This window comes from Perna viridis, chromosome 8, assembly GCF_037379345.1.
Source record: "Perna viridis isolate PV_CMFRI_1.1 ecotype Kerala chromosome 8, ASM3737934v1, whole genome shotgun sequence".
In the NCBI taxonomy this organism is placed as follows: Eukaryota; Metazoa; Mollusca; class Bivalvia; order Mytilida; family Mytilidae; genus Perna; species Perna viridis.
Genome location: NC_142452.1, coordinates 30,809,044 through 30,953,222, shown reverse-complemented (window position 1 = coordinate 30,953,222; position 144,179 = coordinate 30,809,044). Strand labels below are relative to the sequence as shown.

The window sequence follows — 144,179 nt, the reverse complement described above, 5'->3', positions numbered from 1 at the left end:
GATATATTATTTTTATATATTTAAGAAGTAGACCTAGTGTAATAGACATACCTCTTACAAATCAGTAGAACGTTTGTACCAAGCATTTTACTTCAATATCATGTAAGCATCAAAGTAATTTGGACTGATTTCATTCTGTTTCAAAAGCATGAAAGCATGATAGGCTTTGGTGAAATTGAATTTGATGCAAACATATCACCGATTTCAAGAGTTATGTCCCTTACCCTAGGTCTTCCTCCCTAATCAGCAAGGAAAAAAATTAAGTTTCTGCATATGCGTTAAAAAGTATTCCGAACCTGGTAAAAGGAGAGCCATGTATTAAGCAAACATCAATACAGTCCAAAAAGAAGGGTTCAGTTTATACATATTTCACCGTTTTAGAGGAGATATTAAAAGCATTCACATTGCCTTTATAGTTATTGATTTTTAAATTGTATCCTCTTTCTATATGAATGGGTCAAATTTCTCATGACTTTTTTTTTTTAAGTTTTTGAATAGAAAAAATGAAATAACGATATTGGTGATTCCAAAACAAACCTGCTAGACATCAGGGTTTATTATTTGTTTGAAACATCTTTCCTTTTTTTAGCTTCCTTGGTCCAAAAGGCATGTGAGCTATTGTCATCATTTGGCGTTGGCCGTCGTCTTCGTTGTTGTCCGTCGTCCGTCTTCTGCCGTCGTGGTTAACAAATTTTTAAAACTCTTCTCTTCTGTAACAACTGAAACACTTCGAACTTAACTTGGTATGAATGTTCCCGAGGGTGTTCTGATTAGAATCCATCGAAAAACATGGATGCTGTTACTAAAAAAAGAACACAGGAATCAGTCAGAAGTTTTTAGCCAACTTCTGACATAATGTAAAATGTTCAGCATAGTTAGATTTATCTGTCGTCAAATTTTCATGTAAATCTGTTAAGTCATTTCGGAGTTTTCGCCCTTCTTCGACATTTTTTGCTATTTTTAATGTTGAAGATTTTTTTAAAATCCCCTAAGAAACTACTGGTAAGAAGTTACTGAAAATTGATATGACTGTCCTCAGGTATGAACGATAGGAATTTTTAACTAAAAAAAAAACATGGTTGCTTTTACAAATATAGAATGATTGTTTATCGAACAAGGTGAGCGATTCAGGCTCTTTAGTGCCTCTAGTCTTTCTTTCCCTTTTCCCGATCGTTACGTGCTAAATAAATGAGATACGAAGGGACACAAAGTAATAGTGAATTCAATATTTTTAACGTAACGCGACAATGGCGAAACAAGGATGTGATAGGGATACGCAACAACCAAAACAGGACAAAAAATAAACTTAATATGGTTCACTACGATTTTAGAAGTATAGACCGATAGCACCGCTAGGGTAGACGCTCCTTGTTCTTTAAAAAAAAAATCTGAATTATACAATATATAAAAAAAAAAAACATCAGATAAACATTAAAGATTTACCCCATGAAGACAAACTATTTCTTTGAAATTAAAATTCTTTTTTACAACCTAATGAATACAAAGATGACAAATATAGAAAAAATCCAAGAACTAAAAAAAAAACAAAAAACAAAACAAAAAACAAGAAACAAAACAAAAAGAAAAAGAACGAGATAACGGACAAGTAAGAATTGCAATTTCCGCATAAATCTTCTACAGTGTTTTTAAGTTTGTCTAAAAACTGTTTTGCTTTACACTGTTTTATGGTCAGACTTCAAAGTAAAACTGCCATGTACAAAAAATGGAAATCGAAGCACAACATTTACTTTTGTGAATTTATTTCAATCAATAATTTAACTCGACCATGGCGAAGTCATAAGGTGAAATTAGCCCTTAAACTTAACACAACATTTCATGAAAGTTTATTATGGACTAAAAAGCGTTCGACAGTCTTACTTGTCCCAAAAGAAAAACAAATATCTAGTAATGTTTACATAACAAAGACTGTTCGGAATCATTCATAAATTTGTAAATAATAAAGGTCTTATATTTTAATTCATCAACCAAAACACAAATACAATGTAGGTCTGTGTACAGTGTAAAATGACATGTTCTGTTTAAGTAAAATTAAAATTAATACTCCGGCTAAGAATCATGCAAAATGTAATACATGGCGGGAAAGCCTATTTATTTTTTATTTCTGATAGCTTGTTGAAAATGTAATAGATAACAAAAATTTACAAATAACCCTTGTTTTAAGATATAAATTATATAGAATCTTTAATAGAATTAAAATTAAAGGGAGGTAACTCTGTAAACGACACAGCTATACATTAGAAACTATTGGATCTTTTATATGAACTATCTTCAGTCTAAGAACAGACATATTAGAATGAATTATTATACACTTCATCGTATAAACCCATAAAACAACTTGATAACAAAAGACAAAAAGAATGTGTAGGTTTTTTTAGGTATATCACATATTACAGAATTGCATGACTCGTACAAGGACTGCTACTTAATAATTTACAACAGTTAATTACCTAGCATACGGATAAATTCATAGAGAAAATTATGTTCAACTGCTGTTGAAACTGAATGTATATATTCATAAAAGATAAACGAATATTCAAAATCATAAGAATGATTGTCAACTAACCGTTATCGCATGGAATTTTTGTTTTCGTGTTTCATCATTTTGTAAATTTTTGTTTGTTTTTGTTTTTGTTTTTGTTTGTTTTTTTTTGTAACTCGTACGTTTCCGTTTTTATTTCTGTAGACAAAATCAATTTTTCTACACTGTATTGTAGACGATAAGTAACAGATGTTTGTTTTTACTCTAAGTTAGACAGACTTATTTTCATTGCATCTAAACAATTTGCATATAATCAAGAAGACAAACGCATTTTTTAAGAAGTTTTCTTTACATATGTTTTCAAAATAATGTTGATTTAAATCGTTGACTACGCGCAGTCTAGTACCACAGTGTGGCACTCTTTGTCAAGATATTTTTAAGGAAAATGGGACAAATGAATGTGTTTCAAAAAATCAAAGTTAATGAATTCAAATGGTACGTAGATTGGAAATTACCTTAATCGTTTATATAACACATTCGTGATATTTCTAAAATATAATAGATTCAGAGCTTATGATGATGTATCATTTGATTGTACATTTGTGAGAATACACAATTAGATAAACCAGAAATTCCAGTGATTGATAGAGCTTTATCCATTATTGTTAGTGGAGAACAATTAAGTACCAGTCCAGCCGAGAATCATGCAAAATGTAATACATCATTAAAAAGCCTATTTGTATATTTTGTTTGAAGTGTTATAGTAAACAGAAATCTATATGTGACTTTTTATATAACCCTTGGTCTTATGAGTTATAAATTAAAAAGAACATATTGAAAAATTCAAAATAAAGAGCTGTAAACAACCCTGCAAAACAATAGAAATTATTGGATTTTGATATGAAATATCTCCTGACCCCACAGTTGAATGAAAAATATACATTTCATCATAAAGACACATTATGCAATTTAAAAAAAAATGTGAAGTCTTTTTGTGGCATATCGAATAGTAGAGAGTTGACATGCTTCTTACAAAGATTGCTACTTATTTTTGTTCTCTCGGTATAATCGTATGCTTATTATGTCGGTATAACATATTAGCAAGGTCATTTTATACTTTTAAGTATTTTCAGTTGCAAATTAATATGTCTTTTACTTTTATGTTGAAATAAGCTACTTTTTTCATCTTTGATATTTCTTGTATATGTCTGTTTTAATGCTACGTATATACGTCTTGCATAACTATTTTTTCACAATAGTTGCCGATAGTGTCATTTTTAACAATTTGGAAATTTGCTTTTTTCAAAGCTTTTTTCTTGCTTTCATTAAACGTTTAAGTTTAAATTTTAAATTGTTAATAACTTACTTCTATAATCAAGCAATTGACTGGTTTACTTTTGTACATGTACTCTTTCACTCAAGGGAAACATTTACGTAAATTAAAACAAATGTCGGAGAGACTATCAAGTGAATCAAGATTCTAGCGGACATAAAAATAAAAATGCAATCCAAAGACTATCAGACAAACGTGACGTCACCAATTTTTAGTTACCAAGTCTTGATCTTTAATATTATGGTAGAAATCTTAATTTTGTTGCCACTTATATATGTTTACTTAACACTTGACATAAGAAAATAAGGACAACATGCTAATACATACACTTCTAAGACAATATAAAAGTTCATTCAAAGTGCCAATGAAAACAAGATTGAAATCTCAACCTATTTGATACCTTGAACCGGACTTGTACTTTAACAATGGCAATGACATGTGCAGATTGATCAGCTTGCAATTTGAAGCAAGCTATTGAAAAAAACATAACCGTTTTGACAGTATAACCTTGTGAGCAACTCGTGGGGTGTTTTTCCTTACTCTAATGATCTGGTCAATGCTTCCAGTGTTTAGTGCATTTACTTAGGTTGTTTTTTATTTGTTATTCACTTGTTTTTTGTTTATTTAGTTGGCTTTTTTAGTTTGTTTGTTTGTTTTTGTTTGTTTGTTTTTGTTTTTGTATTTTGTTTTTTTTTGGTTTGTTTTGTTGTTTCTTTTTGTGTTTATTGTTATAACTTTTGATTACCGTTCGATTTCTGAGAAAAACGTCACTGGTAAATTGGTTAGGTGTGTCACCTATGGTGGTAAACTCAGAATAGTTCCCTGCTAAATAAAGTTTGAAAAAAAGAACACTGAAGAGACTGGTAAAAGTGTGAAAAAAATTGCGAAGTGAAAATTCGGTTTTGATTGGTACATGCACAAACAAGACGCAAAAGGTCTATGAAATTTGTCGTTCTGCTAACAAAGTCAATGCCTTTGCCATTTGCACTCAGCTAAAACAACAATGTGGGAGTAAGTTTAATAATGGTAAATTTACTCTTTGAACGGAAGTTAACATGCCGAAATGCTAACATTTACTTGTAGCGTGTGTAGGAACTAAACTTTATGTATATTGCTCCGACTCCAACTCGTTAACTTCCAATTAATGTTAAATTGGTTATATTCTAGTTAGAACGAGATGCTTGTAACTCACAATTTTTATATATTGCTATTTTGTATTACTTTACATAGCAATCTCTTTCAGCAAGACCATCACATAGATGCCCAGTCTTACCTGAAATTAAATGAAAAAGCACTAACAGTTGCTCATGGACAAATTTAATGAAAACGACGAAGCCATTACTTCAGCCATTAAGTTGTATATGACTAAGCGGTCATCAACCAACCCAAGAGCCAGTTCAGTGCTACTGTTGATGTATTAGACACTTTAAAATTAAACTTGACAGAAAAAAATTGTTAAACAAAAAACAAATTTGAGTTAGTCATGCTTCTGTTACTAAATATCAGTCATGCACTGTATCATGTACTCTGTCAAATATTGTTGATAACGTTAATAAATTCTATGTTTTTTTTCATCATGATAGATGACAGACGAGAGTACCGACAGGGTAAACAAAAAGCCTCTTTTATGTATTATCAGTACTTTCAAGACACTTATATAAGTTTCAATTTTTGGCAAATATTAGAATTACAGCAACCATTGCAGATGCTATCACGAGTTACAATGCTGTTATTTCTCGTTTGGCTGCTAAGGGTATTGACGTCAGTTGCCGTGTTGGTATTAGCACTGATTGGGCCCATATAATGACTGGGAAGCACAGTTAACAATGTTATAATGCAATAAGATTTCAAAATGAAAATCCACAAATCGTAGGTGTTTTCGGTGTGTATTTGCCACATCTCAGGGCGTTGAGTTTGTTCCTGAAATTAAACAGAGGCCAAACGCTTAGCTCATGAGGTATAAAAATACAAGCTTAAAGTATAAAATTTTTTGTTGTTAGATATTTGGCATGTTTTATCCAGGCTGAGTAAGATTTTTTTTTTCTTAAATAGATTGTTCTGATTTCAGCATAATTAAACCTATGATAAAAAGAACTGTAGACAAATTGTCAATGTTTTGTGAGAAAAAGGTGAATTTGTAAAACAAATTAGACAAAGTTGTAGTAGTTAGAGTGGGTAAAGCTATGTATGTGACACCTACAGCTGAGCGTAAGAAATGTGTTGTAAATATGGTGTAGACAAGAATTTTCTGACTTATATTTTGATGAGTTGGTGTTTGGACAGAGAGTAGTGAATTGTGTGACATTGAGCTAAGGTATTATGATAAACAAAGTTCTTTTGTTCTAAAAGAGATTGTACTTTGTATGTAACAACGAGTAATCAAGGGAACCAAGGTTACAGCGGTAATCAAAGAGTAATCAAGGGAACCAAGGTTACAGCGGTAATCAAAATAATGTAATCCAGGGACAAAGATCAGACATGGGAAACAGACATACATAACAAAAAACATACAGTAACTAAAATCATACATACAAAGTAACAAAAGCAAATGAGCAACTCGGACTCATGGAGCATGGACCAGGTGTAACGGTAGTGTAAGCGTCCTCTGCTTTTATAGAAACACCCGCCGAGTTGCTTATAAAATGTGAAGTCCGGGATAAACGAAAGAGGAAAGTGTATGATATTTTAAGTACAAGATTTTACTCTAATATAGTCTTTCTGACAATCTTCAATATTTGTTAGGAAACAAGAGGTTTTCAGCGAGCGCAAACAGTTTAAAGTTATTGTAATGTCTAGCTTTCTAAGTATGACTTCTGAACAGATTATTAGGATTTTTTCTCAACAGTTTTGTAAAATGCTAACCGCTATTGTATTATTGCTAGAGTGTGCTATGTGATTTTTGTGTCAAATGTTTAATTTGAGAGGGGTTTTCAACTAGAACAGAATAATGACTAGTTTCAAAGCAGGTATGAATAGTGATCAATCACTTAACACAATGCTAGCCTTGTCAATATAGAAACAGAAGACCAGAAAAATTTACAAGTACTAAGAATATTTCTGTCCGTTTTAATGCTGTAAGGATATATGTAGTTATAATAATATAGTTTTACCTTAAGTAGTACTAATGACAAAATGGTGGCTATATTTATTACTTTATGTGTATAAATTGTACTATAAATAAAATTTAGCTTATCCAATCAAATGCAAAAAATTACTTATTTGTTTATTATTTAAAGTATACTAGTATGTTGAAAAAATATCCATCGCAATATTATTGAATTACAGATCTCCATGATGAAAGTCCCTTTTTCCAATCCCATCAGAGAAGGAGAAATCACTTCTCCAATTCACTGAATCCTAGATCATGCCCTATCTACGATCTTGATTGTTGACGTGAATACCTTCTCAATTCTGAATTTGCTATTTTCAGGTTTGTACACCTCTATCACTATCAGACATTTATCTTTTTTCAGTGAAACGATGACTGTCGTTTGTTCTTTTTCTCCTGTCACTTTGTCTTCAGCATCTAGGGTTTAATCTTATTCGTTTATCATTTCAGTAAATTAAGTTTTCTCTGTTTATTGACTCTAAGGTTTTTTTTTTTTTATTTTAATCCTACTAAATAAATTGGAAAAAAATAATGATTATCGTCAGATCTTTTCAGAAGAATGAAGTAATGGCCATGCGTTTTAAGTATATTTCCGCCAAGGAATCGTACTAAAGCAGAGAGTAATTCATGGAAAAATGTTGCTCAAAATGATTGGGTTTGGAAAATTTAAGTATGCTTACATTAATAAGATAAGACTACAACAGTGCAAATCGTCTGAAAATTGACCAAAGTAAATTAACTGCTATCGGTTATTTGAATTTAACTATAAAATATATAAAACACCACAAGAGGATTAAAATATCTCGTAATTTACTGAACTCATTCAGAAACAAATACAGGGATTAGCATTTGGATCTATTGAATAAATCATAGCTTATATATATATATATATAACATTGTGTACCGCACTCTGCATGATTTTGTTATTCGGCTCTTCCATTCGACTATTCCTGTTGATACTTCCTAGATTTTAGACCTAGGGTAAGGGACATAACTCTTGAAATCAGTGATATGTTTGTTTCATATTCAATTTTACAACAGCCTGTCACGATTTTTATTTGAATCAGAATGACATCAGTCCAAGTTACTTTGCTGATTACATGAGATTGATGTGAAATGCTGAATACAAAAGTTCCAATGATTTGTTATAGTTGTGTTCCTCACCCTAGATCTACCTCCTTAAAGTGTAATATGAGTAACAAAGCTTATTGATCTTATGTATAGCAATTGATCAGAATAAATACAGAATATACAAAAGTAAACAATATATAATAAATATAACTGGATTTCTCTATAAAAAGTCACTATCTTTATCGACCACTAAAACTACTTTTGTACTATATATGAAATACAACCTGAATAATATCGGTAAATACAGCCATTCAATATCAAAATCTTGCGACCATATGTTGGTTGCACAACAAAGTTTAGTTCTGTAAAATACTGAACAAATTAATCTCGAATAATACAGTTAATCATGTTCCATTTGTCAATAGGAAAAAGGACACTGCATAGAACAGACGACTGAGATTAAATGATTGATGTATATTATTTTCCTATTGGTCCATGTATACTATTTGCACTTCCATCCCCACTGCCTGCTGAATTAAACATGGCAGCGTTGGCTTGATTTTGTATCATGCCTTGGCCTTGGTTTGATGCTACATTGTTGTTACCCCATGCAGCTCCTTGTGGTTGAATTCCAACGAGTGACCATTGGTTTCCGCCCATAGCTGCCTGATTGAACGAATTCGCTCCCATAGCCACTGGGTTTAATGAATTTCCTCCCATCGCCGGCTGGTTTGGCATGGCGTTTTGTACAGGAACGGTTGCCCAAGAGTTTGTTGCCATATTAGGCTGCTGTGCAATCATATTACCAGTTTGCATACCCGCATTGCCCCAGTTGTTTCCTCCTGTCATTCCTGCGTTCCCAATTAAATTCATTTGAGTGGCAGTTGCTTGAGCTATTGGCGTCATTTGTCCCTGAAAATTGCTCTGCTGACCTGCACGTCCCCATGAATTTCCAGCCAACGCCTGTTGAGCTAGTAAATTTTGGGTTTGAGTCCCTTGCATGTTTTGTCCACCAAACATCGAGTTGGGATCAAATCCTGTCATGCCTCCATTTGGAGCACTATTCATGGGTATAGGAAACTGTCCGTTCATAAAACCTTGATTTTGTCCCATACCTTGGAATCCGCCGGAGGGCATTGCAGGATTTTGCCCTATACCTTGCATTCCGCCTATAGCTATTGCAGGATTTTGTCCTATCGCCTGCATTCCACCTGGGATCATTGAAGGATTTGGGCCCATAAAAGGCATCCCATCAGGACCCATCATTGGGAATGGCATTGGACCCATCTGTTGCTGTCCTTGTTGACCCTGTACTTGATTTGATATACGCTGCAGTTCCATCCGGAGCGCTGACTGCTGACTCCTTAATTCATCAATTATTTGTTGCGTTTGTGGAGCTGAAGCACCTGCATTTGGTCGAACAGTCTGAACAGGTGGTAACGATTGGTCCATTGGAGCAAACGCGGCAAACGATTCAATTTGGGTGTCAGGAAGAGGCATAAACAGATTAGGGTTGTTGTGATCGAAACCGAATCTGTCGTTTAATGGAGATTCTACGAAAGCAAATGGATTGTCAGTTCCTCGTCTCGGCATTGGCGGGGCACGTCGAAGTTCAGACGGAAGAGCCTCTAGTGGGGGTAAAACTGGGCCTGTTGGAGGTTTAACTGGTTGCTCTGAAGGTCCATCTGTCTTTTTACTATCCACCAATTTGTCGATGGGTATTGACAGTAACTTATCTACCACTTTCTCTAGTTTTTTCGTAATTTTTTCAGTAGGACTTTCTGGTGCAACAGGGTCACTCACAAGTTCGACAGGTTCTGTTGCTTTTTTATGTGCACTTCCAGTTTGGCTTGACCCAAATGCATCAGGAATGGATTCTGCAACTTTTGAAAGCCTGCTGAACAAGGAGTCGGAGAAATCGTTGACAGATGGTGCAAGGAATCTTCCTGCAAGTTGTCCAATAGAATCTAAATTAATATCCGGTCTTAATGCCGGACCATCGCCGACAATTTTCATGTCATTAGCTGGAACAAAGTCAGGTTTTTTTATAACTTCTACTACTTTAGAAATTATTGTCTCGGGTTTCATTTGTGGTCGCCTTTCTACTGTCTTTGGTTTAAGAACGGGCTTCTTAAGTACCTTTTTAGGTTTGGGAGCAGGTTTTTTTACAACTTTTCTCGGTTTTGAAGGTTTGTTATTCATTTCGTTTGGTTCAGGAGCTGACTTTTTAGCCACTTTTTGTGGTTTAGAAGCTGGCTTCTTAAAATCTTTTCGTGGTTTTGGAGCAGGCTTGTCGATAATTGTTTTCACTTTTTGTACAGGTTTTATTACTTTTTGTACTTTTGATGATTTTTGCACTTTCTTTTTCATTACTTTTGATGCTGCTTTTTCAACTTTTTCTGGTTTTGCTACGATTTTACGGTTTGCCTTCCTTTCCAGGTCATCAAATTTATCTTTCAGTAAGTCAGATAATTGTTTTGAACATTTGTTATTATCACACCCGCGACATTTGACACCCTTCCTAATGAAATATGTTTTCAAGCGACATTCTTTAGGAATATCATTATTTTTACAGATCACTTTCGGGCATGGATTTAACTCCCTTGTCAAGCTGTCTAACTGTAATGCTCCTCTGGAGAGCTCCGCTAAATTTTTCTTCATCAGTCTGGCTTGAGACCTAAGTGTCTTTAATCTTGCAAGTCTTGGGTTATAGACGTGTGCTGAAGGAAACAGAAAGATAAAACATTTTACTTTTCAGTACACAATGATAAATGGATACTTACAATTACATGTATATATGATAATTGAAATTTATTGTACATGTATTTGGTAGCTATATAGGGTAGACATTTTCCTGTAAACAAACTTTATGTACTAAGTATTTAAACGTTTTTAGTTAAAAAAATACAAACCGTTAGAAATAAAAATTAAATATTTGTTTTCAAATAAATGCATTTCCAAAAAAGGAAATGATTTTCAAAATAAGACTTTTTATTTGTTAGTAGGATATGCATAAATATACGCATATGGTTATCATATATCTTTTTCGTATAAAAATTGATCCAAATTATTAAAATGAAAAAAAAGTTTCAACAGTTGTAACTAACTTACCATGGATTATACACACTGCATAAAATAGAAGAAAAATCCGAAATAGCATTTTCATGTTTGGTACATTAAGACACCTAAAACCAAACTGAAGAGGGATCAAAAGAAATCAAAGTTATATAACTTCATGTGAAGGATCCAATTTGAATGCACGCTGCATTTCCGATTCCTCAAAGCAGATAAAAGCTCAAACACGATTGGTGATTCAATTAAACGTCACAATGAATAATCTATAGAATCAGTCTTTGTTTGGCATCTTTACGACACTTCTTCACCACACGATGTTAAGAGGTAAATTTCTGTACTTCACCGTATGTACTTCGATATAATGATGAATCGCTTTTCACCAAATCTGTGATAAAAGTAAACCCTTAATGGTAAACCATAAAAACTGGGAATTTACCTGAACATAGAAAGTATTGCCTTAGTGATCATGCTATTTTATTTTGCCTTAAGCAGATCTGGTTTAAGATTTGATTTTTAACACCAAAAAAATTGTTTTCTATATAAATTGGTTTTCGTGTTATGTAATTATTTGTTATAGTGTGAGATATTTGTATTACCTCATTTAAACTTTCTGTTTGTTTTACATGAAAATTTAATTCATGTTGTCTTATTTTATAGTTATATTGTGTGTATGGTCAGCAATTCTCGGTTTCAGTTCAAATTACTGTAGCTAGAATTTTTTTTACTTCAAATGTAAGTTTCGTGTTTGTTACTGTGTCATTAATCGTAAACAAAACTTCATTCATTTTATTTAATTAGGGATATTGTAAAAATATAAAATGCATGGTTGTGTAAGGAATTACAGTTTACAATTATAGTAAACATGACGGATATGCAATGAATCAAAGGTAAACGTAAATATACATGCTAAGTAAAACAATTTCAAGGATGTACTTAAAACATTCTCAAATGTTTACTTATTATTATTTTTTTTTGAAACGAGAATTAGATTCCTGTCTTTTTATAAAAATTTTTGGAATATTATTGCGGCAAAGGTAACTAAATCAACTTACCATTCTAGTTCTCGTTTGTTGATTAGTGCCTAAAATAAATTATATGTGATGTGGAGGTAGAAATTCTGAACTAAGGCTAAATGTAAGTCAGTCCTTGTAAAAAGTTTAGTTCTTCTTTTTAATATACTTCAGAAACTGATTATATCATACTTGGCTGAATGTTTTCATATTGTTTTTTTCCTTTTTTTATCTGTGTTTGGTGTTTGTAGTAGTCTCTCTCACTCTCTCTCTCTCTCTCTCCCTCTCTCTCTGTGTGTGTGTGTGTGTGTGTGTTATTTCGTTGGACTTCGTTGTTAATGAAGCCAAAGTCTTATGATTTACAGATGCACAGTACAACATATGTATTACTTGAGGAACTACTTCCTTAATAATGTAGTCTTCATTTAGGGATGAGAAAGTCATTACCTGTCTACCTGTTTGTCTTGTGGTCATATCTCAGATTTTTAGCCTGTTTTTTTTATAAATTTATTTTAGTGCAAATGTACTTCGTGACATTTGTATTTTTGATCATGATTCTGAAACAGACGTTAAGTTTTAGGTGGTCAGAAATATTCGATTTGTATTTGTAGTAATATATTTCTGACTTTACCATCGTCAACCTTATTTTTTTCTAGGACACTCGTTCAGCAATTACAGGTATTGCATAACTCTTATGCCAGTTTATTAAAATGCATGACATGTCACTTTAAATATTATGTTTTTAATCTTCTTTAAAGACCTTTTTAAAAAAAAGAAATATTTAAAAACCACAATTATGACAAAACAGTATTTTGTAATTAAGCCCTGATTTATACAATGATCGATTAGTGATTGAATTAACCACAACACATTACAAACAAAAGACAAAATATCATTTTATCGCTTTGGGTTTCCCCTAATGAATTCCGGTGGCGATTTAGTGTTTCACCAATTTTCAATATTTTTACGCAGATACATGTAATTTCCATTTCATATTTTGCATTTTGATTAGTACCGTATATATTGATAAAATAGGGTAAGGATTAAATTTTTGTTTTCATCTCTTTAAACATCACTAACCTACTTTTAATTTGTTTTGTCATTTTTTTCTTATTTTCTCCGTTGCCATTCATGGAATGTTGATACTCATTTGCACGTGTTTGCCGCTGGAATGGGATTAATGTGCTTTAGTTTTGAAATTAGTTTCCCTGTGTCCTTAATGATGGTGAAGGTGGTACATGTATATCAATCCACCTCTTTCTGTCGTGTTATCTTTTAAGGTTGTAATGAACTTTAATAATCCTACAGTCTGGTGAATTAGATTTCGGTTTTTTTTTAAATCGATATCTTATGAGCAACTCGGTGGGAGTTTTGAAAAGGCAGAATAAATGATCCATTCTCCCAGTATTCATTACAGTCCAGTTTTCAGTACAGTCCGGTTTCATAAAGCTTACGTAAGACTAACAGGTACGTAAGTCCCTTTGTTTTGTTAAGGATTTAGGTGTACGTAAGTTTTACAAGTGCTTTTTGGAAAGGCGGCCCACGGGTTGCCTCTGTGTGTTTTTTATAAGTTGAGTAGTATTATTTTTGTTGTTTTATATGTTTTCTTGATATAGTATCAAAGGTTTGTTACGACTTACGACAGACACCATCTCAGTAACGTCATAGTGATACAGAACTACGAGGTAACAACTTAAAAGAAAACAGCTTTAATGCACCAATGTTCACGTTGCTTTAAAAATCTCAGTGGCAAAAATCACAACGTGTAGCGATCGTTTCTTTCGATAGTGCATTATTATTTTGTGTGTGTGGTGTCTTGTTTCCTTTATTTTTAGTTTTTTAGTGTAATCCTTTTTATTCTGTTATCTACATTGTGTATGTAGATCGTCTCTGTTTAATGTGTTCACGCTTATGCTATCTTTCGGATTTGACGTCTTCTCACTGCCTACGTCGACGCTTCGGTATTTGTTTGCCAACTATTAGTCAACTACGTGTAATGCGTTGTCCTAACAGTTATCGCTTCACCCCCGGCCAATGCACATAACTGACAGATTAGTTAAGTCTTATAGTAGTTAAAACATACAGCGTTTAAGTTTTCTGATAACTTTTCCATAACTTTTATTTGATATGGTGTATTCCTACCTCAGTACACCAGCACCTTAACTTTGTTGCCTCCTTTTCATCCCTCTATATAACAAAGTTAACATGTTTGATAGTAGTTGTACTATTTATCGACCTAGCGTCTGGTGTGTCCTATACTAGTAAATAAATGTTAGATTTCGATATTTGCAATTACTCCATTTTAGAATTCTCAGACAGGATAATGAAGAGGTTAGAGTTCATCTAATTATTTGGGCCATTTCAGAACTTGCAAGTACATGTAAAGTAACGCCTTTAAAACAACAATAACAAAAAGTGATGTTTAATATATAATTAAAATATTCAGCAAACATGGCACAAATTTAACAATGGTGATAAATAAATGAGACAGATGTGATACACAAATCACACATATACATGTATAATAAGTCTCATCACGTGACTCCATGCATTCTTCACGTAAATGGGTTCCTCACAATAAACTACCTTTCAAATGCAAAGGAAGTGGGTTTTTATGCAAATGAATAAATACAGTAATAGAAATATCACGCTTAACTTTTGTCTTAACAATAATAATTGTGGTAAAAATACAAATAGTGTTCCTAACAGAAAATTAAATTCTTTGAAAACACAACAAAAACAAAAATACAAACCAAAGTTACAACAGACAACTGAAGAGTGACAACATAAATGTGATTGTCTATGCTTTGAAGCATCTTGGTTAAAACGTGATGCTGACATTTTCTCAAATTTCGATTCATTAAGGAGGTAGACCTATGGTAAGGGACATAACTCTTGAAGAAATCAGTAATATGTTTGTATCATATTCGATTTCACCAAAGCCTCTCAAGCTTTTCTTTGAAGCAGAACAAAATCAATCCAAGTTAATTAGATGTTTGCATATGATGGATGTAAAATGCTGCATACCAAAGTTCCACTGATTTTTTTAAGAGTTATGTCCTTTAGCCTACATGTAGGTCTACTTCCTTAAATGAGGAAGCTGCATATATCGACTTTCAGCAAAACTGACGAGACTTAACTGTAGCGAAAAAAACGAGAAATTTCTTTTTACATTTTTGAACTGAAAGCGATGCTAGAAAACAGCAAAACTGATTTTAATATTACTTTATCATCGTTTTCCTTTTCATTATAAATGAAGGTAATTTATATATGTAATATAAATAGTTGTCTCATTTGTTTTTTTAACGAAATCAAAACCCGCTGAATATACATGGAAAAAAAGAAAGTGAAAAATAATAGCGTTCGGTTCACATTTCATATAAACTGAATGATGTTACTTGTTAAACAGTCATAAATATCAGTCTGCTTAAATAGACATATATGTACATAAATAAATTTTATATATAAACACTCGTATAAAAAGTAAAACAAATCGTAACGTTTTCGTTGTAATTTTTTTCTTATAAAGTGAAACCTGGTTTACCGAACCTTTGATGTATAGTAAAACCTGTGTAAACCGGATATACATTAAAGTCCCTACATACGAGTTTCAATACGTTTTGATTTTATGGCGTTATAAGACCGTGTTTAGCCACCATTTCTACAATTATACCAAGTTAGAATCATTGCGGTTTTTTCCGGTTTTTTTCTTGATATTCCCATTTACGGACTTTCCTTTTTGACGTTCCCCCTTGACTATTGCGTTGAATTTATACGTTTGGTTATTTTATTACATTTTGTATAACGCTTCATTTATTCAAACAAAGTTTTTTGTTTCAAATGAAAAAATACCTCTGTCTAAAAAGGTTCCTTTAAGATAGGTTTTGCTGTAGTTCGTACTTTACTTCAAGTACGCTAACAAGCGCAGTCTGTACTTACTACCTCTTATTCACAACTGCTGATATCCAACATGAGTATTTGAAAAAAAAATCAAATTTGAAAATTACCTAACTAAGTTCGAGCTTTTCGTGTACTTTTTACTTCATATCGACCCTTTCGAAAAAGTTACAGGTAATTGAAATAGCAAATTAGAATAGCTCTGTTGGGGTCTGCTTTATTCGCATGGACGGAATCTACACTATACCATTAATGTTATACCCTACAATTTAATTTGAATTTCTTGAAAAATACACAGTTACGCTGCAGTCAAAAACAATGATGGCAATTAAATAGTTGTGATTTGGCATTACCATGTTATTATCCCAATAATGTTTTACAGAAATTTTAAATGTACAAACATTTACCATTCAGGAAAGGTTTACCAAGCACCTATGTTTCCGCTTACCATACGGACTCAATTTTTTATGCCTGCACTTAAATTTGTTTTGCCGTTAATAAAGTCTGTATAATCATGTCTCCAACACGCAGTAAACCAGAATCTTTTTTTTTAAAATTGTCTACATACCGGCCCTACATCTGAAGTTTTTAGAGCATGTTACAAACGGAAACATCGGTATTTTGCCTTGTCCAAAACAGTGAATTCCGAAGGTATAAATGTGTATGTACAACACTGTCATTTAACTGTCCTGGAAATTTCAAGACCTAACCGAATTACTGAATTTAGACCATTTCTTCTTCGAAAAAAATAGAATAAAGTTACAAAATACATTAAACTTTAAGGAAGAAACGGTATAATGATTCATCTGGTACATGTTGTACATGTAAAATGAGTTTCTCTTCAAATATCAGGATATTAGGAATGCAAAATTGAATGTTTAACTACTAAAAAAGCGTTGTTTCCATGATTTTAAGCATATTCGAAATAACTGTATTAGTAGGCGTCTATTCATAAGGCTTCATCTGTGTTTTAATGTATCTGCCTTTCTTTGGCCAACAAATATTATGATATTACATGTAGATATGATTATACATGTAGATATCTTCGTAAACCTTAACTACATGTAACAAAATTAAATTGTACTGTAAAAAGAAAATGCATAGACTGGATTATAGGTGACTACAATATAATAGAACAGGTTCAGCATTGTCTTCTTCAGAGCGAACTTCTGTTCGATGATTTTCTTTTTGTTCAGTGTCAGATAATTGTGCCTTTGGCAAAGACAACGCAAATTTGGAATCACGTGGTAAAGTTAAATTTCCAGATCGCGGAGGTTCTGGTTTTGACAATAAACTCTTCGTTTCACTCGAAATATCAGTTCGTGGCGAAGAATGAAGCGATTGGTGAAAGTCTTGTAAATCCTCGATGATTTCATCTAAATCGTCACCCTCATCTACATGAGGAACAAATCCGTTCTCAGTAAAAGTGTTTGGACGGGGTTCCCTGTGATATTTCCCACTCCCAGTAAAGGGGATGTCTCTTTCCGGTGCTGACATGCGCTTTAAGGACTTATGTACACCGGAAATCCACAAACGTCCACTAGATTTTGAAATTCTACTTTTTCCAACTAAAATATCATTTTTATGTTCGATGCCCACAACATTATTGTTATCCGTAATGTCTGACAATGATTTTGACTTCCGGTCGAGTGGAACATTTCCATTTTGAGCAGTTATTTTTGTAGTAAATTGTTTGACAGTCCTAGCACTGAGATGCGCCTAAAATAAGAAATTAAATACTTAAAATGTATAAATACATATAAAAAAAATCTGTGTTTTCTAAATCTGTTCATTTGATACCCTTCCTTTCAAAACACAAAAGACTTTGCCAAGACACATATAATTCAGATTATTGTAATAGAGAGGGGACATGCATACACCCGTATACTAAAGAGTCATTTTTAGTGTTTCAAATTGTTTTATTTATTGCTGTACTTGCATACAGATTTTTTTTAATATTACAACTTTTTTGTTGAATTTCAAAATTTTAACTAAATGCACATCTTTAGAAAAAAGCTGGTAACCATATCAATAGTTCGGGTGCATTGTTTAAACCACAGGAGATGATATACAGATTGCGCGTTTTTATAAACAAGTACTATCTTTAAAAATGATAGCCGACGCACTAAAATCTTGTTCTTTTTACTTATAATTTTCTACATTTCGTTCAAGCAAATAACACATGGCACGCAATTCCGACACAGTTTTTTCGAACGCCACTAAGTTATCAGCAGTTTGCCAAATCGGAACTCCTCAGCCATTCTAGTTACACTAAAATTCTGGACAGAGTTACTGTTCTTTATTTCTAGCGATATCTAAACAAATTGTTTAGGGCCACCTGGTGGATAGAACTACTTTGAGTCGCGTATACAATTTTTCAAGAAGAAATTCTCCTTTCTGCATGCGAGGTTATTTTTAGCGTAGGGGAAATGGCCGAATAATTCCGATTGTAGTTAGCCAATCGGGAGACAGGTGACTTGCATTTCCATTGAAGAGCGTCTTTAAGGTCAAAAGGTAAAAAGGGTAAAAAGCGAAACTATACCGACTGCGTCGGGAACAAAAATCACATTGTTGTGTTTATATATTATTAGATTATGTACCTGGTGCTTGAGTCTAGTACCGTTTAATTTGTGTCTTTGATGATACCGGATAATGGAATCCAAATATGGATACGGTTGGTTATCCATGTAGTAAAGATTATCTTCAAAATTGATTCTGTGGTGTTCCACATAGTTCTGTGATCTGAAAAAAATGCACATTTATTAGAAATCATGATAAATGGACGTATAAATACAAAAACAAAAATGTAGAACCAGTAATGCTGCATTTTTTAAAAGGATGTTTTTTTAAATATGATCGACGCGAGTTGATGACGGTAATCCATGTTTCCAGCTGTGGGTTAAAGAATAGGATAACCCTTTTCCCACCTCTTTTGTTTGTACATTTATTGTTCAATTTGTACAAAATATGGGCAAAAATGTGCAAAAAAAAGGGAACCCCCTTATTAAGTGGAAATAAATCTGAAATCCCTTCTCTAAAAACCTGGATGTAACCTGTGTTTCCATAAAAAAAGCTGCGTAATCTAGACCTGCCAAATCTTTATTACAGGTACTAAACGAAATCAGTTGCACAGGAAAATACCAGTGAACCAGTCAACTAGTTTCTGGTTAGTACTGATTTTCGTCCAGGGTACCAACAGATTAAAGAGGAATGTACCTGTTTCTTTATCAATATGCATTCACGGGTAAGATACAAACAATAAAATGATATAATAAAAACGTATTGATTTACTGTCGAAAGAAAATAAATTTCACTTCAACAAACATTGGGTAAACACTTGCACTATTCAGACGGGACAAAACTATTTCATTTAAGATAGCGTTCAAGGATGTGTAATGGCATTTCATTGCTACCCAATATTTAGATTGGAATGTTTGAAAATTGATAGATTTTCTCACAACAGAATATCAGAGTATGTTAAGATATCAGGATTAACCTAAAAGAGAGTATATTAAATTATATCCTACCGCGTGGCCGAACTAAATGCTATTCTGTGAATTGTTTACCAAGGATTTTTTTTCATTATGGGTACAATGTAATTAGGATTAATTCATGTGGCCACGTCTAGATAAGGGTTCTAAGTCAGCTGTTTGACAAGACGAACTTTTTTTTTACTTCGAAGGGAATTATGTGAAAACAATCCTCTCCAACAGCGCAGCAACACGACATGTTTACAATAATCTACATCAAGAGCTTACTTTTTCTATACACGCAGTACTCAGTGGGTTTTGATAACATAATTATACCTTTTTAAAATAAATTATGTAATTTCCAAGTAAACACATGCAAAAATTTGGTAATGAAAACTACATGTGCGTCTTTCATCTTAAGCTAAAGGTAAACACAATTCAAAGATTCGTAAGTCGTAGAGTTCATAATTCATAAGAATTGCAGACTTTTTAAGAAGTGGAAAGATTAAGCACATCCTTGTTTAGTGGTGTAACGTTTCAAGCAAAAAAGTAGTCTTTTAAATCCCAGCGTTTTATGCCAAACGCCTTAAAAATCACATGATATCCAATAAGTTCAGTGACGTCAGACAAAATATGAAGTTGCACTTGTTTTTCTCCACTTGTACAAGTTTCATTAAAAGGAAGTATCGGACAGTTACCGAAATCACATACAATATTTGCCTGTTTTACCCCGTCTATATAAAGCCACATACTAAATTTGAAATCGACCCGTCGAGTTAATTTCTGAAAGGCGAATAAGTTGGTTCTAAAATACAAGTACCACCCATCGTTGAGTAGGGGTATAATATGCCGAGGCTAATAAGCTAGGTCCAGTCGTTTGGGAGTAGATATACCCTATGTCTTTTGTTTTCGTATGAATTATGTATGATTGTTGTTTTGTCTGTCTGTTTTCTGCATTTTTTCTTTGTTTTTTCGCGAGTTTATATTGTGTTGTGTATATACGTGTACATTTAAGATTGTACCATGTAGTTTTAATATTGTATCCTTGCGTATTTTTTATCTCAATTTCATAAATTAACATGGTGAACCAATCTTATACAGAGATTCATTCGCTACTGCAAAACTTTTAAGAGGCTGCACATGTAAAAATCGGGCAGATCCTATGATGTGGGTGGCACAGGGTAAAATTGATTCCCACTGAAATATTTGTTCCAGTGTAATATATTTATAATACGCATGTCAAATAGCATGAAGTTTGTTGAAAATCGACAATGGATGACTCAGAATGTGATTTTTAAGTTCCCTAACAAAGCAACCAAATGTTGCTCAAATTAAAGAGTTATCGTCCTTTTTCAATGAATTTCAATGCTTTCTGTGTAATTTATATTTCTTCAATTCCTTGTAGTTATCCAAAAACCAACATCCAGCTTTTAAAAGAAGGATGCATTTGTGGTATGAAATAAGTGAATTTTTTTTTTACAACAAAATTAGTCATGTGCCTCCCACTGCCTGGTTTTTGCTTGGAAACTCTCTTAAACCCCTACCATACTCACGCCGTTTCTTTATGCAAATCACTACAGTAAATCAGAAAAAAATTATGGATTCGTAATATAAAATATTAATCATGCCATGTGAAAATGTTCAAGTCCTAGGGAGCATTACTAAAAAGCTAGCCAATGATGGGCCCCAAACGGGACTAGCAACCCCGCAGCCTGTTGAACCCTGTATCATTGGGGACCAATGTGGACATACTATTCATATTGGACACAATTTTTTTGTAGACAGACTACATACTTTTGACACACAATTTGCTGCCATGTCTAAAACACCTAACTCCAAACAGAAATCAGTACTTTTTTTGAAAATACAACAAAAGAAAAGACAAAATCCTGAAAGTATGCATATAGTAATCTAACACTGGCTTCACTGAGTTTCATAACAATCCTGCAAATCGTTAAGGAGGTGTTGCGGACAACGCATCAGACCAAATTTTGCTAAAAAATGCCTAAGTTCCGATAGCTGTCTTTTCTATATTTTTTGTTCAAAAATGAGTTTCTGATAGTATACACATCTCCATGTGGTAATACGATATCCCACAAAGTTTCATAACAATGCTGTAAGCTGCTAACATAAAAGTTTGAACAGATGGACAGACGGATAGAAAGACAGGATGAAATATATACCCCCAAATGGGGGGGGGGGTAAATCAGGAAACGATAAATTCATTCGTAAATGGGAGATACGTGCATAAAAGTACTTGAAAATCATAAATTTGATGAATAGAAATAAGCGATGGATCATCTCTGCCCATCGACTGTGGGGAGTGTGGGTGAATATTAACACACTTTAACGTCAAGTTTTACTCACTCATATACTCAGCGACTCACCTGATAGATAGGTACATCCTGTCACTCTCATGATCACGATATAAAAGGTACGTTCCTATTGGTTCAAATCTCAACACTGATTCTGCGTCTTCTTTGCTAAACAAGATGGCGCTCAATCTGCAAAAGAACAAATTAGAGATGTTATAATGTTTTTATGCACGAGTTTTGTTTATACTGTAAGAAAACCATTGGAAACTTATTATTTATTTATTTCCCTGTGTCAAGAGCACCTTGCATCTCCGGACTGAACGGAGCTTTGGTTCGCTCTTAATCTTATATAAACAAGCTTTATTCACAACAAATACGAAAACAGATGTTGTAAGCAAAACAAACAAAATGTTTTTTGACGTTAATTTAAGCCCAGACAAAAGTTACATGTACGCGTTTACGTGAATACACGAATTCGTTTTCCTCTCATTTTCCACCGATTCTCTTCTTAGCTCACAGGCTTGAAACGGGCTGTCTGCCAGATTTGAATTTCTATAACAAATTGAACGAAGTGTATGGAACTATAAACTTACGTATGGCGTTTTACAATTGGAAAATGCAATTCCACAAAGTCAGAAAACAGCGTGTAAATTCTGTCCAATCCTAACATTTTGTGATATTATGCACATCTTTATGTAGTTATTATGATTAATGTAGGAGAAATCGACACCTAAAAATAAACCACATCGATACATAGCTATAGGATTGTCTTAAGTATAAATGATACATGAAGAATTATTTACAATGTCTACATTTAGTAGGTTATTGGGTCGCACTCGTTTAGTAAATGCCATTTTGTATCATACTGATTTAATTGAGACCAGGTGTGTTCGATTAAATTTCAATATAATATATTTTTTTCCACGAAGTCAGTTTGTCAACTCGGGAGTTGTATCAGCTATAGTTCTCTCCTTTATGTACATGTGGAATGTACTGTTTTCGTACAACGTTCTATGTAACGCAATAACAACCTCCTCGGTCAGGATCTAGAGTCTACTTTCGCCCGGCTTTTGAATATGAAAAACAATCGGAATATTAGAAAAAAATAATGATAAAATAGTTAGTTGTGGGAATACACCCACGGAACCACAAAATGACTCTATTAAACTGACATAACAGATAAATTTGAATCACGTAGATTACATGTATCATCTTGTGTGACATTTTTAAGGTGTCTTTTTTATTAATACATGTTTTAATGAATAACCAAGGAGGTTTATTTCACTCTTGTATGTAAATTTCCATAGGGTGTAGTTTTCTAATTTGGTTGATTTCACTTCAATGCAAAGATGACATTGTTTATCAGACGACTGAAAACACCACATATTAAAATATATTTTTCGGTCCCGCACAATAGCCCGGTTGTAAATTCAAAGTCATGCTATTATTTAGAAGGACCAAAAATGTTACACGAACATGGTACGTCGATCGCCAGCATTCTCATTTCCGATTCTATTCAAAGATATCCCTTAACTTTTCAATTGATACTGGATGATCCGCACCTATTCAACTTTGAACTTAAATAAAAGAATCCCCATGAGAAGATCAAGTTAATGAAGATGTCAAAGCACAAATATCTTGTTCAGAAGGACCGTTTCACTTTGAATTCTCTCGATTGTTTTTTAAATTAGAACATCCTTTGTTTCGATAAGATATCACAGAATTGTGTGACATCTTTTAAAGATATGGCTTATGGTCAAAAGTGTTGGAACAGGTACATCACATGTAAAATATTTTTTTTAATAGATATGCTTTTGTCACCATATGAACCATTATACATGTATGTAAAAGATTCCTAAATGTCGAATATTTCATTTTACTTTGAAAAAGATCAAAGTTTATAACGAGTATATAGTTCACCATGTACATGTTGAACGTGAGCTGAACAATGCGATAAAAAAAAATCTCCTCATCTGAGTACTACAGTCGCAACAGCATGATTGTCAATAGTCCCATGACCATATATGACAAGTGCAGTTTTAACTGCAGGGTAATCGGTAATAGGGAAATACCTACACAAGTTATGGCTTGGGGTAGAACAATCCACGAAAGCTTTAGTGTATACTATGCTCATCGACTATCATGCAGTTTGCAGTAAAGTGTGCATTCGTTAAAAAGTGACATCCCCTGATTATAACTTTTCACGTACAAAGAAATAAAGAAAAGAAAACATTATATTTTTATGTTTCAATTTTATCTTTTTGTTTATAATTTTTTTTATTACGATTTAAAAAAAAACCAAAAAATAAGAAGGGTGTGCGCAAATACGCCTTCTATTGAAATACTTGTACTCATAACTGGCAAATGTGCATGCATCAATATAATGGGTTACATGTGTTCTAGCAGCAAAACGAAAATAGACCACAATTACACGCGACTGGTACATATGTTCATGTACATGTACATGTACCACATCCTTACATGTATAATGTACATATCGAAATGTCGTTAACTGTTACCGTGGAATGTTTAGTAAACCATAAAGCTGTCAGCTGAAACAGGGCACGAGTCATTAATGTCAATGTGTATTGGTCGATCAAAGAGGAAATATGGGTGAGTAGGTCTGAACAGAAATCTAAGACAGTAACCCAGATAACAGTACTTTTAATACTGAAACTAAGATAACTCGATAACACTGCCCCCTTTTTCCACAAAAAAAAAGATGAAAATTCCATGGTAAATTTACCTAACCGCTAAGTGCATGTATCATTGCGAATTTTTCCCATTATTTTCGGTATTCGCTTCAAATGTATAAAGGCATGAAAATATACTTTCAAATTAAATGCGTCAATAATAATTTAGGTTCACAAAACTTCAAAGTATAAAAACGTTTTCATCGAAAAATCAGAAAAGAGTACTTGTATGATAAATAAAGTACCTATTCAATAATTAAATGTTAATACTAATCCCTATCTACTTACATGTACATGTATATATTAAAATTATCAGAATTTCCCGTTTTCCTTCCTATATGTATATATACATATACATGTATACGCTAACAAAATGATGACTAAATGTTTTTAAGTACTTGTTGTGCATGTATGTGATTTGAGTTGCTACTGGATGTTCATATTAATCATGGATATTTAAAAAAAAAAAAACCGAATCTTGATTTGAAGGCTAATTCTCTCTATTTAGGGAACTATTTAGTCTATTTGATTTATCAGGGGAGATTAGGATCAAATTTGAAATAAAACTGCAGGATTGGAATGTTGAAGGAATAAAAATCCAGGAAAGACCATAAGAAAAAAAATTGAAAAGGCAGGATTTAATTTTGTAACCTAGTTAATATTTTCTTGATAATATTAAAAAAAAAAGAAACAAAGAAACAAAATATCCTAGTCCCACCCCCAATAAAAATGGATTCTCCCTTCCCTACATAATCTGCATGGTTTTTTTTCCAATTTACATCAATTAACTTACTCGGGTACACGAACATATTCTTTAAATCAGCCAAAAGATGCCAGAAAGGTCCGACAAATATGGTAGTTTACAATTACAATTTGATATTAAAGTAAAATCATCTACACTAGCATAATTATTATATACCATTTTCATCAGTAATTAGGTTCCACATTTCAAATTTGGCAATTCTAATAAAAGCGTTAAAATACATTTTGTAATTTCTTACATTAAAAGTGTAATGACGACTTAACATAGACCGGACTCCGTACACTCTATCTGATTGAAGTGAACATGTAAAATTCACTCTAAGGTTTAAGAAAAAAAAATCCTCAAAATAGTTAGTAATACCTGCTTTTACATATTTATGCACAGTTTCACATAAAACCGTGATGTATCGCGTCAAACATTTCTCTTAAAAAACAATAACTTCATCATTAAATTGTTATTAAAGCCAAAACAAGCCGATCTAATTAAAATAAAGAATTTTTTATAAAACTATACTTGAAGATTTTAAAATTTTTTACACGGTAAAAACAGGGTAACTCAAATGTGAAATACAAGTAAGGTAACCACTCGAAATTGGTTATGAAGAAAAAATAATACTTAAACATTCCTTTAAAATTCACAGAAAATATATACTTACTGTGGTCTTATTAATTGACTAAGTCCCATTTTTAACTACATTGAATTTTACAGAAAAAAAGGCGTTAAACCAAGAAAGAAAACATCAACACTTTATCTCACAAACATGTCCAGTCTTATCAAAATGATAACACATTGTCAAGTCACCTAAACATTCCCGAAATATTTCACAACGGTCATTTATCAAGACCTGTGCACTATGTACATATCTTTATGTTTTTTATTGATTTTTCATCATAAGAAATACATGTCCTATGACACACTTTAACCCTCGTACGATGTTTTACACGTCCATAAAACATACAGGTATACAAATGACCGAATAGACAGGTGTAAAACTGGACTGTTTCCGGACACCTCCGGTCAAAGTTTCGGGAAAGTCCGGCTGTCGATGATTAAATTGATAGGTGACAAAGTTATTGTTATGCGTCATTTTATATAAAGCCTATTTTCTCTTTTTGCCATTAAAATGACGCACTATAGGCTTTCTATATATGCTTGTGATTCATAATTTCTAGTAAATTCGCTCATTTAGCCATAAATTGCATGATCGATCTATACCGAGTTGCTTTGTGATGTCATCAGCATCTGGTACATGACATGCTATGATGGAATATAGAGACTAATCATTTTTATTTGTATAAACAGAAACTGGAGAGGATATGTAGTAAAGAAAATGAGAGAATAAAAGACCGGGAAGTAGTGATAAAGCGCAGCACAATTTCAAGACGACAAAACAATGGGCGTACACGTCGTGATTTTATTAAATTATTTCCTAAATCTGGAGATAACAGATCATTTTGCAATCCATACATGTTCTACATGAATTAGTCTTTGATGCCAGATTGAAACACAAATCAGAAGTATGTCAGCCATTCATTTATACATAAGAAACGTTCATTACCACAACTTTGAGGTACAATACTCAACAATTCATTGATGCATTCGCCTAACCTTTCTGAACATTAACTATCAATTAACAAATGTGTGTATACACGTACTACTTCCAAATCAATAGAAGATTGGTAGTCCTACGTATCCTTATCCCATAATGCAAACTGGATTTTCTGAACTATATCAAGTTGTAAATACCCTCGAATTGTATGGTTGGTTCATTAAATGGGACCTTCAGAACAGACATTTAAGCAGACTAAAAACAAAATCTTGCACCACAAAAAGATAGGAATAATAACCATCAACAAGCTTTTACTTTTGGAAAGCATATAATTCTATAAGAATAGATACTTTTAAAACAACTTTTCTTTCATCAAAGTAGAGATACGGAAAGATGAGTCAGTATTTATTTGTAGTCGGATACAATTATCCTTTTTTTTTGTTTACATGTACAATATTACAAGTATTCAAATTATCATATCATGAATGCGATAATCAAGGTCTCCAGTGAATTATTTTGATTAAATAATGTGCAGTTTCCTATTAAAAAGAGGAATTTAAATAACTACTTACAGATAACGAAGTCTGTAACTGGAAAGGATGCACGCGTTCTCTAGACGAGGAGGTTTTTTTAACAAGTTATAAGTATGTTTTCTGCCACCCTACCTACATTGTACCCTATTTTGTTTTTGCCTTCCCTAATCATTTTATGACTAGTCTTTCACTGTAGATATATTTAAGTTGCCTACAATGGCTTTCATAAACAATTTGATGTTTAGCTAGAATTGAAGCCCCTACGATATTATAAATAGTCATCAATCATAGAAATGAAATATAAAGAATGCTAAGTACCAACTGTAAGAGCTGTCTCTAGATATTTCATGTAGGCTCTGGTGGATCCAATTATTTATAAAAGGGGGCAGTGGTTCAAACAATTCTTATATAGAAAGGGGTTCCATGCAATTATTTGCCGCTCAATTTCTCTTTTTTTTGCCATTTGCTTAGACGATGGCATCGGAATTTCGATAATGTTTTTCTCGGGAAGGATGTAAATTTTTGTAATAATTATTCCATTTGGCCATGTGTTATAGTAATATAGTTGTAGGTGGTCCAGGGCCTTAAAATACATGGCTATTGTTTCGTGCACCAGAAATAATTGTTGAAATTATATTCTAGGACTTTGGCGTTGATATTAATGTGCAAGTTTTTGGAATTAGGTGCCCAGAAACTAAACGCTTTTACACGATACATAGCTGCCAAAGCGATAACGTGTAGACAGATGGTTTCGACCTGGAGGTTGATAAATTTAATTTAGAAACTGGGAACGTCCAACTAAAAGTTTGCAGTTCAATTATGCAATTCGTCGGAGAGTTTTGTGTTGATTCATCATGAAAACCAAAACCAACACCGAATCTGAATAATACACAAACTGGCGCACTGCTACGATGCATTATGAATTTTGGTCTGTGTATATTTTATGTCCTTCGTAATCAGTATGGTAAATTTAAACGTAAATCAATGAGTTCAATATTAATAATTTACAAAATTTAGCTTGTTTTTAGATACTTTGAATTATATCCCTGTCCTTTCCTTCAATCCCCCTTTTTTGCAATTTGGCGATTATTTGACTACAGAAAACTATGGACCAAAATATACGACAAACGCAATGACTTTTCATGCAAGGCTACATCCCTTCAGAACCCGTGTATGGAGTTTCATATCACAACACTTGCCGTAAATACGCAGACTTTTTGTATCGCACAAGATGTCTTACAATTAGTCTTTTGGAACAGGGTTATGTAGCTACAAGATTGAAATCATCACTACAACATTTTTATGCACGTCATCATGAACTCGTGGATCGTTACGGTGTATCCATATGCACCATGAAAACTGATTTGATCAACGTGTCATAGATCCCCTTTCCTCTTTCGTCTACCCCAGACTTAACTCTTTATGAGCAACTCGGCGGGAGTTTCTAGAAGAGCAGATTACGCTTACCCTACCGGTTCACCTGCATGGTCCATGCTGCAAGTTTTTAGTTGCTCATTTACTTTTGTTACTTTGTATATATTATTTTGGTTATTTTATGTTTTTGGTTGTGTTTGTCTGTTTTCCATGTCTGGTCTTTGTCCCAGAATAACATTCTTTAGATTTCCGCTAGAATCTTCGTTCCCTTGTTTATTCTTTGAAGAGTAATTTACATTAAAACGGTCGGAATAAATCGATTCAGAACTTTGATTTTTCTTGCTGGTGGCAGGAAACAAGACTTTATTATTGTTATTTTTATTTTATTTTATTTTGGGGGGGGGCTAACCGAAAAGATGGTTTCTCATATTGTACATTGTATAGCAGTGATTATGTATTTAAATACATTTAAATTCATTTAAAGATTTTTCTCCATTCTTTCCTTTGTCTCTTGTTATGCCATCTGTACATCATTAAAATTGTTTTTTTATGTTGGCTTTACTCAGAATCGAGGTAAACATATGACAATAATTCAGGTCAACGTGACTGTAAATATTTCTTATGAGACTGAGGTTAATGTTTTTCTTTGTTTCTGTTAGAAAGTATAAATTCAAAAGAAATTGATAAATATCCATTGCATTGCATTTCTATCAAAAATGTTGTGTTCTAGTGCACCCTCGGGGCAATGCAAACAAAGGTACAAGGAATCCTAATATGTGTACCTACATGTATACGTTATTTTGTACACGTACATATATCTGAACACATTTTGCATAGTTTTTGACGAGTTAATTGTCGTCCAAATGAATGAATACATGTAATGTATTGATTAAGAATGGTTGATTAAACTATTTACCTTTTAACGATTTAAATGATAACCTTAAAAATTCGTTTATCTTTGTTATCAAAGGGAGCTAATTTGTTAAACTGGTTTCCGGTTATTTACATTGCACTATTATCTTTCTTCGTTACAATATAGTTGCAACTTCGCTCGACTTTTGTAAACGTTTCTGTGACGTTTGAAATAATTCATTTACTTTCGCGCTACTTACGTAAATATTTGTGCATGTCTTATGAATTATACTAGAGATAAAAGAATAATCAAGGGAACCAAGGTTATAGCGGTAATCAAAAGAATGTAATCCAGTTACAAGACCAGACATGGAAAACAGACAAACACAAGAGAAAACACAAAGCAACCAAAATAATAAACATAAAGCAACAAAAGCAACTGAGCAACTCGGATTCCACTAAAAACTAGGAGCATTACCAGGTGCACCGTTAAGGTAAGCGTCCTCTTCTTTTCTAGAAACACCCGCCGAGTTGCTAAAAAAAAGTCAAATCTGGGGTAGACAAAAGAGGAAAGAAAACTATGACACGTTGAACAAATCAGTTTTGATGGCACTGATGGATACATGGTAGCGATCCACGGAATATGACGGTTCACCGATCAATGCGTGACTTATTGGCATTTTCCCAGGTGTTTGTTATACATGCTGGTAAAACGTACATGTATCTGGGAATTGATAATTATTTTGCTGCGAAAGACAAGTCGCAATTAATTGATGCTAAATATTCGCACTAGACAAAAATTAAAATACATGTAGTTTGTTTTATTAATGCACGAAAAAAAAGGTAATGACTTTTAAATTCTTCAATAATTAACTTGTATTGAAGTTTGACTCTAAAAGGTTTCCGTCTTGTGGAAATTAAACCAATCTGACTAATAGGGTAATTTAGATAATATCAATTTGAAAAATGTCGCATTCAGATGTTTCTTTGTTCAAAAGTCAAATGAGTTCCTTTTTTAAATAGTCTCCCAAATATAACGCATCCATATCTATGATCAAACACTGAAGTCTTTTCAGTTATATTTGATGCTAGTATTTGTTCCTTCGCTGTTTGTAGAGCAATTGTTTTTTGTTTTTTTTTTAATTCTATGATGGGGTTGTTTTGGGGGTCTTTTTTCATTCGATCTTTAGAAATAACATTTAAATTCAATAAAAAGACAAACTAGAAATCTAGCACCTTCCGTGGAAGACGTGTACGAATGATTTAATTCTACCCAAATTGCACGCTATTTATTTCTGTATTTCCTATTAACACACGTTCAATTTAATTTTCCATGTAGTTTTAGTTTCATTCATGTAACCTTTAACATGCTACATCTATTTGATGGTTCTAAATAGTCATTCAGCCTTCGTCAATAGTATTACATTTTTTTTCTGGTCAGTTTGCATTGCAATGTTTGGCATGCCTGCCCGACTGTCCCTAGTTTTAATTAAGATCTAATACCGATAAAAACAACTGTATAAATAAATGATTTCCGATAAGAAATTTAACAAATGAAAACGGAACCAGTTAGACATTTGCTGTCCATTCTACATGTACCTACTTCTAGAAGGGTGAACAGGGAGATGAGGATACTGTGATTAAGGGGACGGGAATCAGTGGTTGGAGGGGTGTGGGAACGGTGGTGTAGGTGACGGGGATGGTGTGGAGGAGACGGGAAACGGTGGTTGAATGGGCGGGGAACTGGAAGTGAAGAATACGGGAAGCGATGATTATGGTGATTATGGTTGGGATTTAGAAATAACTCAATTAAATGGAATATAGAATACATAACATAACTGACATCTTTATAAATGAGGGACCTCTAGTTAGCATACATGTACTACAAAAAAAAACAATCATACCTGTACATGTATAATAAAAAGGGGCGAACCCTGGGCATGCTCTTCCCCTATGCACGCATACAAGTCAAAAAGGTATTCATTCAAAACGAAATCTGATATTCATTGTTGGTATCCCCAAATCTTCATTCCAAACCACAATGATCACACTCCAGTCCGTTTTTCTATCCCATGTCCCCTTCTAACAAGAAACCTGGACGGGCAGATGTATATCTACACCAAGGTACACTTATGACCAACCAACCTATCGTTCCATTTTACAATTACATGTAATTAACACATTGTATAATGTATAAACTTAATGGGTATCGGATCGTCCAGTCATGACGATGCAGCACAAACAAAAATAATTATACAAGTCTAAAGGATTGTACAACGTTACCGATAAAGATGTTAACACACTATAATAAAGTATATAATGGGCAAAATTTTATATATATATATTATCTTGAATCTATTGAATGTCTTTGTCAGAGAAGAATACCAGTTTATTTGTAATGTTGTTACTTTTGTTCGTGCTCATGAATTGTGTAAAATAAAATGACGAATATTATGCAAAGTCTAGTAAATAAAACATCTGTAATCTCTTTTTCATTAAAAATGTCAATATCATGCTTGAATTCTCTGCAATGTAGCCGTCCAACCCATATTCATAATTTATTTTAGATTCTGAAGAATTTTGTATCTATGGTAGATGAAACATTATCATTATGGACAGGGGACCTGGAAAATAGCCCCAGGGGGCGGTTTCATAAAACGTCTCAAATAGAGATTTTCCTTAAATCCTTCCTCAACTCAAATTTTGACTAATCAAATTGCTTGAAATTGAAGATTTGAGGAAAATCTCAATTTGAGATTTTTTTTATGAAACCGGGCACTGACCCCAAATTTACATCAGTTCAACAAGTGATACACATGTAAAAATAATACCTCAATAAGGAGGGCCTGCGTTGATTAAAAAAGTACAATCTAACCACGTGCTATTCAATATAGTCCAGTACAATTATAATTACAATCAAGATGTCTTCTATATTAAAATCATATCTAGATGTATTTATCAGCCCCTCATCTGTTGCACTTAAAAATTGCCAAAATGAATTGCTTTAATCGTGTAAATGTAAGAGTTTTGATAAATACAAGTACCATTTTATAATTTAACTGATAGCATCAAACAAATGCGATTCTTGACTTGTGATGAAACAATATCTATCTTTATAGTCAATGACAAAAATACATGTTAATGGAAACACGTAAATTTACGAAGTAATCGTAAATGTGCCCCGAAAGCGACTAGACACTAGAGAACACTTAAGGGAAAATAAATTAGAATGTAAAAGCAAGTTAAACCTATGTACTATTATTAAAACGGAAATTGTGAAATGTTCCTCACGAGACAACCTCTTAAAGAGTAATCAAGGGAACCAAGGTTATAGCGGTAATAAAAAAAATGTAATCCAGGGACAAAGATCAGACATGGAAAACGGTCATACACAACTAAAATCATACATACAAAGTACCTCGGACTCCACTAAAAACTGGGAGCATGGACCAGGTGCACCGGTAGGGTAAGCGTCCTCTGCTTTTCTAGAAACACCCACCGAGTTGCTCATAAAAAGTCAAGTCCGGGGTAGACAAATGAGGGAAGGAAAACTATGACCCGTTGAATAAATCAGTTTTCATGGTGCTGATGGATACACCATAACGATCATAATATAAAAGATTTGCCAAAATACTGCATTCAATCATTCATACTACCATGAGAGTTCAGTGTTTTTTTTAAACAAACGTCATCAAGTTACTTTAAAATTAAAAATTTTTAACACTATGCAAACCACTCATAAATAAACAACTACATGTCACAATGGGACAACACAGCTACAGACGGGTACTTTAACCAAATTTTCGTTACTTTTTGGCAATTGACTGCCCCTCCCAACCCGTCTCTTAGTTAACTTGAAAATCAAAGGGGAGAAAACACTGAGCAATGGTCACTATATTCAGACTATAGTCATGTTCATAACTATCTACAACGTAAGTACCAAATATACTCCATAAATCAAATACTATCGACCAGCAGATTCTTTTAAATTCGAGTATGCTGAACATACATATGCATGTATATACCTTTGGAATGAAAGCCAGGGTACATGCAGATTGTTATATACTGTACATGTAGCTCTTAAATCATGAACAGTGATTTTGGCATATAATTTACCAATACTAAGTCATTCAAAGGATGCCCAGAATTACTGAACTTATCTGTTAGATGTGTTTTACACGGTCATACATGTATATGGAAATGTAATTTCTTCAAAGCAGTGATTTATCCTGAATTAAAGAATCTCGATATGAGAAGCTAGTTAGTGGTCTGAGGCCGGGGATAGCTTACTGGTTAGTGGCCTGAGGCCTGGGATAGGTTACTGGTTAGTGGCCATAGGCCGGGAATAGCTTACTGTTTAGGGGCCTGAGGCCGGGGATAGGTTACTGGTTAGTGGCCTGAGACCGGGGATAGCTTACTGGTTAGTGGCCTTAGGCCCGGGATACCTTACTGGTTAGGGGCCTGAGGCCGGGGATATCTTATTGGTTAGTGGCCTGAGGCCGGGGATAGCTTACTGGTTAGTGGCCTGAGGCCGGGGATAGCTTAATGGTTAGTGGCCTGAGGCCGGGGATAGGTTACTGGTTAGTGGCCATAGGCCGGGAATAGCTTACTGTTTAGGGGCCTGAGGCCGGGGATAGGTTACTGGTTAGTGGCCTGAGACCGGGAATAGCTTACTGGTTAGTGGCCTTAGGCCCGGGATAGCTTACTGGTTAGGGGCCTGAGGCCGGGGATATCTTATTGGTTAGTGGCCTGAGGCCGGGGATAGCTTACTGGTTAGTGGCCTGAGGCCGGGGATAGCTTACTGGTTAGTTGCCTGAGGCCGGGGATAGCATACATTGTACAAATACAGATCCACAAATGAGCAATACAAGAACATACAAACCTTACTACATTTTCTGGAACTTCACTGATGACCACTTGTTTACTTGCTCCAAATCCCATACGAAACACGTAAAACGGTAACTTTTGAAATTCGGTTAGCAGATCCAATTTAAAGCTTGTCCTTGCTTAATATGTAAGCAAATGGTACATGCTAGTCGTCTATAACTTCAAAAGATAACATACAAACGTTTCCCTTTTTTTCAAATCTTGTCTAAAAAACGTTTATTCGTGGTAAACTATCCAAGTTATACAAGAACGAATTTCATAAGCTCCAACCATTTAAACCCGCTTGAATGTCAAGTATTTAAGTTCACGTGTAATATTATCTTCAATAATTATCCGGATCCAGGCCGCACCCTTGTAATTCTTAGCTGGAAACAGTCCATAATTTTACCACGCAACCGTAAGTTATAACATTTGAAGGGGGTATTAACGTTCTGTTTACCCAAGATATATATCTTATGGTTTATCGTTTTTTCTCCTTCACATTGTATTGTGTAAACAAATCGACAGATTTGTTGAACAATCTTAAATCACTTTGATAGCTATTGTATATTTTTCACATTTCACTTAAAATTCCCGTCATTTCGGTTTACGTTTCACGTTGTTGATGATGATGCATTATCTTCACGGCGTTTTAATTAAAGTTCGAATTTGTACTTTTGTCAAACATCTAAGTGATTAAGATACGCTAAAAATGTCTCGCCATCTGTTACTCAATGAAATATCGAAAATCAATAATTACCTGAATTTTCTAGATAAATTAATCACCCAAGTTATTGAATAATGCAGATAGCGATGTAGCTGTCCCAAATGAATAATATATTTATTTCTTCTTGTTTACCTGTACTGACCTTCTTTTTATTGATTTTAGATAATATCTATTTGTATTTTTGTATAGATTATTGGGCAAATGTCCGAGATGTCTTTCGCCGTATGTCACATCTAATATAAATGATGTCAAACTGTCACATTCTTGAACCAAATAAGTAAATATTGGACACATTTAGTCACAATACCACCTCTGTCATAGTCTTTCTGCTATAGAGGTGGTCAATTTTAATCATATGGAAAAAAACAATTGGCAAAGAAAAAAACCGCGCGAAACGGTAACCAATCATATTTGAACATTTTTATTTATTATTTCTACTTTTTAGTGTTAGTTGAAAAACTATCCTGCCTTTTTTCTACTTCAATAATTACATTGTGCATGTATGTCAAGTACTGTAATTTTATCTCACAACGCAATAGATATTGTATTGGCAGTACATTTCACTCAAATAACAATCTTCGAAGACAAAGTAAGTCATTTTAAGGAGGTATACCTAGGGTAAAGGACATAACTTATGAAGTCAGTGGTATGTTTGTATCATATTCAACTTCACCAAAGGCTATCAAGCTTTTATTTGACACAGAATGAAATTATCTAAGTTACTTTGACGCTTACATGACATTGGTGTAAAAGCTGAATACAAACGTTCCGATGATTTTTAAGAGTTGTGTTCCTTAAAACTGTTGATATAAAATAAATACTGAGTTAGTTTTGTGGTAGCTAGATCATTTTTGAGGCAGTTCAGACGGTTACAGACATTATCGTTTTATATATAGGGAGCAACCATTTGATTTTTAGGGGGATTAGGATCATTTTTTTTTATCCAGTCATTTCATTTTGAGAAAATTTAGGTCCTGCCTTTTTGTTGTTGGTGCTAAGCGCCGAAATTATTGGTTTTGAATGCAAACAAAAAGTATTAAGGCAATAATTATAGATCCTGCCTTTTTAAGTCGTTAATATTGTTAACGACCTCTTGCACCCGTTCAGTACTTTATATTCTCATATGATTTGCATAATTATATATTACTACTTAACGTTATACTGCTGACCTGTGCCGTGAAATGATCGGTTTGCCTTGAACATTACCCAGCTTTCGATTCAAGCATAGGGTTTCGTTACAAGACTATATAGATCATACACAGCCAAATGTGCCACATATGATAGTCACATGATGCAAACCATATGATTCTCATGTGTTGCACATTTGCCTGTGTATACACGCTAAGATGTTCACCTCTTCTAAAAAATATCATATACATGTCTATGTGTGTTTATTTGCTTGTATGAGAACGGGAAGTTTACATTAAAAGAAGAAACGATCGGTTAGCATTGAATATATGTAAATTATATAAATATTACCCAGTTTCCGATTCAAACACAGGGGCTCGTTACAATTGACGATATAGGTCATACGCATTATCTGGGCCCCAATATCTACATGTATAAATAGTCAATGCCAGTTGTTTAATCTGGTTCGTGGTAACCAGTTGTTTTGATTGAAAACATTCGGGTCATTACGTTTACGAAAGAGTATCATATCAAGGGAACCAAGATTCTGGCGGAAGTCACCGATTTTAGAGCATATCGCATTCGTGCCATTTCGGACTTTGCAAGTAAGCCAAAATCAGTAGCAAAGAATATTTTACGTTAAGCGACTTTGAACACTTCAGTGCTTGATTATTTTAATGGCCTGTCCTTGCTTATTTTAATCCGGCCTTTTTTATTCAGATTTGATCCTTGCCCCAATAAAAATCAAATGGTAGTTCCCTTAATTATAATAAATTAGATAATCGAAAACTGAATTCATCTCTTTTTTCTTCATTGTGGTTTTTGTTAAACTGGACCGTAGGTCCATGTCAGCTCTAATTGTCATCATCTAGCATTCGTTGTTGTCATCTGTCGCCCGACGTCTGTCATTGTTAACTTTTTCTTCATAAGATCTCTGATTTCGGGAAGCAGATTAGGAGCTTTAAGATTGATTATACTCATCGGACAACAAACATGCCATTGTCTATTTTTAATGTGTAGAGGTTAAACCACTTTCAAATAAGTGTTATGGTATGGAATTTTTTAAGGGCATGGAAGGAAAACAGAATGACTTAAAAGTGATAAAAAGTACACAGAGTGAAAAGACGAAAATGAGAAATCTTTGAGCCATTGCCCACTATTGATACTCCAGCACCACAAATTTAAAATACGTATCGTCAGACAGGAAGATGTCTTCGCCCAAGTCCAAAATCAAATCCCTTGACATGGCATACCTGTATAAAATGTGTGTCGAAATATCAAGTGTCGTGACAAGTAGTGAGAAAACTGTTACAAAAAAGTGTTACTGAATGGCAGAATGACTGAACGACGGACACAGGTAAATTAGTATACCACTCTCATATGGAGCGGGGTATAAAAATGTGATATAGTGTACTTGACAGCCCTGAAGGTAAAAGGCATGCATCAAGTCATTTTCTGGAACAAAAGATATCAGGTCTCAATAAGCTGCAAAGGATCCAAGAATAGTCTCTATTTTACACATGGGCGTAGGAACCGGTACGGTTGGTACTACTCCGACCGTACCAATAATTTTGACAGGTACGGTATGCGGTACCAAAAAAAAATCACATTTTCGTAGTAACGTCTCGTGTCCCTATATCAAAAATAGTACAAATAATATTTTGCTTCCTACGCCTATGCTACATGTTGAAATATATATACCATTAATGTGCTTCAATAAGGTGAACAAAAATGTTTTCAATAGATGGTGTCTTCTAGCTATTTCAACATTTTAAAAATATATATTCTGGATATTCCTACATGCAGAGAACAATGGATGTTGTTTTAGTAGGTTTTGTTTGTTTTAGTAATTATTACCTAATTAATTTTACAGGTAAATTTGGGATTCAACATTGGATTTAAACATTTTATTAACAAAATTATAATGTGTTTTAGAGAAATGTGGGGCTATTTTTGCCAAATTTATAGCTTTTTTCATGGTAATAAACATATAAAATATAGACTTAAAATGTGGAAATATTGGAAAGAAGATAGAGTTTTAAAATTAAATTCAGTTAATTAATAAAGAAACGAAGAAGCCGTCCATGCCTGCACCTTGCTCCAGTACCAAGCCGATGGTAAACGTGTCCCAAGAAAACGCAAATACCGAGAGGTCGACTCCAGACTGACAACACTAAAGATTCGTCTACAGACCCAGGAACTCACATCAGTCGTTTGCTTACGCTGCTTCTCATCTTTTGCATCTAGAGTAGACTTGTGAACTTTTGATTAGTGCTTGAGCTGTTGTGCTTTGTATGTTTTATTTATGCATTTATTGTATGATTCTTTTAAACAAATCATGTGCACTTTAACTTTATTTACTGCTTTTTCAATTATTTACAATGTTATCAGTGCTTGAATATTATGTACTTATAAAGTGTGTATTATCAATGACTTATTATCATCATGAATATTGAATATTTAATAAAATTGTGAAAAAAAAATCTTATTTTTTTATTTGTTAAAAAAGAAAACTGTAAATGACACCTAAACATTTGTAAGTCTAAAATTCATAAGAATTTTCACATGAAACCTTTACAGATCCCAAATAAAATTTCATACATACAGCAAAAATGTGACAGGGAACTCCAACACATTTAGAATTCTAATTAAAGTTTTGTTTTTACAGTATACACAAACTTAATCCCTTGTTTATACAACCGTTCTGGCTATTCCTACATGAATTTTATAATTTTTACCTATAAATTTTAGAATGTTGGAATAGCCAGAATAAACCCAATAGATACACGCTAAAAAGTATAACGAGTTTGTGATTGGCTATAAAAAAGACATGATAATGTTCTGATGGCGGCAATAACTTAAGAATATGTACCAGTGAAACCATAAAACATTTAAGAATATCTTGCCGACCTCTCCCGGCAGGGGCGGGGGGGGGGGTTACATGGGAAATGGTGCTAACTCAGTCAATCCATCTTATTATAAACGTATCAGGGGCTGATTCAGACACTTTGAAAAGGAGGGTTGCCAGTGGGGGTTCCTCTGGATAAGGGAGTGCTAGGGCATTATTTGCCATTTTTTGTAAATTTTACACATGAAAATGACAAATTTTCCAATAAAAAGGAGGGTTGCCAACCCCTTGCATTCTCCTCTTGTATATAGTTGTAACTGCTTTTTACATCAGCGTCCTGGTATCCATATGAAATGAAACCTTAAAATGCATCTTAATTCCAGTTTTTAACGTTGTGTCTTCATAATTAATTTGGGCCGTTGCTTCAAGTAAGTAAGGGAAACAACTCTTGAAATCAGTGATATGTTTCTATCATATTCAATTTCACTAATGCCTATCAAGCTTTCATTTGAAACAGAATGAAATCAATCCAAGTTACCTTGATGCTTACATGAGATTGATGTAAAATGCTGAATATAAACGTTCCAATGATTTTTAAGAGTTATTCCCTTACCCTAGGTATACTTCCTTAAATGATGCGTAGAAATGTTTACAACTGTACGCTCGATAAGAATGATGGACTTCATACATTATAATTAAAAAATACAAACTTGCAACGGTAAAATACTTGAAATTTATTTTTTATGAAACAAAAAACTACTAGCATTCTCTTAAATTTAACTCAAAGTATATACCAAAAACTGATCTGAATAGGGGGGGGCAAAGAACCTAGACCTCGTTAGTGCTAGAAAAGCTGGTTTAATTGAAAACAACTGGAGCCACCAACCCACCCCACTACTACACATACACAACAGTCAGCTCCCTTTTATTCAAAATTCATTAGACTAGGCTTCCATTTTTGTAATTATTTGATTTGAAAGGAGATACATGTACATGTACTTGTGACACCTTGAGAAGGTCACGTTAATTTCTGTCAAATGTACATTTTCTTAAACTTAAATATACATATTGAAAGGTACCAACCTGTCGGAATAGCAATAATACTAGAGCACTAATTCTCTTCTTTCTCTATAATAGAAATTTAAACTAATTCCTGCATGTAGAAAATGGGGGACTAATTGTAACAGGAAATGATAACGATATTCTAGATATCAACATTGTGTTGAAATTATGGTTACAACAACAAAGACAGAGTCAATTTGATTAATCCCTGAAATCGGTTACATAAAACCCCTCTTGGCTTATATTAATTAATATACCGACTAAATAATTGTTCTCGAGAACCGAACTAACAGTCATTGTACGAAACAACTTTAGCATCAACATATTGGCGGCTTTTTCGTACCCAAATGGATGTAGCCCTTGCTTTACAAAAAATAAACTATGATTTATGTTCACAAAGTTCAATATTTACATGCACATGAACTTGTAAAGTACAAAGACTTGCAGCTGACACAAAACTTTCTTCTACTTCTTGGCACACTTGTCTGAAGTCGGTATCCATAAAAGCCTATGCTACCGGGTTGACAATATTGTTTACGATGAGATGAAAAATCTGTAGATAAACAACACACCTGCTCTTTGGCTGTCACTGAAATTTTCCCAGAAGTCAGGGTTCAAACCCTAAACTACCATAAGGATAACTTTTGGAATGTAGCAAATGAGAAAGACTATTGTGATTACCATGAACACATTAGTAAATTTGTGCATTGTTTTCTTGTTTCGTTCTTTGCTTGTTCGTGGTTTCGTCTTTTTAATTCTTCGTTGAAGCCTTATTGTTTTCGTTTTTCCCGCCATTTTTATTGACTGTGTTTGTCGTATCATCATTTGAAATAACAGTAATGGTAATTGGAGTTTCCATCTCACATTTCGAATTATTTGAAGGCTGGAGTTTGTAATTCACTGCGGTTGAATGCTTAAAGTGATTAAAAATTTTCAAACCGATTTTGCTATAGAAAACAATAATCACATCCATGGAACCTACAACCACAAGAACTACAAGTAGTCCATATACTAAAGAACCAGCCTTTTTTACATGTACGTTCTTCACTTTGCTACCACGCATACCTACCAAAGTGTGGTCTGCATTGGGGAATTCAACAGATTCATACAATGCCGTCGTTGGTACAGCCATTACCAAAGCCAACGCCATTGATAATCCAACAGTTATTTGTTTACGAATCAATGCCATTTGTTTACCAAATGGTCGGCAAAGCTTCAAATATCCATGTGTCGCCAAGGAGTTTAATAAAGGATTCGCATCTCGTAAATTATCGTACATAATCGCAATATCTCGCGTGGCGAGATTTCAGTATACTAGTCACAGCTACTTGCCGCCGATACAGTCAAAATTAGGTCATATAAAACATTGAGATCGTCAGAACATTTTTATCAATTTAAAACAAGTTTTATGATGATCGTTTGGGTTTTGAAGTAGTTAAAACTTTAAATTAGGAGGGCCGCCATTTTTTATATCAACAGTTAGTCTAATAAAAATGTTGATTTCATTTAAGAAAGGGAGGCTACAGCTACAAAATATTTTATATACATCATCGTACCATTTTTGATCAATTTGAAATAAATTTTATGATGATAGATCGGGTTCTGAAGAGGAAGTTTAATTTTTTAATGACGGTAACCGTCTACGAAGACGACTACGCAGTCAGGAGTCAAAACAAAGGCTTGTATAAACGTTGATATCACAACTGCAGGGAAAACTACAAGTATAAAACTCCTTGTATACACCCTCATACTGTTTCTGATCGTTTTTTAACAAATTGTATGACGATTGATCGGGTTTGAAAAAAAAAGAGTTTGAATTTTTAATGAGGAGGGAAGTACGCCTTCGAAGGTGGGACCTGGTTAAAAATTTGATAAGAGATTATGGTCTCGAATATCGAGGTATTGATCAAAACAAAACATTGAAAAAGTCTGGTGGCAACTTGAAGTGGGATATTTCAATTTGTTTTTCCAACCATATGGGTCAAAATACCTACATTTATCGTGATGAAATGTTGAAGCGATGGAAATTGTCTGCCATTAACAGGGCACGCCCTGCATCAACGTAATGCATCATGGGTAATCTCGCTGTATCTCGCCCCACGCAACATATTTATTATCGTACTATGTAAACTTGCGCGAGATTCCAATCCATGCTGTTTATAAATCATTTGTGTCGCTATCACTAACAATAGAAAAAATTACATAAATGTAGAAAAGGCTGCAAAAAAAAACACAAAATTTACAAAGTCTCCAATTAGTGAATTTTGTTTGCATCATATGAGAGCTATTCCAAATGATGCACACACAAGTAGATGCCATGAGATAAAAAAAAACTGCTAAAATTGGAATAAGATATCGGTCTTCTAATTCCCTCATACGGAAACCTTACACAAGTATGACCATAGAAATTTCCGCCATTCCAAGGACGATGTAGAGAGACAAAATAAAAGAATCTGGAATCAAAACAATAGCTTAATCCGCGTTCCATTCATCTACGGAATCTGGTGTAGTCATATTATCCATAATGAATATAAAATTAAAGAAAATAGAAACGACTTTGCTTCTGTTAACCCGACGAGTTTTTTTGGAAATCAAAAAAATTGACGACATCCTCATGTTTGTTCAGTGAACCATTAACTACATATAAAGGTGCATATTATATGTTCTGATATCACTAAGATTAAAATGTTTTTCAATTAACGTTTTCAAAGATACGTCCGCTTCCGCCCACTTTCATTTGCGATAATATGTCAATATAATAGTTCTAACCAAAATTTAGTTATACAATTAAATTTAAGTACGTTTGTGTAAAATTGGCTTATTTACAAGTATAATAGGCGACATAATATGATAAAAGTTGTATCAATTTGTGTCCTCTCCTGCATTGTTAAGAGGTATATCAAAACTACGTAAAAGGGGTCATATTGTATTTAAAGACATAATATACGTATATAATTTGAATTTCAGATAATCTTGCGATGAATTTCTGAAGATAAAATTTTTTTTTTATCTTCTTGTCTGATCATTTTGCCAAATCCATTAGAAATGAATGTTGGTTTTTGAAATTTACAAAAATGGTACAATGAAGGAATCTAAACATGGAAAAACACTAGAAACTAACAATAAAGGGAAATTATTATAAATCTTTGATCTCTTCATAATCTAGTTTTTCATCCATCTAGCAGATTTGTTTCGGAAATTTAAACATATAGCCTGATTCATCCTCTTTCGATATTGAAATATATATTAGGACACAAAAATTAGTGGGATAAAATTTTGTCATATATATCTAACAAACAGTCATTACAAAATATATGTTTTCATGAACAATGTTTTGCCCGAGAATTATCAATTAGTATGAAGTGTTATAGATATCACGGAAGTTCGAAACATTGTCTGAGGAGTAACATCCGAGGAGTAATGTCTCAGGAGTAATGCCTGATCATGAGGGGAAATGTCCGAGGAGTAATGTTTTATGGGTTATATCCGAGGTGTAATGTTTTAGGAGTAATATCCGAGAAGTAACGTCCGAGGAGTAATGTCTGAAGGGTAATGTCTACGGGATAATTTCAAGGCAAAAGTAGTTTTGAAGAAAACTAGACTAAATTATAATCATTATCGACGTATTGAACCCTATATGCATGTACAAAGCCCGTTAGCCATCCATAAATTGATGTGTTGCAATTGTGTGCCAGAATGTTAAAATGCTCAGTTATTATCAATTATTGAGATTGAGAATTGGTTTTCATATACAGAAGATAATGTGTCCCAAAGGAGCAGAATCTGAACAATTGCCTTAAGAATGAAAAACAGAGAAAATGGCCAAAAAAATTAACTAATTGGGGAACTGTCAAGGAAATTCTCCGTAACAGAATAATTGTCCCAAAAATTGCGTTTACCTATCCACACCTTCAGTTTGTTCCAATTGAAATTCATATCATAGATGCATATCTTTATTTTTCACAAGTTTGGTAATGTGAAGGTATCCTCCCTAAATATGAAAGGGTAAACATATAGCGTATTTCTATATAATAGTTTCTTGTCTAATGTGCCTCTGCATAGATAGATTTGGCTAACCGTTAAAATGAAAATTGTGTACATGTACAGTTGGACTGAACATTCTTCATGATTTGTGTATAGCAATTATATTTCCAGTGAACGTCGTTTGGTATAAAAATATAATAGATCGAATTAATAAGATTTCGCTCACAATTAGTCAGCTGCAACTTAATGACATTATTGACCCTTTTGTGCTAACTGTAGGACAGTCGATGAGCATGCATGGAGCATGCTCAATATATATACACTTCCGCGACGACAATTTTGTTGTTCTACCCAACCCATACCTCGCGGAAGTGTATATTGAGCATGTTCACAAACTAACCACAAAAGAGTCTATTGCACGAACATTTATTAAGGAAAACAAAACAACGTAGAAGACAACACCAACATTTTTGTAATTCATGTCGGTGTCCCTGTTTTATTTTTGGTTTTTTGTTCGAAACATATAACAATTCCCAACGATGTTAGAACTGTCAAATTTTCAAAGCAAATTTTTGGTCGTTCCCTCCGCGGGACTCGAACTCGAACCGCTGTGACATCACCGCCTGCACTAAGTCCAGCGCCTTAGACCACTCGGTCAGGCGGTGTTGCCATAGATGTCACAGTGGTACGAGTTCGAGTCCCGCGGAGGGAACGACCAAAAATTTGCTTCGCACATTTGACAGTTCTAACATCGTTGGGAATTTTTCCGACCCTTCTATACGTTTACGTTATTTTCCCTGTATCAATTTGATCCGATGGAGCAGTGTAGCGAATAGAGTCGTCACATTCTGAGACGTTGTGTGTATATATGTAGTGAGTATATAGTGAATTAATCCTAAGACACCCTTTGATTTCGAACTCCCGCAAAAACAAACATACATGTAGTTGCTAACAGAGTCTCATGTCGAAATTGATTTTCTTTCTACATGTACATGTACATTTTAGAGCAAGGAAATAGATACATATAAAAATGAATCCTTGGTTCAATTAAAAAAATCTGAAAATATCTGTTTGACCTTCATTTCTGCAACCTTCCGTCAGACTAGTTTTGCAGTAACAATTTTTAAGCGATTTATTTAGATTTTATTGCCCCAAAATCGGTCACATACAGCCCCTCTCAACTCATACAAGCCAACTAACCGTCTTTTTACGAAACAAAGCAAAAAAGCAAATAAAACTTGGCCATTTACATATTTTTGTCCATTTTATACCTAAATGGATGTAGCTATTGCATTACAAAGTTTCAACATTTGCATGCACTTGTACATGTATACAATACAAAGACTTTCAGCTGACATAAAACAACAACTTTCTTCTACTTCTTGGCACACATGACCATTGCTTTCGTATTTTGTCTGAAGTCGGTATCCATAAACGCGTATACTACCGGGTTGACTATATTATTTACGATATAAAATCTGTAGATAAACAACACACCTGCTCTTTGGCTGTCACTGAAATTTTCCCAGAATTCAGGGTTCAAACCCTCAACTACCATAAGGATAACTTTTGGAATGTAACAAATGAGAAAGACTATTGTGATTACCATGAACACATTAGTAAATTTGTGCATTGTTTTCTTGTTTCGTTCTTTGCTTGTTCGCGCTTTCGTCTTTTCTTTTTCCGTTGAAGGCACACTGATTTCGTTATTCCCGTCATTTTTATTGACTCTGTCTGTTCGTTTGTCATTTGTGTTTGTCGTATCATCACTTGAAATAACGGTTATGGTGGTTGAAGTTTCCATCTCACTTTTCGAATTATTTGAAGGCGGGATTTTATAATTCACTGCGGTTGAATGCTTAAAGTGGTTGAAAATTTTCAAACCAATTTTGCTATAGAAAACAATCATCACAACCATGGAACCTACAACCGCAGTAACTACAAGTAGTCCGTAAACCAGTGAGCCAGCCTTGTTTACATTTTTCAGTTTGCTACATCGCATACCGACCAAAGTGTGGTCAACATTGGGAAATTCGACAGATCCGTACAATATTGTCGCCGGGACAGCCATTATCATAGCAAGTGTCATTGATAATCCAACAGCTATGCGCTTGTGATACAATGTCATTTGTTTATCCAATGGTCTGCAGATCTTCAAATATCTATGTGTTGCTATTACCAACAGTAGAAAAATTGACATAAAAGTCGAAAAGGCAGCAAAAAACCACCATGCTTTACAAAGTCTCCAATCAGTGAATTCTGCTTGCATCATATTAAGAGCTATTCCAAATGATGCACACACAATAGATGCCATAAGATCGGAAACAGCTAGGATTGGAATAAAATATCGATCTTCCGACTTTTTTATACGGAAACCATACACAAGTATGACCAGAGAATTTCCCGCTATTCCAAGGATGATGTAAAGAGACAAAATAAATGAATTTGGAATCAAAACAATGGCTAAGTTTGTGTTCCATTCAGCTACAGAATCGGATGCATTCATATTATTCATAATGAATTTGAAATTAAAGAAAATCGCAACGTTAACGCGATATTTGAAACAAGACTTTTTTGGAAATCCAAACAAATGACATCCTCAATGCTGTCCAGTGAACTGTAAACTACATAGAAAGGTATAATGTACGCTCTGCTATTTTTAAGATTTAAAGTTATCACTACAAGCTTTGAAAAACACATCCTCTTCCGCCCACTTAGCAATTTTCATTTGTGACAATTATATACTATTGATATTAAGTGCTTATTTACAAGTACAATAGAAGACATCATATGTTAAAAGTTATATCATTGTTTGTCCCTCTCCACATTTGAATAGGTGTGTTACAGTACTAGTTAGGGGAGTTAAATCCCATTCTATGGTATATGGGAATGGGGAATGTGGTTTGGGAGACGTGGATAGTGTAAGGGAGTGTGGATTTCGAATGCCCAGAGGAGGATGTGGAAATAAGTTTTTAAAGTATTAGTTGATATAATAAATGTATTAATTTTAATTAAAAATAACATTTTAAACGTTTAAAAATCTTAACAAATACAATTTGATTTATATAAATAAAATTAATAAAGAAAAATGCTATTTTGGGGAATGGCGATGGGGAATTGAGAATTGGAAATGAAATATGCGGTAAAGAGGAAGTTTATCAGTCATTATCACAAAATAGGCACCATTAGCGAGCTTACCTGTCGCTAGAGTTTCACGCATTATAGAAAGAAAACAACTCTATTTAATTCTGTCAGTGTGTGTTTAAAATACTAAATATGTGGATTTATGTGATTTGTTAAGATTTGGAGATCTTTAAATCACCTCAAAATATCGATGTCGCCAACGCCGGAACTAATTTTCCAGCTTTCCTCAAAAGAATTTTAAAAGACATTACTCTTCCAGTATGTGTTCTTTCAAGAGTTTGATGCATCGTCAAAAATTTAGAAAACAATGCAATTTCAAAGGTTAACATAAATATACCATTTTTTTTACTCCTAGCCTTTGTCGCCAGTTGTAGTGTAACCTCCGTAATAGTTGTTTTTTAACAAATAAATATCGGTTGATATAGTAGATATGAATAGATAGCTAATTACTGTGCTATAATATCGGAGATATGCTTATGTGTTTAGATCGAAACTTCAAAGGTCGGAAAAATATCAAATTAAAAAGATTTGCCATCCTACTATTGAAAAAAGCAAATATCGCATATAAGAATGCAACCTACATAACACGTTTTCTCGTGATGTTGCCTCCGTGTAAGCTGAATGAAATTGATCTTACAATAGATAGTCATTTCATCATGCCGAATCATCATTTGGCAAGAATTTCGTGATATACATTTCCATTCAAACAATAAAAATGTAGATGAATTCTAACCTCCGTTATCCTCACCTCCGTTACAAATTGAAGAAACGTTTCCGAGACAAACTGTCAGGGTGCAATTTCACCTTCACCGGCGGAAATAAGTCCATATAGCAGACGCTTTTTATCATAACGAAAAAGCAATCCCTTTTTGCTGTTGGTGCTAACATTTGAACCTAAGGTATGTATAATTTATACCATGTAAAGTAAAGTACCTGTACCATTTCATTGTTTCATCAGATACTATATTAAATGATTTTATGAAGACATTTTAACTTATTTTAATCATGGTTCCTTTCGTCCGTTGTTATTCCGGTGTAGTATGTAAATTCAACCAGTAAAACATGTTGACATAGATCTGTTACGTAGGTTAGAATTAAAGTGACCCATTGATACAGTGCCCACAATTTCATATTTTTGGTACCCACATTCGAATACACTCTTGTTTGATCACCACTACATAAATCCTATTGGATTTATACTTAACAGAGCTGTTGTACACGTGCAAGAAAAGATATTTGTTACGGAGGTTGCAAACAAGACATCTTAAGACCGCTTGTTCTCAGTCTTCATCTATGCTTATTGTATATGAACACGGACTATGTAACGGCATTTAATTGATATATTTATTACTAATTTTGACATTTAAGCAGACAAATATAATAGGGTCATGTTGAATATACAAATAAATACCGTTGCGGAGGTTTTAAAAAAATGTTACGGAGGTTACAATATCGCCCCTTTTCATTAATTTCAAATCATGGCATTTACCAACGCGGAGAGACAACAAAATATAGAGAGAAGCAAAAACGGTTAGATAAGCAAGGCTTCTTAGAAAAAGAGGCGAAACGTAAAAGAGGTAATTATGTTCCGTCAGGTATTTTACCGCTCTTTTTTTACTGCTATTTAAAATCTAAAAAATGCACATTCTTCCAAAAATAGGGTAAATGTAGTAATGTAGTAATGTAGTAAATGAATGGTTGGTAAGGATGTTTTATTCAATGATATTATTATTAATAAAAATCTATAGCCACAGAGTCAAGGACAGAAATAATCTGAAAAAATATACCAAATACAGTAAGCAGGGGCAAAAAACACTCAAGTAACGGAATTATTGTAGCTGATGCGGCAGTGACACTTTGGCAGGGAATTTGATTTTTTCTGAATATATTATTACACGTACAATGTACCTGTATAGCCGAAAAGACATTTTCAAAAATGAAACAGAGTAAATACAATGTATTCTGCGCTATTCCATTTCCATAGATAAAACTCCTTAAAGATGCATGTCTATTACAGACAAGGAAAAAAAGTGCAATTCTTGTTGGAGAAACATAGGGTTTGAGGAATCGATGACACTAGAGGAGTCCGAATCGCTCACATTAAGGCACAATTTTTATATCCATAGTTTCAAAATTGCACATATCACACACAAAACATACCAAAATTTCCAAAGTGGAATGTTACGTAAGGTTATGTCTTTCATACAATAAAACAAATTGCTGTTTGCTTTGGCCAAATTTCGTTGCTAAGTTGTTTTCATGGACACAACTTATGCAAAATTTATCATTTACTTTTTACTGTCTTCTAAATCAATTTTAGTAATTCGTTTTTAATATCACAATATGAGAACTAAGCATGATCTCTATAAACAATAAGCCCGATCTTTAAGAATATTCGGTAAAAACCCCAAAAAATTATATTTTCAAAATGCGTTGCTAGGCAACCATAAGGTAAACTAGGTAAATAAAAGAATCGTTTTTTTTAACGTTGATACACTATCATATGAAACCTTGAAAATAAACTTCTTTTAAGGGGGGTCAAAAACTGCCCTTATCCTACTCTATCCTTAAAAACTTTATCGACGTATATAACCCTACATACATATGTTATACTTGTCGAAGACGTCTTCGCACATGCCACTTAAGAGCTATAGACTTACAAAGAAAATCCGTAACTAGAGGCTGTTAAGAGCCTGAATCGATCACCTGACTTAACATTTTATTTTTGTAGATGCTATATTTTGTGATGGATAAAAATTCCAATTGCTCATACCTAAGGAACAATTACTAAATATATTTTCATTAAATTTTGTCCAGTAGTTTCTGAGGAGAAAAGTAATAACATTAAAAATAGTGTAAAAAACGTCGAAAAAGGACAATAACTCAATTATGGCTTAACAGATTAACACGACGATTTGACCACAAACGTTTTCCCTGTCAGAACTTGGCTAAACCTAACGGTTTGATATGTATGCGAACAATTTCTGTCTGACCTAGCTCTTTGTTCAATTTTAGTAACTGCGGCCATTTTTTTTCGACGGATCGAAATTCTATGCAAAATACCAAAGAAATATTCACACAAAGTTTTGTTCTAATAAGTTAAAAAGTGTTAGAGGAGAAGAGTTTTTTTTTAATTGATAACGACGGTGACACACACCAAGTGATAACAATAGCTCACATATTTCGGGCAGGGTGAGATAAAAATAGGTGTAACTGTCAGAATAATTAGCAACATAAATTATTTGTTTGATTTATAAAGACTCGCGCTCTTGTCATGTCTTTCACCATAGGGAAGTTGATAACCAGAACATGCAACTTTTCGTTACTGAATAACATACACGTCAAGTATAATTCTAAATCTTTGGAAATAGCAGTTGCTGTCAGAGCTTAGTTAGGCGTTTTCCAAACCTAATGTCAACGCAAAGTATTATACAGTTTCTATTTCAGTACCAGTCCACATAAAATTCGGTCACTACCAATGGAAAAATGATTCATGGTGTAATAAAACACCAAACAAACGATGCCTTTTCAGTCTACATATGCTACACATTCACATACAGATAAAAAATTACAATATAATGTATATATTTATCTTCCACTAAAGTCAACAAAAATCAACCCAAATCAAGAACGATCATAATTCTTGCTCAGTGCCAATTCTTTGTACAATATTTATAATTTTTATCTTAAAAGTGCAACCACCAAATGAAAAACCTAAACTGGTTATGTGATCAGTAACTGAAATTAAGAAATAAAACTGAATTCAGTGGGTGTTTGACATGCACGAACCACCTTCTGTCTGACTTTTATAAAGACTGATACTTAATAACAATATCTAATGAAGAGTCATACATATATAAGAAAGGAAATAGGACTCCACGACTTCAGGTGAGAAAGATAATAAAATGGATATGCATGCAGAATGCATCAAGCATCCATCAACTGAGTAGGATTACGATGAACTCCACCCGTGAAAAGGAGGAGCGATACACCGAGGGGCATTGAGGAGACCACGATTAGTGGAGAAAGAATAGGAATGAAAGAACATGATTAGACACGATAACAAATCCAACAAAAGGGCATTTGAATGTCTCCAATGGTGCTTATGTGTGCACATTCAATCATCAAGAGCACCAAGTAAGTACTCGTTCATTTATAGACATAAAACGTGCTATGTCTTTCCTAGTGTATTTCAGAAATGTGGATCATGGCCCGATTTCATAAAGAATCTCAAATTGACATTTTTCTTAAATATCCTTCAGTTCTTTAACTCAAATTCCGAATAATCAAAATCACTGAAAATTGTAGATTTATGGAAAGTTTAACGCTCAAGGATTTGGAGAAAGTCTCATTTTGAGATTCTCTGTGAAACCAGTGCCTGATTGTTTTTACCAATCAGTTTAGATCTTGTTCAAAAGGAATGATATATTCATTATTCAACTTGATTGGAGTTTCTTAGAAAGCAAAGAACGTTTGTCCTACGTATACAATTCCTTTAAGGATAAAAGAAGATGTTTTAAGGTGTATAATCTTTTGGTGATTTTTAAATGATAGAATATAGCTTCGTTTATATTTATATATTTATTTATATATTTGAATATAGGTTTGCATTGGTTTTCATAGAAGTAAATAAGATTTATAGACAAAGGCAAACTATCTCCTAATGACATAAAATACATACATACGTCTTACAATTAAGAGTTTAAATTCAAGTCTTATTCAAACACCTTTGCTAATAAAAATGAATCTAAAGAAAAGTATTTAATATAATTAACATTTAACTGCGCATCTTTATATAAAATACGTAAAATAATTTGACCTAACAGACAATTGGTGCTCGTGGAAACAGTTTTGTACCGTAATAAACATTATAAGTTATCCAGTCTCTTTTTTTACCTTATGTAAAGGACGCTTACCCTACCGGTGCACCTGGTCCATGCTCCCAGTTTTTAGTGGAGTCCGAGTTGCTCATTTGCTTTTGTTACTTTGTATGTATGATTTTAGTTACTTTATGTTCTTTGTTGTGTATGTCTGTTTTCCATGTCTGGTTTTTGTCCCTGGATTACATTCTTTTGATTACCGCTATAACCTTGGTTCCCTTGATAACTCCTTTACTCTTGAACTTTCTAAACTCAAACCAATAACCAGAATGACTACGATTCTAGTTGAATACGCAAAGTCAGTTGATCATGTAATGACATTCTCAAGATGTTACAGTGTATAAATTGGGATTTTACGGATAAAAAATTGTTGGTTGTCTTCAAACATTCTTGACATTAGGGACATATCTGTAAGAAAACAACTAAAGAGTAGACTTTAAATTACTAGCTTCATTTCAGTACTGATAATTAGAAAGTTCAATTTCCTGACGCCTTGTGCATAATAAGGAGCAGGTTGGTTAACTACAGCTAAGGGTGGTTGTTTTTTTGTTTTTTTTGTTTTTTGTTTTTTTTTTGTTTAGGGGTCTTATTTTTGATTAAGGGAACTACCATTCGATTTTTTTTTTTGGGGGGGGGAGTGCCTATAATCATATTTGAAATATAAAACCAGGCCAGGATTTAAAGAAGGACAGGATCTATTATCGCCTGGCGTTGCGCACTGTGTTCAATACTGTGTTGCGAATATTGCTTAGTTTTTTTTTTTAATTTTGCGCGTGTCTTCAACAGCAAACCAAAGTAGGATTATCATATATCAACATATTTGATATTTTGCATAGATTAACATTTTTATACTTAAAAACGACCCACTATGATACTTAAATCGGATTCTGACACGAAACTGTCACCAAAATCGTTGAAAATGACTGTAGACGCGTAACCTAAATATTCCATACAGAAATGGTAGTGTTCTAACAAAAAACGAAATGCGCGATATATACTCAAATTTCACAGGAAGTAACGCAATAGTACGCAAATTTCTCATACATGTATGTTAGTAACCATGGCGATGTGCGCTGTTTTTAATTCCGTTAGATCACTTTCCAGATAGAGTTAGTGGTGTAGACGCTGTACATTATTGGATAATTTAGCAATAATCGAACGGTCAACCACCCATAAAAATGATTTTTATACACAGAAAAAGAAGAAATGAAAATGTTATAAATTTGCATCTAATGTAGAACCAAGGACAAGAACAATAAGGAAAATATAAACTACACGACAAAAAATCTACCATTTTTACGAATTCTAAAGAAAATGTCCGCCTCTATACTTCAACCAATTGTAGTACATGGAGAGGATTTAAATCCTGAACAAGAAATTGACGTATTTGATAATCAAAATATCAATACGCAGCAAGGTTCTCAAACTAATTCACAAGATGATCAATTCAATGATGCAGACATGTATGAACTTATTTCGAGTAACTTCGGTCAGTTAGACCGACGAACATTTAAACAAGAACTTATTAAGCACACTGATGTACACGATACGCGACCAATTCGAAAATCTCTCTTTGACTTGGTGCGTAAGCAAGATTCAACATATCAAGATGCTAAATTTATCGATAGAACTGGTTCATCCGTAGGTGAAAAGCTAGCACAACATTAAAAACAATTCAGTGATCATTGGGATTATTCTTGAACTCAAACAGGCACTAAATGACTCTGTTACACAAACTCAAAACTATATTTACTAGTACAAACACATGAAAGCGAAATAACTTAAAGAAACTTTAAACTTAAAGAGAAAGAATCAGAAATCGAGCATCTGAAGAGTGAACTACAGTATATGCGTATTCATAAATACGAAACTACAAGCAGAAATAAAACTGAACTCTCAGGACATTAAAGATTTAAGAGATAACAAACATGTGAAAGACTTATATCAGGGAGAAATGTCAAAAATAACGAGCCGTTTAGACTCAATTGACGGAAAATGTAAGGAATTTGTTTATAGCAAAAAGAAACAGTATTCTGATGTAGTAAAAGTAAGAGAAAGTAAAGAGGTTAACCCTACTGTTGTACCCATTCCCAATAAACACATATCAGATGAGAAACAGAATTCCCTAGAATATACCAAACCACTATGTAACATAGAAACTAGACTTTCAGATGAAGGGACAATACCGGAGTACACTCACCCCAGTGTTGTAAACAATGAAGGGACAATACCGGAGTACACTCACCCCAGTGTTGTAAACAATGAAGGGACAATACCGGAGTACAATCACCCCAGCGTTGTCAACAATGAAGGGACAATACCGGAGTATAATCACCCCAGCGTTGTAAACAATGAAGGGACAATACCGGAGTACACTCACCCCAGCGTTGTAAACAATGAAGGGACAATACCGGAGTACCATCACCCCAGCGGTGTAAACAATGAAGGGACAATACCGGAGTACCATCACCCCAGCGTTGTAAACAATGAAGGGACAATACCGGAGTACACTCACCCCAGTGTTGTAAACAATGAAGGGACAATACCGGAGTACACTCACCCCAGTGTTGTAAACAATGAAGGGACAATACCGGAGTACAATCACCCCAGCGTTATCAACAATGAAGGGACAATACCGGAGTACAATCACCCCAGCGTTGTAAACAATGAAGGGACAATACCGGAGTACACTCACCCGAGCGTTGTAAACAATGAAGGGACAATACCGGAGTACCATCACCCCAGCGGTGTAAACAATGAAGGGACAATACCGGAGTACCATCACCCCAGCGTTGTAAACAATGAAGGGATAATACCGGAGTACACTCACCCCAGCGGTGTAAACAATGAAGGGACAATACCGGAGTACCATCACCCCAGCGGTGTAAACAATGAAGGAACAATACCGGAGTACCATCACCCCAGCGTTGTAAACAATGAAGGGACAATACCGGAGTACACTCACCCCAGTGTTGTAAACAATGAAGGGACAATACCGGAGTACACTCACCCCAGCGTTGTAAACAATGAAGGGACAATACCGGAGTACCATCACCCCAGCGTTGTAAACAATGAGGGGACAATACCGGAGTACACTCACCCCAGCGTTGTAAACAATGAAGGGACAATACCGGAGTACACTCACCCCAGCGTTGTAAACAATGAAGGAACAATACCGGAGTACCATCATCCCAGCGTTGTAAACAATAAATCGTGTAGAAAGTCTAATCTAATTGACATCCCATTAATCGTTGATGGTACCGAAAAACAGTGTTATTCAAAAGAAACACAGATATATTCAAAGGTGTTGTGAGAAAAAGTACAAAACGAATTGTCCTTTATAACGTTAAGGGTGACAACCCGTATGATATGGTGAGCAGGGCTGTTGTAACCTATGCTGAGAAAAATGGTGTTAAAGTAACTTACAGGAAACTTTTGAAGCAGCATGATTTGCGTGGAAAATCCACGTATACAATGCGTGTGAACATTGATGAAAATGACTTTGAAAAAGTTGTGAATAATGAGTCATTTTGGCCTGTAGGATTCTATTGGCGGGAATACATACCATATAACACCAATTCAAATCAAATTTGGGGTTAAGATACATGTATTTCATAAGTAGTTTTGTAGCGGCGCCTAGCATTTCCTACCCGTTCCGTCGCCTCATCACATATCTTCAATAATTTTCGACAATATACCTATATTGTATATATACAAAGGGAATAATACGGACAAGACAAACCCGAACAGCTATCGCGCTGTCACATTAACCTCAGCGATTGGCAAATTTTTCGAGAAAAGGTTACTTGGACGTATTCAAGACAAATTAAGTAAGACGGACTGTGTTATTCCTCATCTTTTACAATTCGGGTTCGTTAAGGAGCAATACCTGCAATCTATACACTGAAAGAATCGCTACATTATTACTTAGAACGAGATTCTAACGTTTATGCTATATTTCTAAATAACGAAAAGGAATTCGATAGAGTGTGGCAAGACGGTATCTTGTACAAGCTAAATGAAATTGGTATAGTTCGGAATTTTTGAAATATTGTTTGTATTTCGTACAAATCCGCCACTGCACATGTTCAATTCAATTGAATCTCAAGTACTGTTTTTCGGATTAAGCAGGGAGTGGGGCAAGGTCGAGTATTGTCAGCTTGGTTATTTGCACTTTTCATCAACGATTTGATTCATGAACTTTTATCAAGTAATAGTGGACTTAACTTAGGGGGTCTTCATATTCCTGCTATACTTCTTGCTGATGATACAACTATTCTAAGTACAACGATCAATGGTTGTTAGAAAATTAAATATTGTTAATGCATATGCGAAGAAATGGAAGCTTAAATATAATGCATCAAAAAGTAGTGCCTTACGTTTCCTACCAAAAAAAGAACCGTAATTCAAACGAGCAAATATCATTAAACCTGGGTGATTCTGTAATGGAGTGGAATAAACAAATAACTTATGCAGGGACAGTAATTGACACGGAAAATAACACTTCAAAGAACTGAAAACATAGCCAACAAACTCAAGCAAAAACTTCACTCACTTATATTCTGTTGGTTTAAATCCACGCGTGATGAATTCACTTACAAGTAGTATTTTATGGAAACGTGTAATCCTTCCTACTGGACTTTTTGCTTGTGAAACGTGGGGACCACTTACAAACTGAGATATCAATATTCTTGAGACAACACAGAGATACTTCTCAAGATTCATACTCAGATTTTATAAAAGAAGCCCCTCCGATTCCTGTGCTAGTAATTTGGGACTTTGATCATTAAATGGATATATCGACAAAATGAAATTGCTATTTTTTGGACGATTATGCCGTGCTAAATCTGACTGTTTTCATAAACTGTTATTTAACCTACACATAGGACAGGTTTTTAAGGGTGACTGCAGTAAAAAATCAATAACTCTTGATTTCATCAAAATTCTGGCCAAATATGACTGAACACTTTTTCTAGAAGAGTTTTTGACTGATTGCTATTTCCCGAACAAGCTACTCTGGAAGAAAATTATAAACCAAGCTTTGGAAACTTATGAAGAAAATCAATGGCGATCCGCACTTATGAAACGACCAACCCTGGTGCGATATGCGAAAATACACACAAATCTTACTGAACATAGACTATAATTACGGCTGGCGGTTTGATATCCAAACAATAACGAAAAACTGTTGATACTTGTAAAACTAGGCTCTTTACCGATTAAAGCAACAAACTGTTCTTTGTGCAACATTTACTCACCTGATATACTTAAGCACTTACTCCTAAGTTGTGAGCATTTTCTGAATACTCGAACTGAAATGATTTATGGAATAGTCGACATTTTACTGATCAGTAACTCCATCAGTTATTTCGAACAAGATGATGACGAACTTATGATTTCGCTTTTGGGTGGAATGACGGACAGTATTAAAGCTTTATCTGCCAACTTATGGACTGTGAATTGATATGTCACACAGCTGATTATATGTATAAGCTTCATGGCGAATTCAAATATCCCCCTATCCTGTCTTATATTCGACCTCACTTAGATGTATTGAATATAATATGATGATATGACTTTACTTTGGATTCAATTTATGAGTTTTCATGTGTAAATATGTTTTATCTGTTTGCTTCCTTGAATTAGTTTGAGTTGCATGTACTGATGTAACAATAATATGCTCTTCATGTTAATGGAGTAATAAAAGATAGTCAATTATACATTATTTTGCGATTTCTAAACAAAATGCCAACATGGTTATTTGACGAAGTGCATGCAACGTTGAGTGGACAGGAAAACGTCCGCGACGTTTTAAGTACTAGTCCATATACAATTCAGACACTGCCAATGGTAAAGTGATTCATGATGAAGAAAAACTCACCAAACAAACGATTTTCAGTCTACATATGCTATACATTCATACTTTTCTGCATTCCGATCTGCACTATTTAGAAAATTATACATTCATCTCCCACTAAAATCGACCAAATGTAGCCAAATCAAGAATGATAACTCTTGCAAAGTGATAATTTTTTTCTCTAAAGCGCAATAACCAAATGAAAAAAAACTAAGACTAGTTATTTGGTCAGTAACTGTTTCTGAACAAGAAATAAAACTTAATTTGGTTGATTTTTGACATGCATGAATCACCTTCTGTCTGATTTTTAGAAAGACTGCTACTTAATTTTTATGTCTTCAATACCCGCTCTAGAAATATTCAAACAACAAAAAAGAATATGCTTTGATTATAAACAACACCAAATATATGGATTGTCAATCTTCTGTTAAAAGCGAATCCAAATAAACAAGTTAACAAAAGCAGAAAAATCACGAAAAATAAAAAATGAATGGTATAAAGAAGGATTAAGAACATGAAAGAATCGATGCTAAGAAATTGATATTAATGGTAAGTGGAACACATAAACGTGATTTGTTTGTAAAATACATGTATGTACTAAGTAACCGTTACTGGTTTATTGATTAAGCGAGTTTCCGGATTTAAACAAGCTAAACTCTTAACCCCGACATAGTCTTATCCGGATAAGAACCTACTGCTAAAACATTAGCAAGTTCTTTTGCTACAGCTTGGCATTATTTATTGATCAATGCTTTCGTACTTTCGTATATATGGTTTGAAATTATGGTAAAAAAACGAAAAAAAATAGAGTTTCTTGAATAATCCCACAGATCAGTCACATACAACCCCTCAATTCGTACATGTATATATTTAATCTACAAAAATGATGTAGTTAACAACTGTTCTCGAGATGCTCCTTGAGCAGGTATAAAAGTAGTTCGGTTTTTATTTTTGTCTCTTTCCAAACTAATACTTTCTAAAAAAAATATGAAGTATAACATAGAGTAAACGAAACTCTTTAAGATACCATTTTGTTGAGAAATTTGTAACCAGGCCATCTTATCACAATAGCAGTCTTTGTAAGAAGCAAAAAGGTAACTTTGAGCTCTTACATGTTGTCGGCCTTTTGATACCAAACTGTTTGTAGCAATCGCATTACAAACTATGATTTATTTGTACAAGTTTCAATATTAGCATATACATGTACATATACATAGTACAAAGACTTGCAGCTGACATTCATTTTGTAAAACCACAACTATCCACCACTTCATGCACACGTGACCATTGCTTTCGCATTTTGTCTGAACTCGGTATCCATAAACGCGTATATGACCGGATTGACAATATTGTTTACGATATAAAATCTGTAGATAAACAACACACCTGCCCTTTGGCTGTCACTGAAATTTTCCCAGAATTGTGGGTTCAAGCCCTCAATAACCATCAAGATTATTTTCGGAATGTAGCAAACCAAAAACACTATTGTAATTACCATGAACATAATGGTAAATTTTTGCATTATTTGCCGGTTTCGATCTTCGTTTGTTATTGTTTTTCTCTCTTGTTTCTCTGGTGGTGAAACATTGTTGATATTTTGCTCGATACTTTTGACTTCCTCTTCCGCTCGAATGTCTTTCGAAGTAATCGATTCTTCATTTGATGCAATTGTAGTAGAAGTATCCTTTTCACTTTTGGAATGACTTGAAGATGCAATATTGTAACTCACTGTGGTCGAATATTTGAAATGGTGGTAAATCTTGTGACCGATCTTGCTGTAGAAACAAATCATTGTTGTCATAGAAACGAGAGATAAAATTACTACAAGGACTCCGTAAACAAGAGAACCAGCTTTGCTGACGTCTTTAAGTTTGCTACATCGAATACCAACCAAAGTTTTGTCTGAATTCGGGAATTCGACAGATCCATACAATGCTGTCGTAGGTACAGCCATTACAAAAGCCAACGCCATTGATAATGCAATAGCTATTCGTTTATGAATCAATGTCATTTGTTTACCAAACGGTCTGCAAAGCTTCAGATATCGATGTGTGGCTATCACTAACAGTAGAAAAACTGACATAAATGTCGTAAATGCGGCAAAAAACCACCATGCTTTACAAAGTCTCCAATTAGTGAATTCTGCTTGCATCATATTAAGAGCTATTCCAAATGAAGCACACACGGTAGATGCCAAAAGATCGGAAGTGGCTAAAATAGGAATGAAATATCGATCATCGGTCTTTTTCTTCATACGAAACACATACACAAGTATGACCAGAGCATTGCCAGAAACTCCGAGGATAACATACAGAGATAAAATGAACGAATTTGGAATCAAAACGGAGGTTAATTCCGCATTCCATTCAGAAACGGAATCGCCTTCAGTCGTATTATCCATTACTGGCTAATATCAAACCAAAGATATTTGGATCGGAACGATTTAGAAAAATGATAATCACACAAAGAAAATACAGATGAAATCGAACCTTTTGATCACACTTTTGTACATCCTCATAGCTGTCCTATGAAGCGTAACTTGATATAATACATAAATAAATACAAATGCACACTCTACACACCTATACCGTTAACTGTAGTGCATTCGGTCCTATGATATCCTATTTCTTTACGTCCGCTTCCGCCCTTTAGCAATTTTCAGAAAATAATCATATATAATGAATTCTTATTCAAACATAACAACAAGGACTCAGTTCGAATACACATATCTTGTTTGTAAACACGAAATTTATTACATTCCGTCTTTAAAACTTAGCCCTCTTTTATAGTAATTAACGTACTATAAACAGTTTCTCAAATTTTTATGAAAGAAACAATTAATCTCTGTTTCTGCTTCTTTGTACTAAAGACATGCATGTAATCTGTTTACATACATGTACTTATTGTTGTTTATCTTTTAAGCCCCTGATAAAATTATAAATCCAAGAGGTTGACAGGGGCCCGCCCAAACCCGGTTAGGTCGTGAAAACTTTTTTCGGCGTGTAACCACCCCAACAGTTAACCCTAGCGACCCAAAAATATGCATTTTTTATTTATTTGAACTTGTATCATCCTAAGTGTCGTTTTAAAGTTTAAATGCTTACAGAGAATGGGTATTAATTTGAAGCTTCTCGGCGTACTATATGTTAGTACTGTCGACTATAGAAAGCCCATGAAAATAGACAAGCATGGTACAAATGTAAAGTAGTTTCATACATGTAACTACATGTATTTTCTACCGCTGGTTCTTTTAATGATTTTTATCAATGTCTTTTTAATGCTATACAATGTTATTACAATTACTGTACTTTGATACATTAATCAATTAATTACTCCTTACTTTGAAATTATTTAATGTACAATGCACATGTAAGAACTACAAAGATAGGCAGATAGATATATTCTTTATGCATTTTAACATGCCTAAAACATTAGTGACACACCAAAACAATACCTCTGAAAGCGTGGTGACTTGATATTTAGCGGCGGTAACAGGGAGGTAAAAATGGCAGGACCACTTTGCAGTGAATTTTAACTTAACATCCTGATGTCACCCCTATATATTTTTTTTTTGTGATATCATATTACAAGTGCAAACATTTGATTTGTGATTTGTATTCGCAGTCTTGTTTTTCTTACCTTCAGATTTTACTTTTTACATATAGTTGTGCTCTAATATCGTAATTTTCTGTAAATTGTCTTTAATTGTTTTGAACTTCCTTGATAACTAAAACATACTAAAACTCAGCCATTTTAATCAGATTCATGTGATTCATTAAATAAATATTCTTAAAATCTGTTTAGTAGTATAAATACAACAGCTTTGAATATCTGATAAAGTCTAAAATGTTTGCCCAATATGAAACATTCTGACATCACACCTTTTTTCACACCCCTGCATCACATGGCTAAACTTTATAATAGTTCTTTATCGCATATCTGAAACATTATCACATACCAAGTCTGAATTCTAAAAAAGAATTATCATATTTTTCTCCTTTAAATACGACCGCAAAAAAATGCTTTCGTATTCTTATACGATGTTGTCCGCGTTGTCGTTGTCGTTGTGGTCGTCGCCGTCGTCGTCGATGTTTTCGTTTCCATGCGATAACTTTGGTTGTAGTGAAATAAATGTCATGGAATTTTGATATAATGTTACTTACTGCTTGAGGAAGCTTGATATTTGAAATGGGACAACGTCCCTACCGTTCTGCAAAAAGGGACCAAAAGGGGTAAAATAGGTGTTTATTTAAAATTGATGTATAAGGTTTACTTCTCATTTAATTTTGACAATCCCTTTCTTATTTGTTTCAGAATCTTATCAAATTATGTTTTAAAAATGATTAACCGATTTCAAATAGCATTTAGCTTTGTCAGTCAAGGAGGGCCTAAGTGGTGCTCCAGCTAAAAAAAAAAACAAACTTGTTTATTTCTGGTCTGATTTTGATTTTTTATTACATTCAATATGAAACAGACATCTCTTACGGTTTTCCAGTTATAAGGAGTCAAAGAGGGCCACGCTCCCCCCCAATTTTTTTTTTTTAATTTTTGGTGCGATTTTGAAAGTTGTTTTTCATCGGAATCTCTGCATATATACAAGAGCTTTAATATCAAGTATACTTGGCAAATTTTCTCCATTATGTACTGTTTTGCAAAATGAGGTACAAGGTGATCATGAATGTACCCTGAAGCAGAATTTTGTACTTAAATTTAATTTCAAAATATTGTGCAGTATTGAATCCAAATGAGTTGTTGTGTCCATAATGAACTGTAAGTCCCTATGTTTAGTGTGTCAAAAACTTAAATTGTGTTTACGCTTACCCAAAGTGAACAGAAGTCAACTTAATGTGGTCTATCAGGCTGCGCTCCGCGAAACTTTTTGTTAGATGCATGACGAAGTTTATATTACATGGCAAAATCTGAATCACATAACATATCACAACCAGACGAACAATGCATTATTTCACTTAACTCCCAATCCGTCGGTGTTTTTCTCATTTTCACCATAAATGCATGTATGGACCTGGTTCTGAATTTAAAAAATCTCAAATTTTAGTGGGTTGAACTTAGAGATTTAGGTCGATTTAAGGAAGATTATATGCAAGGATGGTGATAGATTATATAAAAATGTGCATTCATGTTCTTTTCCATTCCACATCTTTTGACATTGTACGTTTGAACATTACTATGTATTCCTTTTTCGAACGAAAATATACTAGACATTTTAGAACTATATTCATTTATACCTGTTTTAAAAGCTTAAGTCGGTTTTAACAATTACCTAGAGCTTGTGTTGTAATGTTTCATATGTACCGACTGGAAATAAAGCTGTTGAAAATTGAATCTTGTTGTGATGACTTTGTCTGTTTCTTCAAACATTAAAAATATGCCTACCACCTAAAAACTGAAGGGTACTAACACAATTACCGAGCTGATAAAATCTAGGCTGTTACTATAGTCAAAAGGAACAGTCAAATGGGAAGTCCGACGTATAATGAATGGCAATATCAAGGTAAAAGCCGGAAGGTTGGGAACGACTGCAATGGTCCTGACTTAGAACAGGCATTTCCAAAATGAAAGGTGGGTTAAACCAGAAAAAAGGAAGGAGAAAAGAAATAAATGGACGTTCATCCCATGTTTTCCTTCTATGTGCTATTCTCATTGTATTTTTCAATGTTTTTACGTTTTATTCATGTTTTATATGTATTTAGTTCCTCTTTACCTTTTAAACGTGGCCATTGCATGCTCACTAAGTCTTATTCATTATTCTTATTTACGTATAATTTGAGCCACTTCACATCATATATTATTTCTATTTTGATTCTCAATGTAGTTTGACAACCAACATACCGGATACAGTTTAGAGCATACTATCACTTTCGTGATCTTCAGAACGATTTAATCATTACAAATACAAATTTATTTCTTTTGTTACTCTTTAAATTCTCCTTGACCTAAAATATTATTTAAAATTCGGACGTATTTTTTACAGATTTTAGTGAAAATATTGAAACCAGAATTTATTTTACAAAAAGTGATACTGACGTAATGTCATAGAACAATAGGCAAATATTATGTCAGGCAATGGTTCACAGAACAGCAAATAGAATTCCTATATTTACTTCCGAGGTGAATTTACGTAATACATGTACTTGCATAATCAAAATTCTGCAAACTTAGATACAAATGTACATGTACGCTACGGATAATAAGACTACAGCTAAATCGGTTGCTGACTAGAACAAGAACTTTTTGATACCGAATTCTGTAATTTTGTCTCTATACATCATTCTTGGAGTTGTCGGAAATGCCTTGGTCATATTGGTATACGGTTTTAGAAAAAGACCGATGATCGAAATTTTAATCCAATTTTATGTTTCTGATTTCGTTAGCTCAACCATAAATGCATCATTTTAAAATAGCTCTTTATATGATGCAAGCAAAATTCACTAATTGGAGACTTTGTAAAGCATGGTCACCGTGGTGTTTTACTGCCTTTTTAACATTTATGTCAATTTTTCTTACGTTGGTAATAGCGACATGTAGACATTTGAAGCTTTGCAGACCGCTTGGTAAACAAATAACATTGATTCAAAAACGGATAGCTGTTGGATTATCAATGACGTTAGCTATTATAATGGCTGTACCGACGACAGCTTTTTATGGATCTGTGGAATTCCCGAATTTGCACAAAATTTTGGTTGGTATCCGATGTAGCAAACTCAAAATCGTCAACAAAGCAGGGTCTCTTGCTGGTGCAATTCTCGTAGTAATTGTCATCCTCGTGTCTATGACAGCAATGATCTGTTTCTCCAGTAAGATTGGTAAAAAAGTTAACCACCATTTCAAATATTAAACCACAGTGAGTTATAATATTCATTCCTGGAATAATTAGAAAAATGAAAAGGACACTTCCGTCCGAACGCAGAGAATACACAATCGCGAAATTGGCGGAAGTGACAAATGATGGGAATAAAGACAAGAACAAATGAAAATGAAAAATCGAAAACACGAACTGAAAAATAACAGAACAGGAAAACAATGCACAAATTAACCATTTTGTTCATGATAATCACAACAGTATTTCTGATTTGCTACATCTCTAGGATAATTCTATAGCAGTTGAAGGTTTTAACCCTCAGTTCTGGTAAAATTGCAGTGACAGCCAGAGGGCAGGTGTTTTGTTTGTCTACAGATTATATATCGTACACAATAGTGTCAACCCCGTCATAAACGCGTTTCTGGATCGTGTCTATTGAATTTAGACAAAATACGAAAGCAATGATCAAGTGTGTCAAAAAGTAGAGGATAGAAAAAAAAGATGTACATTGTTTTCGTGGATAATTTGCATTGTAAAATATATAATTGTATACAAAATGTAAGTACTATATGTATAATGAACTGTTGGTAAATAATGTTATGTAAAAATGAAGTTTGATTGGAGGTTAGGATAGTTATCTAGTTTATATAAGATGTAAAAAAAGCTTCTTTATTGGTTACTCAAAGTTCACATGTTAAAATGGCAAAGGATGGAACTAAGAAACAAAACGTTTCTAAAGAAGTCGAAAGAACTGGAACCGTCTAGGCAGTCTCGAACTCGAACAAAAACGAAATTGATAACCATGTGCGCCAGTAGGGTTTAAAACTGTAGGCCTCTGTTTTTTAAGCTGTCACTATGCATTAATATAGTCGTGCAGTGAAAGTAACAATAATTATTTAAGACAACGAAACGAAAAAAGAGACAAATCGTGTTGGTTAACATAGTTACAGGCAACTGTATGATCATTTGAATGAATAAGTTCTTTTCTAAGTTACTCTATCCCATGCTTTTATTACTTTAATAGTTCTTTTACAAAGTTCAAGATTAACGAATCACACGTCACATTATTATGTTCACGTTCATGTGAACGTCATTATTTTGTCTTGTTTTACTTAGATATTTTATGATAAGTTTTTTCTAGAAAAGCAGAGGACGCTTACCCTACCGGTGCACCTGGTCCATGCTCCCAGTTTTTAGTGGAGTCCGAGTTGCTCATTTACTTTTGTTACTTTGTATGTATGATTTTAGTTACTTTATGTTCTTTGTTGTGTGTGTCTGTTTTCTATGTCTGGCCTTTGTCCCTGGATTACGTTCTTTTGATTGCCGCTATAACCTTGGTTCCCTTGATTACTCTTTCAAAAAATCCTGTTGGAAGTGTTTTTATTGATATTTTTGTTCGAGTAAACGAGGTGTGCTTATCAGTTGCTTTTGGATTTTGAACTAACAGAAAAAGCAAATACTCTTGCAAGGTACATGTAAATAAGCTTATTGTCTTTTACATATTAGTTAAAGTGTTTGTATTTTGTATCGATCTTAAAAGTATATCCAAATTCGACAGATTTTTGTAGTTCGTTTCGCGACTTTGTCCCAGGTTTGGGGGGGTTAAGTGCTCACAAACATGTTCAACCCCCACCACATACCGCATGTGCCTTTCCAAAGCCATGAACATGTAGTCCAGAGGTTATAGTAGTTTTTTAATGTTCATTGTTATTCTTTTTACGTTTTATCTATAAATAAGGTCGATTTTCGTCTTCATTAGATAGTTTATTTATTTTGGTACCCTTTACAGCTTGCTTTATGATATGGGTTTTGCCCCTCTCTGAAGATCCTGTGGTGATCTGTTAAGTTTAAATGATTCACTGCTTGAGCTTTTGTGGATGAACGTCTCATTGGAAATCATACTACCTATCAATTCCAAAACTGAAGGAAAACACACATAAAATTGTAAGTTAATGAGCTATCTAGACTCCCTAACCGATTTGGAACTTGGTCTGGAGTCTCGGATTCGTGTTCCTTGCATTTCAACTCACATTTCAACTGCATGATATTAAACAGAATCAAGATCGTACTTTACCTTTTTATAAACATTTCAAATATTGCGTAAATGTCTCTGTCTGCAGGACACATACAAGTTGGAATTAGAACATGAAATTATTTAATACATTTATTAATTCAGATTGAAATGAAACAATAATTTTTTTTACGTAATACATGAAGCTTAGGAAATTTTCCCAAAATTACAAACTTATGAAAATACATGTATTTATTCCTTACTGGCCTTACGAACAATCATTAATAATAAGAATAATTAACATAAACAACACCTTCCACAGTCAACATATGTACGTTGTAATAACGTTTAATACTTTACTTAAGTCGCTCTCAATAATCAGGCAACAGTGTCCTTATCGAAGTAATGCGCTCCAGTAACTGCCATAGTCTCTGGTTTGGATTTAATTGTGACTTTGATAAATAAAGCCGTAAGGAATTTACACAAAACCATTGCATTTCCTCTACCCTATCCGACTCTTGGAGATCAACACGGTCTGTATAAAGAGAAAAAAAATGAAAATTGAATTACAATGTATCTCCCTTGTAATGCAAAATATGGGGAAAACATACATGTACAACATGCGTTTAAAGGCAAATATGAGATAAAATTAAAAAGTAAGGTTCACTATTTACTGGTTTCCGGTCCGTACATACTATAATATATACATGCAACTTCAAAATGGTAGAAATGAAATGTCTGTGTTACATTTGTATATTTATAAAGTCGTGATGTAGCCGAATGAAAATTGAAACAATTTATTTTGAAGTTCTAACAAACTTAAGACAGACACAAAACTTTCTTTTTTTCCATTAGAGAAGCTGAAATGTGGTTTATATGCACATTTTATGATACTAACAAAGCTTCAGAGCATAAATACAATATAAAGTTAGATAAAAACTTAGATACATATTGTTTGCAGGTTTAAGATACATACAGTTTCAATCTGATTAAAATTAGACTGCTCCATTCAGTCACTGCATGCAGGATTTAACAACACTCCATTCTACTTTCTGTTCGGCTAATCAGAACTCATGTCATGATTTTGAAAGCATTATTCAAAGGGAAAAATCCGAAAATTTTGAAAAGGCAACCGAACAGAAAGTAATAATTTGAATAAGAATGATGAACCTAGAGAAGTAAATCAAATGCAATATACGATTGTTATACCTGTTGATAAAACAGCGATAGCCCTTAGCAATGTAATCTCCTCCTTGGAGATCACAAGATCTTTGGATTTAGCGATGAACTTGTACACATCCTGCAATTTGGACTTAGAATATAGATGATGTACAGGGAATTTGTATTCATCTTCAATGGAATTGCGGAAATCACAGTTTATTGAGGAATTTATCTCGCCCAGTAGGAAGAAGTCCGAGTGGCTGCCTAAAATTATATACAAAACAAAAAATAAGGACAAGCTTCCAAGGAAAAACACGGTTATTCTGAAATAGACATAATAAACAAATGAATTTCAATTTTGTTGTAAGTTTTCGTTAATTTTGGGGATTATACAATTATATAATATAGCCTAAAAATCATCCTTAAGTAAACAAAAAAATGGGATTTAAATATATAAACATAAGATAATACAATTATAGGACAAAAGAGAAAAGTAGGTCAGCGACCAAACCACATTGTTTAATAACATGCATTGATATATTAATTTAGTAAACATATAATATTCACCAGGAAAATATAGTGTACAAGTTTTCCTAAAAATCGGGCAGATGACGTACTTAAATATTTCAGAATATTAGAGTTCAGTTGGCATTAATACATTGTATGTATATTGGAAATGGCCTCATCTAGCCATCTTAAAATTTTGTATGCACTCTTTTTGCAACACATGCACAATTAAAATTCTAAGACAAGAAGGGAGTCGGCTCATTAGAGGGAGTCAGAGTTTCATATAATATCCTAATATTAATTGACGTTGATACATGTGAATGAATGTTTAAATGATATTCAGATTCAGAATATGGTTTTCTGTATTGCAACTGCCTGATTTTTCAAAATACTTGTCCTAAAATCATAAAAATGTAACAATGACTAATAACAAATTGCAATTTTCAATACAAAACACCTGATGTTGATCTGTCGTGGTCACGCCTCCCGCGTACACACACTGTCCATCAACTTGAAAATAAATATTTTAACATGTGACCTATACAGCCTTATCTTGAGTAGGTACAGTCCCTCTCTAGGGTAAACTTCCCATTTTTTCTCGTTCCAAATTCCTCATATCCCCATCCCAATTTACCCATTTACTATGGGTAATTGCTCAATCCGTAATAAACATGTAAATGATGCGTAATAAATTTGCATGGGTAATTAATACAATATTTACATCAATACGTTATGTAAGAAATGCGTTTATCGTAAATGTATGCCTTGTTATTACTGAATCCCAATATCCCATGCCCCCCTCCGACGCCCCCATGCACAACTGCCAAAAATCTCATTGCCCTGTACCCAATTTTATTTTGAAAAGGGAAGTTTACCCTCATGCAAGCAGTACTGTACGCATTATAGCATGACGTGCACTTGACATGTATTATTAAAACGTTTAAACGTTTAACAAGGACAAAGCGCATTTTTGTTTTCTTGTATTACTGCATCTTCATAGGGGCAAAATCATACTAATAAATTGCTTTTTCTGTCTTGAATTGGCCATTTCAAAATCAATTATTGATGTACAGAATGTATTATAATTACCTTTCGATTATTGCTCACTGGTTACTATGATTGGGCTGGGTAAGTAAACGTGAGAGAGTAGAGTTACTTCCCTTGCAACATATGACCGGAATTAGTGAGAAAGCTAATTATTTTACAAAATAAGATATGTTATTAAGATTATCTTTATTCAGGATCATTTTTGCAAAATATTCCTTTAAATGAGTACAGTACGGTTGCAGTCAAGACAAAAAAAATAGCAAATAAATTAATTTGAACATAATTACATACATTTTATAGGACTGTAAAGACTGAAATAAGTTTTCAATAGGTATTTTGTCATTAATTATAGTTCACAGCGTGAAACAAAAATAATAATAACCAAATAACAATAGGCCTTAAAAACAAATTGAACAGATTAAAATAATAATAAGAAGAATTTCTACTTTCATCACTGTTGTCGATATTCAGTTCAAGACTTCAAAAGCAAAATAAATTGATATATCTCAAGGGTACATATATAATATTGCAGTTAAAGAGTTGGTAGTCTAATTAAAGGATTAAAGATAAATATACATGTACATGTGTTAAATGTTGAAAATGATCAAAATTCTAACACCAATCAGTTTGTTACATGTAAACAACATACTTTTTAACAATTCTGCCTGGTCACTTTTATTGAGCCGAACAAACCCAGGAATTGACCTCATAAAATCTACCATGAGTATGACTGAACGTTCAAACGTATCAACAATATGCTTGACAACAAATGGTTCTCCAGTTCTGGTATAGGGTATATCTTTGTTGTGGTTAATATCAAGTTGTTTCTGAAAAGAAACAGCAACGGACAATGATCATTGTTTAGTTGTATATAAGATTGTTAAGTTCCAATCTGTGTAAGAATCAGGCAATGGATGGCACATCACTTTTCCCAATTTCGACATTTTGCCTAAAATATATTCAGTACATCTAGAAAACAATCAAAAAGCTATTTAACTTTATCTGTGACGTAGATACAGGCGAAAGTCCTCATAATGGTATTTACTGCCACAATAAAGTAATAGCTTAGAAGCTTCAGTCTGACAGGAAGTCAGGTCTTTCTGAACTTCGATACAAAGTTCGGTATTTTAGTATCTTCGTCACTAAAAGGCGTTTGCTATACGGTATTCAATAAATATTTTTATCCTGCAACTAAATTTTTTACTTAAAAAATAAAGGGTGTCGAATGACGCAATGCTTTATTCCTCCATGGCATAATATCGTCTCCTGGTTACCTTTTCAGTTATGAGCAAGTAAAAAAACAGGAAACATGTAACATGTTTAAAGGTGCCTCTGCTGACCGCCGCTCAAAAAAATGCTGAAAAAAAACTATTCTGGACAAATTACGCAAGTTTTATTTAGAAAATGTGGTTGCAGGATAAAAACAATACATGAGCATTGCCGAAAATATCAATTTATTTATTTGCACTCGCTTCGAAACAGTCAGAAAGCTCGGGGGACCCTCGCGATCTGGCTGTTCCTAAAGCTCGTAAAATAAATTATATATTATGCGGCAATATGCATGTATTGTATATAAATTCAGATACTTTTGTTTCGTTTCCAACTTGCCATGAAAAGTAGGCCTCTCTCGCCTTAGTAAAACCGGTCTCAGTAATTAGCGTCGAGAAACGACAAGAAGTCATTGGCGGATCCAGGATTTTAGATTAGGGGAGGCGCACAGTTAAAATTTCGCCAAGCGGAGCAAGGCGAAAATTTTTTTTAGGTTAAAGTTTGGAAAGATTCTTCTAGAGTGGGTGCTATGTAGATATCTTTTGTGGTAAAATTAGCGAGAAATTATAGTTTCAACATAAAACCGCCTAAATCTACCCTGACAACTCATGCTTTGCAAATTTTATGGGGGAGGGGGGCAAGATTTCTAGAAAAATCGACCAAAATTGGAAATAGCGACAAGAAGCTTTTTAGATATATCTACTTATTCAACTTCTACCTCTTACAGATTACACCCGCCTCATATTACTTAAATTATAACGATAATTGGTATGGTGTACAAGTCATAGGGACTACAAACCCACCGGGTGAAAATGTCAGCCCAAGGCGGCCGGCCCAAAAACATCATTATGCACAGTTACAGCTAACGAATTGCCATATATACTCAAGAAACATAAAAAATATACTAAAGGTAAAAACGAAGCAAGACATACAGAGGCCGGAAATTCCTGACTTGTCTTCTCTCTTTAAATCATTCAAAACACTTAGAGTTATATACCCTTATCCAACGTTCATATAAATTCAACATATCTTACATTCGTCTCTTCATGATTTTCCTGGATTAGAATTAAACTGTCGACGAGATTTTCAGCCTCTTTTTCGTCCACCAAGATGTTTGGTTCCTGTAAACTGGGTTCCTGTTTAATACATGTGTCTGTTCGTTTGACCTCTTTGATATATTCGGTTCGCCGTGCATGCGTATAGCGGCCCTGCTTAATAGCTGAAAAAAAAATGTTATAATCAGCATGCACTGCAACATTTAAGTAAATTTAACGAGAACAGGTATGATGTATATGTCAAAGAGACAACAACCAACCAGGATGAAAATGTCAGCCCAAGGTCACCCATTGGTCTTCAATGAACGATGAGGAAACCCTCATACCACAGGCAGGGCAGTCTGCAGCTGGCTCCAAAACATCATTATACACAAGTAAAGCGAAAGAGTTGTCCCAATATACTTAAGTAAAATAAAAAATAAACCAGTGGTGAAAACGAAACAAGACATACAAAGGCCAGAAATTCCTGACTTGGGACAGGCGCAAAAATGCGGCGGGGTTAAAGTACTTTGGCGTGATCATAACCCTACTCCTTGAAAATCTGGCCACTGTGAAAAAAAAATAAAATAAAACACAATTAAACTCACATAAAAATTAGTTCAAAAAGGTCAAAAATAAGTTTTTGAAATTTAAAGAAATTTGATGCAGGTGTTACTTGTAAGGGGACGAAGTTGAATAAAAGAAATAAAATTTTAAAGAATAATCATGCCTGTTACAGTTAAACATAAACTTGGATTTGTGTATCTTCATAAATTCATTGTGAGCTTTAATTTTCTTTTTAAATTGGAAACTAGAAAGATCTTCACTACGGTATACTGGTTGTCGGCCAGACTTTTACTATACATATTTATGTTGTCCATTTAGGTAACGAGTATACCTTCCTCATGCAGGTTAACTTTCTGTCAGACGGAAATCAGGCTCTTAGTGCTTCTAAGGTCAATGTTAAATTCGCATGATTTTTAGAGATCGTATGAAATGTACATGCAGAGTGAGGAGCAGTGTTTTATCACATTCAGTTCATCGAATATTGAAACCCACATGGATATACAGTAATTTTAAAAGTCGTGTTTAAAGGAAACAACATTGTGCACTTTTCAAAACATTTAAAATGGTGTTATTATATTTATTAAGTTTATATAATTGCACACTTAGTCTGGTATTTACATGTCTATAGATATATCAGAGGCGTGACACACCCATCACGATTGATACGACGGAATTGCAGATACCAACAAGTCTATTACATGTAGTACGGCGTCATACAATTGTTATATTTCTTCATACAGCAGATAGCTTACCTCCCTTTGACATTCCGACAGCCAAACACTTCTGATATCTACAATGAGCACAGAGTCGTAATTTTCCACCAGTGAGTATACATTTCTTATCATTCACACATCTATACTCAAAATCTTCATTCTTTTGACTTCTAACAATACTCCTACGGAAAAATCCCTGGAAATCACAATAAGAATTTATCACGTAGATCACAGAACGCCAGAAAATAAGTAAAGGTTTAGCCCTAATACACGTAGTAGTTTCTGTTACTTCAGTTGTAAAGGACATTTGAAACGAATATAAAAGGTCACTGTGAATTTGCAGTTACTTTTTGTAGAGTTAAACCATTTAAAACAAGAGAAACATTCGAACATTGGAACGTCGTCCATACGTATCTAGCACTTCCATCGAAATTCATAAATGTATGTCTCAATTAGCTCTAGACTAATTACAGATACCCGAGAGAGAAAATACTACCTTGCATGCTTCACACGTATTGGCACCATAGTGAAAGCCGGAAGCTTTGTCACCGCATATCCGACATGGTGGCAGGAAAGCGGTCATCTGACTCCTCGGACTACTTTTTCTATGAATTGTTTCTAAGGTAACATCTTCCTGCTTAATCGTAGGAAAGATAATAGGAAGACCAGTCTGTGATAAGTCCAAAACATCCTGCATTTTCAAATATTGGTAAAATCTGCTTCTTGTATTTTTCTCTAATCCAGGATGTGATGAATCACTAAAATATTTTAGGAAATTTACTTGTAGTTTTCTCGGTAACTCTATTCAAACTGAAAAAAAGTAGGATATTGAATTAAAATTCTCATATTACAAATAGGTAGCTCCAAAAACAGACTGAACGTACTCGAGCGAAAGAAAGGTTATTAAAGCCTATCAATTATGAAACCTCGCATGTGTGAATTCATTTGTTTGGGTGGCAAAAACAAATTTATAGTGTTGCACTAGTGTAACGTAATTGGCCTTGGGGCAGGTAGAGCATAGGATGACTTTTGATACAGTAAGCAATCTGCAGACCTTATTGAAAATATCAAGTTAAATAAAACACTTCCTCGCCCCGATATTTTTTTTCTAGTTTGGAGCCCTTAATTTAACTACTTTTACCAAGGTTATTTTTTTTAAATCGTTTGTACTTTGGTTCCAAATATTGGCATTATTTCAAAAATATATTTCTACAATGAGAAAAGAAACGTGTTTAGTAAATTAGATTTTAAAAATCAGTCGCCATTGATTCATGTATTTTTCTATCGAATACAACTGTAATAAAATTAACAAATATTGAATATTGATATTGGTGCCCAGTTTGGTACTTCCGATGACATATATTTTTGAATGTCTGTATCATTATAAAGTAAAGGATAAAAATTCATTTTTTCAAGAATTGAATCATGACTATCATGACTATCACTTCGTTGAGAATATAGGTTGTGGAATAAATGGTCCATTAACAATGCGAGCCGTTTTTTATTCCACGCCTATAACGGTATCAGACCCGCTTAATCTTCTAAAACTTCATTGACAAACTTTTTCGTCAATCTGTATTTTAAAGCAGTTTCTTCGAAATTCCATTGAGTTCATTTTCGTAGACTAAAAATATGTGTCAGGTTTAAGGCGAAACCAACGGATAGTTTAGTTTAAACAGGAACTTATAACTTAGCGGCCGCCATTTTCTTACAGAAAAGCTTAGTGATCGCTGTATAATCATAGGAGGGCAGCTAGATAATTTGTATGCCTGTGCTAAATAAAACATTTTGTTGCCTAGCACCAATCGGTAACAAATACATACATGTACTTTAGGCTTCTCTCATTTCTGTTTTTGGTGTTTCCTGTTTATTTCGATTGATTTGTTTTAGGAACAGGATAGCTTCCAAAGGTTTCTACTTTTGTAATTCATGTACTCACACTAATGAAACAAATAATACTTTATTACTATCGTTATTATTTTAGGGGTCATGACTTCTTACACCAAAGATTATTGCTTCCCCTCTATTCTGTATTTTTTTTGGTCCCGTTTTCATTCTTGATAAAAAAGTTTATTATATGACTTCGTTCGACCTGGTAAAAACATAGGTACTGCATTATATTAAGAACAAAACAGTTTTAAATTTATCTATTTTGACTTTAAACGCAAAAGGGAAAGTTAAAGAACTAGCTACTCCAAGTGTAAAAATACAGACGAAAAAATCATAAGTTTTCTTCTTTCATAATTATCGCTTTATTACTGTACATGTAAGTTTTGCGCTTCGCGTTATAACGAGAAAAAAAAAACTAGTGGAAGAAAAATTATCTCTGTTTATATTATAATCAAAACTAAGTCAAATATCTCGGAATCCATGAACGAGGACTACCTCCTTTGTGAACAGTTCAGAATTATTTGATAAAGCTTTCGATCATGCCATAGATTCCGGAAGTGGACATTTATCAACCTGCTTTGGCTGTTCACTAGAAATTCAAAAAAAAAACTTTCGCGTTTTAAGATTTATCGAGGAATAAAATTTTGTTTTTATTCATAATATCAAGTACATGATAAATTTCGATAATTCACAACAATTATCCGCGATATTTTGAATTCAAAAAGGTAGAACTAAAACTCGTAGGAGGAAAACAACGAAATACTATGACAGGTTTTAAAATGTGAGGATTGCTGAACACTTGTCTGTCATCATGTCGTGTCTTCGAGCCTTCTGGGAGTTTCTATTACACTTTTTACAATTTTTGATGAAATTAAATAACAAAAGATGAAAGCACGCAGTATTTGATTAACTCGATTAGTGAAATCATTGATGTGCATTTAATGATCAAAATTACATTGCTAAAGTGACGGATTCTGAAAACCATATTTCAATCGTTCAATTCAATCCTAGAAGAAATTCGTTTCCCTACCTTATACGCTTGTAAATCTTCGTTTAAAGCATTTGTTATTATTATCACAAAAATGTTTCTTACTTTTCATCGAATAGGACGGTTGGAAATCACCCCTCAAGTACATAATCTTCTTTATTTACCGATTGGCTAATGTTTCTTATAATATAACGAACGTCATCGAGTTATTTAAAAACATACTTAATATGTCAGTGACTGAGCAAGTGAGACGTCCTACCTTTAATTTTCTAAGTGAGAAAAACTGAACAATGAGGTCACTTACAATTTGGACAAAGTGGTTACTTACATGTAGAAGTCTGACAATTATTGCTCCAGGTACAAAATGTAAAATTTAACTGGATAAAATTATGTTTAAATAAAAACTATACGTTTTATAATAGTCATATTCACAGACTGCAAATATCTTTGTTTAATAAATATTCAGTACTAAATTTTGCCCACTTTTGGGTTTGTCTTTGTTTTACTTTTTTGCTAAATATTTCTTTAGTGTCGTCAATAAATTAAACAAATAAAGAGCTGTATCCCCGATGGTAAGACAAAAAAGAAAAACGATGATAATCCTGTTTTCTGCTACCCTACTTTCCCTATTTGCCATGCCTACCCTACATATTTCATGGCCATTTGGCTGAAGCGCCGTTGAAGCTATGATGGTTTTCAAATAGACTCAATGTACAATGTTTTTGAAAAATTAATTTGTACATTATATATTTTTAATTAAACTGATTCACATTTCCTTTCCTTACGAGAATCGGATTAATTTTTTAAACTCAATGTTATTAGAGAAAATTTGTGTTCATCGGTCTGAAAGTGTGGTGGTCTACATTCACAGGCAACGGAATTTTGCTCAGTCACTGACATATTAAATATATATATTTTTTTCGTGTGGCTAAGATATTCGTTATAAATACTTCCATTAACTGAAAACATGTGTCTCTGTTGTTAATTTAAAAGAAGGTATTCCAACTTTTGGCAAAACTCATTAATTTAGATTTCTCCACATTTCCGGTAAAGGTTTTTTTTTTTGGTAAAATGATAGGTCACACAGTTTTCACGCGGGAAATCGTTTTTTTTTATGGAATCCAAGTAAAAAATATAATTGTTAAAGCCTAACGATGCTCTTACTAACTACTGAAGGCAAATTTGCTTTGATTGCGATCTTTTTGGAAGACCAACAAAGTTTCATACAAAAGTTTATCTATAGACGAAGAAAAAAAAGATGTTTTTTTTTTTTGTTTTACCAGTATGAAATAACAAACTATTATTCATTGTATATAATTGAAGTACATGCATGTCAAGTTCAAATGTGATATATTGTCACTGATGACATCTAGTGAAATTGAGCTTCAACGCTTAATTGATATTATTTTTTCGTGTGGCTAAGAACTTCGTCGTACGATGCGGACGAGGGAGGTGAATAAAAAGAATGTCTATCCGGTTTCCTAAATGATAACAAATTATACGAATCTAGTAAGATAAAATGTGTCTGGCCTTTCGACCCAAATGGGTGACGTGGTGTCATACGATGTCCATGTTTAGAATGACTTGCGTCACTACACAAGGTCCTTTTATAGGACTTGTTTTAACGACTCTATCTATAAAGAATACCAACATACAACGCATATTTTTAAAAGAAAAAAGACTACACACGGGCCCCCAAATTAGAAAATGTAACCTGAGCCCCATATCCCTCACCATTTAATGAAACACGACGCTTCTTCCAATATTTAAGAGACTATCAACGTTGATACCAGAGATATTTTTGTATGAATGGCGTAGAGTTTTGTTTTGTTAAAATGTATTGTTTTAAAGTCATTTAGAGGCAAGAGAGAACAAGTGATTTGTAGCCTGGATCTGTCCGGAATTTGACCGATCCGATTCTAAAAATATAGTTAAACTGGTTGATTTTTTTAACATTACTTTTTTTCTTAGCTCCTCACTTCGCGCAAAAATTCTTAGAAGAGTTGCTGTTCTTTATTTCTAGTGCTATCCAACAAAAATTGTTACCGCTGCCTGATGGGTAGAACTACTTTGATTCGCATATGACTACAATTACGGCAAATTGTTCAAGAGGTTATTTTTTAGTGTAGCGGAAATGGCCGAGTAGTTCTGATTGCTAATCTTGTTTGTTCAGCACTTCCTTATATCGTAAACAGATGGACCCTGGTCAAATTGACACCTTACTAACAATAACCTTAACTGGAACCCTGTCAGGGAACCCTAATAGTCATTTAGATCGAAAAAGGAGATAATTGGACATTGACGTCACGTGACTAAGAATTTTGTGAATTTTCGTTAAATTCTATTCAGCGGTTTATAGGGAACTGCTGTTTAGTTTGAAGATAGTTCTACGGAAGCCCATTAGTACCATGTGAAGCTCTTTTTTTATCTTGTTATAACAACTTAACTAACTTGTTATATCAACTTAGCTAACTTGTCATATCAACTTACTAACTTGTTATATCAACTTAGCTAACTTATAGTAATATGATGATGTTGTGCTAAAAACTCTAATATTTCAGAATATCTAAATCAAAGGTCAAAATAAAAGCGGCATATCCTTTCTCGGTCCATTTTAATGCAATTGTTTTGGGATGTGGCCGTTTAAATCGTTTATATACATGTTCTAAGTTGATATAACAAGTTAGCTAAGTTGATGTAACAAGTTAGTAAGTTGTTATAACAAGACAAAAAAGAGCTCCACATGGTACTAACGGGCTTCCGTATAGTTCACACTTAATCTACTGAAGATTTTAAATTTGGTAAATTTAAATGACCAAAGGTTCACAGGACATACAACACCATTGTCTAGTCATTTTAAAAAATAAATCCCGCACTACAAAACAATAAATGATATCAGTGTGCCAGCTTTTTTTCTCCAAAGTTCCATAACAAATCAACTAAACTAAAGACTGAGGTATTTCCCTTTATTTCTAAGTTTATAGTTCTATCTAGGTAATTTGTTTCATTTTTTACCATTACAGTAAATGGTGAAAACAATCATTTTTAGTAAACATGAGTTATGATCTCTAAATGATAACATTTTCAACACAAAAATTGGCATGTGCTACCCACCGCTAGGGGCTTCTTTGATTTGGCATTTTTAAGAAGTAAAGAGGTAACCAGTGATACTACAGATACGCTATATCTTTGAATTAGAACTACTGCAAGTAACACATATTTCATTTTATGCCAAAACCATATTTTATTAACAGTTACAATACTTATTTGAACCTGAACTTAAACAGAACTTACACGGCCATCACAAAGGTTACATACTAAAGTATTCAATACACATGCACAAATGTACATTATGAATGAATTACAGTCATCAATGATTTTTGTTCTTACTATGTTGGATTTCTAGTGTAATCGAAAGAATTTCTGATGGAAATAGAGAAAAATACAATTAGGCGAATCCTTAGATACTGAATAATATAATACAGTTAAACACACACTGTAATGCAACACCGTTTAACTGTTGAAGTTATAGAAAAAAACTCCACAGAGTAAATTATAAAAAAATAAATTTTGCAAAGTAAAATTGCATTTTGTTCACTACCCCAAGGATCTCCTTTTTAAGTATTCATAAACCCCAATAAGAAATTTATCACACACTGTCGATATTTGACCAAACTGTCATAATCTTACTGAGGAAAGGGTACAACAGACTGAACCAATATCTGAACAGTGTCATAAAAGTTGTCTCCAATGTATCCGTTTAGTTAGACAGAATATGATACAATTCACATTCTATACACATGCAAGAACCATCAGGCATGGAGACAACATATATGGTCATTACCAACAACAATCACTTGCAAGTAATAGCTGAATGGAACGGTGGTGCCTAACAAAAAATCAATTTCGTATAGGAGGAAGAAATCCAAATGTGAAGGAGAACGACAGAAAGAAAAAAGAAGTTGTTGAAAATTGAAAGAATTCCAAAAGTGACTAGCACTCATCAGTAGTGGATCGAGAGATTTATGAAAGGGAGATTCGAATCCGGACCCCATATTTTCTCTCAAGGAAAAATGTAAAAAAAAATGTACATTCAAGATACATGCATGTGATCTACATGTATATAATGATAAAAAATGAATTATTTGACTATTTATTGTGCTGTATTGTAGTTGTTTCCCCATGTTTAATAAACAATATGACATTTTCAAACAAATTTAAACCAATTTCGTAATTAAATACGGGAGGATTGGACCATCTGAGTCCCCCTTCGATCTGCCTTTTAAGTTCTCTGCTTCTGTCCGAAATTGTAAACAATTTACTTTCGTTTTAACTCAAATGTATGAAAATACCTTCTGAACATATATTTGCAATGACTTTGAAGTATAAATTTGGTTTTATCAACAAATTATTGAATTGATGAATTGATTCAAACGTATAATTAACAATTATATACATTTACATACAGGAAGTTCATTACTGCCAAACTTAGGAAACTTTGATAAAAAAAAGTATTAAACACAATTGTAAGTAATTACCTCACCCAGTCTATCCGCAAAGAAAATAACGTCCGTTATAGAATAACCGGAGTGGACAACTGGAATTAAACGTGACCCTGAGATGTGAAATCCGAGAAATCTTATTTTGAACCTAGTATGTCCTTTAAATAGGGCAACCACCTAGATATGCAACTGACGAGGAAATATGGAGGTTTAAATATGTGACGCATATAGCGGTTAAAATGTATGCTGAAATTCAGTAACATTTAACAGCTTTAAATTTTATAGTATAAAATAGGGGTCAGATTTTAGAACAGAATTTTTTATTAGATTTTATCATGCTTTGCGATTTTATAATCACCAGATTACAGTGATTGTATATGTAGCACGAAACGAACTATTTTGTAAACTTTTATTCATACTAGCAGTTATATTCGTATAAATGAATGGTACGACCCATTATGGTCAGAATGTAGGACGTTACTTATCAAAATATTTTCAGTCAAATGTATTCTGAAAATTTGCTGGATGCAACATTACTATAAAAGGAAGCATTTGCCATGTTTAAGGGAAATGTTTTGAGACAAAACCAACAAATTCAGACTAACAATTAAAGGCTCTGAATTCCAAATATCCTACAATATCCTACAACTTAAATTATCAACAGAAGGGCACTATTTTTTGACACCATTCTTACTAACAAATGAAAATTTTTTAGAAAAAAAATCAGCTGAGACAAAATGTACGAGGGAAGAACCGTCTATACCATTAACCAGACGTGGAGCCAAGGGAAAGGCAAGTCTGCGAACGCCCACACGCTCACCCTCAACCCTAAAAATAAATGGGGAAAAATAATTCGCAAATTTTATCCTCGCTATATTTTTCCTTCCACTCGGTATTTAACCCTAAACCAAAGTCCTGGCGTCGATTTCACAAGAAGTCTTACAAGTGTGAAATAAAATCTTATATTATGACGTCACAATGCTATTTCAGGTTGTGACGTAATTGCTTACGATCAACTTGATACTTACGACTTTTTTTGTGAAATCGACGCCTTGATTCACTACATACACAAGAGTGGTATTAGTGTTTGCTATGATGAGTAATTTAGTACAGTGGTACCTCGTTATTCTGTAATGATTGATTACTCTAGGATGTGATTTGTTAAGTTTTGACTTAGTAGTACTTTTGCGGATAAAAATGTGACTTTGGCGAAGTGCAAATAATTTCAATTTTGAAAAGTGAGAACAAATATTTCCAAAGAAAAAAATTATTCTAACGAAAGACCAGGTACATATACAGCGATTAAATAATTGAACAATGATTAAATAAATGTACGTTCTTAAAACTGTAGGAAAAAGGAAGAACGGGTAAATACAAATGTATGCGTAAAACTAAATGTATAAGCAAAGTTTGAGCGGAATCATAAATACAAACTTAAGATACTGAAACTGGGATGTAAAAACGATTCATTCAACAATTTAATTATTCGTTTGAAATTACATATAATTATATGTCGCTATAATGAAGGACTGTATATCAGTTTTCCATTGCCCTCCGATGAAACGTCTCTTTCAGCGCACACCTCCTAAAGAGCATTCATAATTCATGTTTTGCAATGATAGTGTCGGTAGAGAAACGATCATACCACAAAGCAAACTAAGACACCAGTCATGGTGTTGTCTGATGTTCAAAGGCAAAATGATCATAGGTCCGCTACAGGTAACTTCTGGTGACCGAACGGAAATTCTTATCTTTGGTATTAACGCCGCACACATATATATACGCGATGAAATATAGTGCTACTATTGAAAGTGTTGATGTAGGAGATACATTTTTGTATGTTGATATAGGGTAACCAAAGGAGAAGATATGTTGATATAGGGTGACCAGAAGTAACCAACGAAAATATTTTGATATACAGATGATATCAGTTCGAACCCTTCTATGCCATTCAGAGTGTTACGTGTAAAACTACTCGCAATTGTATTATCAGTACGAAAATGATTGTCACTGAACAGATTACTACTGCACTTAACGATCTTTCAAAACCTTCAAAACCTACATATTTATCCGCACGACATATTAATCTAGCCATTAATAAATACTCGTAATAATGTATGTTTACATAATTTATACCCGAACCCCAGCACCATCCCTAGGATTCATCATGGCGTAAATTTGTATCCATGTGAAACACTCGCCTTCAACGATGCTTATTATTAAACTTTTCGAGTAAATAACACTCTACTACTAAGATAATATAAGAAATGTAGCAAAACATTGTTAGAAATCAATATTACATTGACACATTTGTAGCAGAAGGCATGAGGAGAAGTGTATGAAGTCCACAACGCAGAATTATAGATTCGGCGTCTTACCGGATTGACTACCGATCGAACATTACACCTTCCAGTCACAATTAAGTAATTCCCTCGACACTAATCAAACTGGCGAAGTGAAAGAATTCACTACGGTTTTCTATATTACAATTTTTTTTTACATAGCTATACTGAGAGTATGTTTTATCAAGGTATAGATGCCTATTTCTGGAGAGGTAAGATTTATGTTATACTCTACCGGAAGTGGATATGTTTTATGATAATCTTTTTTCTAATCATAGCACATAGTTCAATATTAAATGACTATGCTCTTTTATCTGTTCCGTGGCTTGACTTTTTCAAAACACATTTTACTTTGAGTTTGTCTTTACTTATTTAAATAAATAAATAAAATAAATAAATCATTGATTATATTATACATGTATATTCGAGATGTGCTATCGTATTACATGTAGTTCGTTGGCCGAAAATACATTTTACTCTTTCGAAATCTTTTACTACATTGTTAATTATCACACGATTTATTGCCTTGTGATATTAGGTTCAAGATCAATTTCAAAATTTTCAGTAAACAAATTATTTATGAATATAGCATGTTTTTTTGTGATTTTTCGTTGCCTCAATCTAGTTTTGTCGATTTCTGATGATTGTCCACCATTTCCAAATTGTCTGCTGTGCATGTAGCAAGATATTCGGTAAGAAATGAATGATCTCGTTCTTATGTCAATGTTGGTCATTAGCGTGTCTTCGTGTCGTTATTTGACTTTTTAGTTTAGATGGGAGCTAATGTCATCGTTCTGTTACCGTGGATTTCATTACTTTTGTTGTGGGGGCCTTTTGTTGAGTTTCACCATATCTGTTCTGTTTTCCATATAAATATCGTTAAGCACTGCCCCTAGTATACTCTTTATATACAATAATGTATATATGTACATATAAACCACCTACTATGCATCTCACATATTTATTGTATGGTTGCAGTGTCTAATGTTGAGAAAAGATGGAGTGAAATGCTTTTTACAGTTTGTTCAAGGTTCTCTTCCTTGGATGGCAATCATAATGAAAGAATTGTCATGCTTATATTTAAGATGGATCAAGACCTGGTGGGAGCGCACACCCTACCGTTTTCAGGAAGAGCAGGGGTGGTTGCAATGAAAAAAAACACTGAAACATGACGGTGCGCATCCTTCTTTGGTCAGTAAGCAAGCTCTCCCTTCTTCAATCGTTTAACCCCCCTTTTGCATTAAGCATAATATGCAAGGCATTACTGTATACACTTAACATATACGGCTTAGATCTATATTGGATATTGATAAAATAATGAATATTTTACTCAACTGTCTAAATGCCCATCCCAATTCCTTGAAGGCCGCACATTTGCGATACAAATTGGGTTGCTCCCTCAGATTCGGCCTCTTTTAAGGCATCCAGGTTTGCACTGAGTTGGTATAAGTGATCGCAAAACTCAACTGAAACTAGGGAGTAACAACAAAATTATGAAGTTCATGTCAAAGAAAGAGGAAGAAACCACATCTGCTTTTTAAACAGCTGGAAAAAATAATAGAATCATTTTCACACAGAGCTTCTATTAAGATCAACTTGAATGCTGTGACTATGATTTGGCTCTCCATTTGAAAATAACTTAGGTAAGTTTGACTTCACATGTATTAGTGTAATGCATTGTTCTTGATTTTAAAATGTAAATCCTTTTCCCGCCAAATTGATATTTTGAAGTCATACGATCTCAAGTAGCAAACTGTGTCTGAACTTTAAAGGTTTAATATCGGTCATTAAATTTGATGACCTGGCCAAATTTTTTAAGCGATAACACTGCCCTCAATTCGACCAATTCTTCTTACATTGAATGTGCTTATTTACAATGTGTCTGTATTAATCGTGGACTTTCCATACAGAAATTTAAAAAAGGAACTTGAATCTATTTTCACTTTGCTTTTTATGATCAAGTGCAAATTACAATGCTAATTATTAGTTGGAAGCACGTGTAAGAGGCCGTAACGTGTGGAATTTGACCACGATAATTACACGCTGGGACCCGTGTTTCCATTGGAAGTTTAAATTTCTTTAAGAAAAGCATATAGAAGAAAAATTAAACATAAAACTCTAAGAAATAACGCCCCTTGCAGGCCCGGGTGTCAAAAGAATAGGCCTGCAGCAGCGCTAAGCTTGTCGTAAAAGGCGGCTAAATAGTGCTCAGAACCCTAGCCGGGGGCTAGGGCGCTCTGTCCACAGAGCAACTGGATTGTGTGCCCCAGGTGGTGGACTGGGGTACCCCTGCATGTTGCATGCTGGGGTTGTCAGGCTATAATACGGAAAACCTGACCGCAAACCATACTGGTGCACCGTGTTGGGAAAGATGCCACGTTCCTCGCACGTTAAAGAACCCTGCTGTGGTATTCGATAGGAGTAGGAACCATAGGACTCCGCCACAGGAGGCTAAATTGCCCGACCCTACCCACTTCTCCCTCTTTACAGTGGCAATCAAAATTTGTCGACCCCATTATCCTTGTTTCCCATCCCATTTTTCATTTCATCATCATTTCATGTTCATTTTATCATCAATTTCATGTTCATCGCCTGAATATAGCTGAAATTATGCTGCTCGGGCGTTAAACTCCAACAAACAAACAAACATTTTATCGCAGGAGAGATGTCATTCTTTAACTTTCTACTTATCCATTACTGACAGTTCACGGTTAATTCGCAAGATGTGTATTATTTCAAGATGTATTGTGTCCTTATTTCATTTCTGATGGTGTGTGGATTAGTGAAACATTAAAGCCGTCTCTTTACATAAACAATAATACCCGAAAACTAAGTGTATAATGAACAAACGCTTACAATTCAAGATTTTAGAGAGAAAGAAAATTGTGTATATGTATATGGAATTCCAAAAATTTGATGAAGCGATTTTTGTGTGTAGATGTATGTGTGATTTTTGTGTTTTGTGTTTTTGTTTTGTTTGTTGTGTTTTGTACATTTCGTTCTAGAAATTTTGTAGACTAAGTATTTTATCGCATTTGATTGTAACATTAAGTTTCACTGATAGTTCAGTCCAACCAGCAATAAAAAAGAAAAAAAAGAAAAAAAGAACTGGAAGCCCTGTTTGCACAAGAGCCCCGCGTCATTTGTTAGTAGTGATTGTTTCGTAGTAAATCAAATGTGTCTGTAAGACGCTAATGATTCCCCCGCTCGTTAGACTTGCCAAATTAAGAACACGTTTATTTTCCTATGAAGACATGGTTTGCAGATTCAGAAAGGTTATGTACTATTGGTTGATGCAGTAAATATTTGGTATGTTAGGCTAAGCACTGCAAAAATACTTGCGGTGTGAAAAAGAGGACTGATGGGCGGACTGACGGAAAATAAAAAATGTTAATACCCCCAATAACTAATCCCTAACTTTGTTGCTGGGGTATATTTCTGACAAAAATTAAAAATTCCAACTATCACCCAGTTCCGTAATATGCCACAAAAATCAAGATCCTCTGACTTTGCACACCATCGTTATGTGTAGAAACATCCTGCAAAAAATATATTTTAGATGTAGTTCAAAATCTACAGGAGGAGATAGCGCGACAAGCCATATAGCCTTATTTCCGATGAAAATGACTAAATCTAACTATCACCAATTTCCGTAATATTTCCGGAATATCAAAATCCTTTGACCCTGCACACCTTCATCATGTGTAGAAATATCCTGTAAAATATTTTAGATGTAGTTCAAAAACTGTACGAGGAGATAGCCGGACAAGCCATGATCCATATATTTTATGAGTAAAATGACTACGTGTAACTATCACCAATTTCCATAATATTTTACGAAAATCAAGATCCTATGACCCTGTACACCTTCGTCATGTGTAGAAATAACCTGTACAATATTTCAGATGTAGTTCAAAAACTGTACGAGAACATAGCCGGACAAGCCATGTTTGTAATCCGGAAGGACAGGGGTCAATTAATATGACCCCGACTCTTTGTCGCGGGGGCATAAAAACACATTCGTTCTTTGTCGATGATCTTTAATGGGAGACAACTCGGCCACCTGCCAATATGGTGTGTAGGTCTTGTTATGTGACTGCATCGTTCCATGAGAATGGGTTCTCCTCTACCATTCAAATACATGGAGATACGTCTTAAACATAACATTGAGTTCAATATTAAAAGCTATATATATTTTTGTGTAAAAATACTGATAAAAAATGACAAATATCTAGATATACAAAATAAAAATGTTAAGAAAAAAATAGAAGATTAAGAATTGTGATGCAGTGTTTTCGTTTTCCCGGAAGTAAACAATAAAATGCAGATCGGTCTTCGGATTTCAATCGAAAAATCCGGAAGGGAAACTGAAACTAGAACGAGACTTACAAGCCCTATCCTTGGAAATCGCGTCATGTTTTAAGCGAAATCAAAGTCATCTAGCTGTATATTGTTTTTAATCATAAAATTGACAACAAAATTAAGATAAAACTGCAATTCACGCAATCATTAAAAGTTATAAAAATTAAAAATCCTGCAACAAAGAATTGACGTCATTAAAAATGAATTTTAAATTACGTGCTATTACTTTTAATTCGATGTTAATCACTCATTTCAGTACTAGCAATTTTAATACCCACACAATGTTTAGCTATCGTAATAAGTCACCCGTAGTTCTAGGCCATTCAATAGATAAGTTTGAACTATTTAAACCCGATTGATCGCATTCTAATTGTTGACCGCTTTACACACATTTATGAGGTCACCCGTTCTACTCTAAAATTATCTTTGCGCATGTCCATTACATTTATTTCTTCACGTTTCGTTACACTACTTCAATTTTTTTGAAAGCTCATTTATTTAAAGACATGAACATAAATTTTCTGTTTGAATGCCTTAGATCAAAAGCATTTTAGTTAATAATTATGCTAAGCGGCTTTAAATCACTTGTTTCAATCGAAAAAAAATTAAAATAACGAATTGGCAGTTACTTAAAGCGTTTTTTTTTTATAATTCTAAATACACTTTTTAAGCGTCGTCCCATTTTGATTTGTTAATGTTTATTATTTTCTGTTTTCATGTCTTGTCACTGTCTTCGGATTCTGATGTCTCTGAATTATTGTGTGTTTTTTTGCCGATAATTATGGTCGGACAATATATTTTTTTTTCGTACATTCGTTGTGCCATTATAAACCTCTCCATACAAATACCAGTTGGTTCATTTTTCGCGGTTTCACACCAAATATACATAGTGATTAAAAAGTGACCTCAAGCCCCGTGCAGGTCCGGGTGTTAAAAGAATAGGCCTGCAGCAGCTAAGCTTGTCGTATAAGGCGACTAAATAGTGCTCAAAAACCTAGCCGGGGGCTAGGCGCTCTGCCCACAGAGCAACTGGGATGTGTGCCCCAGGTGGTGGAATGGGGTACCCCTGGCGTGTTACATGCTGGGGTTGTCAGGCTATAATACGGAAAACCTAACCGCAAACCATACTGGTGCACCGTGTTGGGAAAGATGCCACGTTCCTCGCACGTTAAAGAACCCTGCTGTGGTATTCGATAGGAGTAGGAACCTTTGCGCTCCGCCACTGGAGGCTAAATTGCCCGACCTTACCCAACCCCCCTTTTTCCAGTGGCAATCAAAATTTGTCGACCCTATTATCCTTGTGACCTATCCTTTCTTTTTTTCATTTCATGTTCATTTTATCATCCATTTCATGTTCATTGTCTTAATATAGCTGAAATATGGCTGCTCGGACGTTAAACCCCAACAATCAATCAATCAAAAGCTACAAATACCTGGAAATGGATACGATAATGTCTAATATTTTTGTTCAAGGAGATTAAAATATAGAACTCGGTGATTTATTCGCCATTTTCATTCATACATTTGTAGATAACATGTTCCATAATGTGTGCATGCTCTTACATATAGAATACTCATGGTAATATTATCGGCGAAACAGATATCATGCATTTGTACACAAGTCATGTATCTCCTACATGTAAAAAAAAAACGCTTCAACGACCTACATATACCTTGTTTCGGAGCATACCGATGTCGTTTTGCCTTCGATGCAAAGACACGCTTATTTATAAGATTCGAGTTACATGTGCATGTACGTAACTGTACAAAATGACTCCCGAGTCTCATTACATGATCTTCATCGCTTCATTTTTCCATAAATGGGCTGACATTTTTTTCATCCCGATGGGGTTGTTGTCTCTTTGACATATTCTACATACATATTCTCCGGAAATGAGGGAAGCACTTTACGTATAATTTACATGTTAACTCGTGTCAAACTTTCGAATATTTGTGTTTGGTATCGTACAGGTACTGTACTCATGGTCATAATGGATTGTTTTAGATCAATACGAGAATATTTAAGTATATGATTTATCATATATTTTAAAACTTATGGAAACATAATTTTACGAGCAGTAAATAAATATACATGTAACATACAAATCTGCATTCTTCCCCAAAAGCACACGCACATCACACCTTTTCAAGTAGGAAGAAAAGTTAAAATATACATATAACTTTTATCAACATGCTTTTTGTGAAATACAGACCCTTGTGGATGAGCAAAGTGTTTATTTAGCATGCTCAAAGGGTCTAATCGTAAGTCTTAAACGTTTGAAATCATTTTATCGGGTGCTTTAAAAACATACATGTATGTAAACACTATCAACAAGTTTGGTTGATTATATATATATAGCGAAATCATTGAAGCCCATAATTAGGAACTTTTATATGCCCCACTGACTACAAGTATATATGCATATCTAAATACATAGCAAAATTGTAATAAGAAATAAGATAAGTAACGTTTATGAAGCATATTAGGAAATACAGAGGTAATTACATCTAACTATTAATAGGCATGTGACCGTATAGATTATTCCGTAGCCATGATACGTATTTTGATCAAGACTAAGAGAATGTCCAATTAGAAACCAGGCAATTTCTATGATATGGCTGACTCGTGGCGTAAATTTTATCCCACGGATTTAAATTTAAAACTTGCTTAATTTTTTTAAAAATTTTAAATATTTTTATCATATATATACAATATGTACAATAATACAAAGATTTTTTAAATCGACAGTGGATGGTTTAGAAAATGATTTTAGTCCTCTGAGAAAGCAACCAAATTCTGTATAAAATGAAAGAGTGATCTCCCCTTTTCAGTGAATGTCAATGCTTCCTATGTAATTTATTTCTCTTTAACCGCAGTTAATCAAAAATCAGCATTCAATTTGTAGAAAGAATGCATTTGCGATATGAAAAAGATGAGTTTTTTAAAACAAAATTTGTTTTGTTTTCAAAATTTCGTCCTCTTGACCATATATCACCCCTGCATGATTCTTAGACGGAGTTGTGCATTAGATATCGCGTGTTTGGAGATAAAGTTGCATTATTAGCGTGTGACACCTTTGTTTTTATTGGCAGAGAAATCAATTATCTTCTTATCAATTTGATCTCTCAATGTTTTCTTACATGCATGGCAAATTTAATTCATTAAGTGTGCTTAAAATATTATTTAAAGTTCGGTGTCAAAAACTATGGTCATAGAAAGGTAAGCTGAAATGTAAATAGGTGAAAATATCGAACGTTCTACCTTTCTAAAAACATTAGTACTGACCGGGTACTTGTTTTCTAATCTGGCTTGAATGCTACCTAGTAAGGCTTTACATCAGATTATATTGTTTTAAAATCTGCTCGCAAATAATACATGACATTCATGGGGACCTGTCCAATCAAACAAACCTTGCAACAATTTGGACAAGGAGCAGTGGCGGATTTTTCAGTTTTCGGGATCGGACCCTCCTTTTGTCAGAAAAAATTGGCATAATTGAGCAAAAAATTGCCTGGAACTCCTTTTTTCTGGTGCCGACCGGAATAACCTCCATCACCCTTTTCAAAATCTCTGAATTGCATGCCACTGAAAACATTGTAACTGGAAAAGACACGGCCCTGGAGTGTAGACCGAAATAAAGTGAAGCCTTGAATTGTAAGGGCTTGCTCCCACTATCGAATAAGCAGCTAGACTAAAATTATTCGTGTTTATATCATACTAGCCGAGTTCGCATTTGATAGTTGGAGCAATCCCCTGTGCTTTGATTCCATTATTGGCTGACATAAAGTGCCAGATTTTACATCGCTAATTAATAAAATGGGGTTCATCACGAATTTGTGGTCCGATACGAATTTCTGGTCCGACACGAAGGTAATGTAAACTCAAAATCACTCCACATTATTAAATTACAGATTGACTGGAGATAAGAAATAATCACCATATCACGCGGATTAATTTTGTGGTACAATAAATAATGCTTAACAGATTTTCGCTTTGCCTTAAATATCTTGAAACAATATTATACTGTACCTTTACCACTGTTTTCATGTCTCCGCTAAGTCTTTGCGCTATGTTTTCATATTTTCATTCTGCAAAAGGTGCCACATTTACCATTCACCTACACGTATTTTGTTCTCTGCAGTACTTCTGAATGGAACACAAGGTAAGAAAGATAACTCTAACTGTAATTCGCTTTTAGTTTTCCACCTATACACATGTATCATAATCCTATACAGAATATGAAAACTCACGGGGCATGAGCCTGTGAATTATAAATCCGTGAAACTGTTTCTGGTGTTACAGAACTGTACTAATTTGCATAAGGAGGTTGGGTTTAGCAGTGAGCGTGACATATTTGTTAAGCATAGAATAAGTGAATAATTTATACCTTCTGCGCAGGATACTGTCAGTTTGTCCCGATCTGCATACTAGAAAGGAAAACAAATCAACGGTCAGTGCGATATTTTTTTCCCGAGAACTCGGTTTCTGGCTTGTTCGTGTTATGTTTAAAACGTTATTTAGTCAGTAAAAAGCTAACATCACATGTTTGATGCTTGAAATTTCAATGTAGGCGTAGTCAGAGCTACCTTGTATATATTTTTAATATTATTATTATAACCAGCCCCTTTAATCTTGGGTAAAAAGGAAGGAAAAAACACCAAGTACAACCTAAAATCCACTCAATAATGGTATAAACTTCTCACTTATACCATAAACCATCCCCCATTGTGTCCCGCATTAATAATTCCCCCCCAAAAAATCCCCATCCCCATACAATTCCCACTGCGTATTTCTTATTAAATATTTTACATTATCAAATTAAATTATATATTTTTGAATTCTTCGTCATTTTAGCTTTTATTTTTAATTAAATTTAACATTTTCTTCATGTCAGTAAATATCTTAAAACTAATGTCCTCATCCTCCCCATTCAATATCCCAATCCACCATACACCATCCCCATTCCTAATTCCCCACCCCCTGTATACCATAGAATGGGAAGCTGTCCCCATATAAGTACAATGTATTTGTAACGTCAAGTATAACTCTAGGCAAAATTCTAAAAAAATGACTTCGTTTTACGTAGGGATACAGTTAAGGGTTGAATATCTTTATTTGTGAAAAACAAGATTAAAAGAAGACAATACTAAATCGTATCTTTTACCAATTAAATTATTAAGGGCAGTCGAATTGTTTGAAAGAATGTGCTTTATAGACTACAGTTTTATGGTATATTTCCGTAAACGACTGAAAGTATCACCCGGTCAGTATGCCTAACTAGTCGAGTTGTCTACATGTACGATCATGGCGCTAGGCTTTGACTAATGCAGATATAGAGATAGATGTCACAACAGGTCGAGTTCGAGTGCAAACATAGGAACAATAGGACTGGTATACATGTATCCAGAGATCTTACTGATAAATATTCTGCTTCTGATTCATAATCTCAACAAATGTTCATTTTCAGTACTAATTACTTATACATGTATCTTATATATTTATTTTGAAATTGACGCCTCATCCTAAAAAAGTTCAAGACTTATTTTGAAATTTGTGTTTTCTTTGCTTTATACTTGTATTTTAGTTGTAAAGTTAGTTGTTCCTTTTATTTTCTGTACTATTTTGACTACTGATCTGACCAATGACAATTTCATACAGACCTGTGCTATATATACCCATTTATATTGCAATGTACCGGAAATAATTAACCATGCATTTAGTGCGCTATAAAATCTGGAATAACGCACCATTTCCATTAAAAATTACTAACACTATATTAAGCAGGATTCTCAGTGATTTTCTAAAAGTGTCGTTGCTTTCAACAGATGAGCGTTCTCGGCTATCACAAACTTCTACTTCGTTCAAAAATTGTAACAAATACTATCGGGTCTTTGCAGAAGTTTTGGGTCAGGTCAACTGCTTTATGAGGCTGCTCTGAAGTATGCAATTCCATCAATTTTTACCATGACAGATTAACTTTGTTTGTAAATTAGCTCATGGAGAAGGTCACCTATAAAATAAGCGAGGTTCGACGAAGGGGTGGTCCGGCGCAACAGTGGGCAATCTTATTTTTCAAAACAGAATACATCATGTTAACTTAAAGTGCTTTATAGTATAGTGAACCTAGTGCTTGTGTCTTTTATGGGTTCGCTCTTATATGTAAACTATTTCTTGACGTGTAAAATTTACGAGGAAAATATTGTAGCAAGGGGGACAATCCAATTTTATCAGCCCCTTTCATTGGAGCAATATTACTTAATGTAGTTTGTTGGGGTTTAACGTCCGAGCAGCAATATTTCAGCTATATTCAGACGAAGTAAACTTCAAGTAAAATCAGCATACGTTTCACTTGGTAGAAGCAATACTAAACTCCCTTGTGATACGTCTAGACACTTAATGTATACTCGTATATATACTAGATTTTTGACGACCATGAGTTTTTACTCGGATATGGTGGGAATTCAGGTTGTAACATTCCACGATTAAGTGGTAAATACAAAGAATGATTTGTCGAAATGGCCACAGCATTGAAATTTCAATAATAAATATATACTGACACATGATTAAACAAAACAAATCGCACTAAAATGAAATCTGTAGATTATAAACAACTTTAGTTGTAATGAATAGCAAACTCTATTCCATTAAAGATTTACCTAATTTAGCCATATTTTAAAAAAAAGATATAAATCAAAGCCAGGTAAATACATGTCGGTTAGCCTCACAAGTGTGATTTGCAAAAACTTGTCATGAACCAAATACTATCGTTTGGGTCCTTGCAGAAGTTTTGGTTCTGGGCAACTGCTTTATGAGCCTTCTCTGAAGTTTTTTTTTCATGAGTTGTTTTGACAATGATAACAAGATTAAACACATTGATCCCTAAACTGTCATTTTGACAAATAAGGGTATTGCAATTGAGTCATTTTTTACAAGGAACGATTAATTTAGTTTCTCATAAAAAAGTCCAGTCTGGTGACCAAATTTCCAGTGGCGATCAAAATTTCTCGACCCCATTATCCTTGTGTCCCATCCCATTTTTCATTTCATCGTAATTTTATGTTAATGTTATATCGCCATTTCATTTTTATGGCCTGGATATATCTGAAATATTGCTGCTTGGGCGTTAAACCCCAACTTCAATCAATGCAGATGGATACACAGTTACAACCCCCGGGTTCGTGATGACGACTATAAAACTTGCTACAAGATTGTAGTGATGACACCAATCTCGTAGCAACATAACCCTGTTCAAGAAACATAATTGTAAAAATCTAACGCGGTACAAAAATTCTGCGCAGTTACGGCAAGCTCTGGCATAGCTCACAATGTATGAGTTGTGATAATATGAAAACTCCATACGCAGTTGCTGACGGAATGTTGCCATAGATGAAAGAAAATTTGATAATACGGAATGCCGACCGTTTGTTGACAAACGATCCACCACACTGGACAAACATGTCGATAAAAAAATCAAACATTTAAAAAAGTATCTTCAGTATATTAGGGAGATGATTAGGAATAAGGGTTTTTTCACAAAGTATGGGGATTTCTACTTAGTACTACATGTACGTGTCTGTTTCTGGGTGTGCCGTCTTTTCTGGAGTAACAACGATGTGTATTGTTTTTTGAGTCGGAATTTTAACTGACCACGGGATAGTAGTATAAAGGGTTGCAATATCATGGATTTAACATGTATTGATGTTATTGTATTCTGATAATAATCTTGAGTTGAGGGTTTCCAGAAACTCTGTCGAATTTAAAAGAGTATATATTACATTCTATCAATTCTACATAGAGTTACTCGACTCAAAAAGTAGAAGGTTTTAGTTTACTGCGCTTTTGAAATCTGATATACTTCGGCTAAAATGTGATCGACAGCGAATAGAAATTCGAATGAAATATTATTGTCTATTAAAATGTACGAAATCAAAACGTAAGCAAAGACAAAATTTAAGGCTACGACGAATCTCGGTCTAGCTTAATACACAATGGTTTATCATATAGTCAATGTGCCAGAAACTAAAACCCCGGATGGATTTTAGCAGACCTATTAAAGTTGATAAATATTTGCGTTAGAAACATATATATCCACATGATTGCCACAAAATAAGAGCAGCGTTGCCATTGGCTCCAAAAGTTGGTCATACAAGAATTTCCGGGTTTTCTAATGTTACATATATAAATTTCAAACGAGTACAGAAATGATTTTTTCCCTTTGAAAATGGTTGTCAAAAATGCCCTGGTATTGTTAAAAATTGGTATTTTTTGCTGAAAAAAAATCGAAAAATTACACAACCTACAATGAAAACTGCATGTTGAGGTCATGTCAATTCACATTCCGAAGCCTATATTAGTCCAAACAAATTGATGTAAATAGGTCCATTTTAAAATGTTTGAAGGGCAAATATTGCCTTATTTCATATAAAAATGAAAAATCGCAGCATTAGAAAATCTGGGTAAATATCTTAATTTTAATATTGTTTGGCTATTACACAACTTTATTTTGTTGTCATGCCTGGTAGCTTAAACATTCATTTAAATATTTGCAAATACTTAACATATACAGTTAGTTCTTTGAATTGGTGCTTAAAAACTGCATATTCCAAGAATACAAAAAAAAAAAAAAAACAGAAAAAGAAAAGCAACACAAGACAGCACGAATGTGAACGAAAAATAACTTATATACATCTTTTTTTTAAAGTTTCATCTGTGAAATCTTTTAACACTTAGTTTCAGGAAGGAGTTATGATAAAATAAATACAAAAAAATCAAGCTTGAGCAATAAAACAAATTGTACAAGTCATGAACTCAAAAACCATATAGTTCTGTCATTTTCTCCATCGTCAAAAATTTGGTCTATGTACATGTAGTTCTGACTCATAATGACACCATCGTCATCCGATGAATCATCGGCGTCATTGTATATATATAAGTTCAGGTGGAAATAAATCTCCGTCACTCCAACTGTATAATAACAGTCCGACTCCATCAATAAACCAACTATGACCGTCAGGCTGAGGAATTTCCGGAAAGCATTCGCAGTTTTCACACTATGTCTTGATAACAGACGGGCAAACGTGTCGTTTATAAGATGCTTTACAGTGTGGAAACAAATAAACTGAGATCTATGCCAGGTCCAATCGTAAGTTTTTTGTTTTGTTTAGGCTGAAACTTTTGTCGAAACACGCCAGCTCTTAGCTTATTTATGTCAGAATAGCAAGCCTTCCCGTACATGAAACATACAAACTTTTCCATGAAGGTGTCGATGAACTTGGAGTACTTCTGCAGCGTCTTCACAGGTTTTATCTTACCCTGGCGTTGAAAAGCACATGTTGTGTCACATCTTGCAAATGAAGGTAAGGCGATTAGGGCCTTTGAAATTGTCGGTCCCACTTGATCGATGCTCGATTTTAGTAAGTCTCCTTATATTACCCATAATCTAGTATAAAACAGCACCAAACTTTGTTCATTTTGAGCAAATGTCAGCAAAGAACCATTACATCTGTGTCAGGAGACGGAACAACTAAGACCTTTCTCCGTTTTTTTCTCTTGATCAGATCTAACATTATTCTTGTATCAACCTGCTCTTGCGAGGAGTAAGGATCTTTTTGTTGACTGAATATCAAACTGGCACCATCAACACTGTGAATACAGTCGCATTCCTCTTTGAAAACAAACAAAACTTTTCTTCCTACCAGTTTGTGTGCATATTTGTCTGTTGGCCATTCTGTTAGCAGATGTATAAGTTGTTCTTTGTTACACATTAAAGCTTTCCAGTTGCGAGGATCTTTTGTCTTTGGACTTTTCACATGAAATACTTCACTTTCACCACTTAATTTCCTTTCCACTGACTTGATTGAGTTCTCTCGGTAAGTGTCTGTAAATTTACTCTTTCGACCTTTGATAATACATCGAATATGACTTCTGCCAACTGATCGAATGTTTCTTGTATAGCATGCAATGATTGAAGAGAGGCATTCCCATCATAATTGTAGGTAACGTTTCGATTTAATGGATTCTCGGCTTGAGGTACATCACCTTCAAGAAAGGGTTGTAAGTTAGCCCTGTCGGTTTTGACAAAATTACTCTCAGCGGTAGCAAAGGTCCAAAAAACGGAACCAAAAGAAAATGATAGTGTCAACTCAATGCTAATATTGTGCTGTTCTAATAATAGCACAAGCTACACAAATAGATTTATTTAGATTTTACCTCAAACACTTTTTTGTGAAGGTGTTAGATATTTCTTTATTTTCAAATATGCAAATATCTTTAAGCTTTGTTTTGAAAAAAAGGGGAATGTAAAATTAGAGACTTCTCAACAAAACGCTTGTTCACAAATTTTGATAACACTTTATTCCCTATCTCACCAGCCTGAAATAAGTCTTATTCAATATCCCGTTTGGCGGCTACTCCTGAAGATATATAGTGTAGAACTTTCGTGTCGTCTTCATCCTTTATTACAAATGGGTTGATAAAATATTTGAAAGAATCTGAAAGCTTCTGAACATCTTTTTCAGATGCAGCAATCTCTGATGATTTGGTGTCAGCATGACTAGAACTGTCACTGGAATTCATCTGAGCAAGATGGAAAGCAACTTGGACATAAGGCGATTAAAGGTCTGCTCTATTGTCATGTCTACTGCAGTCCGAGAAGCTGGTACACTCGATCTATTGACGCTAAATCCATATGCTCTTCTGCTCCAGGATGCGAATCGATCATGTTAAAAAAAAAGCAAATAGTACGTCCACACCTCGCTTAGTTCTGTTGATTAAATGCACAAACAAAAATTTCATACATTTTTTGCAGTCCGCGTTGGTGTAATGGTGAACATCTAGATCAGTTGCTTTTGTTGCTCGAAGAAAATGTAGGATAAGCCTTACTTTTTCCATGTAGTTTATCCAAAACAACATTGTCGAATTGCCTTTCTTAATGGTTGATATTGCTGAAAGACATCAATGGTTTTGGCTTTATCAATACATTTCAATAGGCTTTCTTGGCTTATGTCCTTGGATAGATGATTAAAGAGATTCACAAGTCAAAACATTTCTGATTCGAATAAAGAGATTGATTGATTGATTATTGGGGTTTAAAGCCCGAGCAGCAATATTTCAGCTATATTCAGGCGATCAACATGAAAGGAATGATAAGGTGAACAAGAAATGATGATGATGAAAAAAAGGGATGGGACAAGGATAATAGGGTCGACAAATTTTGATTGCCACAAGATAAAAGGGAGGGATGAGTAGGGTCGGGCAATTTAGCCTCCTGTGGCGGAGCGCAAAGGTTCCTACTCCAATCGAAAACCACAGCAGGGTTCCTTAACGTGCGAGGAACGTTGCATCTTTCCCATCACTGTGCACCACTATGGTTTGCGGTCAGGTTTTCTGTATTGTAGCCTGACAACCCCAGCATGTAACACGCCTGGGGTTCCCCATTCCACCACCTGGGACACACAACCTAGTTGTTCTGTGGGCAGAGCGCCCTAGCCCCCGGCTAAGGTTCTGAGCACTATTTAGTCGCCCTTAACGTCAAGATTAGCGCTACTGCAGGCCTATTCTTTTGACACCCGGATCCGCACGGGGCTCTATTATTGAAAGATTTGTTGTTCCGGACCCTGAAGTTGTCTTTACATTGAGATAAAATTTGTCCCAGAAAAGTTGCGTAATGATATTTCCATTTGGGAAAATAGTTGGCAGAACAGTGTTCCTAATATCGATGCTATCACACATCGCTGTTTCCAACTCCAGAAATACGATTGACAATGGCCAAAGTGATTGATCTAGGTCAGAAGGTCTGCACACCTGGTCAAATGTTTCAGCGTAACACCAATTGCAAGTACTAGTAATATATGTTTTGACATTTTCTACTGGCCATTTGTATACGCAAAGCAAATATCTTAACAGAAAGAGTTGACATATTTCCACGCCTTTTGAGAAGGTTCTTGGCATTTTTTTTTCATTTGATATACTACATTAAGAAACAAACTAAAAAGGAATAAAAGGAATGGAATTCGACTGATTTCTTCTTTTAATAACTCTGCAGATGGTATCCAAGGATAGTCAAAGTTTGTCCAATATAAGTCGTTTAATGAGATAGACCTAGGGTAAGGGACAATCAGTGATATGTTTGTATCATATTCAATTTCACCTAAGCCTTTCAAGTTACTTTGATGCCTTAAAAAAACTAAAAGTAAAAAAAAACAGGGTCTCTAAATATTTCCACCAAGTTTCACCTCTATTTTTAAGTTTTACAAAATTAAACCGGGTCAGTTTTGTGTACGAAACAGTTCACCTCAATCCCATCTGTAACCTGAAAAGCTTATCTTTAAGCTTGTATGTCTTGTGGTTTGAGTTGAATACCGTACTTTCAGATAATTGTATTTAAAATAAGAAATATACTTGTCTCTAAGCATAGAAATCCTCTCGACGTTGTATGCTTCCTTTTCTTGAGTTTTGTTACATAGGTAAAATTTTGGTAGCACCATCTATAAATTCCATGATCAGAAGGATCAAAAACATCCAGTATATTTTCACAAATGTCATCAAGTTTTAATTAAATGTGCGTCAGGTTCTCTTTGACGAGTAAATCTATTACCGACTGAATTGTTTGGAAAGATGTAAAGAAAAGTGATCGAACAATATTGTCTGTACTGCTTTGTGTGGAATGAATTGTGCAATTTTTTTTGTTCAAAGGATTCTCTTATAATTTGCTTTTTTGAGTGAGAAGATTTCTTTCTCAAGGGCAGCTCACTCCTCCTGGCAACAAATTTAGAAATGAAAAAAAAAACATACACTGTGTTTCAACTAAAAGCAATCGAATATATCAAATATGTACTTGGTATTGAACGGTCAACAAAGTATTGTAATTAATTTTGAATGTATTTAGTTCGAGATCAACATTCACAAATTTGATGTTGAACTTCAAAAAGCTTACACAAGTCCTCATTAAAGAGAGTAATTTTTTTTTGTGACATTTGGAAATTATGAAGGAGGGGTATGTTTATTTAGTGAAAAAAAAATTATCTATTACGTAAAGATAATAAACCATATACTCATTCGAAAGCATAAAACACTAATCTTTATTTTGACATCAATTATTGGCTAGTTTATTATAAACCAGCATCGTTATAGCTAATTAACGACTTATTTTTTCATGATCACAAAATGACCCAAATAAGCTTCATAAATAGGTAAAATATTCATTAGTGATAATTAATTGTTCATAAATTGATGGATACTAGTCGGTGTTATTGTTCATCGTTGTTGTATCATGATTTTACGGTACTTCTGGGTCGTTATGAGTCTATAAATTTGATGATTATGAACATTGTACCTTTACGTTACCATCAAAGAAAATATTCATGAATGCAATAAATGAAACTTTCTTCTGTAGGATTTCAGCACTTGAGGATATTCGCTGTATAGACATTTTTGTCAGGTCTTTGGACTCCTCTGGTTGTATCACTTTCATAGAATATATATGTTATAAGGAAAACTGGAATCCAGTAGGATCCTGAATCCTCCTACTAGGGCAAATTGGAATTCTAATTTCTCCTGGGACAAATTGGAATTCTAATTTGCCTTGGATTTAACCAGTGTAAATTGGAATTCTAATTTGTCCTAGGACAAATTTAGATATTTCGAATTGCCCTATGATGATTCTGGATCTTACTAAGTATTAGTAGGGTCTGGTATCACACTAGATTTAATGGTCAAGGGGATACCGGATAATTATTACTGACTATAATTAAAATAAAATATGCTAAATGTTGAATATTGTTGGACATATTATATTCAATGAATCACATTTCGAACTATTTTATTCAATGAGCTATAAATTATTACATCAATCTACAACATTTTAATATGAAAAACTAATAAAATAATATGTGGAAGGTGAAACCTTACACGCCCCCGAAGAAACATACGAATTCAAACACCTCCCGAAGAAACATATAAATTCAAACACTTAAGTCCTTTCATAAATTTTCTAATTGGTACAATGTGTGATGATATACGGTTTTTATTGTCCTTATGCATACTCCTATTGTCATGGTCAGAAATATATATGGGCCGAAATGTCCCGCTTTGGTTGTCAAAAGTCTTTGGGTCGAATTGTCCGGTATTGATTACGTAATTTTCGTAAACATACTGGTGCCATGTTTTGACCATCCCTATCTTAGAAAAAGCTCGATTTGTATTAAGTCTTCGAAGCTAGTTTATGTCTCCTATACTTGTGTAGTCCTCAAACGCATTTACCAAAAATACGAAAATGGAGCTACTATTATACTGTTTTTAGGCTCCCGATTTTCCATGCACAAACCGGATATGGATGCTTTTTCCGCCCTTGAGTATGAAGAGCATATTAGAACACTGGCATCTTATTTATTAAAATCTTTTAGTCCTTTTGTTTGTGCTATTTTGGGGAGCAAGTGTTAGGCATTACCGTTACAGCTGCAAACAGATACAGGCTGCTAGTCTCGGTTTACGAACTGAACAAATTTTTGTGTTCATCCTTGTTAAGTTTTATTTCAATTGTGATTTAAGGTAAATATATACAATCATAAGCAACACTTTCGATCTATGTTCAAAGGATTAAACCCAAAGATGAATCCAATTGCACCTGTCACAGAAAACTTGCCATCAGAGATAAAAAGGTTCAAAACCATTAGATAATGAAATACATAAATATCTTAAATTTGCCTGCCTAACTTAAGGAGTAATCAACGGAACCAAGGTTATAGCGGTAAACAAAAGAATGCAATCCAGGGACAAAGACCATACCAGGAAAACAGATATACACAACAAAGAACATAAAGTTACTAAAATCATACATACAAAGTAACAAAAGCAAATGAGCAACTCGGACTCCACTAAAAACTGGGAGCATGGACCAGGTGCACCGGTAGGGTAAGCGTCCTCTGCTTTTCTAGAAACACCCGCTGTAAAATCATGAAAAGGAAATAAAATAATGAAAAAAAATTGATTTAATATGAAATTGTCATAAGCAGAAAATTCTTTTTATCTTTATCTTTGATATATTCAAACCTTAAGCCAGTAAGATCCAGAATCCCCCTAGTGCAAATTTGAATTCTAAATTGTCCTAGGAGAAATTAGAATTCCAATTCACTCTGGTTAAAATCCAGGACAAATTTGAATTCTTATTTGTCCTAGTATGTTTCCGGATCATACTGGATTCCACAATTTGCCCTGTAACATCACTTTTGCCAAGTGAAACCCACTTTTCTTTTTTTTTTGCCAGTATAAAAGAGTAATATATTGTAAGTTTACCAAATTTACTGAGATAGTTACCAATTCTTATTAAAAAAAATAATTGTTGTGATGCCTTTTAACATACATTAGAGATATGGCTATTAAAGTTCAATTTAAAATCAAATGTTTTACCAAGTAAAATTTTTTCATTCTCACAGACGGTATCATTTCTATATAAATTAAAAATAATGTTCTCTTTCTGAGTCTTACTGCCAATTACAATAGCCTGAAAGTTTTCAGGATTGGCTCTGATATGATTATCTGAGAACCATTTGATTAAAATACTACTCTCCTGTTCCAGAGTATTTACAATATATTGTAGATCATTGCTGCTAAATGATAATGAGTTGTAATCAGCATAGTTATATAAGTCACTTTTCGAAATAAAGTGAAATATATCGTTAAATAAAGATATGAAAAAGGACAGGTCCCAAAATTGACCCCTGTGGAACCGCTGTATTAATGTCCAAAAAAGGACTGCATATAGAGCCAATTTTTAACACACTGCTTCCTGTTTTTAAGATAACTATTTAATAAAAATATGACATTTCAGACAAACCATATGATACTTTTTCATTTTCAACAGGAGTAGATCATGCAGTAGACAATCAGACGCTTTTGACAGATTCATCAATATAGCTGCAGTTAACTTATTTTTATCAAAGATTTACGCCCGTCTTCAATATTTTTGATCAAAATATCTTGACAACTGTAGTCAGGGTCGAAAAGTAGACAAGAAAATGTTAAATCTGGTTTAAAAAAAAATTCACATATCTGAGATTCAATATCTCTTTCATAAAGTTTTAAGATGGTTGGTAGTACACTAACTGGTCTGTAGTTTCCTTTTTCTAGTGTGCTGTTTTTTCTTGTGAATTGGTACTACCTGTGCTATTTTTTATTTGTATGGAGAAACTAAAGTTTCAAAAGTCATGTTGATCTGGTTGGTAATTGGATGTTTTACTACTAGAACAGCTATTTTCTGAGTTTTAGATGAGATTTCATTCAAAACCAGTAGCATTTTTTACACTTATTTTGTTGAACTGTTTTTGTGTGAATGATTCTGTAATAGGTTTAAAGTGTAATTCATTGGCATTTTCTTTCATTGATGTTTCTTTGATTTTAGTAATGCTGGGGTGGTTGTTATCTTTTTGAATTGCCCCATTTTCTATGTTTTTGGCTACATTTATAAAAACAAATCATTACATTACACAGCTAATATCTTTCTGATTTGTTAACAGTTGATCATATTCTCAAATTACAATATCTGATTCAAAATGGCTACCCTTTGTTAGTCAAAAAAGATTTTATGGTGGGCCAAAAGTCTTTACTTTTAGGACCACATACACATCGTTCTATAAAATACGTTTTTACAGATTCACGCTTGATCTCATTTACCAAATTTCTTTGTACTCTATAAGTTTCCCATGGTTTGGAGTCTCCTTGTTTTAAATACAGCTTGACACAATTTGCGGTTCATAAAAGGAGCTGGTGCTCTTACAATATTTCTCCTTTTCAAGGGTACATACTTATTACATACACCCATGAAATTGTTGTTAAAGAGTAATCAAGGGAACCAAGGTTATAGCGGTAATCAAAAGAATGTAATCCAGGGACAAAAACCAGACATGGAAAACAGACATTTACAAAAAAGAACATAGAGCAACTAAAATCGTACATACAAAGTAACAAAAGCAAATGAGCAACTCGGACTCCACAAAAAACTGGGAGCATGGACCAGGTGCACCGGTCAGGAAAGCGTTCTCTGCTTTTCTAGAAACACCCGCCGTGTTGCTCATAAAAAGCATGAAACATAATATGCTTCATATACATTTGTATAATCTTAATTGTCTATATCTGACTGCTCTGAGTCTCTTAAAAAATGCCCATTGTCAAAATTTTTGAAACTTCTGTACAATGTACTACTTTTCACTTTAGATGGAATTTCTTCTTTGAATTGAAAGGCAATTATTGTGGACATCACTAATGCCTGTTCTAAAACTACAAGTATTGTCACAGTTTTTAGGGTCTTTTTGAAAGAATAACATCTACCACACTTGGGGTTTCCCCTTTACAGAAACATGTTGGTTCTTTAATATTTTCGTCTGAATATAGCTGAAATATTGCTGCTCGGACGTTAAACCCCAACAAACAAAACTAACATCTTTAATTCGGTTTGTAAGATCAAAAATATCACACAGGTCTTTTCTATGTTTAGAATATTACAGTTCTAATCTCCAAGTATCATGAAATTATCATATTGACCAGTTATTTTATCCATGTATTTTGTAAAGTCATTGGAGAGAACACTATCAGTCATTGACGGTGGCTTATAAACGCCACAAATATACCATTTTCTATTAAGAATTAGTTCTATACCTGTTGACTCTATTTGCTCAAATTCAAGGTGTTTCTTTCTATCACCAGTAATGTCTGAGGTACGCAGCCACTCCTCAACCATTGGCATTTCTGTCAGTTCTCCACAAGGTGTAGTCGTCTACTTTAAACTGACAGCCTAAATGTACACAAGAATGATCAAGTTTTGTTTCGGCAAGGTACAGCATGTCAACAGTGCTTCGTTGAAGAAGTTCTTTTATGTGGCACGTTTTATTTCTAAGGCTATTGATGTTAAGGTATGTACGTAGAAATTGCTTTTTGTGTGTTTTCCTCTTATCGAACAGCTTTTTGAAAATTTCCTCATGTGTGCTCGTATCAATTTAGTCTGAGTCATCATCTGATACACCGAAAGATCTTTCATGTGATGGATCTATGTCTGGTATTGATTGAGGTTAAGCTGTTGGTACTCAACTTAGCCTAGTCATTTGACTGGGATGGCGTTTAGCCAAGAGAAAAAACGAGTTTGTGAAATTTGGAAAGCGGTCATCGCTTAAGTAAGGTCCAGGTTAGCCGTCTAGTTCATTGCATTGCTCAAGAGATAATAATGTGCATTTTAAATGAACCCAGACGTCACAGATTTCGCACAGTAGCCCTTTTTATTTGCCCTCACAGCTTTAGAACAGGAGAGGCATGGGTATTTTATGGGCCCAGGATTTGCTTCTACATCACCACTCATGACCAGTATTATAAAAGATAAAAAGACCTGAAGAGGATATCATGATAATTTCCGGCTGAATTTTGTTTACAAATCGTATAAGATGACTTCTGGTTTTAAAGTTTGGATGAAACTTCCTCATTTGAAGTTGTAAGGAAGGTTCTTGATGCCAAAATTGTAGTGTTTTTGTTGCCGTATTGCTCAGTATCATCTCTTTCATTGTAGTTTCTCGCTATTTTGATAAGAAAAGTTGAAACCATAGAATAAGTAGGACGTGTGCAGTTGAAAAGTACGTGATTGGTTACTTCATTAACGAGTCATGTTGCGGTTGTGTGATTGAACTGTCTAGGTCAAATTGTTTAAAAGTGCACACTTGCGTGCGACGTCTCATTGATAAAGCTATATTAATCATTCTGCAACTATTATTATCATTGGTGGATGGATTTTCCTTTTGCGGCAATGTGCATATAGTTCATTCATGCATTTTCACCAATGGCGGATGGAGTTTTCTTCCTTTGCATATTGCTGCTTTGGTTATTTGGACGAATGGTTTTATCCAATCACCATTAGTCAACACTACGCAAAATCGTACCAAATAATTTATATATACACAATCAGCACCATTACATAAATGTAACTATCTAGACTGACCCCTGAATAAATTTTAAAAAAAGCCTTCCTATACCCTTTTGAAGGTCTTTCATATCAGCTCAAACATAATTTGAGCCAGTGTAAATAAAACGTCTGTCCGGACAAATTCTAAAGTCTAATACTGGCTTCACCGTATATTATTTTAAAGTATCAGGGTATGGCAAACAAATATACTACTGCAAAATTGTTTTTTATAATATGAAATTATATGCCTCTTCTACAAGGCACTAATCTTTGTACTTCTGTGTGTGCCTGCTCCAAACGCCTGTGAGTGCCATCTTAATTTCTCAACGTGTGAGTTATATGGGTCTAACGCGGCACTAAATTAAATGCATGTGTGACGTAGCAAATAGAAATTCAAATAAAATAAAATCATTATCAACACACGAAATCTACATTGTAAGTGTATACAAAGACAAATATGAAGAAGTAGCTAAATGTAAGAATCCACAGCCAAGACGATTCTCGCTCTAGCTTTATAGTCAATGGTTTATCATAAAAAAAACAAGTATGAAGACTATAAATCGAACTATCTCTTGATCCTGTAATGTTCCTTTTATATTTGTTTAGCAGTCATTGATTGTTACGGAAGAAGAAATTAATTTATCAACTTATTAGTTACTTATCAAGTGAACAGGTCAGTGGGGATAGAGATAATAATGAGTAGTAATAATTACTCGTAAGTAGCACTCCAGATAAGAATCATGTAAAATGTGTATTTTTATTTGTTTCAAATAATATATTAAATTATCTTGTGGCTTTTCATATAATCCTTGTTCTTAGGAGATAATAAATATCATATACACACACAAACACACATATATATATATATACCTATAAAGCAACCTAACAACAAAATTATATATGTGTGCCTTCTTGTGGTATATCACATATTACAGAATTTGTATGATTCCTACAAAGACTACTACTCAAATGTTTATAAACAGATGAACACTTATCGCTGTTATTGTTTATCGTTTTGTATCACACCTCTTGGGTACTTTAGGGTCACGCAGTACCCATGAATAGGGCGATGATGATCATTTTGTGGTACAAGTTAGATGTTGCGCTCGAGTACTACTAAGCACATTTGATTGATATAGCTTTTACTTGATTGAGTATGTTTATCATATATGCAGATTTCGGCTTATTCAAACAAGTAATCTACGCGAAAACAATTGACAATGAGACAGAATGAATAATATAAAAACAAGAATACTGATCATACAAAATGTATCATACTCAATTCATCGGTTAATCATACAATGACCTACTGTTTATTGGATTTTAATGCGGGCACATTTTTGCTGCGTTGGTTTCTCTCTGGCACCCCAGATTTTAATTTGTTGTGATTTCTGGTTTTGACCTTTAACGCCATTTTTCGACCCCTTACCTCACCATCATATCAAAGTGATTGCTTGTTTCATCAGGGTAAAATGCACATGTGCTTTGACTCATCGTATACATGTAGCATTTATATCTATTCATTCTGTCGGATGCATAAGATTGTTCTCAAGACAACCCTGGAATCTGGATGCGTTTCTTTACCGGCTACGACTTCATTAATTTCAAGAACAAAAGACCGATTTGTCATTTAAAATGTCATTTAGTTATTAAAGGACTGTTTCTCACGGTGAAACAATAAGGTTTGCTCAGACCAAAATTGACACATACCGTAAGTATCTTGTAAAAACGGGAAACATTAAAACAATATATCCTTTTACGAAATTCCCGTCAATTTTAACATTCAAAAAATTTCCATCGTCAAAGGGTAATGTAATTCTTTATAAGATTAATTCCTTATCCCGCGTGTGAACCGCTTTATTAAATCAATATAAACCTTCATATAAACATTGTACTGTTTGTACAGATCGTGGTAGACCCGATCCCCTGCTTAGAAGTGTTAAATTCGATGTTAGCACATAGCTTCATCTCCTAAGAGTTCTTACTTTCATCTCCTATGCGATGTTTACCTGTTTTGATCAAATGACAACATTAAAACACAAAAGGTGAACATTTGTACAAGTTAGATAGCTTACAAAGAGATTTTAGATGTGTCCAGTGGCTCAGAAATTCTCTTGTCTAGGTGTAGTTGTTTTCAAGTTGGATATCTTGATACTTTGTTTACGCCGATCTGAAACGAGGGTATTAATGTATCGATCAGAAATTCCATTCGGTGATTGGCGTGAACACAAAAGAATTATTTTTGTTTGTTCTTTGAATGATTAATTGTTAATGATAGATGATCTGTTCAGAACTTTAACAAAATGCTGACGATGTCTAAAAAATGCTTTGAATAGAAAACCTCCCTCTCCATTTTTTCTGCAGTTATAGCAGAACTCTGTTATACGAGTACGTTAGTAGCTGTCATAGAGACAATAACAGAGACACAGTATTATTCGAGCTCAAATGCTAAAATATATTTTCAATTTTCCAAACCTGTATTGCTATATATTGTAGGCAAAATTATATAATGTTTCAGAAAAGTTGTAGCTCACTACCAGACAGATAGCCATGACGTTTTAAGGGCCATTGAGAGAAAAGTTGAAACGGTAAACATTTCATCCATTAATCAAATTAAGAGACATGACTCTACGCATACCGAACATTTAAAAAAATCAGTACATAAGATAGCTCTTGGATGGGATTCAGTGATCAGCAGGACAATTCTTATAGTATAGTAGTAACCCAATTTTCAGTTCTCTACCGAGAAATTTGTGATGTTGTATTGCAAAAATTGTTTACAAGAAGTAAACTTAGAAACTTTTCGAAAGTAGAGTTTTTACTACCTAAAGTAAAACAAATTTCATATATGTGTATAAAATTTATTTTTTAGGCTTTCTACTGTGTGCAAAAATCGCTTTTAGAACTAAGTTTATTACGTTATCTGACTTTTCAATTAACATACCGCATCTACACCAAATGTTTTGTACTAAGGAATCAATCCTCTCACAATATTTGTCAAGTAATTATGTAATTTAATTTTTAAAATTGCATATACCAGTTTTGTCCTCTTCATTTTAAATTTGAAACTAAAAGGGTCAATATATAAGTTATTCTATCCCTTACGACCCACGGCTCTTTCAGTGCAGTTATTCGGCTACGTTGAAAATTAATGGTCAAGGTAGAATATCTCAAAATACGGCATTCTGTCTTCATAAACTCTACAGTAAAATTTGATGCTTTTAAATATTAAAATTTACACTTAAATCATAGATTACTGACTGAATAATAGACCCTTTTGTGGTAAGTTAACGAGCATGCTCAGTATACACTTCCGCGAGGTAGGGCTTGGGTAGAACAAAAGGATTTTCCTCGCGGAAGTGTGTATTGAGCATGCTCTGCACATGCTCATCGAGTAGTCTACAGTTAGCACAAAAGGGTCTATTTAAATGAGTATATTGAGAATTATATTTACGGTGCAACCTTGACTTGCTTTACTTAAACTATTTCGATTTTCGATTGAAAAAATATTCCAAGTCCTCATTGAACCTAGGACATAACAAGCATGGTGTCACACGTGTTTACCTGTAAATAAATGAAGTGTACCACGCGTGTAAATTTCATTGAACCTAGGGCATAACAAGCAAGGCGTCACACGTGTTTACCTGTAAATAAATGAAGTGTACCACGCGTGTAAATTGATTAATACATGTATTTTCAGATAAAGTCAGGTGCACTAGGGTAACTTAAGGAGGTAGACCTGGGGTAAGGGACACAACTCTTACAAATCATTGGAACGTAGACGACAGGGACTACGTGTTAAACACTCTGTGAATAATAAAGCAACAAACAGTAAATACTGTGCCCGGGCTTGTTTCTCTTCATTAACTAGTACCAATCGACTTTAAGGAGGTAGACCTATGGTAAGGGACGTAACTCATGAAATTAGTGATATGTTTGTATTATATTCAATTTCACCAAAGCCTCTCAAGCTTTTGTTTGAAGCAGAAGTTAATTTGATGCTTACATAAGATTGATGTAAAATGCAGAATACAAACGTTCCAATGATTACCCTAGGTCTACCTCCTTGATTAATGTTTACTTTTTTGCGTTTCGCCTGGTACGTCGTTTGAATGGAACGAAATGCATCATGAACAATCGCAAAGCTTTAATAAGTTATTCTATTTCACGAAAGTCTGAACAAGGAAAATCCGGAATATTTACAAAACCCAATCCCGGGCATGATTCTACAACACCACTCTTATAATAATAATCGCCACCCCCAAAAGACTCCTTTTTTGAAATCTACGATACAATCAAGTCATGGAATCTTTTATCACACGATATCTGATCACCGAGCACATTTAATATGTTGGTAAAAACTTATCTACGTAGCCATGATATAAAGCGTCCTTCGTATTATTACTGCGGCTGTATCGAATTGAACAAGTGAGTTGGTTTGCTAAAGCTTAAACAAGCTTGTTATTTAATCCTATTGATTTCTTTCGTAAACATGTGTATTGAACTGTCAAGATGTTTGTTATTTTTCAATGAAATATGTTAAAGAAAATCTTAAGTCAAACTAAAAAAAAAAGAAAAAAGAGTGCACGAGTAGGGTAGGAGTAACAATGTATATTGTACCTGCTTTTGATGTTGGCGAACAGGACATACACTTTTTAGGTGCCGTCTTAATTATGTCACCCACTATATTGTTTTTTCTCCTAGCTTGCCGTCGCAATTTTGTAAGCACAACTCCTCGGCAACTACTGCATCAAATTTTATTGAAATTTAGTAGGTACATGATAAACATGTATGTAGTTGTGAAATTATTTCTGAATTTTGTGGGAGTTACAGCATTTAAACTATGGAAAGGGGGAGACATACGTTTTTTGTAGACGAAATCAAATTTTGATTTGTATTTTTAATGTTTGGTGTCGTTCTGTACATCATGTAAATCTCGTTTACTTTGTTTTGTTGTCCTTCTACATTTGTCTTATTTCATACCAGTCTATGAATATAAAAAAAACGATTATTTTATTTATTTTACGTCCTATATGTGTATTCAATAACAATGTACTTAATTTAAACACTATGCTTTGATTGATTGTTTGTTTGTTTGGTTTTTGTCTTTTTTGTTTTTTGTTTTTTTTGTTTTTTTTTTGGAGGGGGTGTTGAATGACAAAGCAATGTACTTATAAACCGTGAAATGATTTTCTTCCCGCACTCACTCATTAATGTGACGATGAAACTTACACACCTTCCCTAATGACGCATCGTAGTAAATTTTGATGACGTATTTTGATTGGAACAAAATTGTTTAAAGAATAGCTCATAAACGCAATAATTTTCACCCCATGCATAAATGTACTGTGTGACAGATTCTTGGATAAAACCGAATCATTTTGGTTTTCTATCGTACTCAAGACAAATTCCAAACACGCCGATTATGGCCGTATTGTACATGTACATGTCTAATACGAAAAAAAAGCGATACTGAGGTGAAGTCATGGATTACATGTATAAAATATAAACATTCATTACAATGTGCATGTAGGAACTGGTTCTTCTTATTTTCTTATTTATGAGTTTTGTGTTCTAAATGTTTTTTTTTATACATTTAGTTTTAGTAGATATTTTAATACGAATTCATGTTATTCAACCTGCATATGGAATTCATAATTATAATACTTTTATTTGAAAATTTGAGCAAACAATAAATAAGCATTTCATAGCACACGAAGGTCACCTGAAGGTTGCAGTAAGGTATGGTTTTGTCATTGCTGAAAGCGATGATCCAATTGGTCCTGAATATAGGTCATCTTGATAGAATAATGGATCCTGGCGGCCATATTGCGCAGATGGTTGGGCTATGTCCATAAAAGTACTATTGTAACCGTTTACAGATAGGTGACTATTAACTAAAAGAAAATTGAGACAACTGTGTTATTTGTAAATACATAGTTCTCCTAATAGATTTTTTTATTTCAAAAAAATCAGTGTTATTTTACTACATTTCGAACTATCCTCTTCCAGTGTACTAGGTCCATTAAACAAGACATTGAATACGGTTAAGATTGTTATGATTTATAGGTCACGACTCTTGAGCAGATAAATTTTAATCACGTAAAGAAGGAACATTCACAATGAGAAAAGAACGTCCATCATTTTTTTCAAAGTCAGCAAATGTCAATTTCAATTATAGGAACAAAGGAAGGTGTTTAATTTCCATAGAATGTTTATTTATAGGTTCTTTGTGCTGAATATGTCGATGCGTCAGTAATAAGAATATTAAAACCGTCTTTCAAATATGGTAAAATTCGATGAAAAGAGATAATGGGGCATTAGTCAAATGTTATCATTCTTGTATTTAAAGGACAGTAATTGATAACTATATGTAACTTCCGGATTTCTTGTTGTGTTTTAGTTACATGTTTGGGAAAAAAGGAAAAGGTCTTTGATAAGCACCCTTAGAGCAGAACATTCTTCACCTTTCATTGAACAATTGAATCATTTGTTCTTTCCTTAATGAATTCTAAGTTCCTATGCTTAAGTGAGTCAAACGCTGATAATTATTGTGACCATATGTGTCCCAAGTAAACATAATTCAAAATGCTACGGTCGTATCATGCTGTACTCTGCGAAGTGCAAACATGTACTTACGTGTATTTTGGTAATTATCGTGATGACTCCTGTAATATGAACGATGAGAATCAAGCGAAGCTCTATTCAATGCATCCTGATAAGCCGCCCCTCTGAGGAATGATCCTTTATTTAAGCTTTCATAGGGTGTAGGCAGTTTGTTGTAGCTGTAAGCTGTATAATGGTCATGATAACTGTGAGGACGACTATCTGGTGTCCAGTAAGGACTCGGTTGTGGAACATTGGCACTAAATGGAATGTGAGTGAAAGTCTGGCTATGAGAGTCTGAATAAGGAGGCATTCTGCTGGCTGAAAGGCTACTGTTTGAGCCAATGATATCATTATATGAATTAAGTCCGTACTGTGAGAGGTAGGTTGGTCTGTCAAAGGAGGGGCCGTTGAACGGTTGATAGTGTTTAAGGGGCGAGATCGGAAGGGTCGAATTGGTCATGCTTCCTCTGCATGATTCTTCCGGAAACGATAAAGCACATTGTTCACGTATTGTTGCAGGAACAGGTCGAGAAAATGCGGTCCCAGCCATTGGCATGTAATTATTATTGACAGGTACAAGTCTGTTATCGTCATGGTGTCGAATATCTGCTTCATCTAGAAGACAAGAATTTTTTTAGATGAAATTTGCTACATTTTTCATTCCTTTTTCGATTTGACTTCTGTACTTTCAACAAACATAGACATATTTTATAGGTTAGAACAAACTTTTTTAACTTTTTTTTAAAAACAAGACGAGTTGCGTGACAAAACTTCAGATAAAAAGTACAAGAAATCCAGGAAAAAGAATAATATCATAGCCCGCAAGATATATTCTTCCTGATAATAGTACTATCTTACATGTACCAAACAGCCGGTTATCTTAAATATTATATGGTCGTTAAAATTCCATCAATGCATAACCTTAGGGAATTCAGATTTCCCAGATCGTATTTCTAGAATAAAGAAAATGGCTTAATTTGGTTTCAATCTACGAAAAATACTGCCTGTAAAATGTCATACAATTAATCATTGACAAAAAGATTTTTATAAAAGAAAAAGAAAACAAAAACGATGTTATTCGCCGTAGCCTTATATGTAGATTTTTTTTACATTATTAGCCATTAGAGCCACTTGAGGATGCTGACGTAAAAATTATTCTGTTTGACTGAATTATTATTTACATGTTTAAGATCAAGAAGCGAAAAAAGTACCCGAAAAACAATAACCTTTGGCCTTTCAGGGACAATTATGAAATATAAATACATAATAATATTTTTCTAGACAGAGATCAACACTTCAAGAACAGTGATTTGTGCAAGTCTTTGTTATACAATAATAATAACACTATATATATATATATATGCTACCTCCCTCCCCCGGCATGTTGTAGATTCGGACATTTTATTCTTATTTTTTGTGATACTGTAAAGGAAAGTGACACACCACATTATTTTCAACATTTCATTTTGTAAGGTCTTGCGTTGTATTATCTTTATTAACACACAGTCGGTTAGGTCTCAATAACTAAAGCAAGACATCGCAATTGTATGCGAATTTTCAGCTTTATCAATAGCTGCATATCAACGAACCTGCACTATCGTAATGCCCATCGCTGTGTTTCCTCTTTCTATTCTTTGGGGAATGTTGAAGTTTGGACGATGGTGTTCTGTGCTTTGCCTGCATTTTGATTTCCTCTTTAAAAATATATTAAACTGTATATAACTTATTTGAATATAATGCTACCGGCCTTTGACAAATTCGATGAATGTAATTCGGCCTCACGGCTAGAATGTACATAATTTCCGCCACATTTCCATATATCGATAATATATCAACCGATTTTAGGTCAGTAGGTTAAAGTTCAAGGCCGCAGTTTCTAAAATTTATATTTTGTTCTCCGAATGGTGAGCAACGAGTTTGCTTTATGTTATACTGAAACAGACTATAAACTTGATTAGTAACTGTGTTCCGGTTATGTTTTTTTTTACATTGTATTGAAGGTTTGTATTAAATCAATTTAAGGTGAATCAAAATGTTTGAATTAAAAATGAAATATAATTCAAATTTATAAGTCAATTATTATAAAACGACTATTACAAGTGGATTCAACTCATATTACCTGCATTTTTCATGATGCGTTTGATATTTTTCTGAAGATTTTGTTCTTTTGTCTGTTGTTGCTGCGTTTCCATTACAAGAAATACATATTCATCAAACATTAAATGAATTAGATGAAAAGAACCTGAAAAAAAGGATAAAGTAAGTGAAGCCATTTAAGTTCGGAAAATTGTATAAATTATGTGCAAAAGGGGGACATAAGTTACCGCACTGAGATTATCAGAAAATATCAAATTATGATAATTTCCTTCGGTCTAACATAGAAGTAAAATTAGTACCAATCGTGTCTCTAGAAGCGAAATTGCATTTTGTTTAATAACACTGAGAGTTGAAGTTTGACTGATTCTTCATAACGTAAATAAATATATTTATATAACGTCAATGCTTTGAATGTGATCTTAAAGGGAAAAATGTAATTTAAGCACGTAAATTAAAGAAAACCAGAACGAAGTGTTAAAAAAATAAAACGTACAAAAAGTGGTGCTCGCTGAAATCAAACTGTATTCTGTGCCTTAGCAGTCATTACATTTTAAATGTTATTTCACTGTAGACTGACCAAAAAAAAGGAAAAAAAAACAAACAAACAAAACGCTACATTCCCAAATTATGCGAAAAATAGGTTAATTTTGCTCATATTCTCGAACCTTGGTTCCCTTGATTGTACATGTGTGAAGGGTTGTAAAATGGATAGTGTCGAATGGTGTATAGATAGACGGAAAGTTAAAGTATCCTCAAACATCATGCTAAAGATGGCTATCTGCCAGAAGTAAACTTAAGCAAATTGAGATGCTCACCAAAACTTGTTGCATTATGCAATGTTAGATCCCTCATGAATAAGGATGTAAAGATTGTCCACTGTAGTAAAAACCTTGCTGCTCTCTCTTTAAATGTTAACTTAGTTACTTTCTCAGTCTGAAAATATTTTGGAAGTTATCTGATTTTTACCTTCTACATAAAAAAAAAAACAATATTAATTGCAATATTCCTCATCATTTACTGATGTTCATGCTTGGCGATTAAATTTTTGGTCAGCCTTGTTGCCTTAGTACAAACATTTATATGATGATATGATAGTGTGAGATCAAATAAACCTCCAAGTGAATTTTACTAGTATGCAACAAGAGAGGTCATATGTTTCTCAAGGTCTTGAACTTCATTGCTTTATTCATTTTATGTAAAGAATCATGGATAAAACTCTGCTTGGATAATAAAAGAATCTGGAGACAAACACATATAATGATCTTCAAAACGAATCTCCGTTGCTATGGTGATGCAGATTGAACACAATCAAACGGAATTTGTGGTATATATAGTTCGCTGTAATATCGTCTTCATTTCACGGTAATTTATATACCATGCCTTACCTGGAGAACACATGTGTCAATGATGGTATCTAACCATTCTGTGTATCCTTCTATTGGTGCCTGTTTCGTGAGCAAATTCTGGAACTCATCAAAAACTGAAAAAAATATATGGCAAATTTTATGCTACTCGACGAAGGCAATTTATTTCGGCTACTCAATTATGGCAATTGTGGATCGTTATGGTGTATCCATCATCACCATGAAAACTGATTTATTCAACGGGTCATAGTTTTCCTTTCCTCGTTTGTCTACCCTGGACTTGACTTTTATGAGCAACTCGGCGGATGTTTCTAGAAAAGCAGAGAACGCTTACCATACCGGTGAACGTGGTCCATGATCCCAGTTTTTAGTGCAGTCCGAGTTGCTCATTTACTTTTGTTACTTTGTATGTATGATTTTAGTTACTTTATGTTCTTTGTTGTGTATGTTTGTTTTTTTCCATGTCTGGTCTTTGTCCTTGGATTACACTCTTTTGATTACCGCTATAACATTGGTTCCCTTGATTACTCTTTTAAACAACAGTTGGAGACTGTTTACTCTTACTCTACGATTTTTTCACTGGAAGGGATAATATAAAACAAGCATACTGCAATAACAGAATGGGGGTCTGATTATTTTTACTACCAGGGACTTTTATAAGAGTTTGACGGTACCAGAATTGATACGAAAGAGGGGGATACAATTACAAATGTATCATTGTAAACTTATATATCTAATGAAGTTTTATGATTTAAACAGATCCATTATGATATATTTAATGTAAATGATTAGAAGGGGCTTGTGTAAATTATTGAAATCATGATTGAGTTGATGACGAGTTTTTTATACTAACAATCAGGTTTTGAATTCCGATGCGGACGTAATAGGACTATTTAGTCACGTCAAAATCTAAATATATGGTATAAACATGAAAAAATTAAACAGGGAAGATTCACATGTACAATGCAGTGAATGGAATATAATTCAATTGCATTTATAAATTATTGATGTGAATAGTTTAGTTGTACGTGGTGTAGAAGTGCTTACTTGTTAAAGCGACACTACAAGATGTTTATTTGTGAAAAACATGTATTTTTTTCCAGAACGAAATTGACGTGCAATCAATATTTCATGAATAATTGAGGAAACCACGAATATTATTGGCAAGTCTTTAATTGCCAAGCCTCCATACTTACAGTCCTGAATGGACTCCTTGAATTTTTCTGTAGAGCTGGGTTCAACGAAACCCGCCTGACAACAAATCTCCATAAAGTTTATTTCGGCTATATCCTCGATCATTTGATTTGATAGGTCATGGTTCATCAGAACATTGCGTGTGGTCTGAAGATAAACAAAACTAATAAACATGATGATAACTGTTATAAATTATTATCATAAAACTGTCATAAATTTAATAATGTTGTATTATAAAATGACTGCTGTAACACTTTTAAAGTAACATGTATAATTATACTGAAATGTGTCACGGAGTTAAAACTGCACCTAGGATGGACGAAAAGATACACGGCTTTTTTTCTCGGATGAAATAAAAAATAACGACGGTCCATCTGTTCATTTGATTCAATGATTTTAGTTACTTTATGTTCTTTGTTATGTATGTCTGTTTTCCATGTCTGGTCTTTGTCTCTAGATTGCATTCTTTTGATTACCGCTATAACCTTGGTTCCCTTGATTACTCTTTCTTAAAAAAGGAGGACACACAACCAATCTGTGACTATTGATTAAATGGGAGAGTATATTATAACACTTTTGATTTTTGCAGTACTTTCGTCAATCCCCAAGTCAAGATCCATTCGTTTGAAAATTCAATCCCTGGTTCCCTTTTAAAAATGTATAAAGAATTTAAAATTTTCAGACATCCAATGTATGATAAATAAAACCAACAATAATTGTTACCCAGTACAAATAAGTATGTTTTAAGTTTTGCATTAATTTTACTTTTTTTTTCTTTTTTCTTTTTACGTAGAACAAGTCAGCTTCATACGAGGTCACATAAAATATACATTGCAATACGAAGTCTTTGCATCAATTGTATAAACCTATTTGCATACAATGTACAAGATGAATATACCTGTGCTAACTGTATGAAGGATATTTGTCTTTTTATACTTTGTATGAAGCTTTTCGAAACTGAAAAAAAAGTGAAGAAACATTAATATAAATTCTACATGTAACATAGTGTAAAACTCGCGTGGCATTTGGTGTGATTTTGTCATTGCATTCCTATTTTAGTTTGTTTAACGGTAAGAATCTTCTATCTAATTACGTTACACTCCAACTCGTAGAATGAAAACTTTCGACGTATCGAAGCCCCAAAAAAGTTTGATCTTGATTTACTCATTGAAGTGAAATGGCAGTGAATTCTTATTAGATATTGTTTTCATCAAATGTTTAATATAAGCAGATTGCCTTTCATGTGGTTTTGATAAAACAAGATTTTTTTTTCACCGACATGTATCCTTAGTTAAATTTTGTAAATCCTTCATATTAAGTAATTTGCATTTCACTTCCGTTCTGTTCAGTAAGGGATGCTGGAATTTATTTATTTTTTTTTTATCTTGCCCCGAAAATATGTAAGATAAATATGTAGTCAACAGAGTGAAACATTTGTAACTATTTTTACCTTCTAACTTTTTGGCCATAAGGTGTTCTGGTGAATCTTCAAGTGCGTTTTCTATCCAATAAGGCAATTTCTTAACAAATGCTTTGATTTCACCTGCTAAGCTGAAAGTATTCATAGCAAATTATCAAATAGTATTTAACACGTTTGTTTCTTGCCTTTAAAAATCATTCTTTTGCGAACTATTGCATATTACAGGATGATGAAAAACATTTTTAATTTGAATTTAAATAAGGCGAATCAAATCATTCTATGATAAAAACAAACAACCATAAAATCTGTACTTTACTTATGTGTTCGTTTTCCAATACTATTTTTTTTTATTATAGCGTATGAAATATTTCTAAAGTATTGATGTGTAATTACAGTACAAGACAAAACAAAACTAAAAATATGATACTAGGATGTTATCATTTCATCATAGTAAACGAATACCCGTTACGTAATTCATAATATATAAAGATACTAAGCAATTTTATAGATATTTACATTCAAGTTTAATTTAATACAACAACAATCACAAGGATGATACTCCAGCAAAGAAAAATAACACACATCATAGGAAATATCCCAGCAACTATTTTCAATAACCTTTTTACTATGATTTGTGTGGTAATATTACCTTTCAGGAAGATCTTGTATCGTTGTTGGTATTAAAACATCAATCAAGACCTACAAAACAATACATCATCATTGAGTTATATCACTAAATGTTGGTTCACAACTTACCGCGCATACCAAACTTAAAGTATCAAGGTCCTGGTAACTTTAAACTTGAAAAGGAGAATATCAAGTTGTTTCGTATTTTATTTCTTGCATCTTTCTTTGACTTGACTTCATGCTCTTACTTTTTTTGTAATGTACATACAATAGGTAATAGACGTACATAATAGCTTAAAAAGACTGAAAATTATTCAAATATTCATCGATGCTTCAGTAATTTGATGATTTCGTAAATTTAAAAAAAAATTGTGCCCATAAATACAATTTGCGCCATATGCCAGCCCCATAGCCCATTTCCTGTGTTAAATTCTCGATTTTCAGTAGTGTTACTATAGTTTTCATGAAATTGTCTACTGAAACTTTATATTGTTGAATTTTAACACTCTTTTGATAAAATATAATGTATAATGTTGAAGCAAGTACTTTCAGGCAATTAACAATTCTTCCCAATGAAAGTAAAGCCCTTTATACAAAATCCCAATTCCTTATCTACCTATATACTATAGAATGAAATTTTATTCCTGCCTACCTAGATACCCATGTTCTGAGTTTTGCTTAGACGAACCACAAACAAAGATGTTATTATGTTTGGCCTTACTTTATTTTCATTTTAGCGGGATTTGTACGTAATCAGTACACTTACTTTATATAGCACAGAATCACAGAGACCTATTATATCTGCAATCATATCAGCTTTAAGGATATTCAGTAAATGTTCTGGCATCCCTTGCCAGAAATGAAGTAAGAAGTTTTGTACCTGAAAATAAACATTAGTCTGCTTTAAAAAAATCATCTTTACATTACGTATTTGTAGTATTGTACATTTGTTCCCTCCTTCAAGAAATATTATAGTAACACGGAAAAGATAAAAAAAAATGTTCATGGTTTAAATAAATTTGTAGTACGAAAACGGAGAAAATGTAGACGGACTTATGAGTAAACCTGTATTATATCTAATACGGTTAATTTTTGATATAAAACTGTAACTAAGTACAAAGTACTAAATTAATAATACAGAAATAAAGTATGAAGTTAGATTGTCAATAATAGTAATATGTATACATATACTGTAAAAGTACTTATATTCGTGGGTATCAAATTTCGTGGTTAAAGGGAAAAGCACAAGATCGTGGATTCTTGAATTCGTGGTTTTGATGATCCTGTCATTCAATTTAAAGAAAATAATCCTTTACGTTGGGAATGAAATTTCGTGGCTTACCTTACCCACGAGAATTGGTACCCTACGAACAACAGTACTTTTACAGTAATAAATAAGTACTTTTTAATAGATTTTTGTTCTGCTCATGTTCCGCAGATGAATTTTTCAGTTTGTACTTATTCACATATATGTTAATATTTTAGATGGTTACCTTTACATGTATGTACAAAATAAATAAAAATAAATTAAATTCAGAACCACTTAATCTATAATCAACTTTTTCTATAAGTTACGTCACGACTGTTTTTTATTTCACTTTTGGCAACAACAAAAAAAAAGTTATTTCTACTCATTATGTAGGTTTAACAATTTTTTCATCCAATGAAATAAGTTAAGCGCTCCAAATTTTTTTACACTGTTTATTACAATAACTACACTATAACATAACTTTTTAAATTATCTAACAAAACAAACCAATACACAGAACTGAACAAAATGTTGTCAAAGTATTAGATTGATGATTTATCGGACATTACTATCGTAATTCTTTATAATTTAAAACTACGGAAAAGTACAATTCCTTGATTTCTATGATTCCATCTATATCTTACCTCATCAAAGTTTGCACTAATCACCGTGTCCAGTATTCTCTGACAATGTGTGCGGTACATCAAAATAAAAGTATATAGCTGTAAGAACAAAATGATTCAAACGTATATTGCTTTATCTCTTCGAAAAATCATATTGTAGGCGATATCAAGAGTATGAGTACAAAGTTGATTGATAATGAAATAATTAGAATAATCTTCATCATTTTACTTATTAATGCATTAAAGAGATATATCAAAGCATTCTGTCTAGCAAGGAAGCTCATTAAAAAAAAAGTTTTTAAAAAAGCTTTTTTTTCTCGTACAAATACATCAAAAAGCAAATTAAGGACGGTCGTCGGGTCAAAATTGTTCTTTCTTTTCAATGTTGAACTAGCATTACCTTATCACGGTCAACGCCATCTTCAATTATCAGATTATTTGCATCAGGAAACTCTGGAAGCAATGTACCCGTCTTCGAACTTAGGGAATACTTTCTATTTGATCCCTAAACATTACATAATAAAATGCTACATAAAATACCATAATTTGATGGTTTGCATAGAAAATCTTTTCAGCGATAGGTCCAACGTAATTTAAAACATTATGAATACATGTGTTGCAATTGTGCCAGCAGTATATATTCATTTAGATATTTAATTTCATTGTTTATTTCTCATCTGGGCAGGATAGGTTATTTTTGATATACTAACTTTGCGCTATGATTAACGTCGATCGGTCCCCAGTTCGCTATTCAAATAATTTCAAACTAAATAAGGCTTTGATAAATAGACATATTTTAATATTGACTTTAATCGAAATTTAGCAATTTATTTTTTACCAAGCTTCGCTGTTCATGAAGCTACCCCAAAGTTGGTAATATTGCGTAACCTGGTCAAAAATTAAAAAAAACAATCCTTAGATAAGACAGACTTAATTGTGCACACTTTAAAATAATAAACATTCGTATAAGAATTTGCCATTATTGTATGAAATTATTTTAGTTTGTCAGAATTTAATTCTAATAAGTTTCTTAGAGAATATATATAGAGAACTTGTAAAACATCACGACGATACGAAATGGAGTATAGATGTGCGATCTACAATATTTTTTAATCAAGCACATTTATGCAGTTACATACATTGACATACTTATGATAAAAGGATGCCTGTCTATTAATAATCAATACCATATATTAATTTGATCTTTGTGCTAAAGGTAAACGCAGTAGGCACTTGAATAAGCTTTGACAACGGATCAAATACTTAGATTTTAAATGTACAAAACCAAACAACAAATACATTATAGTTAAACAGAGACCCAAAGCGTCCCGATTATAAGTGACAAATTAATGTAAACTTAATATATAAATATGTTTTGATATACTTTAACTTTATTTACTTAATGTGTTGACCACAGGATTAAGAATGATATCAATCTAGCGCTATCGAAGAATAAATGATAACATTCTTCAATCACCTATACACAAATCATTTTACGCGCTATCTGTGTACACCTTTCACATCATTAATGTGACTATTTATCAGCATCTTGGTAATTATGGTCAATATTCACTATGACTTCCAAAGTATTTTGAGAGGGAATCTCATATCATGTGTTATAAGTTTGATCATTAACATCGTCTATTTATCAAAACTTAGGACAGCTCTCGGAATTGTTCAAACAGAGAGATAGATCGCAATACCAATGATGATGTACGAAATTTTCTCGTGTCAGTAAGTAGTACATGGACTTAAAAAAAGAGGTATTAGATCAAATGAAATGATCAGAGTAATTGATCCTGAAATGACTAAAGTAGTTCTTCTTAAATTTTCTATTCGAAACTTTGACAATATTTTGTGAGGTCCCATTTACGCAGTTTGGTAAGACATCCAGTTGCATTCCCATCGAAATTTTCATTTGAAAACAAAATTTATAATTGAAATAAACATTGAAAATTTCGTTTTAAAAATTCGACCTTCTAATAAATCATCGAATTAACTGTACAGCTTTCAAACTGACGTGTTTGTTACAAAGCATAACAGCTACTAGCAACAAATAAAAAGAAGGCCCGGAGTAAATATAAATAAATACTAGTGTGTTACAGGTTTGATATAGGTGTGGTCGTGTAGCCATATTTCATATATCCCTTCACATTTTTCACTTGTGCAAATTTAGTACAGGATTTCTTTTTACATATTAATGAAGTACAAAGTAATGCAAAATATCTACCTCTGTTTTTATTTTCACACCAGAAAATCTGAAACGATAAATTGTAATTTTTAGCATTAACAATGCAAATACACGTAAGACTTGCTGTTTCACTTAAAGGCGGAACCAAAACGGCCCGGGATCCAAAATTTATTTGACAAAATGAAAATGTCATCATTAACCTTAAAAAAAAACAAGACTTTTTCCGGGTTTCTGAAGTTGTTATTTTTCAAAAGAATTGAACAGCCTCGGCTTTAGAGAATATTACGTATAAGTGTTAAGTAGCACTCCAGCTAAGAATCATGCAAAATGTGATTCATGGGTAAAAAGCCTACATATTTTTATTTTTGATATTTTGTTTGAATTGCCATAGTAAACAGAAATAAACATTCAGTTTTTATATAACCCGTGTTCTTAGGAGATAAAAATTATACAGAATGCAATGATTGTAGATTTCAAAATTTAAGGGAGATAACTCTGACACCAAAATACAATAGAATCTATTGGATTTTCAATTTTGATTATCTCCTAAGAGCAGGCAGATTTGAATGAACAATTACACATTTCATAGTGTAGACCCATAAAACAACTTAATTACAAAAATAAAAATATGTAGCCTTTTTTGGGGTGTATCACATTTTTCAGATTTTGCATGATTCTTACAAAGACAGTTACTTAAAATAGATGAAAGGTGTTCACATTTGCTATTAATTCTGCTAAAATGGGACTGTATTAATCTATTTCAATATAGTCTTGTATTCAAGTGGACTTTTGAGGACTTGACTTATCTGTTTTATATTTTTGTTTAATATTCTTTTTCTAATTTTGTCGAAATATCAAGAAATTACAGAGATAAGGGCTACATTTGTTTAAAATATTGTCAAGATATAAACAACGTATTCAAAGCCCGAGTTTAAAATCGTATCCCCACCTGAACTAAATATAAACTAACACAAAGAGATTGAATTACCTTTGTGATGTATTTTTATTAATTTTATGTTGACAGGGAGGGCAACTTAACATCATCCCAAGATTGTGCATTTTGATATGAAGCTATTTTTTACAAATACCAAACGACTGAAGCCACAGTTGAAAACATATACCAATCGTTTTGATATTGCAACTTCAATATGCTGTGCACGTAATGTATTTCAAGGTGTAACCTTACACCAGCAGCATTAGAATCAAATATATAGGTCTAAATCCCCCAAAACAGGAAGTACTCAAAACCAAACCTATCGAAAGAGACAGCAAATCCGTAACCAGAAAGTTCTATCATTTGAAATACAAGAAATAAAGCCTCAGTATTCTAGGTACTTTTTACAAAGTAAATGTGACAATATTATTACAGGACAGTCGCACAAGCAAACACATTATGTCGTTTCCTTCAAATCAGGAGTATATCACATAAAAATTCACTTTTGAGCACATTCGGAAAAGTGCAGATATATTTCAACTATGAACAGTAAAAATGAAAAATACCCTAACGAATTGTACTACTAAATACTAGAACCCTAAATTTTAAGCTTTCATTAAAAAAAAATACATATATTATCAACAAACTTGCCAATGCATCTATATAGAACTGTACTTTAAGTAGAGATTAAGCCAGCACAGCTGTCAAACCGTTCACGTTGGGAACACGACATTGTATTGATTTTGCCCTAATTAGTAAATTTATTTTCCATGTATGCGATGTTTGAGCTTTGTTTAACACTATCTGTCAGTCTGATAACTGGCTACAGTCAGAGGATAAGCACTTAGTTTTTATAGAACTGCGTTGAAAGCTTTTAACCTTCCCACTCAAAGAACGAGATATGAGAAATTATTTCGATAATATGAAGTTTGTGAGTGTTCTTTAAATATACCCAGGTGTGAATTTATACCATAATTTAAGTTACGAGAATATGTTGGGTTATCTATTTTATCTTATATGTATTTTGGTGTGTTCGTATAGCATTCTTTGAAACAGATGGATTAGTCAACTGACATTTTCGTGAATTGAAGCACACACTGAAATTCGTATCCTCGTCGCTACATTTAGTATAGTCATCCTATACATACTGTGAGATACAACTTCAGTCGAAATTAAGAGGTAGATAAACGGAAGCTCTATTGTTTGTACGTGAATATAACGTATACATGCTTTTCATGTAAATCCGTTACTACCGACACACCAATATACTGACACATGACTAAAAGTATGCGTTATGAAAGAAACATGACTCTATAGCATTTCTATGTATAATCGTAAAATATTTATTCTAATTTGTGAGTAGTCAGTGAAGTTTTTCTTTCATTAGCATTGCTAATTGAATTAAATATTATAATTTAATTGTAAATTTTTCGTCAGTATATGATACCTATCTTCATGTGTTTTGTCAATTTTGTTTGTGTTATGTTTTGTTAGTTAATAAAATAATTACATGCTTTTAATTAATTTAAATTTTCCTGCCGATGTTACTTTTTTATTACTTACATAAAAAAGTAATGTACATGTCATATTTACAAGAATAAGGTGTTTATTACGTCGTCAAGAGTAAATGCAGCATTATATTTCTAGATATTATCTACTTACCTAGTAAGCCCTTTGCCCGAATACACGGAGTGATAATATATAGAGGTCTCTTTAATTCCTATACCATAGTAGTGATACCTAGAAGAAAACAGCATACTTCAGAACATCTTGACATATTCATTATGAAGTCTGTAGACTGGCAAAATAAAGGCCTAAAATAGCGTTTTATTTGTGTGATTGTCTGCCTAGAAAATTTGTATTTAAGTATTTATAAATTATTATCATTGTTATTAGCAAGCCAAATTATTAGCAAAGTTCATGTTTTTAAGCTATGTTCACGTGCGAAAATAACAATTTCCCTACCTACCTACTCAATAGGAAAATATGCAAGTAGGCAACTATACTTGTCACGTTGGTCTTACTTGCATTTTTGTTGCTGTTCGGTTCATATGCAGATCTCTTTATTTTCAATCTTATTAATTCATGATTTCAAGTTAATTATGTATATCTAATGAAATTTTTGTAAGGTAACCGGAAGTTATGAGGTGAAATAGAAATCCTAGATTCCTATTTGCTGTTTTAACTACCTGTAAACTAACGATATTGTGTCGTATGTTGAGTTTTCTCCGGGTCTTCGAAATGCATTTTTATGTGTTATATATAGTTTTGTAATCTTTGTATCTAAATACATTAGTATTCCTATTTAGGAAATTAAAATAGGGCAGGTATGATTAAAAATATTATTATTGTGTTATTATTACAATTTATTCAATGCGAATTTCTTGCACAATCATTTTAATATCACATATGTATGAGCACAGGTTACTATAATACTGATATAAATAAAACTCTTTTTGTAAGTGTCCATTAGCATTTCCACAGATTTATCATATATTCTTAGTGATCCCTGGTTAAAAATATCATTTAACCCCAGATTAATACTTTCTTGAAATATAAATTTGAAATTATGACATATTTTTTTTAATGTTATACAATATTTGTAAAATACATTTTCAGGTAATTACATGAAATCATTATAATTATAAATATAGCAACATTCTTTACAAGGACGGGAGTCAACATCTGAACTTGTTTATTTTTTTTTAAATTGACGAAATGGAGTAAGACTATTATACTCGAAGTTACGTATAATCAATAATTATTCTAGATGTGTTCTTCAATTGTTTGAGTTTATCAATACATTTAGCCCATACTCACCGGATCAAAATATTGGGTATTGATGGACCATTAAGTGATACTCCGCCAAGTAATGGTGGGATGGGGATTTTTAAATGTTCAAACTCGAAAACTAGATGATAGATTTGCTTGACGTGTATTTTATGGTAGTAAACAACCGCCCAAATTATTGATCAATCCGTTCTCAAGCTATCACCTAGAAACCACCGAGAATATACATGCGGACGGACGGACACGCAACTTTTACAAGAGTATCACATAAAACCTCGCCACTTCATGTGGCTGGGTAAATAAACTAATTTGTACACATTATAAAATCAGTTTGTCAAGGTTTACACAATGAATATGTTACTTACTTTGACTGGCCACGAGTACCAAGGCGCCGGGTTGTTAACTTCGGAAATTTCTGCCTAATGAGCTGAATTTTAAAAAAATATTTTCACATGAAAAAAATATAATATTCATAAGTGAACCCCAGGCCATCACATATGAAATAGTCAGTCGGAATATTAAGCAAATTAAAAGAAAGGAATTTTCGTTTCAACAGATTATTACGGGTTTTCAAAGTTCAGGAACATATCAATAACCAAGGTCAATATTAAGAGTATTCAGTAGATCCAAAGATAATTTCGAGGGTTTTTAGTGTTATTTTTTTTCAAAATCTCTCAATGGTGTATTTTGTTCGAATGTATACGACAATCATCGATATTGTTTTAGTATTTAGTTTTCGGTGAATACCTTAACAAAGTGATTTTAAAGGCTATCAATATATATTCCTGTCGTGAAGGTCAGAAAATATAATTGAATGATATGCGTCTTTGATCTATGATATGCTTATGGTGAAAAAACCTTAAGACATATTGTCATTCATTCAATGTAAATTATATTGAACATGTACAATTTATAAAAGTATGTTAAGGCACGGTTCTTATCAATTATAGCATACCATTTATACACATTCTCTATTGCATACAATTTAATTCCAATGCAAGTTAAAAAATGTATAAAGTAGTTTTCAATTACCTTTCCAAAGGTTGCTGCACCTGCAGGAGTAAATTTAACCTTCTTACAAAAGTCTAAGTAGTGTGTATACAGCACGCATCGTGGAAGACATACACCTTCTGCTCTCTCATAGTTGTCTGTTAACCTGTTTAAAGAAACTCTTGTCAGTAGTTTGCAGTGAGGCAAAATTGTTGAATGCCTTGCAGCCATTGACAAAAATAAATAAAAAACTGTCAAATTGAACATCCATTCTATGCATGCTCAGATAGTTATAATGTTTCGTTTTTAGCTTTTATTCATTTGACGTTATTTGTTCGGTTTCTATTAATTATACTGTTACTCAATTTATACTATGTATTTCTCTTTTAAATTATCAGAATTGTCAGATTTATTTAAACTTGGCTTGTTAAAAGAACAAATTAACAAAAAAAAAAAACTTCATGTTCGGGAAAAATATCAAAATGTGTTTTAATATCACTTGTAAAAGAGTAATCATGGGAACCAAGATTCTAGTGGAAAACAAAATAATGTAATTCAAGAAAAAAGACCAGACATGGAAAAAGGACAAACACAACAAAGAACATACAATAGCCAAAGTAATACATACAATGTTTCCAAAAGTAAATGCGCAACTTGGACGCCACTGAAACTGGGAGTTGTTTCAGTGCATCATTGAGATTTTAAATTTATGAATAAGCTACCTATTTTACAAGGAAATGTGTCATCAAGTTTACAAAAATGTATGGTATAACCCAATACATACCACTTTAAAGTTGCAGCAACTTGGGATTGTTTTTGTGTTCCTGGTTCCGTTGTAGCACCGTCAAAATCTTTTATTTCCTCTTTACATGGGCTATGCCAGGAATCTGGAATAACACGTAAATTATAAGGGTAATTTTCCTGTGTATTGCGGCGGCCAAACTATCCTGGCAGAAATTAATTTATCGATTATTCGAAATTTAAGATATAATATTCATAAAGTTCTGCTTCTTATGATTGTTCGAATATATATTTTAGATAACAAAATGTGTAACGTTTTCTTTCACAACTTAAGTGTTCTTATGGTTATGTCAACATATTGGTATATTGTTATAACATGCCAGACTATTTATGCCCTGGTATTGGGTTGGTCCATGGTGTGCCCTATTTAACTGAACGAAAGTGCATAAACAATGATTCTTTAGCAATGTTTAGAATATTTCAAATTTTGGCTTATATTCTACAAAGTAATCAAGGGAGCCAAGGTTATAGCGGTAATCAGAAGAATGTAATCCAGACACAAAGACCAGACATGGAAAACAGACATACACAACAAAGAACATAAAGTAACTAAAATCATACATACAAATACAAGAAATGGCGTATTCATTCTTTTCATTGTTCAATCGGCATTGTTCAAGAAGTTTAAGAGTTTATATTGCATTTTTTAAAAAGTGTATTTAATTGTCAAAAACAAACCAGAAGATTAAGTAAATTAAATTATTAGGCTAGGCAATACACTTAAACAATTATACCATATTGAAAGACTCCCTTAACAGTGGTTAACATTATCCTATTGTGTAAAATTTGCATTGGAAAGCCAGTATGAAATGCGAAATCGCGATAAATGAGGGACAGAACAATTTAATGAGATCGAATGTAAACATAAAAGTCCGAAATTATATGAGAAAGAAAATGAAAGCAAACAACCGAATTTAATTTGATGAGCCATTCCTTTTTTTTTTGTTTGGTTAGTTAAATATCATAAGCAATAGCTACGGGCATCGTCAAAGTTCTATGATTAAGGACCAATCTATACAAATATCCTCTTTTGAGGTAAAATTAACATATATATGTATGTGTTTGTGTGTTTATTAATAAAAGATCCCTATTATTGTTCTGATTTTCAATTATTGGGAAACATTTAGGCTGTAATCGGACATCGGATACAATGAGTTTAAAATGTAGTTCATGGAGGCTTGTTGTCTGAAATGAGAACCAAGGGAACCCGGATTTCGAATGGTAATTAAAAAAAACATTTTCAAGAGATAACGACCAGGTATGGAAAATTTAATTACAAAACAGTCTGTTCAATAAACTGATAGGGCCTTATATAAGTTTTAGTCTTAAGTCTTTTGACCCATTAAAAGGAAATAAAAAGCTCACTTTAATTATAAAAGATATAGACTACATCGTGTCATCCAAATTCTGACTTTTTTTTACTTGCAATCGAGTATGTACAAGTAATACTTAGTGAATGTCTTTTTTGGAATATAAATGTTTGAACTGTTGTAACTAAGATATGATACAATGTTTTCAAATGAGTTGCAAACTAACGAACCAAGACAAGCACATAATAAAAGTCTCAGAGACTGCTACTACACGTTCTTATGACTACAATAGTGTATTATATTACTTTAATTTCCTAATGGGACATTTAAATCGATTTTATCATATCATAATTATAACACATATGCAATTATCATATGTAATAGATTAAATATTTTATACAGATTCTCGTTCTATCAACTATATGAAAACACATACATGTATAGAAGTATTCATGTTACCAAACACTCAACATGAAATACGTAGAATGCACATTATGGTTATAGTACTAATAGTAAAAAAAAATACAATTAATTAGTTTATTCTTTTTTGTTGATATGCTGAAAATCTTTGGCACGCTAACTAAGGGTAATTTGTTTTCTACGCTGAGGAATTTGTTAACTCTTCAAAGAAAACTATTTTGTAACTTTATTGGGGAGAAATATTGTTTTGGCCTGTATCTCTGCATGTCTGTCTTTCTGTCACGCTTTAAGCACAACTCCTCTATTTAGAACTTCTGCATCAAATTTCATGACACTTTGTAGGTAGTTATGACATGTAGTGCATATAAACTATCACCAACTCTTAGAGTAAGTTACACTAAAGATGTTTTATTGGTTTTTGCACTTTTGATGTTTTTGTTCTAATGTTTTGTCAAAACCAAAAAGGTTAGTCTATTGCTTTGCAATGTATTACATCTTACTAAAAATCCGATTTGCAAATTTGTGCATGTGATGCAATGGCAGAAAAAGCTACTATGCAAAACAAAATTTTGTATGTTTAATCAGTAAGGTTAGTGTATGCTAAACACAATGCTGTGTGATCCTTTCCCATAAGTGTTATTGACGATCCCGACAATGAGTCGTCATAATGACGAGTATTAAGTATTTAAAAGATTATGACTAGAGAATTTTATCACCGCTTTGGACACATATTCCACTCCAGTACAAAATAATTTATGATAAAGATCTACATTGACATAAAGTGTTGACGTTTTGTCTTACTAGTGACAAAAATGACTCTTCTCTTGACAAAAACTCCCTGTTTTAGAAAGATAAGTCATTGCGTTACCCCTACACGAAGACAACGCTATATAATAGGATGGATTTACGTATATAGGTCAGGAATGTTCAATGTACAGTCTACCGAAACGGGCAATAAGATATGCACCATTTGTCAAGAATAATTAAATGAATCGTACTTTAAAAAATGTATCTTTATATATAGCCGATTGATGATGTGATCTCATCCCTTTAAGTAAAGAAAATAAGCTCAACCTAATTATGTTAATGAAGAATGGATATATTAATGCTAACAACAAAAAAATTACTATGTTTCTTTTTTTTCCTGAGATCTTTTATTTGTAGCACCTCATGTGAGAAGCTATCTAGACAAAACATTCAAATTAATGATTTAAATTACCAAATACCAATCCAAATAAATTTCTGATACTGTCAAAAGTAGAGATGACATCGAGCAAACGAGGTTTTTCGTGCTTAATTCAATTTTTACAGAACACTAGTCTATAAAGAAAACCGAGTTGCATTAAAAAAAAAAACAGTACTTTCATTCTTTCCTTACATCAAACAAATCAAGAACACTACCTCTTTTAAAATGATTACTTTATAAACACCTTTTATTTCTTTTTAGTATTTCAACCAAACTAAGACTGGTAACATTATGTGTAACTGTTTCGGAATTAGAAATAGAAGTGCTTTGAAAGGTTTTTGATATGTATGAAACACCTCTTGTTTGATTAAAAACTAATTGGAGTATTAAGACATGCTAAAAGAATAGATGGATTACCTAAACACTTGCACATGAGAATGAACGAACGATTAGGACCGAATCAAAGGTTGTGATCACGTAAAAGTATTTTAACCCTGCCGCAATTTTTAGAGCCTGTCCCAAGTGAGGAATTTCTAACCTCTGTATTGTTTCGTTTTCACTTCTAGTTTACTTTTATGTTGCTCGAGTAAATAGGGGAAATTGTTTTGCTGTATAATGTTTTGTTGTTTTGTTTTGTTTCTTTTGGGGGGGGCTGCACCCTGCCCTGAGTGTGAGGGTTTCCTCGTCGTTCATTGAAGATCAATGGGAGGCCCTTAGCTAACATTTTTCATCCCAGTGGAGTTGTTTTCTCTTTGACATATTCACAATATTTCCATTGTGACTATATTACTATATTTAACATTGTGATTGAGAAGCAAGATTTATTCATTGCCATCTCTATAATGATAAAAGTTGTTTTAATCGATTCAAATTCCTTATTGAAATATTTCACTAATTTTAACATTATTGGCCCAAAATAAACATGTTATGACTAATATGGACCTCATTGATAGATAACAGCCATAATTTTAATACTTATTTAAACAAAAACAGTAAGAAAATCTGTGAATTTTTTATATTAATGATAGCGTCATCATATTTTCTGAATGAATAATATTTAAAGTATCATTTGTTGGCACAATAATAAATAAAAGATAAATATATGATAAACCATTGAACGTTGAATCTTATTTTCAACATTTTTAAATTTTCTTAACTCTTGATACAAAGTAGGTCAGTGTACAATTACATTCCTCACCATGCATGTCCTTTTAACGTAAAGTTAATATAAAGAAATAAATATTGAAATGACATAAATAATCTAATGGAAAAACTATCAAAAAAAGCTCATTCAAAACATTAGATATGTTTAATAATTGGTAATTAGATCAAAATAATGATGAAGATAACAATAATATTTCTTAATATTTTTGATAATATTTCTTAATATTTTTGATAATATTTCTTAATATTTTTGATAATATTACTAGAACGAAACTATTAGTATTGCCAAACCTACAAGTTGTATTGTAGTAACTGTATTGTTAAAGTTGACATTTCTCTTGAAATGAAATTGAACCTTTTTCAATGTCCTTTTGCAGAGTTGTACACCATTTGACACTTATAAACAAAGATGTCCTCTCTAAACAACCGCTGTAGACAGGCCCTTCGAAATTCTCGGACATTATTCGAATAAAACGTCGTTTGACAATGGGATAACGTCGCGTAAAATCATTAAACTTTTCCCGACTTTTCAAGACTCTTGAAATTTCTGAGAGGGCTGGTTGCAGCGTCTAGAGTAAAATTTCGGACGCATTGATTTCAGGATGTACAGTATAAATCCATATAATAAAATATTTGGGTTGTATCCTAATTCATTTCGAATCTTTTAACAAGAATAAATAAATAAAATTTGCCCCCCAAAAAAAGCTTGTCTCTGAATAAGTAGATACATTACAAGAACGTCAAATGATAGTTATTTTGTAAAAGTGAGTCACAATTTAAATTTTTCAAATTAGTTCAATCTTATAATCCAACATTAATTCGAGTAACAAGAGTAAAAAAACAGACTAGCAAATGAGACCAGACAAACAGAATCAGATTAGTATAAATACGATATGGAAAATGTTACATTGTAATAGCATACATGTATTCTTCACATAATTTTTAATGCGACTCTAAAAAAGCATTATATTAAAGGTCAAATAAAAAAAGAGTTTAGAATACTTAATTGCAAATGAGGACATATTCTTTTATTTAGTAATGGTTAAAATGCATCTAAACTGAATTTATTTTTTCTATATATTTTTCCCTCCCCTGATAAGGTATTTTTGTAATAGTTCCTTTAAGACGGTGATTCACGTATTTTTAAATTTTGAAGCATTGTTCTTAACTTTCCGTGTTATTCATCGTTTCCTTGATTTTGATCAATAATCCTGAATCTTAGTTTCCTGCTATGAACAAGCATTTTAAAGCACAATGGTGTTCACTTGATATATTTTATTTTATTTTCAGTCATAATATTCTTAATTTTTGGTAACACATCGGAAAGTTTCCGATCCAGGAAGGTTGGTGTTAGTTTAAGCATATCAATCTTTTTTTTCAATTATTTAATTTAATTACAAGAATTACCGCTATAAATTAGTAACAAGATACTACTTTCTACCCTGTTGATTTTATCAAATAAAATTTAGTTTTATGCATTGTTTTTATTTATTGTATTTTTCTGATTTTTTTTTAATTAAAAAAGATAATATCCTGAAATCATATGGTAAAACAATACTAAAGCTTAACGGTATTTTTACAAATAAGACGTGTTACCTTTTCCGTTACAATCTATCTTGTTTGTAACATTTCTGTTTCCGTCAATACCGCTTGTAGATCTCGCTAAAGACTCGCCGTTTTGGGTTGGCGGCATAAAATTTCTATCATCGCGATTACTCCACATACTTGTTTGTGAAAAATTAAATCCATTTGTAAGATGTCCATGCAGTTCATATGGATTTTCAGAAATAATTGGTGCAAATTGTACTCCAACGGGATCCATCTTATATTTAGTGGATGTTTGTCCTGTATATCCAGTTTGAGTTCACGATGAAAAACTTTGAATGATTCTCCCTAAACTTGATAGTAGATATCACAAGGCGCGAAATGTTGTGAAGTTTAAAATAAACACGGAACACAATACCCTTATTTTCAATTTTAATGACACATAATACGTACAGATACTAGAGATATAACCGTACTTTCAAAATAAACATTGCGGACAAATACTGATACGGTTAAGCCCGCCTTTTTCAATTATTATCCAATTGGGAGACATATTCGTGGTCGGGGTCAAATCCTAGGTTTTGTGATATCACTGCATCATTGTCTATCAAACGCATTAATGGGTTAAACGGTTTATCTATCATGCAAACATTGACATGATTTTATAATCTAAATGTATGATAAATGGAATATACAATAAACGAACGGAAAATAAAACTGATAACATTTTTTGAATGTCATGATAGTGATACCGTGTGGGATGATTATTATTTTTTTCAAAAATAATGTCCTCATAGCGAGAGGTAGGAAACATTAAAAAGTAAATGCACATGTGTATTGTCGTAAAATGTTACTGACAAAACATAGTTCAATCAAATTTATTTAATTAACAGTAGAATAGAATTCAATAGAATTTTGTTTTTTTTTTCAAATAGATGTTCATGCTCCATGGAATAACAATACAATATGAGTAATGATTTCTGTACAATGTGTCATACATTATTACAATAACAATATAAATAGTAATTATCGTAAATTTTATCATTTTTAAAATAAAATAAAAAAGTAAATGGTAATTTCTGTACAGTGTTTCATTTATTCACACGAACATATATATGTGTATATTTATTATGTTTTTCTTCATTTCTGCACTTGTTATTCAATATTCAGAGAACAGTAGCTTGTTAAAATAATTAAAACAATATTGTACATTCAGTTACTCTCTTTTTTTTATTTGTGTGGGGCATTGGTCGACCGTTAATTATTTTGAGCTTAAATATAAACTAATCTACAATCAAGAATGAAGAATATATACAAATTGTATCATGCCGTAATTTACAATATTGAACATATTCGAAGTTCTAGAGGAAATATAAAATAATTACCACAGAAATACATATGCGTGAAATGAGGTGTATATAATTAATATCCTTACTTATGTTCAAAGACTATTCTATTCCTTTACGCATCAATAATTCAAAATGTTTTACTAAACATATTTTTGTTTATAATGAAGTAAATTATGAAGTATTTTAGGTGTATGTGTTGAACTCATTTACCCATGGGCTAATGTTTGATCATTGTTTACCAAATGTTAGCGAAATATAAAGCACGAATGTAAAGGACAACTTGTGTGTAAATTAATACGACCTCCATATATAATACAAGTAATTTCTATTCCAATATGATTAAAAGACTATGTCTTAGTCTGAATCGCTCAGGGGTATAAATATCAGATGATATATATAGTTTGACGTTAATTGATATTAAAATATAATGAAAAAAAAAATAGAATAACTATCTTTTCGATATAAGGATAGCATAGACAATGGTCAAATACTGCTTTCATTAAGATGCGAAGGGAATATTTAAAAAGAATACAATTTATTTTACATAGCTCATCAACTTTTTTTTCATGAATTTAAATTTCAGTAATATTTTCCAAATTGCATTTTTGATATAATTTGCCTTATACCCAAATAAAGTATAAGATGACGAAAAAAATGCGTATAATGGATGATTGAGATTTTGGCATTTGAAGCATTACCTATCATTACATTTTACTATTTATTAATACATTGACGCGATGTTTCTTATGCGGCGATAACAATGTTACTTTTATTGATAGTTGCGATTATATCTATGTACTAGTTTGTTTTTTCACAATAGAAATAATAAAAAATTTTGGGTCAGGAAATTCAAATACAACTAGGCTTGCATTGTTGATTTTGTTGTCACTATTCGAATTTTTGGTAACGTCAAGATTGTTTTTTTTTTTTTTTGTTGTTGTTTTTTTTTGCTAATGTTCATTGTCGTGTTTGTTTTTTCTTCTGTTGCACTTTTTGATTTTCCTCTTTGTATGTTGTACACAGATTTGTGATCATTTTTCACTTCGCCTTTTTTTTGAACACTTCAATGTGCCTTATTATTCACAAAATGCATGTTTCCTCAATCTTCCGAATTCAGGATATCGCTTTTATTTTTTCAGGTGAATTTATATCACATTTTAGAATATCAATGTCATTGTGCTTAAGATTTTTTTTTATTAAGGAAGAGTAATAACAAAATTACCGAACTGATCGAATCAATGCGGCATGAGCAGTCAGAAGGAATTAATAGTCTAAAGGAAAGTCTGTGTATACCAAATGGCATTATCAACAGCAATGGTCCTGACTAGGTACAGTCATTTACATTTGTTTTTCAAATGTTTTGTTTATCATTATCAATATCAACTATTTCATTTAGGGGACGACATCCTGTGGTTTAGTTATAATTTTACCGATTCAGTTTATTACATGTAGCGGTAAATAAATGCATTAATGACATTTGCTGAATTCAGACGAGACAATCATGGCTAAAATAGTTTGATGCATTTTCGACTAATTTAGTAAAATATTGAATATGCGTATTTTTAATCAAGAATAAACGAAAGTCCATTATAATTACTTTCTATCCTTTCATATGCTCTCCAATTGGCATTGTCCTGTATTTCCGCGAATAACTTCGATGTTCAGCCAACGTGGTAGTCAGTGTTTAATTATGGGTTAGTGTGATGGAACCCTCAATTTTTCAGATTTATTATGACAATAGACTTTTTAATAAAAAAGAAAAATTGTATATACGAGAAACTGTATCACACTACCATATACTATATGAACAAGACTTTTTTTATTGTTTGTATTGCCATACTCTTATTTTTAATGGTTTTTGTGTACTGGAAGCGATTGTATAACTCAATTAAATTGTTTTGTTAAAGCAATAATTTTCAATAACCACACACAAATATTTTTTCATAAATCGTATGATTTATGTTACTCAATGTAAAATACTTATTTATATTCATGGATTCTTTGGAAAGGGGTATTTAGGAAAAACTTGCTTTCCGTTATTTCGAAGTTTGCACTACGAAACAAAACACATAGGTAATTAATTATCAGTAACTAAGTATTAATAACACTTTAATCGATTTAACACGAATGCAGACTGATATTTTAAAAGATAGTAATTAGTAAAAACAAGCCACAGTATCATATATGTATTTGCAGCAGATATATCTAGTCTCAAATATTTCATTATTTATTAAAAATCTGTAGATATAGACTCTGCTCATTGTTTTATTTTTATTAAAAAAATATTTATTTTTTTGTTTGTTTTGTTTGTTTGTTTGTTTTTGGGGTTTGTTTGTTTGTTTGTTTTTGTTTTTATTTATCGTCTCGGGGTCAACGATTTATATTTTCAATCGTGGTTTGTTTTGTAAGGAACAAGCATTATGATTTTGTGATTTCATTGTCATTAATCAAAGTCTATAGCAGCTAGTATTGTTTTTATGTCTTCTATCATTTTTTGTATTTTTAAGATAAATTTCTGATCAAACCCTACTACAAATGGTGTTGGAGTAAATATAAACTGATTTAAGAAAATAGAATTAGTTGGAATTCTTCCGTTTGTTTATTTTAAACACTCACTTTTGGTATACAACATTTAAAAAATCTAGTTATCAAAATAAAAAATTAACCTAAACTCCGTGGAGTATTAAAGGAAAAATAATTTAATTAAATTGTTGTTTTTTCTATCTTTTTTCTTCTTCTTTTGTTTTATTCATTTATTTATTTACTTATTTGTTTATTTTTTTAGAGGGGAGGTGTTTTGTTTTGCTTTGCTTTGCTTGCTTTGTTGTATAATGGGGGAAGGTAAGTTCAATACATTAATTGGCCTCAATTAAACTCCACGAACACCTGTATTCAAAGTTTAAGTGACAATATTTCGAAGAAAAAGTGAATACTTTTTTAAAATCAATTATAATTTTTTAAAAGCAAAGTCACAGTAAAAAAAACTACAATTTTATGACAGAAATATTTCAATTTATATCTATAAAATGGTGAGATCAAATGATCACATGTTCATTTAATGCAGTTCTTTGTCAAAAATTACAATAATTTGGGTGTAAATTATGACATAATTGATGCTTTAAGATGAGAAGAGAAGTGAATGGTAGATGAATATAGGATGAAATTAAATATGGACATGAAATGGCTGAGGAAAATAGAGGATTTTAAAAGATTATGAAGTAATTGCAGGTTAATGTAGAACAAATAAAAAAAATTGAATAATTAATTACGATTGTTTAGACCAATTAAATTCGAATGGGAATAAAGGATGATGAAAAATGGAATTTTCATGGTATATGGAAAAAAAGGAACATTGATAGTCAAAAAATGACAAGTTCTCAGATTTAAAACAGCGGCATGACAAACACATGGGAATTTATACATTAAATAAAGGAACTGAAAGGGGCACAGAGAAATCACGGTAAAAACTGGATGTCATGGAAGCGTGATCAGATCTTAATGTAATATTGACTACCTCTACTTCCCAAAGCGACTAAAATTGATTTAAAAATCCAAATAAGTTTGCTGCTTTGTTTGGTTGATAGTATTGAAGTTTTCTTTATTAGGAATGTTTCCTCTGTTATTTTAAGTACTAATGGTCTTTTAAAAGATTGCAACAGGTTTTTATTCTTGTATTTGTTTTGTATTTGTTTTTAACCAAAGCTTGAGCATGCAATCTCAATTGCCAGTGTAATTCAAAAACATAATTTTCCTATATGTGTAAAATCCATCATATATTTATGGTTAATAGTTAAATCATTTCATGATTGCAATGTTTATATTCATATCTACTTGATATCGTAACTATATCACCATAAAAATTATAAATAACGAAAACTGAAACATACTGTTGGAAAGTATAAAATCTTGTAATACGGTAACGAGGTGAGCTCACTTTAGGTGTCTACTCATTCATAACCGCTTGCAATGCATTTTTCTGCAATTATGTCAATTGATCACAAACAAATGTTTTAAAACACATGGAAACAAACAGACCAGACTTGAATTATGAGCTTTTATGCAACACTTGAAGATATATGTTTTTAGTCATATAAAAAAACATATGCTTTGCAGAGACGAAATCATATGAAAAATAATAACCACAAACTTGTCAAACACAAATCTTTCATGAATATATTCTGTAGTCCTTTAGTACTATCATTATATTGATCTAATTTATAATGCAAATATACCTCTGTGTAGGAGATTAGTAAATAAATTAGTACCGTACAAATGGGTACACTAGAAAAAGTGTATAAGAAAGGGTAATCAGGGAAACCAGGATTCTAGCGGAAATCAAAAGAATGTTATCCAGTGACAAAGACCAGTGATACATACAAAGTAACAAAAATAAATGAGCAACTCGGACTCCACTAAAAACTGGGAGCATAAACTGGGAGCATGAACCAGGTGCACCAGTATTGTAAGCATCCTCTGCTTTTCTAGAAACACCTGCCGATTTACTCATAAAAAGTCTCTTCCGGGGTAGACGTTGAACAAATCAGTTTTCATGGTGCAGATGGATGCACCGTAACGATACACGACCGTTTAACTTCTGTAGTGATGACTTTAATCTTGTAGCAACATAACCCTGTTCCAGAAGCCTAATTAAGTAGGTAGTCTAGTGCGATACAAATATTCTGCGTAGAAGTTTATAAAAGAAAATAAATCTCAGAGTCACTAACATAAAAAGAAACATTTAAATCAATCGTTAAGGCAACGATTCAACTAACTCGTTCGAGACACTTGTTTTATATACTATGTTTAATGTTATCTCGAGAGACACACAGATCAATGGTTGTAAAACCGGTACTTACATACTTTAATTACCATCAAAAAATAAAGGTACATGTATCATATCCGGATGTACCACAAAAAATAGGATAAAGATAAGAAGGACATACGACTTGAAGTGTACCACAAAAGACAACTAAGACAAAAGCAGCTAGATTAAGGAACAAAGATGACGTACATAAATTATTATGAAGCAAAATAAAACAGAATTTCTAAATATGCAATGGTGAATGTATACTATATGTATTTTTTTTTTTTTTGACAATTTGTTTCCTTTTTTTTTTGTTTTTGTATTTTGTGTTCGTTATTGTATATGTTTTTTTTTCTGGCGGCATAAACTTTTATCGAATTCTGCAGTCTTTGTATATATTTTAATAAAGTTATAAAAGGAATGATTATTTCCCCATTATTTGTAAAAGAACCTTCATAAACTATTCACAACAGTGAAATCCTTAGATATGAAAAAAATAGAACAAAAAATGTTTACATACTAGTAGAAAATGACAAATCAAAGAAATGCATACATGATGCCTTAAAGAGGGTATTAAACTGGATTTAGAGGTAACAATTAATTTTAGTGAATTAAAGGATATATTGAGAATGGATATGGTGAATATGTTAAGGGGACAAAACCCCATGCACCGGGATGAAAAGTAGGTTATCGTTCCGGGAAAGATGGTTTTGAAAATCATTTTTTTCTTTTCTTCAAACAAACAAGGATCAGTTTATCTCGTGTTTTAGCATAAGTAAGGAACTCAGTGCTAATTATATAAGGAATGTCTATCTTTTTTTTTGTAAACACTGAACTGTACCAAAAACACTTTTCATAAAGAAGTTACTTCAATATCATCATATCATATGTAGTTTTTAGTTAAAGTGTACGGGTCGCAGTTTTCCTTTCCTCGTTTGTCTACCCCGGACTTGACTTTTTATGAGCAACTCGGCGGGTGTTTCTAGAAAAGCAGAGGATGCTTACCCTACCGGTGCACCTGGTCCATGCTCCCAGTTTTTAGTGGAGTCCGAGTTGCTCATTTACATTTTACTTTGTATGTATGATTTTAGTTACTTTGTGTTCTGTGTTGTGAATGTCTGTTTTTCATGTCTGGTCTTTGTCCCTGGATTACTTTCTTTTGATTACCGCTATAACCTTGGTTCCCTTGATTACTCCTTGATTACTGCTATAACCTTGGTTCCCTTGATTACTCTTTGATTACCGCTATAACCTTGGTTCCCTTGATTACTCCTTGATTACCGCTATAACCTTGGTTCCCTTGATTAATCCTTGATTACCGCTATAACCTTCGTTCCCTTGATTACTCTTTGATTACCGCTATAACCTTGGTTCCCTTGATTACTCTTTGATTACCGCTATAACCTTGGTTCCCTTGATTACTCTTTAATAAGTAATAGCTACTGACATCTTCGAAAACTTTTTTTCTGTACTGAGCCCAGCTTAGCCTAACCTGAAAAAAATTAAGGCTAATAAAGAATGTGTATTCTTTATATTTTTATGTTTGAAATATTACAAATCCAAGCTAAGCTGCATCCAGAGCAGATAGCTTTACGGCTCCATCCAAGGGCAAGTAAGCTGTGTGCGGAATGATGAGACCAAAAATGCAAACATATTTAACGGAGCCTTCACTTCATAATTGGTGTCTTAGAATCTGTTTAATTTTATTAGAATGACATGTAGCAATCAATGTCGTCTCGTTACTTTGGTCCAAAATCATTTTGAAGACATACAATAGATAAATAAATAGAAATACTCGGTGGTTCTTTATTAAATCTATAAATGGCCCATGAAGGGTATGAACTAGTTACATAATGATTAGATTGACATAAAATGTTGATACCCAAAGAAAGCTTATAGCTAACTGTACCCAGACACTGCTGATTTTCAATAATATGCTTTTACAAGTAGTAACCATAGACATAAACAAGTGTTTTTGAAGCAGAGGAAACCATGAGACGATGCAAAAAGACATAATAAGATGCTGACCTTCTTATACAAATGGTGTCATCCTGGTTTGCCCACTTTTAATTGCTTGTATAAATAAACATAAGGGGTTATGTTGTTTTAACAATTAAAGTCTGTTTCTGATTTGTAGTATATATTAACCTGTATTTTACTTGTAAAATCTTGTAAAAAATCCTATAATTTACTATTGAATGAAGTGAAATATAAACATTTTTATAATAAATCTTTGCAGACTCTTTAGAAATATGCTCAATTTTAATTTGTAAACTTTATGCAAATTTGATGAAATACCTTAAAAATACAAATGAGAGTCAAATATAATTTCCCCTTCAGTTAAAATATAAATATAATAATACAATTAGACAGCCGTCAAAATGCCAGAATTTTTAGTAGGTTGAAATATAAATAAATGAATGCATTTAAGGTTCAAAATATATGAATATTAGAATAGAATTTGTTATGTTCGCGTATAGGCAATGTCTACTGCATATTCGAAATATTGTGACACTTGAAATATTTTAAGACCCATCTAAAACTGAAATGGCTGAAGGCCTTTCATGGGATGAGTCGTCAAAAATTAACTCTTGCACGTTAATTCTTATATGTTGATAGAACCATGATGTATGACCCTTATCCGTGAACCGACCGAATATAATTATAAAATATAGGGAATTTTAAAAGATCAAAAGGGTGATTTCGGTCAAAAATTGCAAATTAAGATATGTAATCTGTCAGATATGTTTTGACAGTAACTTTAATACGATTTTTTTTTTAATTTCATTTATAGGGTGCTTTTTACATCCAACTGTATCAAAACGTTTAATTTCTGATTTATGCACGAAATTAAAAAAAAGTTATATTTATTGTGACTATTGTTTTTTTTTAAAATTTTTATTACGTGTATAAAATTCATATATTTTGCAGTATGCAAATCATTGTTTATTGACATGAAACTAATTATCAAAAAAAAAAAAGTTTATAAAATTATTCAAGCTGCAAAGTATTAGAGTATTAGAATGCTCTCTCTGGAGAATAAATCATATTGGTATTACAAACTGAAAAAAAATTGTTAATTTGATTCACAAAATTATTTGAGTGTAAGTTTCTCTAGAGGTAACTAGATATTTCCTAAGGGAAGTAATTACCAATAAAAGTATATAAAACACAGCATCAATAACATAATTCTTGCGGTACAAATAGGAATATAATGTAAAATAATTTTACTGTTCAGGGAAATGGTGTTGATAATGGGCATATGCAACACAGGGAAAAGGATGTAGAGTAACTGCTCAAATATCGGAAAAGAAAATACAG

General features: G+C 33.2%; 6 protein-coding genes and 2 long non-coding RNA genes across 20 annotated transcripts; 1 reads left to right on the top strand and 7 right to left on the bottom strand.

Annotated features, from left to right (window-relative positions):
• Positions 1-7,866: 7,866 nt before the first annotated feature.
• Positions 7,867-10,725, bottom strand: LOC148610204 (uncharacterized). Its single transcript, XM_088540852.1, has one exon. It carries the CDS (start codon positions 10,672-10,674, stop codon positions 8,491-8,493), a length of 2,184 nt encoding a protein of 727 aa, XP_088396978.1. The 5' UTR covers positions 10,675-10,725; the 3' UTR covers positions 7,867-8,490.
• Positions 10,726-14,504: 3,779 nt separating this feature from the next.
• LOC148610203 (uncharacterized) lies at positions 14,505-42,188 on the bottom strand. 4 transcript variants are annotated; one of them, XM_088542433.1, is made up of 4 exons: positions 42,170-42,188; positions 21,853-21,969; positions 18,596-18,737; positions 14,505-17,714 (listed from the first exon to the last, which is right to left on the bottom strand). In XM_088542433.1, the coding sequence occupies exons 2-4, from the start codon at positions 21,867-21,869 to the stop codon at positions 17,106-17,108; spliced, it is 768 nt and encodes a 255-aa protein (XP_088398559.1). In that variant the 5' UTR covers positions 21,870-21,969; positions 42,170-42,188; the 3' UTR covers positions 14,505-17,105. The 4 variants fall into 4 exon arrangements, with proteins under 4 accessions (XP_088398559.1, XP_088398557.1, XP_088398558.1 ...); XM_088542431.1 differs by lacking the exon at positions 42,170-42,188 and adding an exon at positions 34,427-35,080; XM_088542432.1 differs by lacking the exon at positions 42,170-42,188 and adding an exon at positions 25,892-26,344.
• A 2,381-nt stretch (positions 42,189-44,569) lies between these two features.
• On the bottom strand, positions 44,570-46,830 carry LOC148610202 (cholecystokinin receptor-like). Its single transcript, XM_088542428.1, has one exon. It carries the CDS (start codon positions 46,672-46,674, stop codon positions 45,535-45,537), a length of 1,140 nt encoding a protein of 379 aa, XP_088398554.1. The 5' UTR covers positions 46,675-46,830; the 3' UTR covers positions 44,570-45,534.
• Positions 46,831-59,192: 12,362 nt separating this feature from the next.
• Positions 59,193-60,646, bottom strand: LOC148610201 (cholecystokinin receptor-like). The gene has a single exon (XM_088542427.1). It carries the CDS (start codon positions 60,439-60,441, stop codon positions 59,311-59,313), a length of 1,131 nt encoding a protein of 376 aa, XP_088398553.1. The 5' UTR covers positions 60,442-60,646; the 3' UTR covers positions 59,193-59,310.
• Positions 60,647-67,011: 6,365 nt separating this feature from the next.
• On the bottom strand, positions 67,012-91,388 carry LOC148610200 (protein ultraspiracle homolog). 9 transcript variants are annotated; one of them, XM_088542418.1, is made up of 8 exons: positions 80,586-80,760; positions 74,993-75,109; positions 73,666-73,979; positions 73,209-73,365; positions 71,890-72,074; positions 70,236-70,413; positions 68,081-68,296; positions 67,012-67,406 (listed from the first exon to the last, which is right to left on the bottom strand). In XM_088542418.1, the coding sequence occupies exons 3-8, from the start codon at positions 73,864-73,866 to the stop codon at positions 67,243-67,245; spliced, it is 1,101 nt and encodes a 366-aa protein (XP_088398544.1). In that variant the 5' UTR covers positions 73,867-73,979; positions 74,993-75,109; positions 80,586-80,760; the 3' UTR covers positions 67,012-67,242. The 9 variants fall into 9 exon arrangements, with proteins under 9 accessions (XP_088398544.1, XP_088398548.1, XP_088398547.1 ...); XM_088542422.1 differs by lacking the exon at positions 80,586-80,760 and adding an exon at positions 76,153-76,175; XM_088542421.1 differs by lacking the exon at positions 80,586-80,760 and adding an exon at positions 76,090-76,106.
• Positions 91,389-91,580: 192 nt separating this feature from the next.
• On the bottom strand, positions 91,581-108,366 carry LOC148610199 (uncharacterized). Its single transcript, XR_015914686.1, has 3 exons — positions 108,267-108,366; positions 104,904-105,039; positions 91,581-91,681 (listed from the first exon to the last, which is right to left on the bottom strand). It is a non-coding gene; the product is annotated as an uncharacterized LOC148610199 (long non-coding RNA).
• A 2,660-nt stretch (positions 108,367-111,026) lies between these two features.
• On the bottom strand, positions 111,027-135,194 carry LOC148610198 (DNA-binding protein RFX6-like). 2 transcript variants are annotated; one of them, XM_088542415.1, is made up of 20 exons: positions 134,757-135,194; positions 129,064-129,166; positions 128,322-128,445; positions 127,655-127,716; positions 126,162-126,239; positions 123,605-123,632; positions 121,775-121,879; positions 121,396-121,473; positions 120,269-120,382; positions 119,525-119,574; positions 118,906-119,006; positions 118,354-118,412; positions 117,458-117,602; positions 116,283-116,377; positions 115,713-115,830; positions 114,920-115,042; positions 114,390-114,494; positions 112,831-113,415; positions 111,917-112,088; positions 111,027-111,178 (listed from the first exon to the last, which is right to left on the bottom strand). In XM_088542415.1, exons 1-20 carry the CDS (start codon positions 134,980-134,982, stop codon positions 111,169-111,171), a joined length of 2,481 nt encoding a protein of 826 aa, XP_088398541.1. In that variant the 5' UTR covers positions 134,983-135,194; the 3' UTR covers positions 111,027-111,168. The 2 variants fall into 2 exon arrangements, with proteins under 2 accessions (XP_088398541.1, XP_088398542.1); XM_088542416.1 differs by lacking the exon at positions 111,027-111,178 and having other exon boundaries at positions 111,847-112,088.
• A 137-nt stretch (positions 135,195-135,331) lies between these two features.
• LOC148610197 (uncharacterized) lies at positions 135,332-141,718 on the top strand. Its single transcript, XR_015914763.1, has 3 exons — positions 135,332-135,508; positions 138,840-138,895; positions 139,178-141,718. It is a non-coding gene; the product is annotated as an uncharacterized LOC148610197 (long non-coding RNA).
• Positions 141,719-144,179: the final 2,461 nt, after the last annotated feature.

Coding starts and splice junctions, on each gene's coding strand:
- LOC148610204 (XM_088540852.1), bottom strand. CDS start 10,674: ATGAAGAAAAATTTAGCGGAGCTCTCCAGAGGAGCATTACAGTTAGAC.
- LOC148610203 (XM_088542430.1), bottom strand. CDS start 22,450: ATGTTAGGATTGGACAGAATTTACACGCTGTTTTCTGACTTTGTGGAA. Junction 18,738..21,852: donor AGGATGTACCTATCTATCAG/GTGAGTCGCTGA, acceptor CATTTTTTTCAG/ATCACAGAACTATGTGGAAC. Junction 17,715..18,595: donor GTACTAGACTCAAGCACCAG/GTACATAATCTA, acceptor TTCTTATTTTAG/GCGCATCTCAGTGCTAGGAC.
- LOC148610202 (XM_088542428.1), bottom strand. CDS start 46,674: ATGAATAATATGAATGCATCCGATTCTGTAGCTGAATGGAACACAAAC.
- LOC148610201 (XM_088542427.1), bottom strand. CDS start 60,441: ATGGATAATACGACTGAAGGCGATTCCGTTTCTGAATGGAATGCGGAA.
- LOC148610200 (XM_088542425.1), bottom strand. CDS start 73,866: ATGCAGGATGTTTTGGACTTATCACAGACTGGTCTTCCTATTATCTTT. Junction 72,075..73,208: donor TGTCGGAATGTCAAAGGGAG/GTAAGCTATCTG, acceptor TTTTTTTTTCAG/CTATTAAGCAGGGCCGCTAT. Junction 70,414..71,889: donor AAAATCATGAAGAGACGAAT/GTAAGATATGTT, acceptor GTTTCTTTTCAG/AAACAACTTGATATTAACCA.
- LOC148610198 (XM_088542415.1), bottom strand. CDS start 134,982: ATGGATCCCGTTGGAGTACAATTTGCACCAATTATTTCTGAAAATCCA. Junction 121,474..121,774: donor ATGGCGTTGACCGTGATAAG/GTAATGCTAGTT, acceptor TTGTTCTTACAG/CTATATACTTTTATTTTGAT. Junction 115,043..115,712: donor GCATAATGCAACAAGTTTTG/GTGAGCATCTCA, acceptor CCTTTTTTTCAG/GTTCTTTTCATCTAATTCAT.